Source organism: Bombyx mandarina, chromosome 28 (genome assembly GCF_030267445.1).
Source record: "Bombyx mandarina strain Sakado chromosome 28, ASM3026744v2".
Lineage (NCBI taxonomy): Eukaryota > Metazoa > Arthropoda > Insecta > Lepidoptera > Bombycidae > Bombyx > Bombyx mandarina.
This window is the reverse complement of record NC_143233.1, coordinates 10,119,997-10,264,175: the sequence shown is the minus strand read 5'-3', so window position 1 is coordinate 10,264,175 and position 144,179 is coordinate 10,119,997. Positions and strand designations below refer to the sequence as shown.

At 41.0% G+C, this 144,179-nt stretch overlaps 3 protein-coding genes and 1 pseudogene across 7 annotated transcripts in view; all 4 read left to right on the top strand.

The window, feature by feature from the left end:
- The window catches only part of dmrt99B (doublesex-Mab related 99B), a 48,985-nt gene extending 41,761 nt beyond the window's left edge, over positions 1–7,224 (top strand). For both annotated transcript variants that reach the window (XM_028179601.2, XM_089739131.1), the window contains exon 4: positions 3,274–7,224. In XM_028179601.2, coding sequence (XP_028035402.2) covers positions 3,274–4,019 — 746 coding nt within the window. In that variant the 3' untranslated portion in view covers positions 4,020–7,224. The remainder of the gene's footprint in view (positions 1–3,273) is intronic.
- Positions 7,225–52,695: 45,471 nt separating this feature from the next.
- LOC114246868 (hydroxylysine kinase) lies at positions 52,696–62,511 on the top strand. Of its 2 annotated transcripts, none has more exons than XM_028179589.2 (7): positions 52,696–52,800; positions 54,006–54,299; positions 55,314–55,513; positions 56,874–56,993; positions 58,697–58,809; positions 60,345–60,534; positions 61,141–62,511. In XM_028179589.2, exons 2-7 carry the CDS (start codon positions 54,011–54,013, stop codon positions 61,342–61,344), a joined length of 1,116 nt encoding a protein of 371 aa, XP_028035390.2. In that variant the 5' UTR covers positions 52,696–52,800; positions 54,006–54,010; the 3' UTR covers positions 61,345–62,511. The 2 variants fall into 2 exon arrangements, with proteins under 2 accessions (XP_028035390.2, XP_089595202.1); XM_089739076.1 differs by having other exon boundaries at positions 52,713–52,756.
- A 10,425-nt stretch (positions 62,512–72,936) lies between these two features.
- Positions 72,937–141,468, top strand: Nox (NADPH oxidase). Of its 3 annotated transcripts, none has more exons than XM_089739075.1 (21): positions 72,937–73,089; positions 75,490–75,865; positions 120,533–120,627; positions 121,424–121,535; positions 122,828–122,925; positions 124,042–124,162; positions 125,429–125,579; positions 126,184–126,394; positions 127,628–127,854; positions 129,298–129,486; positions 130,120–130,313; positions 131,248–131,384; positions 132,100–132,284; positions 133,533–133,650; positions 134,695–134,852; positions 135,893–136,007; positions 137,598–137,815; positions 138,352–138,494; positions 139,049–139,252; positions 139,428–139,631; positions 140,289–141,468. In XM_089739075.1, the coding sequence occupies exons 2-21, from the start codon at positions 75,551–75,553 to the stop codon at positions 140,484–140,486; spliced, it is 3,393 nt and encodes a 1,130-aa protein (XP_089595201.1). In that variant the 5' UTR covers positions 72,937–73,089; positions 75,490–75,550; the 3' UTR covers positions 140,487–141,468. The 3 variants fall into 3 exon arrangements, with proteins under 3 accessions (XP_089595201.1, XP_089595200.1, XP_028035380.2); XM_089739074.1 differs by having other exon boundaries at positions 75,469–75,865; XM_028179579.2 differs by lacking the exon at positions 72,937–73,089 and having other exon boundaries at positions 75,230–75,865.
- Positions 78,630–81,139, top strand: LOC149499739 (uncharacterized; annotated as a pseudogene).
- Positions 141,469–144,179: the final 2,711 nt, after the last annotated feature.

Here is a 144,179-nt window from a genome sequence, read left to right as displayed (position 1 = left end):
TCCTGGTGAAGCTGGAAAGGCCTCCGGGCCACCAGTAATCTTTCAATCATAAAAAAAAAAAAAAACTTGTGCCAATGTTTTGATACCTTTTTCACAAAAGTATGGCTCAGTCACTCCTTCATAGCTAATACCCCACCAAACCATCACTGAAGTCGGATAGTGCCTACGTTGCACTCTGTCGACTAATTGGGAAGCTTCCTTAGAGCTTTGAGCATAAATACGGTCATTTTGTTTGTTAAAATGTTGCTCAATTGTAAAAAGTTTTCTCATCCGTAAACAAAATTTTTCTATGACCTCCCTTTGCGTACCGCTTCAGTAGTTGTTTCGATTTTACTACCCTATTCTCTTTTAAATTATCAGTTAAGAAATGACTAGTACGTCTCTTATAGGCTGCAAGTCCTAAGTCATCTTTTAAAATACGCGACATGGTTCTAGGTGCTGTCTTCATCTCCCGAGATAAAATATTTTGTTTTCGGACAGGATTTTTTCGAATTCTTTCCCTTACTGCTTTGACCACCTTTTTCGTACGAACACTACGTGGACGGTCAAATTTTTTTCTGTCACAAGCAGAGGAGGTCTCATTGCATCTATTAATAGCCCGGTACACAAACATTTTACTAATACCAAGCCTATGGAGAGTTTTAAAAATTGCATTTGGCTCCATACCTACTTTGTGTAATGCAATCACAGCGATTCGGTTCTCTTTATCACCCCACTCCATTTTAATATCGCAAAATATTGTACAATGTATTGGCGCCAAAATGAGAAAACTCAATGAGCAATCATATAAAAATGACAGATTCCAAATTCAAATGTAATATTTTTGTTATTTTTAATTGTAACAGTATTTACGGCCAGACTAAGTATATACGGACGCCTAATAGCTATATACGGACGCCTAATAGCTATATACGGACGCCTAATAGCTTTATACGGACGCCTAATAGCTTTATACGGACGCCTAATAGCTATATACGGACGCCTAATAGCTATATACGGACGCCTAATAGCTTTATATGGACGCCTAATAGCTATATACGGACGCCTAATAGCTATATACGGACGCCCAATAACATGGCTACTTTAATTATAAAAATACGGCAGTATGTGAGGCAGTGCTGTTTGGCTACAAGCTACTGTATGGTGGAAATACTTTTGCCAATCGTGTTGCACCATATTGGATTATTCCCATTTGTCATTTGTGTTATTCACAGATTTCCCCGGGACAAATGGGAATTATTGGCAGTTGGAAGAAATATTTTTAATCGACTTCTCTTGACTATCCCACTAGATTTGAATTGGACATCCGTATATATCAATTGAGCGTCCGTATATAGCTATTGGTCGTCCGTATAAAGCTATTGGGTATCCGTTTTCTCATTTATTTATTTATTTACTGAACATATTTAGCGGCAAAATCGGCTCCTTTGAGTGTTTTTCGTTGTTCTGACTTTTTAAAAGTTTAAATAAACTCGGGCTCCTAATGATACGCAACGCGTACACCACCTACGGCGAATATATTGATTTGATTAAATATCGTGTGATAATTGTGATCCAATGTTGCAAACGAGCTGGCAACGTCGCAGTTGTGGACGCCAAATACGCGGATCCATAGTCAGGAACTCCCCGAGATATGCGGCTGTCAATATATGCGCGACAGCACTGCCACACCTGCGTTACGATTTCGTCGCGAACTGCTTAATATATTATTGCAGCCAATTAAGAGATAATTTGGCTTCTATCGATATTTGTCCTACGGGCAGCCAGGACCAATGGGACGTAAACCCCACTGGCTATCAAAGTGGCGTCCAGTATGCGGACGCCAAAAGCAGGTGGACGCCAGTTTAAATGCATTTTTTTCTTCAGAGGACGTCTAATTGTTTGGGGGATAAATATATATATATATATAAGATATAACTTTGTCGGTTTATTACGTTATCAAGCCCGTACTACTGAACCGAATGAGGAAATACGATAGGGATAAGCCAGTCACCGTGGACGCCCAAGACACGTCGACAGATCCATCAGATCCAATAACCTTTGCATTAGACGCCTTCAGCTCTAACACTAGGAGCAGGCTTAGGGACCTCGGTAGCCGTACTCGTCAAACTCGACAAAGAGGTCGACGTGCAATCTAATCCATGCATTAGCCCGCTGAGTTTCTCGCCGGATCTTCTCAGCGGGCCGCGATTCCGATCCGGTAGTAGATTCGTTCGCGAAGCAATTGCTCTTGAGTTGTTAGCTCTCCTTCGGAGGCGCTCGGGCAGTTGTTAGCAAATCCCACCCCTCCTGGCTGAGCCTATGCTCGCCCACCTGTCTTGGTGAAACTGGAAGGGCCTTCGGGCCACCAGTAATGTTTCAATCATAAAAAAAAAACGATATGGAAATATGTTAGTACTCAGTGCACAGATTCCCGCCCACACGAACGATGCTGCGGGCGGAAAGCTACTTAACAATTATAGTTGAACCAGATGTCCATTAAAATGTTTAATAAAACATGCATCCCTTTCATACGCATACACAAAAAATGTATATCTCCATCTCATTCCCTCCGGCCAAATTAAAAATAGCCAGTATTTCCTTTCTTGTTAGTTTTAAAAATACAGAAAAAAAAAATGGTTTTATTTGATTCGGGTTCAAAGCGAGGGCGTCTTTGTTCCCCTTATTCAAAAGAACCACAACATTTTTTAATTCTTCTTTTTGCGTGCGTTTTTTTATTAAAACGATTTACATTGAGCATTGTGTTAGCAAAAACTGTTTGATTCATCCCACTGAGCCGTCAATGTAAAGGTCTCAATTACATTTTAATGTAAAATAATCGGTGCCTTGGTGTGCATTTAATGGAAATTTGAGCACAATAGTTCTGTATTGATAAATTTATTTTACAATAGTGTAATTGTTTGTTTAGTTATTCTCTGAATCGGTTGTTGATTTAGTTCAATATTTCAAATGATATTGGCTAAAAATATATCCCTTTGATTGCCGATCCCTTATTGATATAGAGAACATTATTTATGTTCACCGACAGGCTGGCATTACTCTTGAATGTACGGTCATTTACGGTAGGCAGCGGCTTGGCTCTGCCCCTGGCATTGCTGAAGTCCATGGGCGACGGTAACCACTCATCATCAGGTGGGCCGTATGCTCGTCTGTCTACAGGGGCAATAAAAAAAAACCTAGATGGCATTTATATGTGTTTGTATTTATGTAACATACAATAATATTTATTTCGAGCAAATTTATCACTAACAATTTTCTGTTTCTTGTTAACAGTTCAGAAGCGCGCTCGCATCACCGAGGTTTGTTCCACCAGTCCATCTCCTATCAACGAACAACCCAGGGATCCGAAGACTCCAGCCCCGACGCCGCCGCTAGCCACACCCCCGCCCCGCTCTCCTTCAGACCACGAACTAAACGTGGAGGAGGAGTTAGAAGAATCAGAACCATCTCTTACTCCCGAAAACCTGTCCATGAAGGAGTCTCGCGAAGAGATGCCAGTCAAAAAAGAAGAAGAAAAATGGGAGAGTAACGAGTTTAAATACAAAATGTTTAGACGTAAGGATCTTCCCGAGCCCGCCCACGAGGAGAGTCAGTATCAGAAATCTCCAGTGGACGTGCTATTGAAAGTGTTCCCGCGACGCAGCCGGCAAGAGATCGAGGCTATCTTGGCGCGGTGCAAGGGAGACGTCGTAGCGGCCATGGACTCCATGGTGAACGGGCCGGAACCTAATCCTTACCACGTGACGCAGGAATCTCCACCTTACCTCCAAAATTACCAGTCAAAATCAGCGTTTTCTCCTCTAACGAACCAGAGTTTTAAGTTCTCCCCGTCACGGCGGTTTCTGACTCCACCTTACAGCGGGACGGGGTATTTGCCCACTGTAATCCGGCCGCCACCGGAGTACCTTTCATCATTTATGCCACCTTCAGAGCTGATGTACGGGAGACAGCTTCAGGTGCCATCACCGGGAACCTCTCCCACTTCTGATAACACGAACAACGATGGCTTTTCTGATTAAAGTCCACATTTCAAGATTAGACGAAGCTTTTGAATACTAAGGTATGATGTTCTGGTTGAAGCATCAGAAATTGAAGAAATAAAAAAAAATCGGTTGTCTGTGTAAAGTCGGTTTACTGACGATAGTTGAACGTGACAACGTCATAAGAAAATACTGATGGAATGGTTGCATTTTTCAATTATCGCAATTATCGTTGCTATAAACAATTGACACCACATTCACTTTTCACTGAACTTCATACTTTACGAAAGCATGTAAATGTATTATTGTATAGCAGCTGTCCACGCGGATGCATCGCTCGCTCAAGTAGGAGAGAGACAGATGTCGAACGCTGCCGAACGCGGAGGTCGATCGTGCCTCTTTGTCGTCCGTTGCGCGCTCTCGCTTGCACTTCAAACCTTAAATGGAACGCCTCAGAGCGAGGTAACGCCGCATGAGGCATGTTTTTTCGTGCGTGCAGCCGGCTCCACCGAATTATAAGACGTTGTCACGTCAATATGGCTTCGAAACTAAAATGGATGCATTTAGTGTCACCGTAACTGACTACAATTGTTCTCCTAACGTCTAAGTGTCTTAATTAAGATTTTAAAGTGGCTCGGCGATGTTAAGCGTGGTTAATCAGAAGTTAGTAACTGGATTCTGGGGGAAACTCCTCTGCGAAATGTAGAATTAATGCTCTGCGGTGGAGTGATACAAGAAGTAAGGACAGTCATGTTGCATTGTATAGTTGTAGTAAGGTAGAAAGGCAGCTCTCTGGGATCAGCGCAGGATCGGCGGACCCAGAAGTGCTGGACACCTTCATGGTGGTGGCTTCAAGATACCTCAAGGGGGCTGCTAACACTGACACTTACGTTACGATCAATCTTAGGCCACTCAATACATTCGGTACTGTATCACCAACGGCGGATTCAGGGGGGTCATGGGGGTCATGACCCCCTGAGCTGGTTCCAGGACTTAGGTGGACCACTAATTGAACATAATGATTTTATTTATACATTTTGGCACCATACAGATTTTATATAACTACATACCTATTATATTTAATTAAGTAGTTACGTACATGAATAAAATACCTACTTTTTACTTGTGTCTATTGTTATCAAAATTAAATTATAAGTTTTTGACTTGACCACGACTATGTGACCCCCTTCTGGCGCCAAAGCTGGATCCGCCCTTGTGTATCACTAACGTTCATTCAAAAGTATATGAGGACGTGTCGCGTGATTTGACCAAACTAGACCCAATTTAGGGGAGGGGATAGATTCATGTTTCACCATCAGGCCATACTCGACCGGAACCCGTAGTTGTGTAAGTAAATGTGTTCATGAGTCATAAAAAATTTGCTAGAAATTCAGATTACGTCACCGTTGTCAATGACATTGACTTGGTTATTGCCGGTGTGAGTTTTTAAAACAAACCTTTCGCTGCTTGATCTCGCGTTGCACTGTTTGTAACTAGCATTCATTGAGAGCTCGGATTGCGACCAGAGCCATTGACGCCTCAAGATATCGATTCATTCTATGTGCTCTTGTAAAGATGGATCTTCTTATTTATTTATACCATAATACTCAAGCTTGTCGTTAATGGCCAATAAACAACGAAAATCTTTTTACGAACAGAAGAGACAACTACTGTTTTCTTCTTTATATATATATCGTCTTCTCGCATTAAAACTGTATAATCTCAAAACTTACTAATTTTACAGGAGAGTTTTTTTAAAGTGAGTGCGTTTTTTAAAGTTAGCTTGTGATATTTTTAATATTAATCATCTTTGCAACATTTATTTTTTTATTTTTTTACCGGTTACATTATCCGTCTTTTAAAGTAAGACAAAATTATGTATTAATTTTGTTAATAGAAGTGAAAACATAGGTAAACTAAAAAAAATAATTAAAACTAAACTACGCTCTTTTGACAGTATTTATGAGAAAAATAATTGTGATACCAAATGGTTCCGCATATTAATTCAATTTCGAATATTTTTGGAACTTGTACACTATTAATGCGAAAAGACATGTCGGAGAAGCTACAATTATTAACAACATCATCAGACATCGTAGAGGCGAATAGGGTGACGAGCTAAGAGAAATATTGAGTACACCAATCTAGTTTGTTGTCTTAGAACAATTTAGAAATCTTCTCTTGACGTTAGCAAATGAAAATGAATGACAGTTCTTAGGACGGAGACACCGCTCTTCAAGAAGACTGGTTGGTAAGTGTGATGGCGTCTACGCGCCTCCATCGGCTAGGCTCTGTCGCAGCACGAAGTTTTTTTGTTTTTTTTTTGTTGCTTAGATGGGTGGACGAGATCACAACTCACCTGGTGTTAAGTGGTTACTGCAGCCCATGGACATATACAAGGTAAATGCGCCACCCACCTTGAGATATAAGTTCTAAGATCTCAGTATAGTTACAACGCCTGCCCCGTCCTTAAAACCGAAACGCATTACTGCTTCACGAGGCGGGGCGGTGGTACCTACCCGCGCGGACTCACAAGAGGTCTTACCACCAGTTTACCACAAGTTAGCCGAGTTCCGACGACACGCGATCGTGCTGCCATCTCTCGGGAGTCGTGCTGCGTTTCGTTTAACTACCAAACTAATGACCGTCTCAGACTTATCTATATTATAAATTACAATGTTTCAAAAACTTAATGTTGTAATAGAAGACTGGTCCGATCTTTGTAATCAAAATGGCCGTTAACTTCCAAAAGCGCGGCAAAACGCTTTTCCTTTACGTATGACGTCATTTGAGGCTAATCAACGAGTTATCTATAAATTAGTGACGAACTCAATGTCGACATTTAACTTGCGGCCCTTTAGCATGGAAAGTTTATATCATTTTAATTTTGTATACAATTCGCGATTATTGAAGAACATAGTATGATAGGTACACTTATAGTGTTGTTAGTGAAATCCATAAAAGCATATAAGATTTAAGTACATTTTGTCAAAATAAGTCGAACCTGACTAATGTAAATACTATTTGAAATGTGAAATTAGCATTGTTAATGACATAGTTTAGTAAAGAATCATAAATATAAGCCATTATATTGAATGTAGGCTAGTTAGTGGCTCTATCTTCACTCGTTTAGGGTTTTTTTTGTAAATAACTTTTAATTCTAATAGATATTTATATTTGACTTATTAGATGTTTAAAAATTAATGTAAATTGTAATAATTATATCATGAAATATAATTGATATGAACGATTAAGAGTTTTACTTACCTTTCGTGGAGATATCCTCAACCTCAATATTGAGGTCGGTGCTTCAGAACATGGACAAGCCTACTGTGGACGCTGTCTCTCCTACTCAGGATCAGTCCGGGGCGGGGCGCTCTTCCGCATAGAATCCAACATGGCGTGTAAGAAGCATTAAATATTTACATAACATAAACTATTAACAAAAAAGCGTATACCGGCTTCAACAAAATATAACGAGAATTTCATGAATGTAGTTGAAGTTAATTGCAAATGCATTATTGTATATAGCTCGAATGCTACTACTGATAACAAAAAGCACCCGCTTTCAATTTATAAAGAATTACAAAATTCAACTAGGTACAAAAAAAAAATATTGCTTAGATGGGTGGACGAGCTCACAGCCCATCTGGTGTTAAGCGGTTACTGGGGCCCATAGACATCTACAATGTAAATGCGCCACCCACTTTGAGATAACTTATATCTCTAAGGTCTCAGTATAGCTACAACGGTTGCCCCACACTTCAAAACGAAACGCATTACTACTTCACGGCAGAAATAGGCGGGGCGGTGGTACCTACCCGCGCGGACTCAAGACAAGAGGTCCTACCCCCACTAATTACGCAAATTATAATTTGGCGGGTTTGATTTTTATTACACGATGTTATTCCTTCACTGTCAACTGTGAACATTTGTTAAGTACCTACGTATTTCATTAAAAAAATTGGTACCGGCCTGCGGGATTCGAATACCGGTGCATCGCTCAACACGAATGCACCGGACGTCTTATCCTTTAGACCACGACAACTTCATGTTTTGAGCTAATACACATTAAAAACCTTGAGATTCCCTTGTAGGTCTCTTCAAATGCACCCAATTCTGTTCCAACTTTAGCAAAACCTTAAAAACCTTGACATTAGGTCGTGCTTTGACTGCGTATTGTATTGGTTCTTAGACCTTTTAAGCCCGAATGACTAACTGCTTCGCGACGGAAAAAAGCGCGATAGTTGCACTCCCACCAGTAAATGTCGTTTGCCGATATATTTCTAAGAGAGCGCTGCGGTCCATTCACCAGTAAGTCCCTTCGTCGCCTGTACAACAACCACCGCAAGAGATGGGGTGGTGTCATTCTACACACGACACCACACAGCCTATTGGCTCTTAATATATCTTACTTTGTTTCACATCTTTGAACGTGACGAAAAAATTGGTATTTTGAAGGTTTCATTAATTTACTAGATGATGATTTTTTTTTGATAACGCCATCTTGTTGTGTCTTTAAAGCGGTTAGTTGCCCTCAATTAAGAAAAATAGTATTATTATTCGCCAATAGATGTCGGGAAGAGTTGATTATTGAAAACACGAATAAAACAACATTTTCTGAAAATAAATCGTGGCTAGATCGATTTATCGCCCCCGAAATCCCCTGTATACTAAATTTTATGAAAATCGTAGGAGCCTTTTCCGAGATTCAGATTATATTTCTATTTCTGCCGTAAAGCAGTAATGCGTTTCGGTTTGAAGGGTGAGGCAGCCGTTGTAACTATACTTGAGACCTTAGAACTTATATCTCAAGGTGGGTGGCGCATTTACGTTGTAGATGTCTATGGGCTCCAGTAACCACTTAACACCAGGTGGGCTGTGAGCTCGTCCACCCATCTAAGCAATAAAAAATAAATAAAAAAATATAAATATAAACAAGAATTGTTCGTTTAAAGGTATAAGGATAAAAGAACACAAAACTTAGTCTACAACAGACTACACTTACTAGACTTACTAACAGAGTCTACATTACTGCTGTATTTTCTTACGAATTACAAAGAAGTCACATCAAAATCACCGTAAATAGTTTTGGTTACATAAAATCTGGTTAAAATATTTCTTAGTATTTATTAATTTAGAAAGCCTTAATGCTTTGATAGGCTGTTGGGTTTTAATGGATAAATAGCAGAAAGAAAATCGTCTCTACGAATAACCTCATTATTGAAAGCCAGATTGACAGTAATATTGACTCCGGCCGAGCGTCGGGACAGGTGTCGATACTACAGTAAACATTTAACACTAGTTCCCAAAAGTCTATCGTCCATTTGGCTCGAAGGATTCCTATTATTCCACACACATTTTTGATTAAAATTAGCACGACTATCAACCTACAAGCAATCGGACAAAATATTAAGGTTTTTTTTGAATTTGGAAATCACTCTGAAGGCCCAAAACCCTGAATATACCTCGTCCTGCAGTGCCGTCATAGAATGATTATTCTGGAACGCTCGAGTCGCTAATGGAAGCCATCAAGCCCTCAAGTGGAAGACAGGAGCCGGCGCTTATCTGTTGATTTGACCGACGCGTCCTCGACACGAGTGAGCTTGCCTATCGCGGTGCACTCGACCAGACGGGGGCCTCTAGTGCTGTCTCCATGTCACCGAGAGAATTGACGTCTCTAAAGGCGTCCTCGTCGGCAGCCGGCGCTGTGTGACCGCACTGCGGCTGTACGGTTACTGATGCAAGTGTAAAGGGTGTAAATCTTCCCTTTATCTATATATTAATACGTGAAGCAAAAACTTTGTATCCCTTTTTACGAAAATTGCGCGGACGGAGGAGTACGAAATTTTCCACACTTATAGAGAATATAGAGAAGAAGTGCACAATGCTATTTTTTTTTAAAATAATGCATAAAAGATACATTGAATCAATAAAGAACACATTACACACACTACATACCATGTATTTGACGCACACACGCATGCATACTATTTATTGTCAAAATTTTGTTCTTGACGTCTGTGGTCAAATTGAGAATAGATTAAATATTTTTTGTCTTTATTAATATTTGTCTAAAGTGTAGTGTTGGTGAAATCTCGAAGTATAATAATCTTTGACAATAGAATCATAATAATGTACAAACTTATAATTTCAGTAGTCGAATTTCGACTACCAAGGGGCCACTAGTTAATAAAACAAGTTAGTTCAAATTTTACTCCGTATATTGTCACAAGTGTTTGACGTGTCGGGTGGGCTATGTACGACTGGCTAATTAATGCAACGATGTTTTTTTTTTTTTCCTACCTAAGCTGATAGCCTTAGAGGCTATTTCAGCGTAACCGTGGCTAGTAGGTGAGCTCACGGGGCTCAAAACCCTAGCAAGAGCCGTGCTTCGCAGAATCTACCACCGGATCGGAAACGCGACCCACTGAGAAGATCCAGCGAGAAACTCAGTGGGCTGTGTCTGAGTACAAAACCGCATACACTACTAAACTGTGTCCCTACAGTGGCCATCGTTACAGATGACCCGGCTTCATTTGTTTATTAACGTTGCACCAACAATGAACTTATCCAACACTATTGCACCAATCAATTCTGATATAATTTCAAATTGAAGGCACACACAATTTTCCGTCTGAATATCTTAAAATTACATTTATATTAACAAATAATAATGATGTATTACAAATAAATAATGGTCAGATTTATGCCTGGGTACGTACAGTCCTTGTAATATCTTATTATTTACGACATTCCCACGCGTTACTATCAGTAACTAAGCAATAAGTATATATTTTTTGGAAGTTTCGTTTTTATTAAACCTCGATCGTGGAAGTCATTCGCGAATGCGTGTTATGTACCGACGTCGCCCTAAGCACGTCATTTCGAATCCTCCCGATCCATTAACGGTGCTTTTAGGTACCTCAAGCACCGATCACCGTCCTCGTCGAACCCGTCGCTTGCAACGAAGGGCTCGACAAGTAAATTAACCCACAGACACAGCCCACTGAGTTTCTCGCCGGATCTTCTCAGTGGATCGCGTTTCCGATCCGGTGGTAGATTCTGCGAAGCACTGCTCTTGCTAAGGTTAGTGTTAGCAACGTCGTCAGGTTTGAGCCCCGTGAGTTCACTTACTAGCGCATCCTTGGTACGCAGAGTGCAGGCCAGCTCCAACACGGTCCTGGCCATGATTGCAAACAGACTGGACTGCCCCTATATAAGACACTGTTGTAATAAGCATCTGTCTCTCATTAATCTAACTCAGTGACCGGTATGGTGGCGGTTACTCAGTTAACATTATTTCATTATTTATTGTATTAATTCTTTTATTAATTTTAATTTTATATTAGTAGTTGACAATTATAATTTTAATAGTTTTGATTCGGTTTCATTTGATTTGGTTTAATTTTTGTTTGTTTTTGTTTTTAGTCATTCTGATAAATTGTAATTTTAATTTTATTGTATTTTGATTTAGATGTTATGTAATTGTATGTGACATTTTATGAGCTTAAGTTGCCTGAAATAAACGCATTTCATTTTATTTCATTTCATAACCCCTCAAGGTTACTAGAAAAGGTAGGAAAATAATTATATAAATTGGTACCTGTCGCGTGGAACCTGAACATTGGGACAGTCTCATCGCTCGCCCCAAGGACGTCTGGTTCTTAAGGCTCTAACGATTTTAACACGACCGAAACCACTGGTGAAATAACTAGCAGTGATTTTAATCCATATGTGAGATTGTGTGAATGTTAGACGCGGGCTAGCTATGAGCAAGCCCGCATTTTGCCGGTCCGGCAAGGCACGCCCGGACCCATTAGACTGTCACCAGATAGTGTCAATGCCGCTTTGTTTGTTAATGGGGGCCAAGTCTAGATATCGCCTAAGAGCTTCCAATCGCCTATCATTGCAATTGAATTGTTTGTTACCTACAAGCAGAATGTAATATTAATTTGCTAACATACATGACTTTCTAAATACAGATCACTAATAAGAATTAATCTCGCCGGATCTTCTCAGTGGGTCGCGTATCCGATCCGGTGGTAGATTCTGCGAAGCGCCACTCTTGCTAGGGTTAGTGTTAGCATCACTCCGGTTTAAACCCCGTGAGCTCACCTACTAGTTAAGGTTACGCTGAAATAGCCTCTCAAGGCTATCAGCTTACGTAGGAAAAAAAAAGTATTAAAATAATATTGACGGTCTTTCGATCACATAATAGAAGATACGCCAAACCAGCTTAAGAGCCTGACTTACAAAGCGATTTATGAGTTAAAAGCGGTCATCATGTCGTTCTTAAATCACTAGTCAGTTGTGGCCGCTCCAAGAGTCACGAGAAACGGATGAAGGTTTGTATTAACAGACAAAACTGATGTATTTATTGACTTATTGTAGTTCATTTGGGCATAGGGATTTAAAGGTTCCCGCTGAACTGTGCTGATTCTGTTATTACGGCTTGCTTGGGGCGTGTGATACGGAAGTAAAGACTTCAGACTTTGAAGTCGTCGTGGCCTAACGGATTAGACGTCCGGTGCGTTCGTGTTGAGCGATGCACCGGTGTTCGAAAATCAGGCGGGTACCAATTTTTTTAATAGAATACGTACTCAACATATTTTCACGATTGACTTCCACGGCGAAGGCATAACATCGTGTAATAAAAATGAAACCCGCAAAATGTTAATTTGTGTAATTACTAGTGGTAGGACCTCTTGTGAGTCCACGCGGGTGGGTACCACCACCTTGCCTATTTCTGCCGTGAAGCAGAAATGCGTTTCGGTTTGAAGGGTGAGGCAGCCGTTGTAACTATACTGGGACCTTAGAACTTATATCTCAAGGAGGGTGGCGCATTTACGTTGTAGATGTCTACGTGCTCCAGTAACCACTTAACACCAGGTGGACCGTAAGCTCGTCCACCCATCTAAGCAATAAATAAAAAACTGACTTATTGTAGTTCATTTGGGCATAGGGATTTAAAGGTTCCCGCTAACTTGTGCTGATTCTATTATTACGGCTTGCTTCAGGCCTGTGATACGAAAGTTGGATTCAGTGGCTACGCGTGTCTTCTGAGTAAAGCTCAAACCAGTTACTCTTTCTTGTCTTATTTACGTACGATCAAATCATAAAAACTGTAGAAAATTTACTATAAACAAAGTGTATTACGTTATTCAATCATCATTGAATGATCACAGATTCTTCCCTTCAACGTTTCCCATAACCCATTCGAACACAATACGATTAATTAAAACCATCGGTTAGTTAACAACAAATGAATTAATCTAAACTGCAGTGCGGAGTGCGGAGTGGGACGTTGCATTTGACATTTTTGATCGTAATCCGCCCGTCGCGATGAATAACATCAAACATTGTTAGCGACAGGACGTATTAGTTAAGCGGCAGCGTGTCTGCTGTCGTCGGTGGCGAGGCGTGACGCGTGAGGCTTGCTGAGCATTAAAATCTCTATATATAAAAATGAATTGCTGTTCGTTAGTCTCGCTAAAATTCGAGAACGGCTGAACCGATTTGGCTAATTTTGGTCTTGAATTATTTGTGGAAGTCCAGAGAAGGTTTAATATGTAGATAAATATGAAAATGCTTGGAATTAAATAAAAATAACAATTTTCTTTTTCCTTTGATGTGTCCACCGTCGGACCGATTCCTTTTGTTTGTTTTAAGTTTATTTTATACAAAAGTTTAGGTATTTTACTTATCGATTGAGGCACTACGAAGTCTGCCGGGTCAGCTAGTACATTATAATATATTAGCCGAAACCATGATTATCATAGTCATGCCTAAAAACGACAACAGTGTCTTAGAAAACTCCCTTCAAACTGTTTTCAAATCATTCGGCTCTGTGTTATAGGCTACGTAACGGCTCGGAGGTATTTTCCGCTCCTGCTAATATTAGATTTTTTTTATATGTTAGATGAGTGGACGAGCTCACGGTCCACCTGGTGCTAAGTGGTTACCGGAGCCCTATGGAGATCTACAACGTAAATGCCGCCACACATCTTGAGACATGAGTTGTAAGGTCTCAGTTTTAACAATACAACGGCTTCAAACAGAAACGCATTACTGCTTCAAAGCAGAATGATATTGGTTTTGCTAACAGCTGCTCCTCCGATAAAGGCTAACAGCTCAAGAGAATTTGCTTCGCTTGTGTAGCTATCACTCGATCAGAACCGCGTACCTTGTCGGGCCGATCTTCTGGCCAAGTGTCATTAGCAATCAGTCGATTTCCATAGACCACATGAGAGATTGTAAGCCCAGTATCTGTATCAATACTCTAGCGGTAGCGGTCTATGAACAAAAGTATTATTAGACCATCGATTGCACTTCATTGTGGCTAAATTGTCATCCCAAGCTTTTTTTTATTGCCCTTGTAGGATGACTTGTAGGAAGACCCATGGACTTCAGCAATGCCAGGGGCAGAGCCAAGCCGCTGCCTACCGCTAAGCGGGTCGCTCCCGCCCATCACTGCACGCCGACGCTAAGATTATCCCCGACACGCGTTGGCCACACGGCGACAACATTGTTCGCGTGTGGTCAAACGATTGTTTAGAGGTTTTTAAATATTTTACAATTGTAGGGGACTTGATTTTTTTCTCAAATTTAATACGTGGGATAATTTTTAACAAATTTACTTAATTTTTAAACGGATAGATTGAGTACAAGTATTTTCTACTCACTCCCTTTCCCGTTCTTCTTACTTATAGGTCATTGGACGCACTACAGGCTGACTGGTGGTAGGATCTCTTGTGAGTCCACACGGGTAGGTACCACCACCCTGTTTATTTCTGCCGTGAAGCAGTAATGCGTTTCGGTTTGAAGGGTGGGGCAGCCGTTGTAACTATACTGAGACCTTAGAACTTATATCTCAAGGTGGGTGGCGTATTTACGCTGTAGATGTCTATGGGCTCCAGTAACCACTTAACACCAGGTGGGCTGTGAGCTAATCCACCCATCTAACCTATAAAAAAAACAAAGTTCTGGCCTATTTCTAAAGCTAAGCAATGTTTCGTGTTTGCTTGAGGGGTGGTGTAACAGTTATTCATTATAATTTACTTTGTCGTGGACTCGTCTGTCTAACTAGAGCAAATAATCAATGGAAATAAACAGTTCAAGGTAGCTATAACACACTACTCTTTGACTATCCAAATGACTTTAAAAGAAAGAGATGCAGGTACGTTCACAAGTTGAACGGAAGAAGACAGCGCTACCTTTTGTGTGTGAAATCGACGAAGAACTTTGCAATTTCATTACAATGCACAGTTTCAAGTTAACGCGGGAAATGAACCGGTTCATATTTATTGCTGTTCTTGAATACTGACGTTACATGTCATTTTCATTTTTTGGTTTTCTTTACAAACGAAGGAAAGGAAGAAGTAATACATGGAACAACTTTCATAATGATGGAATAGCATCTATACTTTTCTATACTAATATTATAAAGCTGAAGAGTTTGTTTGTTTGAATGCGCTAATCTCAGGAACTTCTGGTCCGATTTGAAAAATTATTTCAGTGTTAGATAGCCCATTTATCGAGGAAGGCTATAGGCTATATAACATCACGTTAAGACTAATACAAGCGGAGCACCAATAAAGAATGTTTCAAAATCGGGGTTATTTTTTCCTTTTGAGAGCTTCCGCTGCGTGCGCTGCAGAAACGGTTAAAGTTTCGCTAAAATAATGTATGACAAAATTGTTCCCATTTAAAAGATCTAAAAAAAAAAGTCCGCGAAAGCATATATCTGTATGTTAAGGTTGGCTCACTATAATGTTTTTTATGCTAATCAAATTTGTTCTAAAATAAAGCATTATTTGTGAACTATTCCACGCGGACGAAGTCGCGGGCAAAAGCTAGTCGTGTGATAAAAACGAAACCCACATAATTATGTAGATGGACTTAGTAAGGCACACAGTAGGTCCGCATGACTTGGTTTGGAACCAATATCTGGTACCTTGCCTAGTTCTGCCGTTAAGTAGGCACACGCTCCAGCTGGAAGGGTGGTAATATTTTTTTCCTTATCTATGTTGATAGCGTTGAGTGGCTATTTCAGCGTTGCCCTATCGTGTAGGTGAGCTCTCTGGGCTCAAATCGGAGGTGTTGCTAACAATGGCCCTAGTAAGGGCGGTGCTTTGTAGAATTTACCACCGGATCGGAAAGGTGACCCACTGAGAATATCCAGCGAGAAACTCGGTAGGCTGTGTCTACGGATTAATTTACTCGCCGAGCCCTTCGTCGCAAGTGCTTCGGCTCGGCGAGGACGGTGAACGATGCTTGAAGTACCTAAAAGCAACGTTAATGGATCGTGTGGTACAGCCTTTATGCAATCGTTCGAACTAAGTGCAGTGGGTGACGGCATTTCGGTGTGTTCAGCTTAGTAACCATTCCCGTCATCAGGGAATCCACCATCAGGGGTAAGAGTGATATTTGGAGTCGATATAAACCCTAAAGCGAACGCCACAAGCCAAATTATCCAATTCCTTTTTTTTGCCCACCTAAATACCAATAGATTTTAGGGGCTATTCTGGCTTCAGAAGGTGTGTGGCAAGTAGGCGAGCTTAGTCTTAGAGAATTTGTTAACACTAGCCCTAGCAAGAGCAGCGCTTCGCTGAATTTACTACCGGTTGGGAATAGCGGCCCACTGAGAAGATCCGACGAGTGTGTTTTTTTTCCATACCTATACGCTGGTAGTCTAAGAGGTTATTCCAGCTACGCCTGGAAGGGTAGGTGAGCTCACTGGTTCAACATCAGAGAACTGCTGACAGCTAATACTGACCCTAGCAAGAGCAGTGTTTCGTAGAATCTACAACCGAATCGGAATCGCGACTGAGAACCAATACCAATAGTTATTCCACCAATTGGTATTTCCCGGTCACCGTCCTCGCCGAACCCGACATTTGCGACGAAGGGCTCGGCCAGTAAATTTACACATAGACACAGCCCATTGAGTTTCTCGCCGAATCTTCTTAGTGGGTCGCGATTCAGTAGTAGATTCTGCAAAGCACTGCTCTTGCTAGGGTCAGTATTAGCAACACTTTCGGTTTGAGCCCTGAGAGCACACCTACGCGCTAGGGCAACACTGAAATAGCCTCAAAGGCTATTAGCATAGTTAGAAAAAAAAAGTTGTATTTCTTAAGATACCCGCGCTGTACAATGCTAAACTAAAGCAGAAAGTGATTGCAGCCGCGGGTCAGGGGGAGGGGGTGGACACACCGCGAGGGGGTCGCGGGGAGGGGAGTCGTGTTTCGATTAATTCGCAATACTTGTGACGCTCTCACCGTTTTACAATTTTATATTTACGAGTTCACAGCCAGTCGGGTTGTTGTGGAGACGACTTTTATTGTGGTAATAATCATTATCTACCTAATCATTATCGCTAGTTTAAAAAATAACTCCATCTTTTTGTTAGACTCACTCTCCATCTATACGAATATTATAAAGCTGAAGAGTTTGTTTGTTTGAACGCACTAATCTCAGGAACTACGGGTCCGATTTGAAAAATTCTTTCAGTGTTAGATAGCCCATTTATTGAGGAGGGCTATAGGCTATATAACATCACGCTAAGACTAATACAAACGGAGCACCAATAAAGAATAATCGGGTTTTTTTTCTTTCTAAGTAAATGAGGGCGCAGGTAAAATTTAGCGTTATGCCAAAGTAACTATTCCACGCGGACGAAGTCGCGGGCAAAAGCTGGTCTGTCATATGTTGATTGCACTCGAAATAATCCCTAAAATGGCAAACAACAACTGTACTAAGATGTCATACAAAAGAAACATTATTTGTTTATGTACAGTTATACATTTGGAAACAACTAAAACACTTTAATACTTAAAGTAATCAACGAAGATGGTTCATTTAAAATCAAAGATTTAGCACAAATCCCTAAAACTAATGGTTGATGAGGCATGAAGACGGAACACAAGTACAATGTAGCCTTACATGATCATACCAGCAAAATACGTAAAGTCATAAAGCAAGCTTAAAACTCAACCGTAATTACTTGAGTTATAGAGAGAATAAATAAAAGCCGCATCCATGCTTGCTGCGCCGGGAGATCTGTCACTGACACTCAGGGTAATTATTTTTATTATTGAGTCCCCCCTCCTGCCCCTCCGTGTACCCGCCCCTCCGCTCAGAGGCCACAGTTTGCGTTTTCATTTGTTTTATTTATATTTTAACGTGTTGGAATCCGACAAGGGTTAATTAATCTGTTAATATTCTTAACCTTTTTCTGGCTTATCGATAGGCGCGCCTTGTACGTGGAGGCCAGCTCATTTTAATGAAGTATGGGTTCGCCTGGAGCTAAATGATTATCAGAGCCTAAATATATTACGGCAGCAAACCACCTTGAGATGTGAGGTTGAACGATTGTATTGTGTGACGGCTGTTCCGCCTTTTCATTGGAGCGCGTGTCTGCTCGCAGCAGATACAGGCAAGATGACGGTATCAATCCGCGCAGACAAAAAAAAACACTGCACTAAAAGACCTGAATAGAAAATGTACATATTTTGCGGCTCTCACTGCAATAAGTTCCTTCACTGTAAAATCTATCGTGAACATAATATGTTTATTTATCTTAAGATATAATGGTACCTGCCTGCGGGACTTAGACGCTGGCGCTATGATATCACTTGAAACGACAATTTATTTTATTTTTTATTGCTTAGATGGGTGCACGAGCTCACCGCCCACCTGGTGTCAAGTGGTTACTGGAGCCCAGAGACATCTGCAACGTAAATGCGACACCCATCTGGAGATATAAGTTCTAAGATCTCAAGTATAGTTACAACGGCTGCCCCACCCTTCAAACCGAAACGCATTACTGCTTCACGGCAGAAATAGGCAGGGTGGTGGTACTTACCCGTGCGGACTCACAAGAGGTCCTACCACGAGTAATTACGTAAATTATAATTTTGCGGGTTTGATTTTTACTACGCGATGTTATTCCTTCACCGTGGAAGTCAATCGTGAACATTTGTTGAGTACGTATTCTGAGATTCGAACACCGGTGCATCGCTACATACGAATGTACCGGACGTCTTATCCTTTAGGCCACGACGACGACGACATCGGACGTCTATCATTTAGTCATTGATTATGTTTCAACTCTCTGCATTTAGTACACGACTAGGTACTTTGAAACATACTTACAAAGGGCTTACAAGGCTTAATACTAAAATGCAATTTCGAAAAAATGCTCTAAGAGAACCTAAGTCGGCGCCAGAACCAGGAGGGGGGTTGGGGGGGTGGGAGTATTACTTGCACTTGTTCTAAGTTTTTTTAGCCACGATGACGATTTCTTTACGGCTATGGTTCTTAGTTCCTCCCTCTGCGATGCGGAGTGCCTCAATCGCGTTTGATACTCCCAACGCACGAACATCCCAAGATCTCCTTTCATTCCATTTTAAAGCAGTGGTATCAGTAAGTAAATGTACACATATGTAAGTAATTACTTCTTTGTATATAGCAGTAGGTGGAAAATCTAGATTGTTATATAAAGATAGCAGTTGCCAATAGTATTAGATAGGCATGAGAAAAATCCTGTTTTGTCGTGGTCAGGAAAAAACCCGACTGCAACTACTAGCAACTATAAACACAGGTCTCGTACCCGCCGTATTAGATTCGATCCCTTTTATTCCTATTGTTAAACTGTAAAAATAACATCGGGGTATCTGTTACAGATCGTCGGCACCTGCTCTCGATTCCCAATCCTTTGGCGTGGGAGACGAAGCATTGGCCATTATAATATAATCGATTGCGCTGAAGGTTCTGTCGTTACCTCCTAGTATAAAATCTGCCTTTACAAATCTACAGACACCATAACCTAAATGCCAGGCCTCAACTTGATACGTGAGGTGGGCCCACACACCAGAGAAGCAAAACACAATTCAAATTCTCCGGGATGTACTGCCCACGCTCCACTCGTCCCGGGAATAAACTGGTCTCCTCAATTACTTGTTATCTCATTAAACTTTAAATCTTTTCTATTTTCTATGTTTATTAATGTTAATGTTAATGTTTGTAGATATCAGCAATGCTTTTTTCTGGTAATGCTTTTCGAGTAGACGTCTACTTGGTATGCTGTATCGACACACCCAGTTGAGAGTCGTTATAATATTATTAATAGTATTTTAGTGTTTTGAATGCAGTCGGGTTTTGTGTTTCATTTGTTAGCTGTTGGCCCCTGACCCGCTTTACTGGCCGACTTTGATCCAATCGAACTTTCCAGAACCAGCCACTAGGCTACGCCAATCTTAGCCCACTCAGTTTCTTGAAGGATTTTCTCATCGGATCGCTATCAGTAGACTCTGCCGCTGCTGTTAGCAAATTCTCTCAGGTTGAGCCCGTGAGCTCACCTAGCCGCCCGCGCCTAGTTGGAATAGCCCCTTAGGCTACAAGTGGTAGGGAAAAAAGGCTCATCCGAAAATTCCTGAGAAATTCATCGCAATCGGTCCAGTCGTTTCGAGTCTACAGGGAACGTATATACACATGTCTAAATCTATATATATATTTATTTTCTACATAGATTTATTTATTTCAACGAATAAAACTGCGTGGATCTCCAAAAGTACAATGGTTACAATAGTTCCCAAAACAAGTGGTTTTTGTTCAGATAAAGAGTGTTCACACAATGTTATCGCGGATCTCGCCCGGGGACATGTTCACATGTCTGCGGTTTGTTTCCATCAATATATCTGTAATCGATCTTGCGTGATAGAAACTTAATGCTTCGTTTGTTTTTTTGAAGCGTAATTCAGTAGATATATTCAGTAGACGGCGACTATGGCATTCACTGGAGAAAGGACAACAGTCTTCTCGGAGTATTCAGAGTGCGTTTTGATTTGAAGGCTGGGTGCGCTGGTGTATCACGGTAATTAAGACCTCCCCGGTCATCGTTCTCGTCGAACCCGTCGCTTGCGACGAAGGGCTCGACGAGTAAATTAACCCACAGACACAGCCCACTGAGTTTCTCGCCGGATCTTCTCAGTGGGTTGCGTTTCCGATCCGGTGGTGACTGCGAAGCACGGCTCTTGCTAGGGTTCGTGTTAGCAATGTCGTCAGGTTTGAGCACCGTGAGCTCACCTACTAATTAAGGTTACGCTGAAATAGCCTCTCAAGGCTATCAACATAGGTAGAAGAAAAAAAAAGAGACCTCCATCACAGGTCTGGCCGTATCTCCAAATGAGGTAAAATACAACCCATTAAAGATGCACATACGGGGGTATTCAACTCTAAGGCTCTATCCCAAGTTCCCAAGTACAGGTTACTTCCACTGGACTTCACATAGAGCGCACTCTGAGACTCACTTGTGCCTTTATGTTAAACTAGCTTTTGGCCACGACTCCGTCGCGTGGAATAGTTCACAAATATTGTTTTATATTAGAACAAATTTGGTTAGCATAAAAAACGTTATAGTGAGCTAACCTTAACATACAGACATATGCTGTCACGGACTTTTTTTAGATCTTTTAAAGGGGAATAATTTTGTCATACATTATTTTAGCGGCAGCACACGCAGCGGAAGCTCTCAAAAGGTAAAAATAACCCTGATTTTCAAACATTCTTTATTGGTGCTTCGCTTGTATTAGTCTTAGCACGATTTTATATAGCCTATAGCCCTCCTGGATAAATGGGCTATCTAACACTGAAAGAACTTTTCAAATCGGACGAGTAGCTCCTGAGATTAGCGCGTTCAAATAAACTCTTCAGCTTTATAATATTATATTAGTATAGATAACAAGTCTGTTTAAACCAAAATACGTGTTACTTCTGTTCTCAGAATTACAAAAAAATCCATTCAGTATATTCTCCATCTTTTTTTTAATTGTACGAAAAAAGCAGCTTTCTATAAATTCATTTTCGCGTAAAGATTTCGACACCTGATACTGTAAATATAAAATGAAATTAAGGCTTAGGCTGTACGCGCAATTTACGATTACGCAAATCACACGGGCCGTTGGTAGCTTCTAGAAAAAGCGAACAATCGTTCAACTAACTTAAGCTATTTTGACATTTAAATTTATACGCAATAAAGACGAATATAGTTGCACTTATTCCGTGAAATCTTTCCGTGCAAATCCCGTGGTTATTTTACTTAAAATAGAGTACAATTTCTCGTTTATGTGTAGTTGAGGAAGATTGTAACCAAATATTTTGCACAAGGAATTTCATAGATATCAAAATATACTAGGAAATCTTTTTTACTTAGTTAATTGTATGGAAATAAAGCCGTAGAGATAGATATATTTCTGTTGATAGTTAGACAGTAGGACACTGAAAATATACAAAAATTCTAAGTAAAATATTAATCTTTGGGTGGGGAGGGAGTCACCTTCTGGTGATGGTCACGGGGCGACCTAAGAAGGTCGAGGCTGCCGTCACTCTGGCGCGCTGGCACCGGGAGGATGGAACGACATGTCGATGGCTGCAGTCCGTTACCGTAGTCACAGAACGTACTGCGGAAGATTTAACTGGTCAAATCGGTGTATCGAGCTCTGACCTAGCTTGCTGGTTCTGATACAGCGGAGTATATCGGGACTCTAGCAGCACCGCCTCGATAACCTAAAGAGCCGCCGTATCGCGAAGACCCGCATCGATGCTCATCGACGATCGCCTCGTCGGTCTGGTTGTAGTGCTGACCGCGGGAACTCACATGCTCTAACCGGCTTCTGACTCCAGGTGGAGATCGGATGTCGTGTGAGAGATTGCAACGGAATTTTTTGGTGGGTAGTGCCTTAAAAACATTTTTGGGTCCGCAATTAGATACCGACATCTACAATCCAGCATAGGCTACATATCCCGCGGTTCCTAGGCGCAGAAACTTCATGCATAAGGTTCGACCCTACGGCGAAGGGTTCGATGACCGAACTAGCACACAGACACAACCCAGTTTCTCGACGGATCTTCTCAGTGGGTCGCGTTTCCGATCCGGTGGTAGATTCTGCTAAGCACTGCTCTTGCTAGGGCCAGTGTTGGCAAATTCTCTCAGGCTGAGCCCCTAAGCTCACCTACCCGTTCTTGCTAATTAGGAATAGCCCCATAAGTTACCAGCGAATATATAGAAAAAGAAACTAATTACTTTACTGGTGGCAGGACTTCTTGTGAGTCCGCGCGGGTAGGTACCACCACCTCGCCTATTTCTGCCGTGAAGCAGTAATGCGTTTCGGTTTGAAGGGTGGGGCAGCCGTTGTAACTGTACTGAGATCTTAGAACTTATATCTCAAGGTGGGTGGCGCATTTACGCTGTACATGTCTATGGGCTCCAGTAACCACTTAGCACCAGGTAGGCTGTGAGCTCGTCCACCCATCTGAGCAATAAAAAAAAATACCATTCGTAGTTATTATTAATTTTTTTTATTGCCTTTGTAGGCAGACGAGCATACGGCCCACCTGATGGTGAGTGGTTACCGTCGCCCATGGACTTCAGCAATGCCAGGGGCAGAGCCAAGCCGCTGCCTACCGCTTGCCTGTTAGTAGGTCTTCGGAGATCAAAAACTTCATAATCATCTACGGATTATAACCGAACAAACAAAAACTACAGTCGTAGAATTGTACACCAATACCAAATAATTCATACAGATTTACAGATTCAACTAGGGCCCTCATTTCAAACTTAAAACATCCACTGATGTTTTCATCAAAGATTACACTTCAAAAATAAGTTGACACATAGATACGAGCAGGCACAACAACAACAGAGCTCATCGTAAGTTGGACCAAAATAATACTTTGACAAACCTTGTTTTACGCAAGAACTGCCTTCACAGTCTCCTTAACCTTGTCCAACGTAATTTAGTCTCTTTGATGTGCGCTGCTAAACGATTTACAGCCTTATTCGTATGAGATACGAGTGGTATAGTATTTTCGTATGTGCATGTCAAAGTTTGCTTTTAAGTCCTCGAGGCAAAACACTCTGAGATAGAAATCTTGTTAAAGAGAATGTCTTTTTCAGTCGCCATTGTCTACACTAACTTGCTTTGTGGTCTGTTGTGTATTTGCATCTCTTTCTAACTCGCATAAATTCGTATGCTAGTCTCATTTGATGTTCAAGATTTCCTTTGGGTTAGCGTTCTTTCAATTCCTTTTTTTTTCAAAGTTGGTTTACGATTAATAAAGAGTTGTCGTAGCACAGAGCGGAGAGGCATGACGCCTCGGAATGATGCCATATGAATGTACTTTATACATTGCTCGCTATCAGCTGACGTACGGGGTCAGCGCCCTCGTGTGTCAAACGAAAATACCCACCAATTAAAACAATTGAATCCGTTGTATCGTGGCGGTATTGCGGCAGAGCCTTGTCAATATGCAATATGCAAGGGCAATGAATTTTTTGTTTAATGGTTGAAGTATTACTGTTGGCCCGGAGGCCTTTCCAGTTTCACGAGGACAGGTGGGCGAGCAAAGGCTCAGCCAGAAAAAGGAAGGCATTGATTATTGACAAACTAAAATAATTTGTTTAACATGATTATTACATGCGACGGTAAAGTAGTTAGTATTTAACTGATGATAAAGCATATTGTAAACTGATACAGATTCGCACCACCAACCTGACTATTGCTGCCACGAAGCAATCATCCGGTCCGGCTTAAACGGTGGGGCAGATGTTGCCCAATGGAATGGGACCAAACCTCAAACCACACGACGGCTGGTGGCATTCTACGTTGTGATATATATGAAGCTGTTTCTGAGGAATTGTTTGAGATAATACCATCATTTTGTTTTTACCATCGCACCGCCCGCCACCGGAGTAGAGTTCATCCATACTACCTGGAGCCACTGCGTTCATCCACAGTGCGTTTCCAGCGATCTTCTTTGCCACGCCCCATGCGGCTTTGGAATGAGCTCCCCTCCACGGTGTTTCCCGAGCGCTATGACATGACCTTCCTTAAACAAGGCTTGTAGAGAGTACTGATCGGTAGGCAGCGGCTTGATACTGCCCCTGGCATTGCTGACGTCCATGGGCGACGGAAACCACTCACTATCAGGTAGGCCGTATGTTCTTCTGCCTACAAGGGCAGTAAAAAGCAAACCACTTAGCATGAGCGTTTTCCGTGAATAATGCCTTAGTCATCCGTGACCACGGATTTAGTATGTACTCGCAATGACGAAAATTGTAAAATAATAAGTATAAATCTGTGACTTATTCACCATAAAAGCTATTTTGATGGTGACAATAAAACTGTAATTGTCAATTTTGGTCCTATCCTTATAAATCTCAAACATAATTATTATACAAACTGGTGATCCCACAGTAGTCGAAATTCGACTATAATTAATTAAAATTATAAGTTTGACCGGTATTATGGTTCTATTGTCAAAGGCTATTTATTATATTTCTATAATCCCAGATTTCGCCAAGACTCCACTATAGACAAATAATATTAAAGATAAACAATATTAACCTATTCTCAATTTGACTACGGACTTGAAGGCATAACAAAAATTTGACAATAAATAAAGAGTATTTAAATGTGTGTGTGTGTGTCAAATACATGGTAGTGTGTGTAACGTTTTTATTTATTGATTTAATGTATTTTTATGCATAATTAAAAAAATAAATTAGCATTCTGCACTTCTTCTCTATATTCTCTATAAGTGTGGGAAATTTTATACTCCTCCGTCCGAGCAATTTTCGTAAAAAGGGATACAAAGTTTTTGCTTCATGTAGTAGTATATAGATTTTGGTCGGTACCATGTATTGTTATTAAGTTAACTCGAAAATGAACCAAAGATTCTTATTCCGAATAAAAATGTCTCTTTTCTTCGGATACTGTCACCCCATTAACATAACGACGGGGTGAAGACGCGTTAAATCTAAATATTTTGGATAATATTGCAAATATCTTTCCAGCAAGGGATTGTGAGTGCCGAGTGACCCCTTGCGCTTTTGGTGTAGTAGGGTTGAACTCTTCCGGTTTTGGCAGACCTATATATGCAGACGATGTCACAACATCAATCCCCATTTTGCCTGAAGTCAAAGCTCAACAGTAGGCTAGCTATGCAGATTTATGCTTTATTATCCAGGATTAAGAATTGTTTCTAAACGACGTTTGAAGAAGGACATACACATTAAAAAAATCCAGAGGAGGGAAATTCAAGCCAGATCCGAGTAGAAGGCAGCTTAAACATAGGTAGGTACTCTAAAAACGGATCGTGAATAAATGTTCATGGGCAGCGAGGATCGCGAATCGTGCATGGTTGAAATGAGATCACGGACTAATTCCAACAACTCCTCAGACCACTTCCCATGGAATATAGAAAAATAAACCTAACTAGCTGACCCGGCAGACTTCTTAGTGCTTCAATCGATAAATAAAAGGCCTAAACTTTTGTATAAAATAAACTTAAAACAAACAAACAAAAGGAATCCGCCCGACGGGGGGGACATCAAACGAAAAACAAAATTGTTATTTTTATTTAATTCCAAGCATTTTCATATTTATCTAAACCTTTTAAACCTTCTCTGGACTTCCACAAGTAATTCAAGACCAAAATTAGCCAAATCCGTCCAGCCGGTCTCGAGTTTTAGCGAGACTAACGAACAGCTATTCATTTTTATATATATAGATTAGGAAAAAAATATATGCGTACTGAATTAGAACAGAAGGTTTCGCTACTAAAAACCAGTTATGCATTCCTACTTAAAGAACTAGTAAAATCGCTGGTAGCCTATGGGACTATTCCAGTTACGTTAGACGGGTAGGTGAGCTCACGGGCTCAACTTGAGAGAATTGCTAACACTAGCCCTAGCAAGAGCGGTGCTTCGCTGAGTCTACTACCGGATCTGAATCGCGACAGACTGAGTTAATCCGGCGAGAAACTCAGTGCGTAATAACCAAAGAAGAGAACGTAATGCCCCGGTCACCGTCCTCGTCGAACCCGTCGCTTGCGACGAAGGGCTCGACAAGCGAATTAGCACATAGACACAGCCCACTGAGTTTCTCGCCGGATCTTCTCAGTGGGTCGCGTTTCCGATCCGGTGGTAGATTCTGCGAAGCACTGCTTTTGCTATGGGCAGTGTTAGCAACACTCCGGTTTGAGCCCCGTGAGCTTACGAAACACGTTAAGGCGAAGCTGAAATAACCTCTCAAGGCTATCAGCATAGTTAGGAAAAAAAGAACGTAAATACGAGATTGTACAATTTGATTTCGCCAACCCTACGAGTATCGGTTGACCCTTATAGCTGTTAAAAAGAAATAAAAAAGCTATAAAACGCAAACCGCGATATAAACCAGACGGGCAAGGGTTCCGGGCCCCTAATTTTTAAGGAAACACTTCACGTCCCGTTAAGGAGACAGAATAATTTGATAATTTCAGTTCCGGGTTGTCGGTTTTTTTACTGTCGTGGTTCGAACGATCGATGCTGTCCCCAAGGTGTTTAACGTGGACACCGCGCACCTCGAGACACAGGTCAGTCTCAGCTACTGAGTGTGTGTAGCAAGGACCTTTAGATTCAAAAGGAAATAATCCTTCCGGGAGTGGAGTCTATCCGTGCTGCCTCATAGTATAAGCCCATAGACATCTAAAACGTAAATGCACCACCCACCTTGAAATATAAGTTCTAGGATCCCAGTATAGTTACAACGGCTGCCCCACCCTTCAAACCGAAACGCATTACTGCTTCGCATTACGACAGAATCAGGCAGGGCGGTGGTACCTATCCGCGCGGACTCACAAGAGGTCCTACCATCAGTAATAACACAAATTATAATTTTGCGGGTTTGATTTTTATTACACGATGTTATTCCTTCACCGTGGAAGTCAATCGTGAACATTTGTCGAGTACGTAATTCATTAGAAAAATTGGTACCCGCCTGCGAGATTCGAACACCGTAGCATCACTCAACACGAATACACCGGACGTCTTATCCCTTAGGCCACGACGACTTAAATTAATTAGCTATGTATACTGTTTATCTATTAGAGGCTAATAGGTTACTAGAGCCCATGGACCTAATGAGTAAATTCTAGCTGCCCGCTTTGAGACATGAAGTCCAAGCACTAGTGGTATTGGGATGAGGGTATTACACAACAAACAGAATATAATTCGTTCTGGTTTAAAGCCAGGATAGTGTAATTCAACGGCCCACTGAGTTTCTCGCCGGATCTTCTCAGTGGGTCGTGTTTCCGATCCCTTGGTAGATTCTGCGAAGTACTGCTCTTGCTAGGGTCAGTGTTAGCATCACTCCGGCTTGAGCCCCGTGAGCTCACCTACTAGTTAAGGTTACGCTGAAATAGCCTCTCAAGGCTATCAGCTTAGTTAGAACAAAAAAAAAGTAATTCAAATGCAGGGTTTTCACCTGACGCATTGCTATTGATGGCGCCATGCAATCGTGTTCACATTGCTTCCATGTAGATGTTAGGTTGAACTATAACAGTTGTTGTCCAATGCAATTGGGACTTAGACCTCATGTTTCATAGTGGATCGTGTGAGTGCTTTCCATCTTAACAAAAGACGAGGAGTTATCCTTCTTTTGCTTCTAGAAGGTCTCAGAATTGCTTCTCACAAAGCCACAAGCATTATAAAGTCGTTGGTATTTCCTATTATTATTAATGAACTAGCTGACCCGGCAGACTTCGTAGTGACAATCGATAAATAAAAGACCTAAACTTTTGTATAAAATAAACTTCAAAAAAAAACAAAAGGAATCCGTCCGACGGAGGACACGTCAAAGGAAAAACAAAATTGTTATTTTTATTTAATTCCGAGAATTTTCATATTAATTAGCCAAATCGGTCCACTCGTTCTCGAGTTTTAGCGAGATTAACGAACAGCAATTCATTTTTATATATATCGATTGAATTCCATTAAAAAAACTGTCGCGAGCTGAAAAGCATCTTCAGATGTAGAAAAAAAATATCTTAGAGTTATAGGCGTCCGTATAGTTTAAATATTGTGATAGCGAGGCTGGAGTGCTGTCGGCGACTCGACACAAGCCAGAGCCAATCATAAGGCGACCCGACGACAGGGCCGCACTTGGTTCCAGATCATTAGGACTCATTATTGCTCAGAGAAAAATCCTGGTCCGTTAGCCAGGGTATCAAGGTCTAAGCAAGGCTAAGCAAGAAAAATAAAGATATAAGATCTAAGGTCTCAAGTATAGTTACAACAGCTGCCCCGCTCTTCAAACCGAAACGCGTTGCTGCTTCACGGTAGAAATAGGAAAGGTGGTGGTACCTACCCGCACGGACTCACAAGTGGTCCTACCACCAGTAAAAATAAATACGTCGACCACCAGTAAATTAAAATCCCCAAAACTATTTTCGATTTAAAATTAAAATCAAAGTATTTTAATAGGAAATACTTATTTTGGAGTCAGCGATTATCTGGTAGTTGTAGGGCGACTGGTGAGTTTGCACAAGTAGGTACAACCACCTTGAATATTTCGGCTGAGAAGCAGTAATGCGTTACGGTTTGAAAGGTGGGGTTAGGGGAAAGGGGAAGGGTATTTTAATGGTGATTAAAAAGCGCTTTTGAAGAAGGCCCAGTGCTGATTTATCTTAAAACATTCCAATGTCAATTGCATTATATAGTTGTATAGCTGCCGTCCCACTTTTCAAATCAAATCAAACTTTATTAGCTAAAACACGGCTTACAAAGTTGTTGATAGTTATTTTATAGAACAGCGTGTTTATACCAGGTCGGCGTGCAAATATTATTCAAATTTATTTACATAAAATCAAATAAAATTTTTTTTATTCAAAATAAAGGAAAGTACATACTTGTAGAACGTCTTTTGTAGTTCTTTTGAACTACCGCCAATTCACAAGAACTAGCCTCCGTCCTGAGAAGAATTGGTAAGAAACTCAGCGGGCATGTTTTTTTTTTTTTTAAATATTAGATTAATTTTTTAATATTAAATGCTTTTCGAGCTCGAACTCGAACGTTGACTGTTTCGCAGCAGAAATCGATGGCTGTGACAACTCACGAGGGCTCACGCCCAGGGCGTGTGAGATTGCTCGATGGATGTAGCCGCCGTGATAGTAGTAAGCGTGGGATCGGCTTTGGAGAGGATAGCCGTTGTAAAAATATATATTTTAGGTTGGACTTCGTCTTCCAGAGTGAATAGCGGTAATTGTGGAATCTACTTTAATCACTTAGCACCGGATGGTCCATGATTAACAAAAAATTACAAACTTGAAGTTATAAACCTCTTGCAAGGTGCCAGTACACGGTTAATCACTAAATACGTCCCTGCGTTACCACCGTGTCAGTATTTTGTCAGCGGTCGCTTTGTAACTTGCATATATTTCAAGATCTGCCGTCCTTGTCGTCCGCAACGTGCCCGAACGTGACAGAGGACCGTCACGGGACACTGGGAATAGTCCCCGAGTGACAATATTTGGACACTCACTGGCTACAACGGGCACGGGTGGACAGCTCGAGTGTTTGTCACCGTTTTAAACTCGACCCACGGTTTTTAAACTAAAAAGTGATTTTTTGAAATGTATTTCGTATTTGTTTAGTTTCATAGTTGAAGGACAACCCTGCTCGTCGAACTCGGCGAAGAGTTCGACGAGCAACCTAACCTATACATCAGCCCGCTGAGTTTCTAGTAGTTTCTAGTAGGCAGCGGCTTGGCTCTGCCCCTGGCATTGCTGAAGTCCATGGGCGACGGTAACCACTCACCATCAGGTGGGCCGTGTGCTCGTCTGACTACAAGAGCAATAAAAAAAAATATCTCGACGGATCTTCTCAGCGGGTCGCGATTCTGATCCGGTAGTAGATTCATTCGCGAAGCAGTTGCTCTTGAGTTACTAGGTTTGGAGGCGCTCGGTTAGCTATTAGCAAATCCCACCCCTCCTGAGCCTTTGTTTTCTCACCTGTCCTAGTTGAACTGAAAAGGCCTCTGGGCTATCAGTAATCCCTCGTTCATAAAAAAAGTTAAAGGATTTTATAGCGGACCTCGTCTCTGAGGTAGGCGGCGAGGAACGGTCTGAACCTGTGAGGAGTACCACGGATTCTGCTCTAAAGAACGAGCTGGCGAGACTGTGGTTTATCTCGCGTGGGCGGCCTTAGACAAGAGTCGCGCGGCCTATGACCTAGACTGGTACGAGACAATATTGACCCTCTAAACATCTAATCAGTAAGTATTAACTGAATGTGCGGCTCGATCGATCGTAATCACGTTTACTCAGCCGATCCTTCATTAACATTAAATTAATTTCCTTGATTTTAATTGATAATAAACAATGAGATTACAATTTAGCACAATAAATTTAGATTTTTTTAATACATACATAATTTTTACTGCGGTTTCGTTTTTATTTTTTTTATTGTGTTGATGGTTGGACGAGCTCATAACCTAGCTGGTGTTAAGTGGTTACTGGAGCCCATAGACATCTACAACGTAAATGCGCCACGCACCTTGAGATATAAGTTCTAAGGTCTCAGTATAGCTACAACGGCTGCCCCACCCTTCAAACCTGAATGCATTACTGCTTCACGGCAGAAAAAGGCGAGGTGGTGGTACCTGCCCTTGCGGACTCACAAGAGGTCCTACCATCAGTAATTACGCAAATTATAATTTTGCGGGTTTGATTTTTATTACACGATGTTATTCCTTCACTGTGGAAGTCAATCGTGAACATTTGTTAAGTACGTATTTCATTAGAAAAATTGGTACCCGCCTGCGGGATTCGAACACCGTTGCATCGCTAGATACGAATGCACTGGACGTCTTATCCTTTAAGTCACGACGCCTTCGTTCGTGGCGTCAACGGATTGTCCTGTCTCGACCTGCAATAGCGCCCCCCATCTCTTCCCTTGGAAGTCGTAAGGGCGACCAAGAGATTCACCGGAGAATGCTCATTTAATAGTATTAACACGTATAGCCACGTGAGGTTTGTCTGTCCGTGCCAGTCAACAAAAAGTCACGGAATGCAACGGAAGTATTCGTCCCCAGTGATGGAGTATCAAGACGTCTAAGCGGAGACGGCCTCCTCATTCTGACCGCGGTGACGCAACACAGTCTGATGTTTACTTTATTTTAATATTTGAATGCAATTAACCTGATTCATACACTAATTCTGGAATGTCGCGGAGAAAAGTGTTCGCTTTAATTTATTTATTAGGAAAAAAAAAAATTGATTTTCTATCCACTTCGATAAAACGGCACGACACGAGAACCCTCTCATCGTGGCCGCCGGTAACTACATTCCCGATCCTGCGGACAGAATGGAAAGCAGTCGACGTTGCCCCAAACGCGTCATATCGGATCCTCTCGATCCACTAACGGTGCTTTTAGGTACCTCAAGCACCGGTCACCGTTCTTGTCGAACCCGTCGTTTGTGACGTAGGGCTCGACGAGTAAATTAACACCAGACACAGCTCACTGAGTTTCTCGTCGGATCTTCTCAGTTGGTCGCGTTTCCGATCCAGTGGTAGATTCTGCGGCTCACGGATCTTACTAGGGTTCGTTTTAGCAACGTCGTCAGGTTTGAGCCCCGTGAGCTCAAACCTGATACCAAGATTTACTAGTATCGCCTGTACGGACCGGACCATAAATGTCCCCATAGCAACTATTAATATGTATGTGTTAGCGGTAATTATATTGCAGTGATGCAACGTCAGTCTTGGGATTGTGGGGCTGTCGATAGCACGTTACGTTTTAATCCCAATATATACTTTACTCACTTAGCCTGAACACGTGTCTTATTAATCCTTGCCCGATATAGAGACTCGACACGCCAACGTAAGCAACGGATATCAACAATCTTGATTATGAAATTTAAATGACTAGCCTTTCGCTCGCGACCTCACCTGCATTTTCTTTATACCGCGTGGGCGGAGACCCGTGCTAATCCGTGAGATAAAAGCTAGCATGTATCCTTCCTCGGCTTTCAAAATAATTTCATGGTGAATTTCGTCAAAATCAGTTGTTGTTTGGGCGTGATAACGAACAGACGGAAAAGGCTACTTTGGTATTTTATACAACTTGCATATACTAGGCTGCACTTAAAGTATCGGGAATGGAATATTTCCACTGTTCCTGTCATATTAAAATCTTTTTAATTGAAAACTCCTTGGTTTTAAAAATCGAATACCATTTATTTATTTAAAAAAAGATTCTCGGTCTTGTCACGAGGTTTTGTCAAACTTGTTTAGTCGTTGAGAAAATGGACTGGACTCGAGAAAATTCAAGAGTGATGATTTATTATGACTTTCGAAGTGGTTTAACACAAAAACAGTGTATTGGCCGGATGATTTCTGCATTTGGTGATGAAGCCCCATCCAAAACCACAATTTATCGCTGGTTTGCTGAGTTTCAACGTGGACGTGTCAAGCTCAGTGATGATCCCCGTCAAAGTCGTCCAAAAACTGCAGTCACCCAAGAAAACGTTGATGCTGTGCGTAAGCTGATTGAGGAAGATCGACATGTGACATATGGCGAAATTCAGGCAACTTTAGACATTGGCATGAGTCAAATACAAATAATCTTGCATGAACAATTAGGTGTAAAAAAGTTGTTTTCCCGATGGATACCGCATTCGCTCTGCGAAGAGCAAAAAGCGGCTCGCGTTACTTGGTGCGTCAGAACTCTCGAAAGATTCCATTCCGCAGGATCCTCAAATGCTGTATACAACATTGTATCAGGTGACGAATCCGGGATATACGCGTACGAACCCGAAACAAAAAACCAGTCACGAGTTTGGGTGTTCGAAAATGAGTTAAAGCCAACAAAAATTGTTCGTTCACGGAGTGTTGCAAAAAAAATGGTGGCCACGTTTGTCTGCAAAACCGGCCATGTTACGACTATTCCTCTTGAGGGACAAAGAACGGTTAATGCAGAATGGTATGCTAGCATTTGTTTGCCACAGGTCGTTTCTGAACTCCGTAAAGAGAACTGCAACCGCCGCATCATCCTCCATCACGACAATGCGAGTTCTCACACCGCGCACAGAACAAAAGAGTTTTTAGAGCAAGAAAACATAGAATTATTAGACCATCCACCGTACAGCCCCGACCTAAGCCCCAATGATTTCTATACTTTCCCTAAAATAAAGAATAAATTGCGTGGACAGAGATTTTCATCACCTGAAGAAGCTGTGGACGCCTACAAAACGGCCATTTTGGAGACCCCAACTTCCGAATGGAATGGTTGCTTCAATGATTGGTTCCATCGTATGGGAAAATTCAAATTCAAAAGTCAAATTTCGCGGAGAATACTTCGAAAAGCAATAAATACATTTTTAAATAGTAATGTTGTGTCACTTCGTTAATTCCCGAAATTTTTAGTGCCGCCCTCGTAACGATTGTAGACTGTGCTTAATCTAAGCTTGTTAACAAGTTGACTCATAGACATCATTACAATGTCATATCTTAAAACATGAGGTCGAAGTGTCATTTATATTGTAAAATGGCTGCCCCACCCTTGAAACTAGAACGCCCGGACGTATCGCATGCAGCTTCGTGGCAGAAATGGGCATGATGATTCTACTTACCCGTGCAGGCATACAATACACTCTACAATAAATTTAATAATGAAGCTCTTTAGAAGAAATGAGAGTCTCTGTGACGCCACGATGAATCTTACGATTGAGCTTTAGCCTTACTTAGAAAAATAATTAAAAATATTAATTCTTTTGTTGTCGCGTGTACTTAGTAACCCGACGCGGTCAATCGGGTGAACACCCATAGTACGTGTCCGTTCGTCACCAGGGCCTTACTCGGGTATCTATTCAAAATCAACATATTTATATAAAACAAGAGGTGACCTCGTACTGGACGTAGAGCCAACGAGGTGGACCGATGACCTGGTCAAAGTGGTTGGTAGGGACTGGATGAAAAAGGCAAGAGACCGAAGAGAATGGGGCGCATTCGAAGAGATCTACACTCAGCATTGGATGGAAACGGGTTGCAGAAGAGATATAAAACTAAATATATAGCTTTTTGTTTATTTTTTATTACCCGTGTAAGCAGACGAGCATATGGCCCTGATGATGAGCGGTAACCATCACCCATGGACGTTAGCAATGCCAGGGGCAGAGCCAAGCCGCTGCCTACTATTAGGTACTCTTGGTCTGGCCACCGCGTCGTGCAGACGCAGTACATTTCTAGGCATTAATTTTGTCATTTATCATCCGGGTTTATAATGATATCTCTTGTGTTTCCGTGTGTCTTCCTTCAGACAAAATTGGTAAAGTGTTGTCAGTACGATAGAACGGATCGGCTGTGCTTTTAATTCTGCTGATGGGCCGTAAGCTTTTGATACACAAAAAACTTACCAGATGAGTCGGCTCGATTGCTGACGTATTCTTCGGAATGTGTTCTTTTGTGATGACATTTTAAGACATACAACAAGCATGTTTTAGTGACATTTCCCACAGACACAGTGGGTCGCGTTTCCGATCCGGTGGTAGATTCTGCGAAGCACTGCTCTTGCTAGGACCAGTGTTAGCAACACTCCGGTTTGAGCCCCGGGAGCTCACCTATAAGCTAGGGCGAAGCTGAAACAGCCTCTCAAAGCTATCAGCATCGGTAGGAAAAAAAAGTGACATTTAAGTTGAAAGAATTAATTCGATTTTTGAGTTAACTAATGAAGTTTTATAGTACGTCCCACGGCACAGAGACACAATATGTGGACATTTTAGAAACTTGAATTTCCATTTATTTTACACGCACACGCACACGCACGCATCCCAATACAAACACGACACACGTCGCCCGCGCGCGCCGCCATCCACCGCTTCCAGTAACGCATTAGGTACCAAACATCTCATAAGAAAAACAAGTAGAATACTGTCGTATTAATGGATGAATAAACAGAATCGGTTATTTTGTTAGGAAATAAAACGTACTGTCAACATTACATTTATTTAAGTTTTTATTTATTTAAAAAATGCCGGTTACAAAAGTGGTTTAGAGATTTCGGCACTCGACGCGCTCTGTGGTTTTAGTTTGGCGGCCGCGGCTCATTTGTGGCTTCGTTTGACTGACGCAGCAGATAAGCAGGGGAGTACATAGCCTGATGCCACCGCAGGACATAAGCACCGCCTTTTGAACGAAAGAGCCTTCGAACTGCTCTGAAAGGAAAGGGAGATGACCTCATGTGATTATTTGATGTTTGATCATTTGCTAGGGACCAATGCCGCGCTAGCGTTGTTAATTATTAGTGACACGAATGGAAAATAATAAAGTTTCGATTGGCCTCATAATGTATCGTTTTGGTCATAGTTGTTTTCTCGGATTGGTTGGTCTTCCGGGCTAGCTTGATCGATCGAAGATCAGCGCTTAGCGATCAGGTAGCACGTTATACTAATGGTAGGACCTCTTGTGAATCCGCGCGGGTAGGTACCACCACGCCGCCTATTTGTGCCGTGAAGCAATAATGCGTTTCGGTTTGAAGGGCGGGGCAGCCGTTGTAACTATAGGTACTGAGACCTTAGAACTTATATCTCAAGATGGGTGGCGCATTTACGTCGTAGATGTCTATGGGCTCCAGTAACCACTTAACACCAGGTGGGCTGTGAGCTCGACTACCCATCTAAGCAATAAAAAAAGGCAAAGTACATATTATATGAACTACATTTCCATCAGTTGAAACTAAACGCATTGTTACAACAACTGTCAAATTAGGACCGCAATTGAATAGTTAAATAGGACTCACAAAAAACACTTTTAATACAATTACCCACTTGTAACTTAATACTTTTATTAAAGAGGGTAGATGCACATTGTTAGCTTCGGGGCCGTTTTAATTCGATACGCGTTATTTTGTAAACAACAGCCGATGTACCGTGAATAGCTTTCTTGGGCTTACGGTATTATAACACTCGAGAACGATATTCAGAATTGTTTGAGACGAAATGAATGAGGTCCGCCGGCCGTTTCTGCAGAATCCGTGCAAACGCGACTCGTGATACGTACATTCAAACATTTTTGTTGTGTCATAAAAAAGTTAACAAATAACGCATTTTTTTTATCATACCTATGCTGAGAGCCTTGATAGGCTATATCAGCTTCGCCCTAACGTGTAGGTGAGCTCACGGGGCTCAAACCGGAGTGTTGCTAACACTGGCCCTAGCAAGAGCAGCGCTTCGCAGAATCTACGGCCGGATCGGAAACGCGACCCACTGAGAAGATCCGGCGAGAAACTCAGTGGGCTGTGTTCGCTCGTCGAACTCTTCGCAATCGACGACTTCCATAGTGGACCGCAGAGAGACAAACCTCATCGTTCTTGCCGAACTTCTTACTTGCGACGAAGGTCTCGGCGAGTAAATTAACCCACAGACACAGCCCACTGAGTTTCTCGCCGAATCTTCTCAGTGGGTCGGGTTTCCGATCCGGTGGTAGATTCTGCGAAGCACGGCTCTTGCTAGGACTCGTGTTAGCAACGTCGTCAAGTTTGAGCCCCGCGAGCTCATCTACTTGTTTTACGCTGATATGATCTCTCTTGACCATCAGCTTAGGTAGAAAAAATAACCTCAAAAGTGACCGCTATCAGCACCACGGCTTACACACCTCAGTAGAGCTTCTTAACTTATTAATCAAAACTTTGACTGTCAGCTAGTGCAGTGTACCTTAAGCTCACGGGCTGCTGAAGACGACCGGAGTGCTTTAGCGTGTATCAAGCACAAGTAACCCTGCAGAGCTAAACATTAAGGAAGCCCTTGAAATTTCAATTTAGCTTTATAATTGCAAACCGAAGTATTATTAACGTGAAGTGACTTTACAACGTACAGACGGTCGTTGTGTTCGACAATGAAATAAAACAATCGGGTTGTGAACAGTCACAGCGCCACACGACATCAATCGACTTGCCTCTTGTGTCGAATCTATAGTGCATATAATCTATATGTCGTGGTTAACGACTTTTAGTAATATTAAGACGTTATTTTGACTATTATTTTAAATGATGAAATGTTGTTTTGATATGATGAAATGTTGTTTTGATAAATATCACAAAATGTAGGGTAGACTCCGTAACGCCACAGTATAAAATGGCGGTACTTGGACAGAGTCGTGGCATTCCGTGTCAGACAGTCATTCAGTCCGTATCGGACGGTCCGTCCGTCTCAGTCAGTGAGTCTCTGGCAGTCAGTCAGTCAATCAGTCTGTCGGTATGTGGAACGAAACTGTCGGTTTACCCTGTCATTGTGAAAGTTGTGTGTGTTGAGTTTCAATAATTATTATTCGGAAAGTTTTATTGACTAAACTGAGTTCAATCGAATACGAGTGATGACGGAAACTATCGCTTAGCCATCCCTGGCGCGTGCTGACATACTCTTTTGTTTATTGTTTTTGAGGTCAAATTGAGAATAAGTTAATATAGTTTATCTTTAATATTATTAGTTTACAGTGCAGTCTTGGCGAAATTTGTGATTATAGAAGTATAAAATAGAATCATAATAGTGTACAAACTTACAATTTCAATTAATTATAGTTGAATTTGACTACTGCGGGACCACTAATAATATAATCTATAGTTTTGTATCGTGCATTATTCTATATTTATGTCTCATTATGTCTCATTAAACCTTACGACATGTCGCCGATAGATATTAGTCATATATTCACATTGTTAAGGTCACTAGTAATGTTTGGCTTTATTTAATTCGCTTGTCTTTAATAAATCAATATTTGTGTATCTAAATGACATTATTTAATCAAAAACAGCCAGTCGCGTCTCTGACAATAAATATTAAAATATTCACATAATTACGGGAAGTCCCACTGAATGTATAAATGTATGAGGCTTAAATAATATTTGCATTACAAAATTAATTCTTGATCTAGCGAATAGTATTGCAAAATAAATAGGTAGATTTTTAGTAATATTTTTCCTTCTCCTTCTCTCTTAGGCCCAGAAATTTCTGAGCAACATTATTTATACCATATTCCTACATAATGATGCATCTTACTATGAATATTCATTAAAACAAAGCTTATTTTATTTTGACTATATTATGAAAAGGTATGAGCCATGTTTGCTATAGGACCAACAGCCGATGAAGCTGATATACTCTTAAACGAAGACTACGCAGCGCTAATCGCATTGGGCCCTTCTGTATTTCTTTGTATGCATAAGCAAAGGACCAACCGTAACTATACAAAGACCTTAGAACTTATATATCAAGGTGGGTGGCGCATTTACGTCGTAGATGTCTATGGGCTCCGATAACCACTTAACACCAGGTGGGCTGTGAGCTCCTCCACCCATCTAAGCAATAAAAAAAACACTCATTGCCTACCCAGAAATATATATAAATGAGCTTGAAAATAACAATCATTTTTCATGTCTATTGCCTGCCCTAAAAATGATGAGTTCTAACTGTGGCATAAACTTCAAATAATCAGATGCAATCGACCTGAATATTATAGCTCAAGTTCTATGACAGAATAGCGCTTAGTGTGGTTCACGTCAAAACAATTTAAGTTTAAATACTAGGTTCAAGTGTGAAAGTAGCCCCGGTTATTAACAAATGAAAGAGCGGACGGTTAGCGTGGTATGGACTTGTGATGCGTGTGAGAGAAGATGCATGTGACTAGGATATGTATGGAAATGGTAGTGCAAGGTAGAGGGGGAAGAAGTCGACCGAAGAAGACATGGATGGAATGTGTGAATGACGATATGAGAGAGAGAGAGAGAGAGAGAGAGAGGAGTGAGTGTTGAGATAACGGCTGATAGAAGAGAACGGAATAGAAAAATTAGCGGTGCCGACCCCGCCTAGTGGAATAAGGTGAAGATAAAGAAGAAGAAGTTGATACTCTCTGGTCTAGTCACCAAACCACGAGAGTTTCAAATATATTAAGTGTATATAATCTATGCACGAGAGCTTGGACTACACATACGGCACAACTGTGCTTCGAACTGAGTTCACTTCGTGTATTGTTTTCATTATGGCTTTTATTTTACGAAAAAGCACCCTCGAATCATTGTAATTGAATTGTTCAATTATAATACTTATTTATTGTATATTAAAAAGTTTTAAATGCACCGGAAAATAAATCTTAAAGCGCAAGTCATAAGGTGCATGCGACATGTCGTGCTACAACCGATTTTTAAGTAAGTAATGTTTAACTAATGGTTCTATTGTCGTGCATTGTTTGTAGGCGTGGTCACTTAACGTTTTGTAATCAAACTATTGGTTTTTGTGGGTTCGTGAATGAGGTTTTGTAATGTATATTATGATTATTATTAAAAGAAAATTTGTCTGTAATGCATTGACGGTTAAAAACCGTTGGAATCAAAATGTTTTAAAACAAATTCTTACATACTGTTGTAATCTATATATTAATACGTGAAGCAAAAACTTTGTATCCCTTTGTACGAAAATTGCGCGGACGGAAGAGTATGAAATTTTCCACACTTATAAAGAATATATAGAAGAAGTGCACAATGCTAATATTTTTTTTTAAATAATGCATAAAAGATACATTACATCTATAAAAAAAACATTGCACACACTACCATTTATTTGACACACAAACATATCGACGCTTGAAAGGCAAACGTGACTAAGCGACAATAACTGCTTTGTACATAAATGATAGGCAATAACCATATTCGATGCGCAAAAAAATTTTATTTCTAGGTCTATTAAAATCATTTAAATCCTACAGCTACTAGCTAGATTCTACTACAGCTAGATTCGTTAAAATAAATTTTGTTTTCAGGTATATCAACTTTAAATTAGTCTACTGTAAATTTCACGCATTGTCGCTTAGTCACGTTTGCCTTTCAAGCGTCGATATACTCTTTGTTTATTGTCAAAATTTTGTTATTGCTTAAAGTCTGTAGTCAAATTGAGAATAGGTTATAATTTTTTTATTTTATTTTATTTATTTTATTAGGCTCACAATACACATCACAAGCTAAAGATATATAAAAAACGCAATTAAAAAGAAACAAAATCTGGCTTGCAACATAGGTTATGTGCGCACGACAAAACAATACACCTACATAGTGCTGAATTTGTACAACAACGTTCCTTACAATTACGATAAAACAACACAATAACAAAAACTAATCTAACGAATAATGTAAGGGAAAAAAAATATTCACAATATAATACATTAAACAATTACATTAACCTACCTATTAATAAGGTGGAGGATGCCCTTGAACATTTTTCTAAACGTAACTAACCTACAAGTAAAAATATCTAACTCAGGTGACGACCTTGCCAGTTCGTTATAGGTACGACACATTCGGGTAATGGGATTATAGTAAGATATATTGTTTTTATAAATTAGCAATGCAAACAAATTGTTTTGGTTGACCCTACGAGCACTAAATTTAATGTTTAGTGAAATCTGAGATAACAGTTCAGGCGAATCCAACAGAGAATGAATTATTTTATATTGTTTATCTTTAATATTACGAGTATTTGTCTATAGTGTAGTCTTGGCGAAATCTGTAACAATAGGACCATAATAATGTTAAAACTTATAATTTCAATTAATTATAGTTCACTTTCGACTACTGCGGGACCTCTAGTTGTTATTGACATGTCTAGCTGAATCTAATAGCGGGTGAAAGCTGTGACTATTAAATTTGTTCATTGTTTGACATGTGCCCAGCTTCGAACCTTCGCCAGTCGATCGAGATCCACTGCGGATACCACTTAACTAGCCCACCGATCGAAACAAAGAGAACCGGAAAAAAATGCTTTTCGTAACTTTCTAAAAGCTCACAAAAAAGCTGAACCCTTTTATTAGTTTTTTGTAACACAAAACCGAGTCACATAATACTCACAGTGGCTCAATTGAGCACAATCGTATTGGACATTGAGTGCTCTACAATAGCAGGTAAAGTTTAATGTAATTTAAGATCGGCTTTGAGCGCGGACTCACTCGGGATTTTTTAATTATCTCGGCTCAGTGGTATCACCTGTGTTACCTGTGTCTCAGTGGTCAGAGATTCGAGGCTAGTTACGAACGTTGAAATACGAATACAAAGGTTTTGCAGAGCAGGTTTTTTTTATTGCTTAAATGGGTGGACGAGCTCACAGCCCACCTGGTGTTAAGTGGTTAACGGAGCCCATAGACATTTATAACGTAAATGCGCCACCCACCGTGTTCTAAGGTCTCAGTATAGTTACAACGGCTGCCCCACCCTTCAAGCCGAAACGTATTACTGCTTTACGGGAGAAACAGGCGAGGTAGTGGTACCTACCCGCGCGGACTCACAATAAGTCCTACCACCAATAATAGATCATTAAAAAAACAACATACTTATCTATATATATATAAAAATGAATTGCTGTTCGTTAGTCTCGCTAAAAATCGAGAACGGCTGGACCGATTTGGCTAATATTGGTCTTGAATTGTTTGCGGAAGTCCAGAGAAGGTTTAAAAGGTAGATTAGATAAATACCAAAATGCTCGGAATTAAATAAAAATAGCAATTTTGATTTCCTTTGATGTTTATTTTGTACAAAAGTTTAGGTCTTTTATTTATCGATTGAGGCACTACGAAGTCTGCCGGGTCAGCTAGTATGTAGGTATATATAAATCAGTAGTGATGACAATCGCACGTACAGACAACACAGCGAGCTTGCTCACTCACGTGAATATAGATAGTTTAGTCTGCTTATTCGTGCGTCGAGCGAATATAAAGAAACTGAGTTTTTTTGCTTAAAATCGTTCAAGGAATATCAATTACGTATTGTTAGAGTCCGATTCTATACGAAGGGAGGCTGTCGAGATCCCTGAACTAATCACTAAAGAAATGAGGCCTGAGAGTTTGTTTAATGCAACTGTGTAGCTTTTTTTATTTATTTACATATGCTGATAGCCTTGAGAGGCTATTTCAGCTTCACCCTAACGTGTGTAGGTGAGCTCGCGGGGCTCTAACCGGAGTGTTGCTAACACTGATCCAAGCAAAGCAGTGCTTCGCAGAATCTACCACCGGATCGGAAACGCGACCCACTGAGAAGATCCGGCGAGAAACTCAGTGGGCTGTGTCTATGGGTTAATTTACTCGTCAAGCCCTTCGTCGCCAGCGACGGGTTCGACGACAACGATGACCGGGACGCTTGCATTGAGGACATTCTAAATGAGTTTCAAACTTACAAAATGCATGTTAATGTGCGAACTAATACATACTGCAGCATACACAAATTACCTACATATCAAATGGCCGGTCTTGTACAACAACAACTTCATAGGCAAGACCTTACTATTACGTTATTTATTTATTATGTACTAGCGACCCGCCTTCGCTTCGCTTCGGAAACATTAAAACACACATGAAACCAAAAAAAAAAAAAAAAAATAAATAAAAAAAGTAGCCTATGTTCGTCAGGGACAATGTCGGCTTCTAATGGAAAAATAATTTTTCAAATCGGTCCAGTAGTTTCGGAGCCTATTCGAAACAAACAAACAAACAAATCTTTCCTCTTTATAATATTAGTATAGATATAGACTAGTTGACCCGGCAGACTTCGTAGTCCCTCAATCGACGAATAAAAGACCTAAACTTTTGTATAAAATAAATTAGTATTTTTATTTAATTCCAAGCATTTACATATTTATCTACCTTTTAAACCTTCTCTGGACTTCCACAAAATAAATCAAGACCAAAATTAGTCAAATCGGTCTAGCCGTACTTGAGTTTTAGCGAGACTAACGAACAGCAATTCATATATATAGTTATAGATTCATTTACATATATAGATTTATTCCTTTATTTTTATCTGTATCTACGTCTATTGTAAATTAGATAACACGAACCAAGAAATCGAGTGAAATATTAATTGGTATTAATTGAACATAGCACACAATTAATAAGGCAAGTTTGAGAGCGGGGCGGGCAGCGGGCGCGCCCTGCGGTAAGTGTCCAAACCAAACCGTTTAACTGACGAACCCTACGTTCAAACACATTGACGATATATAGAAAGCGCACGTCCTCTGCGGTCTCCGCGAGTCATAGACATTTACTGTCTGACCTCGTGTTGATTCTGTTTATTTTAGTTAAAAATTGTTGATTACAAATGTTCTATGTGTCTAATAACACATATGAAAGTGAATAATAAATGCGAAATTAAGTCTGAGGGATGTATGGCGATGGGCAGAAGCTCAGCAGACTCTCTGACGTTCTTGGCGTCGTGAGCATTAGTTACCACTCTCCACTGAGTTGCAATAAAACCACTTTTAATATAAGGAAAAGGATTTTCTTCGTGTAACAAACATGTTAGCTATAAGTCTTATCTATATGATTGTATTACATAAATCATTGTATTATAAACTACTGGCCCCCCAAGTATCGCAGCCGTTATGAACTCTCTCTTAACACAATGCCGAATTTAAGAGTATATCCAAACCTGTTATCTAAGGCTTTGGTTAAGACTAAGACTAACTAAGCCTAATCACTAAGACATTGGCTCCACTGCGTTTCGTCATCTATATATATAAAAATGAATTGCTGTTCGTTAGTCTCGCTAAAACTCGAGAACGGCTGGACCGATTTGGCTAATTTTGGTCTTGAATTATTCGTGGAAGTCCAGGGAAGGTTTAAAAGGTGAATAAATATGAAAATGCTCGGAATTATATAAAAACAAACAATTTTGTTTTTCCTTTGATGTGTCCCCCGTCGGATGGATTCCTTTTGTTTATTTTATACAAAAGCTTAGGTCTTTTAGCTATCGATTGAGGCACTACGAAGTGTGCCGAGTCAGCTAGTACTTAATATTATTATTTTATGACTAAATAAAGCAATTGATTGTGAGATTCTTCATGATATATAATTATCCCTTCTTTCATGAAATAAACTTAAAATTTGGCAAACAAGGTCTTAGTCCAACGTTCTAAAATACAAGAATAGAAAAATTAAATTAAACTGTTTTCAGTGTTTTTAATCAGTCTGTTGTGTAGTAAAATATTATTTAAGGACCCTGTCTCATAAAATAAAATTATATTACGTCGATGGCAAAGAATTAGAATTGCCGTGGCGGAGTCACGTGTCAGGGATTAGCGCCATCTATCGGTGGGTAGTTCAATTAATATGATCTTCGGCTGAAAGCGAGGGTGACACCTAATTGGAATTTGTTCCGTCAAATTGTGTGTGGGACTTTAAATACAATTTGATTGTAACTTTAGTGGGGTCGGACGAGCGTTGTAATCAATTTCGGGATTTAAAAATGGGTTTCATTTATTATTTATATGTAAATGACGTAATCCGAAGTCGTTGGCTAATGATAAATGACAATTTATATAATTAGTGTATTCGCTCAGCGTAGAGCATTGCTGAAGTCTATCTTTGTCAACTGATGATTGAAGGCTGCGGCCTTGACAAGGTTGCAAGTCATAATCCTCAAAATGTCCTAACATTTTTATGTTTCGATTATCTCTACTTCTTTACAGATCTACGCAATCCATTAACGCAACTATTAGACGCCTCCATCTCTAGCACTAGGATCAGACACAGGGACCCTGATAGCCGTGCAAGCGAACCAATACATCAGCCCGCGGTTACTTCCCGGATATACTCAGTGGGTCGCAAGTCTGAGCCGGGAATAGATGCATTCGCAATGCTTGCAAAAGAATTGATTATAATTTTGTTAACACTGGTGTAATAACTTTGTTGGTAATAACTTTGTTACTGGTGGTAGGACCTCGTGTGAGTCCGCGCGGATAGGTACCATCACCCTGCCTATTTCTGCCGTGAAGCAGTAATGCGTTTCGGTTTGAAGGGTGGGGCAGCCGTTGTAACTATACTGAGATCTTAGAACTTATATCTCAAGGTGGGTGGCGCTTTTACGTTGTAGATGTCTATGGGCTCAAGTAACTACTTAACACCAGGTGGGCTGTGAGCTCGTTCACCCACCTAAGCAATAAAAAAATTAAAAATTGAAATGTAATTTCTATGATAAAACTGTGCTAAGACGTGCTATGCAACAATTGTAACGTCTCCTCATAAAGCTTCTAAGACAGAGCTTTACCGAAAAAGTTACAGTTTTTCATCGAGTCTCACTAATAAAGAGATAATATCCTCCTCCTCATGTTTGAAGATCGTGACCACCCCTCATCCATGACTTTCGCTCTTACGATGCTGTGCCATCTTGTCCTCCTGTCTTTGCCTTGTCTGAGAGCACCGGACACTGTGGAGGGTGGTGCGGGTCTGGTTAGATCCTGCGTTCTTTCCTTCCACTGTTACCAGTAACCACCAGTTTTTTTACCTCAGTACTCTAGGAGTCGTTAGAGGCCAAACCTAGAGAACCTTGTCATGTTACGATAAAACTGAAAAAAATTAAGAAAGGCATAAATGAGAGACGGTATTACGACAAGTTGTTCAGAGCCAGTGTCCCAACTGTATGAGTTTGACCCCGGAGCCGAGTTCACGTCGTGGACCCCGGTCAGGAATAGTGTTCGAATGTAGGTCAGACCTTGTCCACTATTGCTTACAACAATAAAATTCTATATACAAACTAAAATAGGTAACTTAGGTACATGTGAACAAATAAAATTCAGACATTACGAAACTTAAGGTATCAGTTTCAAATTACAGAACCTATCCTACCTATTAGCTGGCCTAAGGGTCTATTCCAACTACGCCCAGACAGATAGATGAGCTCACGGGCGCAATTTGAGAGAATTTGCTAACACTAGCCCTAGCAAGAGCAGTACTTTAGAAGTCGAAGAATCAACCACCGAATCGGAATCGCGACCCACTGAGAAGATCCAGCGGGAAGCTTAGTGGGCTATGTTTAGAGAAGAGAGGGAGAAGTGAGGGTTAGAGAATGATTGCTCCAGGCAGGCGGGTAGTACGACAAATAGATGTTTTTTTATTACTTATTTTTTTTTTACTTAAAATTAATTTTTACTTTTTAAGTGCGACAATAGAGAGTGCAAACTCTTCAGCTTTTTATGTGGCTCTCTACTATTATCTAAGTTATTTGGACACAGCACGCCCAGAATGTTCAATAGAGCAAGCATACTTTACACGCGAAACTAAAGTGAATGGTAGCTCTGTTTAAAAAAAAAAACAAATTATATTGAAAGATCAATTCCATATGACTCATAAGACAATATAATATTTAACACAAGGAAACAAAACGAAATAAACTAAGAGCATCATCAATGTTGTCGAAGTCAATTGAATTTGCATTACTGAGGATTACTCACCAGCTGCTACTGGTTAGATCTTGATGAAATTTAAATGGGACTACGTGAGCATCAATCAACCTTCAAAAAATAATCATTTAAATCGGTAAAGTATAACCATTTAAAAAAAATTACATTCTTATAGAGAACCTCCTTCTTTTATTTCTGTTTATTCATGCTTCCCCGTGATTTGGTCTCAGGAATTGTAACGAAACGTAATAATTTAATAAGCAACATAATTTCAAACAAAATAATTGTATATTTTTAATTTGACGAATTAAAATGTAAGCTCGCGATAAACTTTTAAAACAAAAAATTAGATCCCAATTTTAAATAAAAATACCAGATTTTTTTAAGAGTTGCCATCTGTTATTAAGTAGTTTAACTAATGCAATACAAGAAATAAGAACGGATAGAGGGCGCTTAATTAAATTTTATTACACTGCCATCTATCGTCAAATAGTAAAAATCTAAACTTTCGACGAAAAGGATTACATAATGAATTTCATAGATGGCGGTACTAGTTTTCCATTTCTAAGTTTTTTCCTGACATTTCACAAGATAGAACCACAATGTGTAACCCAAATTCATACAGGACTAAAGAGATAAAGTATAGCTATAAATCAATGTCAGCAATGTCTCTGACCCCCGGAGGTAATAGAGTCGCTTTATCTAAGCGCGATAGTGAGTTGCAAGCGAGCGCTGTCTCGGGTGACTGATGGAGAGAATATTCCGTCACCGCGTCTGTTTGTTTATTGTTTTTTGCAATGAATTCTAATGATAAAACTTGAATGACGAATATTTTTTGGGAAAATTGTTAATCACAAAGGATTCAAATTCAAATTCAACAAACAAAGGATACTTTTGATTTGTTTGATAATAATTGTTCACTGGAAAATTGTTTCATCGATTTACAGTCAATTGAAGAACGACACATCGCATAATGCCACACCCTGCGTTACCACATTATAGTCAATCATCAATACATACAATAAAACAAAACAATCCTGTGTTTTTGACAGGAAGAGAGATTCATTTGAAGAAGGCGCCGGACACCGACATAGCCCGGTCTGTTACCTCTCGACCGGCGTTAAGGTAGGTATCAGCTAAGATCCGGACTTGTCGCTTCCGACCGTCGTGGCTACGATGCTCGGCAGCGACGAGTCCTGGCAGGCGATGCTCGACTTCTGCGAGTCCATCATCTCGCAGAAGGAGGCGGCGGAACGGGAGAGGGAGAGCTCTTCTTCCCTCTCGGCGCCATGCCGCCGCCGCCGAGCCGGGGGTCGGAGGAGGGCGTTTGTGCAGCTCCGGCCCCTATGAGGAGGCAGTCTCCTCCCGGTGATGGTCACGGGGCGACCTAAGGGGGTTGAGGCTGCGCCGCACGCTACCGTCACTCTAGCGCGCTGGCACCAGGAGGACGGGACGGCGCGTCGGCGGCTGCGGACTGCGATGCGGTCCGCATTTTCGTCGTCGCTGTCGTCGCCGAACATACTGTTGAAGAGCAACCCGGTCGGCGGTGTATCGGTCCGGCAGGCTGGTTCTGGCCCAGCGGGGTATCCCGGAACACCAGCGGCACCGCCCGGGCGGCCTGGTAGGGCCGCCGTACTGCGGAGACTGACGTCGTTGGTCGTCGACTATCGCCTCGACGACCCGTCAGTCGGGCGTCCTCGGGGTGGGGCCGCGTGTCTAGTTGTAGTGTTGACCGCGGGAACCCCCCTACTCTGAACGGGTTGTGACCCCGGACGGAGATCGGACGTCGGGTGTAAGAGTGCAGGGGAGTCGTTTAGTGGGTGGGCCCTAAAATCCTTGGACCCGCGATCTGCTCTCAACACCTGCAGATCGTTGAGTCTCACATACCCCGCGCGCCCCCTAGGCGCGGGGACCTCGTAGGAGGTTCGGCCCCCGGCCCGAAAAAAAAAAAAGGTATCAGCTAAGATAGGAAAAAAAATACAACATCAAGTCTAATAATAAACATTGTTTATTCACACATAAAAATCAGAGATAAGCAAACACAGTATCTGTATCATTTTTCTAGATACGGCTGTCACATCTCGTTGCGAGGTCGGTGAACTCGCACGCGACGACTGGTTCATATGTACTAATGAACTACGCATTTACAAAAAAAAAAAAACTGAAGCATAATTCGCGGCTGTAGTGTCTGACTATAGCCAGGCTAGCTAATGTTTGAAGTACCCACTATAACCGGCGCCATCTAGGCGGGCTTCGGACAGTCTGCCGACCGAGAGGGCTGGTGGTCGTGGCGCCGACGACCGCCAGTCCGGCGTCCCGAGGGGGAGGGTGATGGGAGAGATGTGCTCCGCACTAAACGCTTCACTTTCCCCCCTTTGCCTTGTCATGAGTTCTGTCTCATGCGAGGTTTGGACGTTGGTTGTTGAGCGACAGGAGGTTTTAGTCAGTTCGACTCTGACATAAAAAAAAAAGCTAATGTTTGAAGTACTGCAGATACTTTCAATGAATTTTGAATCAATGAAAAATCTATCTCAGACACTGGAGATAAAATATATTAGTACTAGCTTTTGCCCGTGATTTCGTCCGCGTGAAATAATTACTTTGGCATAACACTGAATTTTACTCCCCACTTCATTTACGTAGAAGTGAAAATATTTTTAATTATAGAATGTTAAGGAGCTATTTAAATCCCTATTTTGAAACATTCTGTATTGCTGCTCCACTTGTATTGGTCTTACCGTGATGTTCTATAGCCTATAGCCTTCCTCAAAAAATGGGCTATTTAGTTCCTGAGATTAGCGCAATCAAACAAACAAACTCTTCAGCTTTATAATATTAGTATAGATAACTACTCTCCAATCGCTCTAAAAGCAGCTGGGTTTGCGGTAATGTGGACAGGATGGTATTCTGAACGATAACAGTTACAGCTCTCAACCTCGCAGACAAATGGGTCGAGGGACTTCGCTTATTTCAGTATTTTGTACCGCATGTTCCATGGGGAGTGCTCTGAGGAATTGCTTGAGATGATACCATCATCTCGTTTTTACCATCGCACCGCCCGCCACCGGAGTAGAGTTCATCCATACTACCTGGAGCCACTGCGGTCATCCACAGTGCGTTTCCAGAGGTCTTTTTTGCCACATACCATCCGGCTATGGAATGAGCTCCCCTCCACGGTGTTTCCCGAGCGCTATGACATGTCCTTCTTCAAACGAGGCTTGTGGAGAGTACTTAACGGTAGGCAGCGGCTTGGCTCTGCCCCTGGCATTGCTGAAGTCCATGGGCGACGGTAAGCACTCACCATCAGTGGGCCGTATACTCGTCCTCCTAAAAAGGCAAAAAAAAGATGTGTGGTGTCGTGGGACACCGGATAGGAACGAAGTTCCTTATTATAAAGATATTAATTTTAAGTTGTATTCGAGGTATAAAGAAAATAAAGCTGGAGATTTCGCAACAGCCCACGGACATTCGGTAACGTGCGAACTTATTGTGGTACACTTCATTCACGGTTGTTTGCATAAGAGTTAGTGTATTGCGCAAACGAACGCTCTGAGATCGTGGTCAATGAATGATAAAGAAATATGTTATTTTTTGTACGTTATTACAAAGTTAAGTCGTACACTGTGTGCATTACTAGTAAAAATCTTACGTTACGGACGTTTTCCCCGGTTAGGGTACCCCTCTGCATCGTCCCATAAGGAACTTCGTTCCAAAATTATGCAAATATAAGTCATACGAGTTCAAGAGAAATGGACCTACCGAGAAAATAAGTAGAAGTCGTCGTGGCCTAAAGGATAAGTCGTCCGGTACATTCGTATCGAGCGATACGACAGTGCCGGGGTTCGAATCACGCAGATAGGTATTTTTTTTTTCTAATGAATATGTAAGTACTTATTTAACACATGTTCACGAATGACGAATAAAGGAGTCAGAGCGTGTAATCAAAATTAAAGTACATAACAACAGATGGGCTGTGGACTCGTTTTTCTGTTTACGCAATAAAAATAACGTTTCTATGTACCGAGTTAAAAGATATAAGATAAAGAAAAACATGTTTACCGACACACACACCAGAACTTTCTCCTGTGTCATCATAGCCTTGTAGTTCTTTTTTTATTGCTTAGTTGGGTGAACGAGCTCACACAAACACCTATTGTTAAGTGGTTTTCGGAGAGCACGGGTAGGTACCACCACCCTGCCTATTTCTGCCGTGAAGCAGTAATGCGTTTCGGTTTGAAGAGTGGGGCAGCCGTTCTAACTATGCTGAGACCTTAGAATTTATATCTCAAGGTGGGTGGCGCACTCATATTGTAGATGTCTATGGGCTCCAGTAACCACTTAACACCAGGTGGGCTGTGAGCTCGTCCATCCATATAAGCAATAAATAAATAAAAGATATCGACTTTACCTTCGAATCAAACCTCAATCCATAGTACAGGACTTAGAACAATGAGGAGTATGAATAAAATAACTTAAGTATCTAACTGCCCAATTTCTGTAAAATTCTACACGAAATTTCCACGATATTTTTTCCATCTAACAGACATCGTTAGCGGGAGGACATTAATAGATGTCAACAAAGCAATCACGACGATCCAATTGTGAAGCGGACCCGGGGTCTTATTACGTGGCGCAATACAATTGTTACAATTGCAAATGACTCTACTCTGTCGTATTTTTGTTACGGTGGATTAATGCTCCTCAAATTATTAATTAATATTTCAAGAATAAACATAGTATTATCACTCTCCCGCCCTCAAACTACCTCGGCTAAAATCATGTCGATAAATCATTCGTTTCTTTACTGATTAACATCGTACAAACCAAATGTTTCGTACTCACAATATTGTCTTAATAGTTTAGCTATTACTTTAAAGTCGGTTTAGGACCCTTAAATAAAAGCGGCTCTAAATAAAATAATAAAATGTTTATTTTTTTATAGTAACTAGCTGTACCCGTCCGCTTCGCTGGGCATTTAAAATTAACATTATTATTTCTCACCCCCACAAAGATTCTCATCATTAACGTATATACATGTACTTAATTATATTCGCCTATCCATTAAGTACATGTATTTTCTACATGGATACCAAGTTTCAAGTCAATCGGATGCATGGTTCAGTAGTTTTAACGGAACATCCGTAAAAACCAATGTAGGTTTATATATTAGTATAGATGTCCAATCTGTTTTCTTATGATGGGGATCATGACCTCCTCGATTTTTTTGGCGCGCATGCGCGTGACGGAATCAAAGGTTAGGCCACAAAGACAAATGCTATTCTTCTAACACGTGTTAAGGGATTGAAAGGAGTCCTCAGAACTTGGCTTGGCTTCGCGACGGTGACACCGCGCTTCTACCTTTTGCTTAGATGGGTGGACCAGCTCACAGCCCACCTGGTCTTAAATGGTTACTGGAGCCCATAGACATCTACAACGTAAATGCGCCACCCATCTTGAGATATAAGTTCTAAGGTCTCAAGTATAGTTACAACGGCTGCCCCGCCCTTCAAACCGAAACGCGTTACTGCTTCACGGCAGAAACAGGCAGGGTGGTGGTACCTACCCGCGCGGGCTCACAAGAGGTCCTACATACGGAACTTATAAAATTGGAAGTCCAGCAATGGTAATCAATCGCTATCGCGGAACCTAATAAGGCGCTCTTCTCGTGTTTTATCTAGTCTTCTTGCGCAAACGATGATCCCGCACTTGTAGCCGTGTAGTTCAAACATCAGTTCACACCCAGGAGTTCAACGGTACGCTTGTATTGATCGAAAATTATTTGTTTATTAGTCTGAAGGTAAATTTTATTATATGTTTTGTTTGTTAGCCGCGGATTGAGAACAAGTCATAATTTCATCTTAAATTACCAAAGTGAATTGTTTTAATTACCTTCTCAATATTGAATGCTATACTTAATGAATTGTTAATAAAATGCTATAGTTAGAGAATAATAATATATTAGTGAGTTATCGCCATACTAAAGGCAAACAAATTTAAATTAACGCAAAATAATTTTAATTTTCTAATCAAAGCCTTAAGCCCAATCGACTAAAACTATTCATTATATTAAAAAAATCTTCGTTATTTATTTTCCCATTTCAACATGATCGTGAGTTTATTTCCATTGAGGACAATTTTCCTAAATCAATCACAATAATGCGGTTTGGTCATCATGTGATGTTCGTTACGCCCGGCCGCCGGTAGAGGGCGCTAGTTGTATAATCTTATTATTTTGAGAAAAATACCTTTGTAGTTCATTTTAAGATCATTCGAGATTATTTTTAGATGCATTTTTTACGAAATGTACCTACTACTACTGTGGGTATTATGTACTTAGATTTCTAAAAATAATACCTCATTTCTAATACTCTTTTGATATATTTAAAGTAAAGAGTGAAATGAACTTTTCTGTAACCGTGTCTTTATCTCAACCCTCCAGCGTACTGGAGTATCTTTGTTGTCCCAACTACTTTCCTGGCGTCAGAAAGTCAAGCAATCTGCATTCCAACTAAACGACAACGTGCTGGATCGGCATTTTCAAGAAGATTCTTCTAGATCTCTGGAAGAGATTCGATCAATTCAAAATTAATGGTGGTAGGACCTCTTGTGAGTCCGCGCGGATAGGTACCAACACCGTGCCTATATCTGCCGTGAAATAGTAATGCGTTTCGGTTTGAAGGGTGGGGCAGCCGTTGTAACTATGTTTGAGACCTTAGAACTTATATCTCAAGGTGGGTGGCGCATTTGCGTCGTAGATGTCTATGGACTCCTGTAACCACTTAACACCAGGTGGGCTGTGGGCTCGTCCAAAACTTGCTTCTTCAAATCATCATCATCATAGTCGGTTACTCTTGACAGAGCAGGTGTGGTCGTATCGAATCCTTGTTTATTACAGCCTTGACAGATGTTCTCCATAGCTCGCGAATTAAAGTTTGGCGCACGCATTCGTCAAGTGGGGTTTTGGTAAGTGGTACGGTCTTAATGCCTTTGGTTATTTGACAGGTAATATGACTGACGCGAAGTTACTTCTGGAGCCGGGGCAGGTTATCCGTCCGATAATCGACCACGAGCAGGTGAAGCTACTGGCCGAGCGTCTCTACGGGATATCCGTGCTGGACCTGACCGAGCTGAACGGCTACGACGACAAGAACTACAAGCTGACCGAGGACCCGAACATGAAGAACCCGCTCATCACGAACCACTCGCCCTACGGCTACGTCCTAAAGATCATGAATTCGATTGACTCGCAGAACGTCGGCGTTGTTGAGGCCCAAAATGAGATTATGAATTTTTTGGGTGAGTACCACTTAATTTTCGATCGATACTTACTTTCGTGCGATGTTCTTTCTGCTCTTTTTTCCTACCTAAGCTTGAGAGGCTATATCAGCGTAACCTTAACTAGTAGGTGAGCTCGCGGGGCTCAAACCTGACGACGTTGCTAACACGAACCCTAGCAAGAGTCGTGCTCCGCAGAATCTACCACCGGATCGGAAACGCGACCCACTGAGAAGATCCGGCGAGAAAGTCAGTGGGCTGTGTCTGTGGGTTAATTTACTTTGTCGAGCCCTTCGTCACAAGCGACGGGTTCGACGAAAACGATGACCGGTGCTTGAGGTACCTAAAAGCACCGTTAGTGGATCGAGAGAGTCCGAAATAACATGTTCTTTCTGCATTCTTCAAACCGTGTCCATCCAATGCTGAGTGTAGGTCTCTTGGAATGCATTCCATTCTCGTCGGTCTCTTGCCTTCCGCATCCAACCCCTACCAACCACTTTGACCATATCTTCGGTCCACCTAGTTGGCTGTCTACCCACGTTGCGACGTCCAGTACGAGGTCTCTATTTCAGTATGCTTGTACCCCACCGATTGTCAGATCGACGGCACATATGGCATATGTGTTCCGTGCGATGAGTCTGTTTTAATACTCGAGTGTAACAACTACACAATGTATTCTGTATGTGCCTCTGCCTCCTGCCTCCTGCCTCTGCATACGTATGCACAGTTCGTCACAGCTCCGGCTCTCTACGGCGGATATATCCGAGGTGTGGCAACGACGAACGTCAGATCCTACGGCCGAATGAACTGTCAATAATTATTCTTATATTACTACTTATCTTATTAACTGCTAATTGTTTATCTGTTGGTGTTTGGTAACTTTAGTTTAAAGCTACCTTTCTATCTCATGTATGGAAATTAACATTATTCGGATATACTTGATACATTAATTTACCTCAAATCTAATTATGGGCAAAAGACATCGTTAACCGTCTTCTAACAACAAAGATCCATAAATTATGTTTAATTCTATAGCCACTCGCTCCGTAACCTGTCCCAAGCCAGTACGGAATATATTCGGTCACCTACACTCCATCGAGGACCTGGGAGGCAAGAGACACGCCGTAAGACTGCTGGAGTACGTGCCGGGAGAGCTCTTGAAGAACTGTCCCCTGTCCGAAACTCTCCTGTATCAGCTCGGAGAATTTGTCGCTAATCTGGATAACAAATTGCAGGTAAACATTTATATTTGGGCCGGCGGAATGCTGTCGATAAATATCGATAAGAAAATTCACAAACAATAAATTTATTTCAAGTTAGATGTCACAAGAAATTGCTTTTCATTTTTGCAATGAATATTATGACACTAGAAAAAATACATCCCTAAAAACTATCTCACTCTGTAAAACAGTTTTTTTATTGCCCTTGTAGGCAGACGAGCATAAGGCCCACCTGATGGTGAGTGGTTACCGTCGCCCATGGACTTCAGCAACGCCAGGGGCAGAGCCAAGCTGCTGCCTACCAAAGATACAGAGAATATGATTCCGTCGTAGTGGAAATACACAGAACTGTGGTAGCTACCCTTCCGGGCTAGCAATTGGGGTAGATTGCAAGTGATTACAATAAATAAATTGTCTATATCTGCCGTGAAGCAGTAATGCGTTTCGGTTTGAAGGGTGGGGCAGCCGTTGTACTGTAAAAAAGTGAGACTAAGAACTCATGTCTCAAGTTATGTTGCATTCACGTTGTTCATGTCTATGGGCTCTGGCAACGACTTAACGTGAGGTCTCCAACTCGTTTGATTTAAGCAAAAAAAAAAAAAGAAATTTGATCTAAAATAAAATATTATTCTCAGAATTACTGGTCTTTGCTCCATACGTATAACCTTGTCTAACCTTGTTATGATACTAACATAGCATCGCGGTGCATTGTTACTGACAATGAACACTTTTAATAATATGCGTAATTCCAAGGTGATACGACATTGTAAGTTTTAGAATTACGTATGAATGAAGTTGAATTTTTTTTAAACTATATCTACATTGTCTAAATACGCCGCGCCGCTGTTAAAACTTCATTTCTTAATTTAGGCATTGACAATTAGCTGTCATCTAATAAATGATATCCGATGATGCCCACGATGTCAATTTTTTTATTGTATATATGTGTGGAAGACCTCATAGGTCACATGGTGTTAATTGGTTACCGGAGCCCATAGACATCTACAACGTAAGTGCCGGCACCTACCTCGAGATATGAGTTCTAAGGTCCCAGTATAGTTACATCGGCTTCCCCACCCTTCAAACCGAAACGCATCACGGCAAAAATAGGCAGGGCGGTGGTACTTTTTTTTTATTGCTTATATGGGTGGGCGAGCTCACAGCCCACCTGGTGTTATGTGGTTACTGGAGCCCATAGACATCTACAACGTAAATGCGCCACCCATCTTGAGATATAAGTTCTAAGACCTCAGTATAGTTACAACGTACTTACCCGTGGGGACTCACGAGAGGTCCTACCACCAGTAATATGGCAAATTGGCAAACCTCAAGTGTGAGTTAGATTTTTGTATCGACTACCCGCGTTTTCTTTCAGAACTTCAACCACTCCGGTCTGGTCAGCAGACAGCACATGTGGATGCTCTCTATGGTCCCAGAGCTGGAGAAATTCAAGTACGTGATCAAGGACTCGGAGAAGCTGGATTTGGCAGAAGAGGTAATAATGATTTAAGCTGTTTTTTTTTTTTTTTAAATATATTTGTACACACAGCTGTTAGAAGAAACACCTCAATAAGGATACAGAGTACAAAAGCACTGCTTATTTAATGTTGAAATCTCTTCCAGTAGGCCCGCAAAAGGAAAGAAGAATTAGGAGCATAACCCTAGTGCATACAGTAAACATTTAATTAATAACATTCCTATATGTTCAAAGTGGTTTTCTAAAAAAATGATTTACATAAACAATCCAAAATAATTATACCTTTACTAAAGTATATGTAAATACTTGTTCCCTTATTTGATTAATATTTAGTAGTACCGCTACCTAAAGGTTACCGGTAATAGATTGTAGCGTCACCCGCGACCGTGGGGTCGACGACCTCGCGCGGCACTTCGGTTTACATTTGCGTTCCATTGCGTGCAATTCAAAAGCTATGTAACATAAAGTTCTATCTCGATTTCATTCATGTCGGTTCCAAGGATGGTCTCTGCACACGCCGTATACCTATCAGCTCTCGGCAATGACCCCTTCAGGCCTGGGAGCCATGGCCAAAACGTTACATGAATTGAAACAAATAAAAGCGGAGTTCGCGTACCAAATTTCCGAAATGGTCGTGTAAAGAATAATTAAAAGGAAGTCAGTTTTATTGCCATCCTGCCTGGAATAAGAACAGGGATATACGAACAACTAATTATTTTTATTTGATTTGAGAGAGAGATTATTTTTACTCAAAATACTACATAAAAGATCAGGTTCTCTCAATTCGACTGTATTTTCATGTGTATTCTCATGTGTTTTTTTAAGCGATTTTATGACCTGGTAACTATCAAGTCTTATTTTAATTTCAAGTATCCTTATTTTTATGAAAAATGATAATATGGAGTGAAATGATATGAAGATGATTAATTTGAGACATTAATCAACTGAGATGAAATTAAATGAAATGAGATGAGATGATATGGGATGAAATATAATCTCAGAGAAATGGTGGTCATTCACGGAGATTTTTTTAGTGGACTTTTTGGAGGATCCCGAGAAGTTACGTCCAGCGGCTTTGTTTTATTTTCCCACATTAGTGCACTTTCACAGATATTAAACAGTTAATAAACCGCCGTTATTACACATTTAAACCTGAAGAAACACTAAATAGACAAAATAAAACAAATCGCACAATTTCACTCCACGCGTTCCCGCCATAAAGTCTCATATGTTTTAGACCTTTTTGTGTTACTGAACCGATTTGTTGACACTTTTTTTTATTTCACAATGTTAAATTCCATCAAGATCTGAGTCTGATCTGGTCTGGAGTTTTCCTTAAATGTGTATATGGGACTTCGACTGTATTGAGGATATTCATATCACTACATAGTTTAAAACAAAGTCGCTTTCTCTGTCCCTATATCTGTCTGTCCCTATGTATGTTTAAATCTGTAAAACTACGCAATGGATTTTGATGCGGTTTTTTTAATAGATAGAGTGATTGAAGAGGAAGGTTTATATGTATAATAGCATCCATTAAATAGTGGAGAAATCAATAATAAATTACAGTTTCCGAAGCGAAGCCAGGTCGGGTCGCTAGTGTATTATATATTTCTTAAGTCAGTTTCTTTTTTGTTAAAAAAATTGTTTTAAGTTCCATTTTAGCTTGTCTCATTCTTCTTTAAGTTCGAAGGTGTAACATTATTTGTTGGTTACTGTAGGTGATAGAAGAATTCAAGTATGCTGTGGTGCCACGCTTGGACGAGCTGGAGAAGGGAGTGATCCATGGTGATATCAATGAGATGAACGTGCTTGTTCTACCGAAGGATGCTGGGTATGTGGACATGTGTGTGTTTACTGGTGGTAGGATCTCTTGTGAGTCCGTAGGTACCACCGCCCCGCCTATTTCTGCCGTGAAGCAGTAATGTGTTTCGGTTTGATGGGCGGGGCAGCCGTTGTAACTATACTGAGACCTTAGAACTTATATCTCAAGGTGGGTGGCGCATTTACGTTGTAGATGCTTATGGGCTCCAGTAACCACTTAAAATCCGGTGGGCTGTGAGCTCGTCCACCCATCTAAGCAATAAAAAAATCTTTATTTTGGGGTGTGCTATTAGAATCTTTACATCACGCTCTCAAGTCAAACGCTAGTCTTCTTTTATTGCTGTGGCTGGACTGACATGTTCACAGCCCGCCGGGCGTTAAGTGGTTACCAAAGTTAGTAGCAGTGGCTTAATTGTATAACGGCTGAAACCGGTAGAGTGACTGTTTCGCGGCAGAAATAGGGGTTTGTAGTAATTTAAAAAAAAAAAAATTGCTTAGATGGGACATAGGCCTCCCCCAAGGTTCACCATGATAGAACTTTAGCATCTCTTCAGTCCACATCGATGTATTTTTTTTTATTGCTTGGATGGGTGGACGAGCTCACAGCCCACCTGGTGTTAAGTGGTTACTGGAGCCCATAGACATCTACACTGTAAATGCGCCACCCACCTTGAGATATAAGTGCTAAGGTCTCAGTATAGTTACAACGGCTGCCCCGCCCTTCAAACCGAAACGCATTACTGCTTCACGGCAGAAATAGGCAGGGTGGTGGTACCTACCCGTGCGGACTCACAAGAGGTCCTACTATCAGTAATTACGCTAACTATAATTTGTGGGTTTGATTTTTATTGCACGATGTTATTCCTTCACCGTGGAAGTCAATCGTGAACATTTGTTAAGTGCGTATTTCATTAGAAAAATAGTTACACCGGTGCATCGCTAGATACTAATATATTGGACGTTTTATCCTTTAGGCTAAAACGACTTCAATTTCATTGCTTATAATGTAGTTCACATCACCGGTGATTTTTTTCAAAACACTCCAAGCTTATCGTGTTTCATAACTTCAAAACAAACTGTTGTTTTATGATAAGATACGAGCCATCGAGCGACACGTCAAGCTTATTTTGTTGACTGTTAGCTGGAGATTAAAAGGGAGAAGGAGTCCGGTCTTTACCCTCGACATCTGTAGGGTGGGATATGTTATAGTGGACACGTTACCAATGGGACAAACATAATGTTACAAAGAGATAACTCACAAAAAATTATAAACATGAGTAACTCTAAAGCATAACTTGAGACGGAACTGGTGGTAGGACGTCTTGTGAGTTCGCGCGGGTAGGTACCACCACCCTGCCTGTTTCTGCCGTGAAGCAGTAATGCGTTTCGGTTTGAAGGGTGGAGCAGCCGTTGTATTGTTAAAACTGAGACCTTAAAACTCATGTCGCGAGGTGGCGACATTTACGTTGTGGATGTGTATGGGCTGGTCCAACCATCTGTAGAAGCTATAAATAAACCATAATAAATATTTCCCATGGGTTCTAGCGCATCGGATTATCGCATATCAGGAGTGATCGATTTTGGGGACATCCAATATTCGTACTACGTGTTTGAGCTGGCCATCACTATGACGTACATGATGCTCATGTCCGGGGACCCCAGGGTAGGGGGACTGGTGCTCGCCGGCTACACGGTCACCAGGAGGCTGCCTGATGAGGAGTACAGACTATTGAAGGTTCGTTTTGATAGATTACGAAGTATTCTAACTTTTTATGATCAAACAATGTACAAACTTATAATTAAAATTCGTGAATAATATACGACATTTCAAACCATCGATTTAATTAATAAAACTGATAAAATCCTGTAATATTGTTTATATGAGTGTGCTAAGGACACTATGGTACTCTTTGAGATCATCAACATCAATCCAAAGCTGCCCACTGCCGGACAGGCTTCATCCAAGTTGATCACCATGAGATATATAGTTAATTTCCTATTGATACAATCCACTGGGTTACAAAGAATGCGCCCGATCCATTAACGGTGCTTTTAGGCACCACACCCATAGACACAGCCCACTGAGTTTCTCGCCGGATCTTCTCAGTGGGTCGCGTTTCCGATCCGGTGGTAGATTCTGCGAAGCACGGCTCTTGCTAGGGTTCGTGTTAGCAATGTCATCAGGTTTGAGCCCCGTGAGCTCACTTACACACGTTAGGGTGAAGCTGAAATAGCCTCTCAAGGCTATCAGGATAGGTAGGAAAAAAAAAGAAGAATGCGGTACAAAAGAATTTGATTTCACTGTACATTGTTTCAATATACGAATCCGTTGTGATTTCAGACCCTGATCTCGGCTCGTCTGGTCCAGAGTTTGATCTTAGGCGCGTACACTCTGGAACAAGACCCGAAAAACACGTATGTCACGTCCACTGAGAAGGCGAATGGATGGGAACTGCTCCGAAAGATCAGGAAAACGAAACCCACAGAGAACGGAGACCCCACGGACTGGAAGGCCATTGCCAATGAGTTTTTGACTAGAAGCTAAATAAACGTAAAAATAATAATATTGGTAATAGGTGGAGCATTGTGAACGTCTAACATGAAGCCACCAATAGAAACTATTGTAACCAAAAATTTGTTTTTGAGTTAAAAAAGTAATGTCATTTATTTTTAGTATGTAATCGAAAAGTAATCAAGTTTTCACACAATGATATGTCACTGAAATTAATTACGAGCATATTGTTGTGTAGTGCCTAAATACGCGAGTCGAGACGTATATAATAACAATTTGATAGTAAAGTTGAGGATAGGTAATGTCTTCTTCACGTTTCTTATCTTCTTGATCTTTAAAACTATATTATATTTATTGGAGAAATAAAAAAATTCAGTTACATTTTTAGCATTCACATAAGAATTCACTTATAGTCACATTTGAATTGTCATATATTTATAACAACTATAAGCAAAAAGAAAATAATTGAAAACGAAATTCTTGCTTAGTATGATGTTGTAAATGAATAAAATCCATATTATTCCGTAGTGTTGTTACGTAGTAGTTTATTTGTATTCAGATAAGTATTATGTTTGTAAATCATTAGTATTAAATAGAGACTGTTAAGTGAAGGAATTTGTTTGTTTTCTACTAAAATCACAGTAAACTAATTTGACTTCAAATAAAACAAGATTGCCAAAATTAGATAAAACGATTTTCTTTGTGTTACACTATTTTTAGTATAGTGACATCTAGCGGTAGAATTGACCATTGCTTCAAGAATCATGAAGTGACTTTCAATGTAGTGTTTCTATTTAACAATAGAGGACACTATAACTTGATAATTGTATCACAGAACAAAAAAATGCAGTGCCGCTTCGACAATGTATTAATAGATGGCGCTGTAATTCTAACTACCAACCATTACGTACTTTTGAAACATTTAAATTGAAAAAAGGTCATCACTAGTAATCTAAGCCTAATTGATACCACATTTCTAGAATTTTCTTCGACTTTCGAGAGTCGTAGACATACATATTTAAAACTCTTTAACGTTCAATCTCGGACCATCATTCATTATTTCAGACGTTTCAAAAACTTTATTAAGCTAATATTATTTTGTTAAACAAGTCGTATTTAGTATACTATTTAATACTGTAGCATTCGAAATGTCGTAAACAATAAGATGATAATAAAAACGCGATTGATTATAGCGTAAAAGTATTTTATTTTTGCTGCGAAAGCCTCGTGTTCCGTGAGGGCGCTACGGGCGTGGTTTTATTAAAATCATTGATATTTCGACCAGACGTTTCTCTGTGGACGTTGACAAGAACAAAATTTGGCAATAATGAGCTCTATTATGCAAGTCTCGCCCCCATTTATCTCTGGAAAGCGTGTTAGAGGTTTTAACTAGTAAACAGTGAGCTTAGTGTGAGTTTTTAACGTTCTCGATAGCGTAAAAGTTAACTCAAATTTGTATGGAGTTGTATGGAGTTGGAGCTTGCCTACATTTGCCACTAGGGGCGCTGTTCTAACTGCCTAAGAACAGCCGAAATCTATGATGACTTTACGGTATATTTAATTTTACTCATTTGTCTATTGTACATAAAAGAATCAAGGCGATTTTAACTTGGAATTTTCTTTTGATAAACCGTACGCAGACATTCAAAAGAGGGATAGATAAAAATAAATCAATTCTACAAAAAAATCTTGTCATAACGAAGAGAGTTTTATATCTAGTAAAACAGCGCTTTTATACCAAATTGGATTGGAAAATACTGTCTTACTCGGCTTACTCGTCCTCAGCGACCAAAATATGGATTTGAAAAAATCGCCTTCACATAGAAGAGGTACAATTTATGTTCAGAGTCGTCAATTAACGCGTCAAATTTGATAGATCATTCTAGAAAGTGCAGGCTTAACGAAACTTAATTAACGGGTCAACGGTCACAAGGTCACAGATCGAATTAAGAGAATTAATCCATTAAAATGAAATACATCGTTGCTTTCATTTTATTATAGTATCATGACTGTGTATGTTATAGAGATTATTTTAATCGCGATTCCGATTCGGTGGTAGATTCAGTGAAGCATTGCTCTTGCTAGGGTTAGTGTTAGCAAATTCTCTCAGGCTGATCCCGTGAGCTCACCTCTCCGTCCGTGAGAAGCTGGGATAGCCCCTTAGGCTATCAGCGAATAGATAGGTATTAAAACACTTAATAAAAAAGTCTAGAGGTTCCACTATTTCATTCTTCCCACGCTCTGCTACAGCTTGAAGTCGTCGTGGCCTAAAGCATAAGAGGTCCGGTGCATTCGTATGTAGCGATGCACCGGTGTTCGAATCCCGCAGGCGGGTACCAATTTTTCTAATGAAATACGTACTTAGCAGATATTCATGATTGACTTCCACGGTGAAGAAAATATTTAATATTTTCTTATTAAAAAAAAGAAAATACTGAGAAAAAACAAAAAAAAAAAAGCCCGCTGAGTTTGTTTCGCCGGTTCTTCTCAGGACTGTGGCTTTTTTTGGAACCGGTGGTAGAGTTAACATTGTTATTTGTATTTTGACATTCAACAAGTGTGTCATACTGAAATCTAAGTTGAAATAAATGATTTTGAATTTGAATTTGAAGGAATAACATCGTGTAATAAAAATCAAAACCCGTAAAATTATAATTTGCGTAATTATGGTGGTAGGTCCTCTTGTGTGTCCGCACGGGTAGGTACCACCACCCTGCCTGTTTCTGCCGTGAAGCAGTAATGCGTTTCGGTTTGAAGGGTGAGGCAGCCGTTGTAACTATACTGAGACCTCAAAACTCATGTCTCAAGGTGGGTGACAGCATTTACGTTGTAGATGTCTATGGACTCCAGTAACCACTTAACACCAGGTGGGCCGTGAGCTCGTTCACCCATCTAAGTAATAAAACAAAAAAAAAGCTCCAACTAACTTCAGTAAAAATCAAAATCGACGTGTCGTAGAATAATATCTACAAAATTATATTATCATTACATTGCTACTTTTAATTTAAATTATTATATAAAATAATTAATTTAAAAAAATATTAAAGTAATTATCGCCTCTCCCCTCCACTTCCTTCCCTATCCCACTTTAACAAAACCCAACCCTGCCGTTGCTCACGGTACAGAAATCTTAAAATCTAATTCCCTGAATATCGAACAAACAGCACATAAATCCGACACTCGCATTTACAATACAGTAATTGCTTGTTAAGGACTTGTCTGAGCTTTAAGTTGCGTAATAGCCGAGAGCAGCCATTGTATGATAATAAGCTTCAATGAGAAACGATCTATTGCTTTAGAGTTGAGCTTAAAATGAGCAAGTACATGTCGCCAGTTAGAACTGAGCTAAGGCATCGAGAGATCGAACGAGATGTGTAGCGATAGCTGAGTAATGTTCTGAGTTACGCGACAGAAATGCGACCCACTGAGAAGATCCGGCGAGAAACTCAGTGGGCAAATTCTCCGCGCAGCCTATAGTATAGATATATTCGCGAAGCAGCCGCTCTCGAGCTGTTAGGTCTCCTTCGGAGGCGCTCGGGTAGCTGTTAGCAGATCCCACTCCTCCTGGCTGAGTCTTTCCTCGCCCATCTGTCCTGGTGAATCTGAAAGGGCTCCGGATCACCAGTAATCCCTCCTACCTAAAAAAGATAGCATTATAGAAAGTTTTTTTAAGTTATAACGAAAATTAAATTAACAACAAAAGCAGTTATGCAGAGGACTCGTATTTTTCTTGATATAACAAGATATTTTCATTTTGAACGCTTATTAAAAAATTTAACTAAAAAAAGCGAATATCAAAGCAATAATAAAATGTATCAGACTGGACCCACATCGGGGTGTGTGGCAACCAATCATTATACTAATGTGCTTTTATCTATAAACTTTCTTACATACTAATAATCTACACAAATATTGTACGGAAATATGTCTGGATTTTTGGGCTCAAACCGCAGAATCTATTCTAAGGATATTCGCAACAAAAATAGCTTAAAGCTTGGAATAGATTAGACTACCTTTCAGCTTTTGTTAGGCACATGTCTCCACATGCTTGCACATTGCAAACCTTACTTCGCGCCTGGAGAGTGGCGCAGAGAGAAAGCTAGTAGGTTAAACCTTTTGTGGAATCTTGTTGTAAGGAACAAACAATGACCCCTGACAGTGTTCCTTGTATTTTTGCATTTTATGTTGCTTAAAAAAAACTATTCGAGGCCTCGGGAGACCAGAAGGCCGGTACGTATTTTGCACAAAGAATTAGCATTGCTATCCAGCGTGGAAATGCTGCCAGCCTTCTGGGAACGCTGCCAACTGGCGGTGAGCTAACGCAGATTTTCTATTTATAAGTAGCTTTACCTAAATAATAATTAGCTTTATTCATTTATTAGATATAATTAGATTAGTCATTGTTGTTAGTTGTGTCTAGCTTACAGTTATATAGGGCACAAGCATACTGGAGTGGAGACCTCGTACTGGACGTCGTAAGGTGGGTAGACAGCCAACGAGGTGGACTGATGATCAGGTCAAAGTGGTTGGTAGGGGTTGGATGCGGAAGGCAAGAGACCGAAGAAAATAGGGTGCATTCGAAGAGCAATGGATGGATATGGGTTTGCGGTAGGCAGCGGCTTGGCTCTGCCCCTGGCATTGCTGAAGTCCATGGGCGACGGTAACCACTCACCATCAGGTGGGCCGTATGCCCGTCTGCCTACAAAGGCAATAAAAAAAAATAAAAAAAAAAAAGAAGGCAGTTTTTTTTTTATTGCTTATATGGATGTACGGGCTCACAGCTCACCTGGTATTAAGGGGTTACTGAAGCCCATAGTCACCCACAACGTAAATGCGCCACCCACCTTGAGATATAAGTTCTAACGTCTCAAGTAGGTATAGTTACAACAGCTGCCCCACCCTTCAAACCGAAACGCATTACTGCTTCACGGCAGAAATAGGCAGAGTGGTGGTACCCACTCGCGCGGACTCACAAGAGGTCCTACCACCAGTAATTACGCAAATTATAATTTTGCGGGTTTTTTTTTATTTTTATTACACGATGTTATTCCTTCACCGTGGAAGTCAATCGTGAACATTTGTCGAGTACGTATTTCATTAGAAAAATTGGTACCCGCCTGAGATTCGAACACCGGTGCATCGCTCAACACGAATTCGCCCGACGTCTCATCCGTTAGGCCACGACGACTTATTTTTGTTTATATCTATATTTAAATTGTCACTGGTGTTGAAGTCGTCGCCAAACCGAGCATGTGTTTGTGCTAATCAGACATATTGAGAAGCCCGGAGGAATCCACCGATATTTTTTCGCTCCAAGATTAAATTCTCAAATATAGTAATAAAATGTCATATACGTATGGAATCTACTTGAATATTTCAACTTTCCTTATAAAATATTTATTAATATGCTGTTTTAAGTGACTGACTCACTTCTGCAACATTTTTCTAGCCTAAGTTACATGAGTTTTAATTAAAATAATTAGTTGTTGAATACTTTGAGGTCCTTTGAGAAGTATGGATTTGGTAACGTCGCTGCGGGTGAGGAGTTTGTTCAATATTTATTTGTTTACATTTCGGATAACGTTAGGCTACAGACGATTGTAGATATTTTATCAGAAGTATCTCAACGAATCCTCTGTTTTTTTTTCTACCTAAGCTGATGGTCTTCAGAAACCATTTCAGCGTAGCCTTGATAAGTAGGTGAGTTCACGGGGCTCAAACCTGTCGACGTTACTAACACTGGCCCTAGCAAGAGCAGTGCTTCGCAGAATCTGCCACTGGATTGGAAACGCGACCCACTGAGAAGATCGGGCTAGAAACTCCGTGGACTTTGTCTGTGGGTTAATTTACTCGCCGAGCCCTTCGTCGCGAGCGATGGATTCGACGAGAACGCTGACTGGATCCTCTGTAATACTTATGTCCTTCTATAAGCCAGGACACGGGCATGTGTTTGTGAAAGGTGAGGATTTATCGGAAAATAAGCGTCTGCGCAGGTGAAGATGACGTCTGACTGCTTCATAGCCTGGCCTGTGTCTGTGTGTGTGCACTTGGCGTGAGCTACACAAGTGTGCAATGTACCTAATTACCCTAGTTTCGTGATAGGTCTGCGTTTAATGATGTCGTGATCAGTGTGATATTTAGCGAACGTTATGTGTATACGTATGTGCGTGGATAGGTGCGCGCAAAAGTGTTAATACAAATAAAATAATAGCAATTCCAAGTCTATAGCGACTTGTTTAAGCTCTCGCGTCCATCTAACATGGGTGCACGAAGTTTCGAAAACTTTTGTTCATCGTATCAAAATCATCGTGCCTTCATAGAAAATAAGCCTAGTGTGTTGTCGAATGAACTAAGAAATAAATTTGAATTAAAAATAGTGTAAGAAAAAATTATTTTATTGTAAAATTATTGTAAAATATTAATTATATATTATATTTATTGTTCAGCTTGTGATGTGTATTGTGAGCCTAATAAAATAAATAAATAAATAAAAAAAGCGTGGGGTGCATGGTATCGATCAGTAGTTAGAAATATTTTATTAGCACCCTACGATTTTTTTTACAATAGAATTATTTTTTCTTACACTATTTTTAATTCAAATTTATTAATACTTTTTTTCTATTTTTTAGTTGCATTTTCTATAAAAGCGTATTTTGTTAGTGTTTTTTAAACTATTATTTATTTTTAATTTTTTAGATGAATTTCAATTTTTTTTATTCTTCATTTATTTTTAAATATTGAATTGTCATCGGTCTTTAATAAGTATATCAAATTTCGAGTTAATCCGACGTTTTCAAGGGGGTCAAAATCATGTTCAAGAAAAAGCGTATTAAAAACGAAGTTAATTGAATTCCGCAATCGATAATAACATCGATAATATAATCTATAAGTTAAAGTTACAAACTAAGTAAAGTTAAATTAAGTAATAACAGGGTGGGCGGTTTTTTGAGCTCGCATTCCTATGTAACAAAATCCTACCGATGCCTGTCTTGCCAAAGAGACTTTGATTAGATTTTCGCGGATTTTACATTTAGCGGATTTGTAATTATAAAACCAACGCACCCTAATTTATTACTTAAGACACTAGTTACCTGCCAGTGAAATTTCCATCAAAATCAATCTAGCCGGAACAAGCAGAAACACAGTCAAGTATGTTTTTGTAAAGTACCGTAATTTTATGTGTAATTATTGTTAATGAAAATCTATTATTTTGATACTGCAAGTAGACACTTCAACTGCGTTTACTATGTATCAATATTTATTCTCTACGGATATGATAAATTAAAAGTTACAAGATTTTTCCACTTTCGTGCACGCATATACCTACACTCGTGACGGTATCTTCACGACTAGACACGCTTAGGGTAGACGCCGATCTAATTAATTCAACCATATTACACTTGTATCTACTTAATGCAGGCTGTTGAAAACCAATAAGACTGAAGGGTATAAAGTCGGAGGGAAAGATCTTTCAACGAGTGGGTGTGACTCCTCGGCAGAAGCTGGTGCCTTGATAGCCTATTTCAACATAACCCTACCAGTAGGTGAGCTCACGGGGCTCAAACCTGACGACGTTGCTAACACGAACCCAAGCAAGAGCCGTGCTTCGCAGAATCTATCACCGCATCGGTAAAGCGACCCTTCGTCGCAAGCGAAGGGTTTGACGAGAACGATGACCGGTGTTTGAGGTACCTAAAAGCACCGTTAGTGGATCGGGAGGATCCGAAATGACGTGTTTTGGGCGACGTCGACTGCTTTCCATTCTGTCACTACTGTACTTCTGACACTACGCTACACTTGCATAGGTCATGACGGGTCGTATGCAAGTTTTATAGAATGTCAACTTATTTCTAAGGGACAATTTACTTCGCTTGCAAATCATCGGATAGAGCTTGCAAATCATCGGATACAGACCGAATGTTGTTGTTGTTCGGAACTTGTATATAAGCAAGCTTATCTTAAATACATGTCGTAAGCGAGATTTAGGCGTCTGTCAAATATCTTGTGTTGTATGATGGCTACCCGCCACAAGACAAATGAATTTAAATAAGATTTAAAAAAAAAGTGAATACATGCTCTAAGTTCTGAATTGGAAAACTGACAGTCGCGTTATATAAAGGACTTCGATGCTGCATACACATAACCTCCGATAAACGCTAATCGTCATGTTTGAGGCCACGAGAAGTTTAGTAGTATGTGGTTCAAACCACGATCAATGCCTATTTTTCTTGAAGCGTTCCAATAAGTGCCCATGGGCCACACAACTTCTTTAAAAGCGTGGAAAATTAACAAGATATTTTTAAGCGCACGTCGATACGTAATTTACGTAACTAATGAACAAATTAACGAGTAGACCCGCAGGCTATGTCTAGTCAATGCTAAATAAACATTTTACTTATAAATACAAAGATATCTATTTACTGGATCAGATTGGGGCCACTAATAATATAGTAAGAATCGTGCGCCTCAATTTGAACTGGTATTAAATTTTGTATTATTGTCACTGTGATTGATACTGACCACGCTTATAGGTCTCGTATTAACCCATAGACACAGCCCACTGAGTTTCTCGCTGGATCTTCTCAGTGGTTCGCGTTTTCGATCCGCTGGTAGATTTTGCGGAGCACTACTCTTGCTAAGGCCAGTGTTAGCAATACATCCGGTTTGAGCCGGACTACTACACTGACTACACTCTAGAGTAAAGCTGTAAATAGCCTCTCAAGGCTTATTACTGGTGGTACGCCCACTCGTGAGTCCGCACGGGTAGGTACCACACCACCCTGCCTATTTCTGCCGTGAAGCAGTATTGCGTTTCGGTTTGAAGGGTGGGGCAGCCGTTGTAACTATATTGAGACCTTGCAACTTATATCTTAAAGGTGGTTGGCGCGTTTACGTTGTAGATGTCTATGGGCTCCAGTAACCACCAGGTGAGCTGTGAGCTCGTCTACCCATCTAAGCAATAAAACAAACGAAAAAAAAACAGCATAGGGAGGAGAAAAAAAGGTCTCAGAAATGCTCTAGTGTTAGGGGTCTGGTGGCATTAAGGCTCTGTCTACTCGCTCAGTGCATCGTCTGCCCTGAGCGTGACCCTGAAAAAACCAGTTTAACTAAGCTAACCCGTTTATAAAAGATACACAAAATCTCGCGCATTCGATTAAAAGCGCAGTTTTTGTGATCGCGATAGACACTATTCTCTTTTTCAAGGTTTTTAAGTGGATGAACAACTTTAGTCAGAGTTTATGGGTCCCATAAAATAGATGTAGCTGCTACAACCAGAAGTATTGGAGACATAAAATAACTGAATGAAACATGATATTTTCAATATCTTCGAAAACAAAACTAAAGATTAAAGTGGTTATGTTAAGTATGTATGTATGTTGTGACAGCTGTCAGTTGGTATTAACATAAAGATGCGTTTAGGAATTATACAATTCTAACAGTGTGAAGGCTGCAATTGTTCCATTGCAGGTCACCAGTTTGTAGGTATATACGACATAGGGAAGATCTTCCACCGAGCGGGTGATATTGCTCGGTAGACCGACGGTCCGAATGTTGTTGTTCGGAACTTGTATATATGCGCTTTATCTTGAAAATGTCGTAAGCGAGATTCATGCTTCTGTCAAATATTTATTTATTTATTTATTTATTTATTTATTTATTAAGTTGCACCAACAAAGTGATCATCAATACAAAACATTGACAAATTGACAAAAGTTCATGGCAGATGTCACCTCAATTATAGGTGCAACCGACCACTGTCGATTGCACCTATAATTTGCATGCACTGCATTAACATCAAAAATAAAAAAATATACAGCTAAGATTTGAATACATTTCATTTATTGCTTAAGATTAATTTAATTGGGAGATGATCAAGATAATATCTTGCGTTATATGATGGCTACCCGCCACAAAAAGAATGTTTTTCGATAACGTTTGGTCAATGGTTGGACCTTTTACTGTCATTCCGATATGCATGAGCGACATTCTTTTTGTCTTCAATTCCAAATGTTAATGACGCTGAAATCAATCAATTGTTAAATGTAAAGATTTTCCAATTAAAATAACGAACTATTTACAGTAGTACGTGGCTACTTACGGCCGGTCACATCTAGACATTGTATGTCCGTGGTCCGTTCGACACAAATTATTTCGAGGGCCGCTTCGGTTTTATGCAATTACTTTTGAATTACGACCATCCCGCGGCCATGTTGACTGATTACAAGAAATAGTGTTTAAGTAATTACATAAGTCGCGAAACTTTCAATTGTAAGCCGGCACGCTTCGTGTCTCGCACTAAGATTGTCTGTATTTGAGATGTTCCCATCATCTTGTATTTAACATCGCCCCGCCCATTGAGCAGATACTACCTACTTGATTGAGCAAAGTTCATCCACTTGAGCAAATACTTGAGCAAAGTTCATTCATACCATCTGGAACCCTGCGTTCATCCACTGATGAGTTTTTATTTTTTTATTGTCCTTGTAGGAAGAGAGCATACGGCCCACCTGATGGTGAGTGATTACCGTCGCCCATGGACTTCAGCAATGCCAGATGCAGAACCAAGCCGCTGCCTACCGCTAATACTCTCCACAAGCCTGGTTTGAAGAAGGACATGTCATAGCGCTCGGGAAACACCGTGGAGGGGAGCTCATTCCATAGCCGGATGGTGCGTGGCAAAAAAGACCTCTGGAAACGCACTGTGGATGAACGCAGTGGCTTTAGGTAGTATGGATGAACTCTGCTCCGGTGGCGGGCGGTGCGATGGTAAAAATGAGATGATGGTATCATATCAAACAATTCCTCAGAGCACTCTGAGTCTCTGATTCTGGCCATGTACCGTCTGGCTTTGGAATAAGCTTCCCTTTTTGGTGTTTCCTGAGCGCGATGACATATCTCTCTTCAAACTGTGCTTACTGTGCCTCTGGTATTGTTGTTGTATACACCAGGGGCAAACTCATTGTAGCGAAAGTAACCATTCACCGGGTAGGATATCTTTTTCTCGCTTCGGTTTCCTCAATAGGTACTGAGGGTCGTGACCACCTCCTCGCAACAAGAGTTTATTTCGGATCATTCCACGTCATTTGCTCCTATCTACCGCCGAGTGTAGAGCATCTTGAACTGCGGTTTCCAGGGTAGTGCGGATCAGGTTAGTCCAGGTCAGGGTAGGATATAGGCAATAAAAAAAACATGGTGTTACAACACTTCCTTTTAAACTACTCATTTTCTGCCATTCTACATCGCTTACTTTGCAACACGCTGGTTCATATGTACGTGATCTCACTACACTGGGTACTGAACCCACAGATACAGCCCACTGAGTTTCTCGCTGCATCTTCTCAGTGGGTCGCGTTTCCGATCCGGTGGTAGATTCTGCGAAGCACAGCTCTTGCTAGGGTTAGTGTTAGCAACATTCCGGTTTGAGCCCTGTGAGCTCACCTACTAGCCCGGTGATGTGGTCTCTTTAGACCATCAGCTTCGAAATGAAAAAAAGGGTTTACTTAGGTTGAATCCTCGTCTACCGATTGCTGGCCGTGACGATGGACCGCCTCCAGTGATAATCTTCATCTTGGAGCCGAGAGTGACCCCTCGCACACACAACTCGCTTCAGTAGAATATTATATACGGACACGAACGCCCGCGCGTGTGTATACATACCGCAAAACAATAATTGTTAACCCGAAATACACCGTTGCCTCATTATAATAAGAACTGAAGTTTAATATCAGTGAAGTGATGCTTTAAAAGTGACAGTGAATTTTTTTTTCATCGATTCACGTAATCTTTTCGATTTTACATTATAAAATAAAATCGTAATGTAGGTTAATAATTGTAAAATAATTTTCATTTCCATACAATTTCACTAAAGAAATAAATTTATTTAAATCTATATATTAATACGTGAAGCAAAAACTTTGTATCCCTTTTTACGAAAATTGCGCGGACGGAGGAGTACGAAATTTTCCACACTTATAGAGAATATAGAGAAGAAGTGCACACTGCTAATATTTTTTTTTGATAATGCATAATAGATACATTAAATCAATAAAGAAAACATTACACACACTACATACTATATATTTGACGCACACGCGCATGCATACTATTTATTGCCAAACTTTTGTTCTTGACGTCTGTTGTCAAATTGAGAATAGATTAAGTATTGTTTGTGTGTGTTAATATTTTTTATAGTGTAGTCTTGGTGAAATTTGTGATTATAGAAGTATAAAATACAATCATAATAGTGTACAAACTTACAATTCCAATCAATTATAGTCGAATTTCGACTACTGCGGGACCACTAGTTCGTTATATTTTGTCAAATGATGACGTTTCTACTAAAGGAAAAGACGAAATAAAATTTAAACGCATTCAAGTTAAACCAATGAGTAAAATTAAGCTTTCCGAATTTAAAAAGTTTCAATTTCAATTACGCTTTTTGTGACTTCCGTGACCACAAAAACTGTAACGTCCTTGGAAACTGTAAAATGATTAATGGAACAGTTAAAATTATTTTGAACAGCACTTTACTGGTGGTAGGATCTCTTGTGAGTCCGCACGGGTAGGTACCACCGCCCCTCCTGTTTCTGCCGTGAAGCAGTAATGCGTTTCGGTTTGAAGGGTGGGGCAGCCGTTGTAACTATACTGAGATCTTAGAACTTATATCTCAAGGTGTGTGGCGCATTTACGTTGTAGATGTCTATGGGCTCTAGTAACCACTTAACACCAGAACACCAGGTGGGCTGTGAGCTCGTCGACACATCTAAGCAATAAAAAAAAACACTTTCACATACTGCCGATGATCTTAAGAAACATTAAACATTCCGTTCACACACAGTAAGCCCGTACTATGTCTATGTCTATACAATGGAGACATCAGCTGTCTTAAAGAAATTAAGCCTGCATTTGTCATCTGATTGTGTTTCTTGCTTTGAATATCACCGTCCACTACTTTCGTGCAATTGAGAGCTTATTGCGCTCATTCACAAGGGACATTTTAAAATCGTGCTTTTTGGGTAGATAGCTTACATCTTCACATCGTTAGTGGTATCCTAGTGTGACGTTGATGCCAACAAAAATAGATTCTAAGTCGGTATTAGTCAATCGAGATGCCATTACTCATCAGTGGGATCCCTCCGAGCATCTCCTCAGAGAATCCCAGCGGAACATGAGGTATATAGCGCAGAGAAAACGAACCAGTCTCTGTAGACTCCAAAGATATTTTGCTTGTAGTTAAATAACTTACGGAAACTCATAATAACCGTGGCCATGGAATTTTAGGCTCGTATCGTATGGCGGTACCTATCATAGAGCATATATGAAAGATTCCTGAATCTCGCCAACGACATTTACACCCGCTTGGAGGATCTTCCCTTTTGTTTATTCTACCAAACTGGTGTTATTACTGGTACCAGAGGTCCCGCGGTAGTCGAAATTCGACTAATTAATTGCAATTATAAGTTTGTACACTATCATCATTCTATTGTCGAAGAAGTATAAACTTCTATAATCACAGATTTCGCCAAGACTACACTTTAGACAGATATAGAATAATAAAAAATATTTGATCTTAATTCTCAATTTGACCACAGTCTATAAGCAAAAAGAAAAGTTTGACAATAAACAAGTAGTATGCGTGTGTGTCAAATACATGGTAGTGTGTGTAATGCTTTTTTTCATTGATTTAATGTATTTTTTATGCATAATTTAAAAAAATTATTAGCATTCTGCACTCCTTCTCTATATTCTTTATAAGTGTGGGAAATTTCATACTCCTCCGTCTGCGCAATTTTCGTAAAAAGGGATACAAAGTTATAGCTTCACGTATTAATATATAGATAGACATACGAATCGAACCAACGACCTCTGAGTAGCGAATGTAGCCGATTAAAGTGAAAGTATGCGTTTTATGTCCGTAAATATTTTGACTCAAAACTGGTCACCAACTTACGAAAAGTGAAATTTTTATACCGAAATTTAAATACCGGTTTCCAGAGAAGAATCGATTGATTAAGATTTTGGGGTTTTTTTCTTCAATTTAACTGTTATTACGATAGCTTGCAACTTCGGGTCGGTCTACGTTACGGATTTTTATAATTTCAGTTCATATTAAATTATTGCATAAATTACGTAATATGTTCACTGATACTCACGTAGATACGTGCTTATACATTATAGATGAAATAATGTTATAGAATCATCTTTAAAAAAAATGTAAATAAGTTCCGAACATAACAAAATGACATCCTTAAACGGAGAGATACAAGTGAATAATAGTGAAAACGAGAAACCCTCAGAGAACATAGTGATTACAGTTGACAGCTGTCAAACTGACACAGACAGCTGTCACCGGAATGCAAATGGCGGGTGCGTTCAAAATGGCGCACGGGATTCGCTCGGGATTCCGAGAAACGGACATCGGATGTCGTTTATGGAAGAGGAGAGCGCAAGAGAAAGATCAAGATTGACTCTACTGAAGCAGTGCTCTGCTATCTTGAAGCAGAGCGAGCAGAGGTACACGAAAGAGAGCTTGCACAGGACTTTTCAAGATGAGGTATGTTTTTGTATATCTTTATGGCTTTTTTACTTTTTTGTTATGAGGTCAAATTCTTTCTAGTATTAAAACATCGGCTAATTACAAACAAGAGTATACATTTACTTTAAAAACTGAAAATTACAACAAATCGTCATGGGTATTCACAACCTCCAATTCCGATAAATAAAGACCTCTTATGCGGTAGACCGATGATCTGCTAAGGGTCGCATTGTGGCGAACCTTGTAGGAGACATGAATCCAACATTAAACGGATGTGGACTGATGATAATAAGGTCCTATACTACATAGTATAAAACAAAGTCGCTCTCTCTGTCCCTATATCTGTCTGTCCCTATGTGTGCTTAAATCTTTAAAACTACGCAACGGATTTTGATGCGGTTTTTTTTAATAGATAGAGTGATTAAAGAGGAAGGTTTATATGTATAATAACATCCATTAAATAGTGGAGAAATTAATAATAAATTACAGTTTCCGAAGCGAAGCGAGGGCGGGTCGCTAGTCCTACTATATTTGCGGGATGGACCGGTAGCTTGCCAATTTCAACCACGAAGTTGTTATGTGCTGTGGTTTGAAGGGCAGGATGCTAGCTTTATGAATTTTTTTAATTAGTACTGGAAGTGCGGAGTCATTCACACTATAGAACATACGCGACCAAAATTAGGGGGCCATGAACTTGTTCAATTTGTCTACATAACTGAAAATAGCATAAAAATAATAAGCAGCAATTTTTTTTTTTTTTTTTTATTGCTAGTTGAGTGGACGAGCTCACAGCCCACCTGGTGTTAAGTGGTTACTGAGCCCATAGACATCTACAACGTAAATGCGCCACCCACCTTGAGATATAATGTCTAAGGTCTCAAGTATAGTTACAACGGCTGCCCCACCCTTCAAACCGAAACGCATTACTGCTTCACGGCAGAAATAGGCAGGGTGATGGTACCCACCCGCGCGGACTCACAAGAGATCCTACCACCAGTACAATTAAATGAAAATTAAAAATAAAACTATATTAACTGTTGTTTGTACATATCTACAGAGAACAAATAATCTAGGTCACTGACATAGTTGATGGTCATTGGTGGCCACGACAGACCAATCGTGGTAGAGCAAACGGTAACCGTCAATAACATGTCAATGCAATCATTACGTGATATTTGCTTTGACATTTTTAATGTGTGATGTCTGTAGGTGTGCTTTGAATTAATTATCTTCGTCCGCGTGAGTAAGACGTGGAATATAATAGATTATATGTACTAGATGAGCATATTTTAGCTGGGCAGACAAATGATCACCACGGTGCAAAATATGTCCTATTTTATGATGTAGTTGAAGACATTACAGCTTAGAATCGGAGCTAGTATTTTTTTTTATATTGCTTTGATAGGAGAACGAGCTCACAACCCACCTGGTGTTAACTGGAGCCCATAGACATCTACGACGTAAATGCGCCACCCAGAAATAGGCAGGGTGGTGGTACCTACCCGCGCGGACTCACAAGAGGTCCTACCACCAGTGTATACAATCTACATATCTATATAAATAAATTGAACTACAGAGTTTTATTTGTCTGGTATTTCGAATTTTTAACCTAATGTGGTGGTGTCCCAGAAGTCGCCGAAGAAGACATGGATGCAATGTGTGAATGACGATATGAGAGCGAGAGGTGTGAGTGTTGAGATGACGGCTGATAGAAAAGAATCGAAGAGAAAAATTAGCTGTTCCGACCTCACCTAGTGGGATAAGGTGGAGACAAAGAAGAAGATGTTACTATTTGCGATCGATTTCTGCCGTGAAGCAGTAATGCCTTTCGGTTTGAAGGGTAAGGCAGCCGTTGTAACTATACTGAGACCTTAAAACTTATATCTCAAGCTGGGTGGCGCATTTACGTTGTAGATGTCTATGGGCTCCAGTAACCACTTAACACCAGGTGAGCTGTGAGCCCGTCCACCCATCTAAGCAATAAAAAAAACACACACACACACAATGCGATGGATTTGTAGTTGGGGATATTAGAAGTTTGAGTTAATAGGCGATAAGATTTTATGTTTCAATTTCTCACGGCGGAAAGTACCTAGTGGGTCGTAGCTGCTTGCACGTGTCGGTATCCTCCTAATGATCTATCATCGCTTAATGACTGGTCTGTGGAATCTGGAAGCCAGAGGCGCTCGGCTCGCGTTACACGTATAAGGCAGAGTTTCGAATTCTGATATTGCGACTTTGTATGTGCCACGAAAACTTTAAGGGTTCAGAAAATAATTTGTAGAATTTAAGCTAGGACCAAACAGCCTAAAGTATCTAATGTAAGATAGGAGGTTTAGATGTACGCTCAAGGATAGATCAACTAGATTACTGGTGGTAGGACCTCTTCTGAGTCCGCACGGGTAGGTACCACCGCTCTGCCTATTTCTGCCGTAATGCGCTTCGGTGTGAAGGTTAGGGCTGCCGTCGTAACTACACTGAGATCTTATAACTTATATCTCAAGATGGGTGGAGCATTTTAAGTTGTAAATGTCTATGGGCTCCGGTTACCGGACCAGGTGGGCTGTGAGCTCGTCCACCCATCTAAGCAATAAAAAAAATAATAAGATGAACTGATTAAATGGAGAAGTACTCAGGAAAACTTAGGTAATACTTTGGTTCTAACTAAATGGTATCTTGGACATGTTATAAAGGAAGAGAAGAGTATTGTAAAAGCTTGGTAGAGGAATTTAACACTAGGTCTTAAAAAGGGGAAGGGAACGAAAGCCGTGAAAGAAGAAACATGGGTCTGGTATAGGTCAGTAGGCACCCTACACTCAGAGGAATTCTTAAAGCTATGAACAATAGCAACAAGAGCGCAAAATAAATTAATTGAAGGACAGATTGTAGAACACTAGGTATACAATACGTTGTGTTTTATTTTTTTCGAGGCCTTTTAGGTAAATCCATACCTGCCGTGCGATTCTGTAAGCGTTGTTTAACAAACTCGCACGTGAATTTGGTGTGAGTTTTCAAATTGGCATTCTGTAAATTTCATTGTAGTGCCGAATCTACACTAGCGCCCCTCGCGGGTGAATTGAACTAGCAAGCGTGAGTTTTTTTACTAAAATGTATGAGTTGACGTTTGAAACGGCATTCTGTAGTGTAAATCACGTCGAATTTCGGCAAGAACTTCGCATCGCAAAATCATTTTATTTGTCAAATCAAAAGTTAGTGTTTTATGTGTTTGTTGTGAGTGAGAATATACGAAAACGTTATAAACCGCTGTTAATTATTAAAAAAATACTATTAATTAACAAAATTGCACTTTAAAATAACTTTATTCTTCATCGATATTTTGTGGAGCGTATGTTTTTATTGAAAACATTGTTGAAAGAGGCTGACGCTACGGATCAGCGTGAAATGCGTCGACAAGCCTACGAAATTCACAATTTATCACTTTTAACTTGAGATGACGACCATGTAAAAGTATAAAGAAAGTGTATAGATTGTCGAAGGATCATATGAACCAGTTAGGGTGTGAATTACACCCTTTGATGAAGACCACTAAAAGCCATTGAAAAGGACTTTCAACTCTTCTAAAGGTAGGTATTCCACGTGGTAAGATTGTGTCTTTATGTACAAAATAGGTACTTTATAACATATTATTAAAGTTTGCCCATTTGTTTATATCCAACTCTCCCATTATTGTAAAACAATACCACTAAACTAATCTACCAAAAATATCTTGAAAGAATACAAATTAGATTCTCTAATAACTATGTGTATTGTTTAATGATTATTTCTTAGTTTCAGTTATTGTGCACCTTGTTATTTTTGGCCAATTGAAGTTACCAAAAAAATCATAAAAGAAAATATAAGAACACATTTGTCCCAGACATCCCAGTGTATATCTGAGGTTGTGGAGGCTCTGAACAACCCAGCAACTATATATAAATATTTAAGATTCCCACAGAATGCTCAAGAATGGCAAAAGTTGAAGGAAAAGCAAAGAAAAAAGAAGAAGGTGGTTTAAGCTAAATAGGAACAGATGGCGGTGCACTATAAAAAACAAACTGTTTCAAGGCCATGACCACGACCCTCAGTAATAAGGAAACCGATGCAAGGAGGAGGAGGAGAGGTTTAAGCTAAATAAAAAAATGTTTTCTTCATAAAAAATTACCAATATTAATGTAATGCTAAATATTGCAGTTTTTATGAAAAATTTAGAATCCTTTGGGTTATTGGGTGTATTGATGGGAAGTTGGTGGCCTTAAAAAGATCTGCTACCAATAAAAATGGATTTACTGTCGCAAAGAATATCATGCAAGAAATGTACAATTTGTAAAGCTATTAATATTTTTCGAAATTCTGATATGTAATCCATAAACGAAATGTGTATTAAGAACCTATGTATTCAGATTGTATTCATTTCAGTTAAATTGTAATTGTGTATATTGCTATAAGTTATTGTGAAATATAGTATTTATCTTAAATAAACTTTATTCAGTTATAATCAAAACAAAATAAAATCTACTAGATTAGTCAATGACAGCAAGTAATGACCATTATAATTATTTAACATCTTTTCGGGCTTTCTGTATATTGTCAACGTTCCAACCTTATGACACCTTTTGCTAATTTTTTTTTCATTGCTTAGATCGGTGGACGAGCTCCCAGCCCACCTGGTGTTAAATGGTTACTGGAGCCCATAGACATCTACAACGTAAATGCGCCACCCACCTTGAGATATAAATTCTAAGGTCTCAGTATAGTTACAACAGCTGCCCCACCCTTCAAACCGAAACGCATTACTGCTTCACGGCAGAAATAGGCGATAACGCTATGCTATGCTAGCTAATACCTGCTAATAATAGCTAGCTATTGCTAATATGGAGGAAGATACTCCTGAAGCTTTGTAGCACCGCCTTCATTCCACTGCCCGTAACTCAGTGTAAAGAACAATAGGTATGTTAAAGAGTAGATTCAGGTGTTTGCTGATCTATAGGGTGCCAATTTACCACCCTGATAAGATAGCAAAAATAGTTGTTGCGTGTTGTGTTTTGCACAACATTTGCAATTGTGCAGAGCTGCCAGTTCCCATGATTTCAGATGATGAGATTACATGTACATTATGGTGGTCATGTTGAATTACTTTGTTAAATTTTACTAATTAGCTAACTTATAGTGTGAAGTAATTTCAAATATAAATTAATGATTTATAAAAATAGTTTTATTCAATAGTTATATACAATAATTTTGAAATTTGTTTGCATCAGTAACTTAAGTGGAAATACAGGTTTAAAATTGCTAGCTGCATGTGCTAATTCCACCAACAGTTCATCCTTCTTGCAGATTGTCGACTATTCATTCCCCCATGGTTGTAAGTTTCATTAAGTTATATGTGGTACTGTGTTCAAAAATGCTTTGGACGACACACATATGAACACCCTGAATCTTCACTTGCAGTTCCTCTATCCACAAAATTCTCTCAGTAATTTGAGTACACTCTGCTTTTCATTGTAAAAGTGGTGAAATAGCAGGTCAGGTGTTGAGGTGCTGAAAAAAATAATAAATTTATTTAAAAACAAGGTTAGGTAAAATACAATGTTTACAATACATGCAACAAAATGTTTTTATTTACAAGTAACAGCATTATAAACAAATCAATGTCCCTAATATGGTGGTTCAATGAATAGGTACTTTGACCTGAATAAACACATATCAACCCAATCTCTTGACTAACATGCGAGACCTACTGTGGCTGGAGCTACTAGTAGTAGCATCACAATAAGTAGAAGTCACTTGCATTTAGTTAGAGGATGATGACTGCAAAATAGGTGATTCTTGATGCAATGCTAAAAAGGCAATAAATATTAATTTTTAAAATGCAAGTTTTGTTTAGGTATTTATTTCAGATAATTAGGCATAACATACATACCTGTATGTTTGCGATTGTTCCAATACTGATACATTTTCCGAGTGGGCTATAAATTCTCCTTACAATATTCTGATGATGTGGATTAGTATTTTCAATCTGTTGTAGTTCCTTAAATATAATAAAATAGGTTATGCCTAAATTTTGTTCATTTATTTTAAACTGAGTATGCAGCCTTTAGCCAACATAATGTCAGTTTAGTCAATACTCTGGCACTGCCTGCCACCCCTGTACCAGTATGCACACCCTTTACCATAGATACAGTCACCTCTGCATCAATAAATACATTCCAACAACATCAATCTAACTTGCAATACCTAAATTGTTAATGATTTGATTTATTTAATTCAAAATAATTTTTTTGTTGGTGAATTTGAGATACAAATAAATTACCTTCATGCCCTGTTAAAATAGAACATCAATAAAAACGTTGTAGATAGATATATCATACATAAATATATGTTAACATGTCCTAAATATCTCACCGGGAATGGATCTTAACTGACAAGAGAATTTAGTTCCTATATTTTTTTAATATCCTTGTTCTCTTATTGAACATGTTGAGATTCGATTAATCCTTTTGTTTCGCTAGCTTTTAACCCAAAAAGTTTATCAATGCCTCTATTTGCGCCAATGTCGGATGAGAAGAACGCTCTTTAAATCTGTTGGTAATATATTTAAATTTTACATTAAAAACGAATGGATGAAACATTGATAGCCTCAAATTAACTTTTACTTACCTCATAATTTTTATTTAACGTTAAATTCACTCACAAAGTAACAACAAATCTAGAAAAAGCAAAATAAAAACTTCCGACCGCTCGAAATTGTTTTGAAAACAATTAAAATTTTGATTTTTAATTCTGGTATTCGCCAGTGCACGCAAAGGAACTTAGCGTACAGCCAGAAATTACAATTAATTTCATAAATATATGACTTTTAATTTTCTTGTTAGATATATTAGATGTGGTTTAGACACCAAAGCTTAAATTCATAGTATTTTCTTACAGAATGCTTCTAAACACAAAGAAAAACTGAAACCGGTAAGCTTCGATTTACATTTGCGTGTATACGGCTATCCCTAGTAGTATTGTAAACAAACTTCGTTGTCACTTCACTTCGCTCGAGGCAGGGTAATTATGATTAGTGTTTACAGAATGCCAAATCAAGGTCATTCCATTGCGAATGCGAAGTGATGGAGAATTTCGTAGTGAGATGCGAGTTCTTGTTTGAATTTTAGAGAATCGCACGGCTGATATTATATATATCATTGATATTCATTCATAATATGACATTTAAAAGATTATCCAATGGATATAATAAACATTTACTTATGCTTAAATAACTTATTATTCAGCTCTTTTATAGAGATTGTAACATAACCTATCTTTTATTAAATCTCTATTAACTCTGTTCTCAGATTGAGAAAACTTTTAGAATTTTCAGCAAGTTACTGATAAATCTGAATCTATTAATTCATTAATCTATACATTAATACGTGAAACAAAAAGTTTGTATCCCTTTTTACGAAAATTGCGCGGACGGAGGAGTACGAAATTTTCCACACTTATAGAGAATATAGAGAAGAAGTGCACAATGCTAATATTTTTTTTAAATAATGCATAAAGGATACATTAAATCAATAAAGAAAACATTACACATACTACATACTATGTATTTGACGCACACACGCATGCATACTAGGTATTTATTGTCAAACTTTTGTTCTTGACGTCTGTTGTCAAATTGAGATTAAATATTGTTTGTCTTAGTTAATATTTTTTATAGTGTAGTCTTGGTGAAATTTGTGATTATAGATGTATAAAATACAATCATAATAGTGTACTAACTTACAATTACAATTAATTATAGTCGAATTTCGACTACTGTGGGACCTCTAGTTCATATTAGTTTCTTCACGTTACATGCGGGCCCAAATGTATGTAATCGTTTCAGTCTCCTTTTGATTATTTTCAACCGTATTAAGGTTGAGATTGTCTTTAATTTAAAACAAGGTAACTTCGAAAATTATTAATCTCAAGGTTAAGTCGTTTAAATGGTTATGATATGATAATATTGGAATTTTAGTTTATCATTCACGTTTTCCTCCGCAAAAAACAATCCGATACCTAATTTTAAACAATGACATAATCACCCTCACACGAGAAATATGCTTGCGACTCTGGGTACATGAACTTGTGAACTTTGAAATCGCATACGGAATATTTCAGAGCAAAATTTAAGTCAATATTAGGATCTTTCCTAAAACTATTAATGTATTCCAAATAAATCTCGGCTTATATTTTATTAATATATATTTTGATATAAAACAACATGAAATCTAATTGAATTGAATGTTTATTTGAAGTATACCATATTAATCGATCATTACAATAAATTTAAAAACAATATACATCATAAACCTACAATTTTTTTTCTTACTTATTCGTTGGTATTATTGGATGCGGAAGGCGGAGGATCGTTCATCGTGGCGGACTATGGGAGAGGCCTACGTCCAGCAGTTGAGAGATACAGGCTGATAATGATGATACGCTGGTAGCTTCAAGGTCTATTACAGAAAAGCGCGGACGGGTATTTGAGAGAATTAGCTAATACTGGCCCTAGCAAGAGCAGTGCTTCACAGAATCTATCACCGGATCGAAATGGCGACTCACTGACAAGATCCGACGAGAAACTCAATGGGCTGATTTTTTGTAGAAAAACAGACGGTAGTAAGCACTTTGGTCTTCCATGACCACGAAAACACGTCATTACGGATCCTCCAGATCCATTAACGGTGCTTTTATGTACCACAAGCGCCGGTCGTCGTCCTCGTCGAACCCGTCGCTTGCGAAGAAGGGCTCGACGAGCGAATTAACCCACAGATACAGTCCACTGAGTTTCTCGCCGGATCTTCTTAGTAGGTCGCGTGTCCGATCCGGTGGTAGATTCTGCGAAGCACTGCTCTTGTTAGGACTAGTGTTAGCAACACTTCAGGTTAGAGCCCTACACGTCAAGGCGAAGCTGAAATAGGCTCTCAAGGCTATCATCATCAGTATAGGTAGGGAAAAAAAGTACGTGATTTGATCCCAATCATTATTAGTTATTGTTGAGAAACACAGAAGTTGACGCAGTCGCGAGAGCAGGACTGATGTTTTAAAATGTTTGTGGTTTTTAAAGCGACTTGACGGCTGGTTCTCGTTGCCACTAGTAGTCGACTCCCGTCCGAGCGTGGAATAACAGGCGTCTAATCAACCTTAAAGTGAATCAATAATGAAAAATCTATATCTATACTTCTATACTAATACTAATACTAAAATATTATAAAGAGGAAAGATTTGTTTGTTTGTTTGTATTGAATAGGCTCCGAAACTACTGAACCGATTTGAAAATTTCTTTCACTGTTTGGAAGCTACATTATTCCCGAGTGACATAGGCTCTAATTTAAAAAAAAAATTAGTGATCCTTTCTAAAACTCCAATAATGTAACCCAAGGTGTAAAAAATTAACTAAAATATCCTTTACATAGCGTGCCCTGCGAAAACTATTGATGATAGAATAAAATGATGTACTACGATTTTGTAGAACAACTATTATTATTTACAAAAAGTGTCGCGACAGCATCTGTTTAACTATTACAGTTATGCCGCAATAAGTGTTCTTTTATTTAAAAAAATAAAACAACGTCAAATATCGTTGACATTTTTGTTAAAGGCCCGAGCGAAGCCGGAGCGGGCCGCTAGTGTTTAATAAAAAAGCCGACTATTTTGTACAGACGATCAGTTTGTTGAAATTCCGCCCGTGTAATCTCTCGTTGGATCTTCTCAGTTGGTCGCGATTCCGATCCGGTGGTAGATCCTGCGAAGCACGGCTCTTGCTAGGGTTTGTGTTAGCAGTTCTCTCAGGTTGAGCCCGTGAGCTCACCTACCCGTCCACGCATAGTTGGAATAGCCTCTTAGGCTACCGGTGGGGTAGCCGTACTTGAGACCTTAGAACTGATATCTCAAGGTGGGTGGCGCATTTACGTCTTAGATGTCTATGGGCTCCAGTAACCACTTAACACTAGGTGGGCTGTGAGCTCGTCTACCCATCTAAGCAATAAAAAATACAAAAAAAAGTACAATTGGCGGTTTTATCGCTAAGAGCGATTTCTTTCAGACAACTATCAGGTAGACAAGAATCATTTGGAAACGAACTACACACATTTAAGTTTGTTTTGAAACTGATAGTTAGTATTTGTATGTTGGAAGTGTGCTCTCTAGCGACGATCAAGATCTTTGTGTTCGCATCTCCTCTTTATTTTAACAACTAGCTTTTTAACTAGCAACTAGATTAGCATAAAAAAAGGTTATAGTGAGTCAACCTTAATATATAGACATGCTATCGCGGACTTAGGTTTTAGATTTTTTAAAGGGTAACAATTCTGTAATACATTATTTTAGCGAAACTTTAACCGTTTCTGCAGCGCACGCAGCGGAAGCTCTCAAAAGTGAAAAAAAAAACGATTTTGAAACATTCCTTATTGGTGCTCCGCTTGTATTGGTCTTAGCGTAATGTTGTAGAAGTTTTCAAATCGGACCAGTTGCTCCTGAGATTAGCGCGTTCAAACAAACAAACTCTTCAGCTTTATAATATTAGTATAGATAATATATTGCACGCAGAGTTTTACAGATCCAACGAATCAAGTGGGTACTCATTGTCTTCGTAAGCGTCCACGCCCAATACATAAAAATGTGTTAGAAAGAGATTTCTACAAGATATCATCAATCACAAAGTCGTGACCGATGGTGGACAGTAATATCAATTTATTATTGGTCCGTGATAGATTGTGACTGATCGAGTCATGAAGGAATTCTAATTGTTTTTTAATTGTTGCCTTCTATTCTACGTTGGTGATTACATTAAAATTTAGCAGTCGGGTCTGGTATTCTGGTCTGTGTTTTAAGCGCGATAAAGTCCCGTTTTGATTATAGACACAAAATGACAATACTCTTTATTCTTCAATTTTTTTACTAATGGTAGGACCTCTTGTGAGTCCGCACGGATAGATACTACCACCCTGCCGTGAAGCAGTAATGCGTTTCGGTTTGAAGGGTGGAGCAGCCGTTGTAACTATACTGAGACCTTAGAACTTATATCTCAAGGTGGATGGCGCATTTACGTCGTAGATGTCTATGGGCTATTAACACCAGGTGGGCTGTGAGCTCGTCCACCCATCTAAGCAATAAAAAAAATCATGATGGGTTTCTTTTGGATAAGCCTTTGAGCAGTGTGGGTTCATTTCTTCTTTCTCAACTATAACTGTCCAGACAGAGTTGAATACAGGTTCTTGGAGATGTGTTACCCTCACAGAAACTTACAAGATATGAAGGCCGTGGAATTTTTTATTTTTTATCGCTTAGATGGGTGGACGAGCTCACAGCCCACCTGGTGTTAAGTGATTACTGGAGCCCATAGACATCTACAACGTAAATGCGCCACCCACCATGAGATATAAGTTCTAAGGTCTCAGTATAGTTACAACGGCTGCCCCGCCCTTCAAACCGAAACGGATTACTGCTTCACGTCAGAAATAGGCAGGGTGGTGGTACCTACCCGCGTGGACTCACAAGAGGTCCTACCACCAGTAATGATGGTTCCAGTAGAACTATGTCTGCCCCACAACACCGAGGGCGCGAAGATATGTCCAAACAAATAATTCGGGTCTCGTTTCTTCCAATGCCAGTAATCATTTAATGCGATCGAAAGTAGTTCGATAAAATCGCGACCGGTGTCTTTACATTCAAATGTAATCGAGTCGAGGGCACACCGAGTCCTTTAATTAATTAATTATTTATTATTGTAATAAGTACGAAATTGAAATTTGAATAAATAGAATTATTCAATTATAGACGAATACTGATGTGTTCGCATTTAAATGCAACATTTATAATCTACATATTACGTTGTTTATCTTATACCTTTAAACGAGCAATTCTTGTATATTGATATACACCTATATAATCTGAATCTCGGAAACGGCTCCAACGATTTTCATAAAATTTAGTATACAGGGGATTTCGGGGGCGATAAATCGATCTAGCTACGATTTATTTTCAGAAAATGTTGTTTTATTCGTGTTTTCAATAATCAACTCTTCCCGACATCTATTGGCGATTAATAATACTATTTTTCCTAATTGAGGGCAACTAACCGCTTTAAAGACACCAAGATGGCGTTATCAAAAAAAAAAAACGGTCATCATCTAGTAATAGTAAAAGCTTAAAGCTTCTGATATGATTTTTTAGGCATCAATTTTGATTATCTTTATTGCTATATTGTAACTATTATCTGAAATTGGGAAACTACACCTACCTAGGTGTTTTTCATTTTGATAGAGCTAAATGTGTATGGAGTTAAAACGGCGTTTTCGAACTCCATACAAATTTGAGTTAACTTTTACGCTATCGAGAACGTTAAAAAACTCGCACTAAGCACACAGAAAAACATTCCACTTCGATTATTCCTCCGCCGTTATGCCCCCAACCTAATCGCGGTTAGGTAAATGTAACACCAGCTTTTAGCGGCCCGTCCATGTGTAATCCATATGTCATTAATATTCGAGTATGTATAGTGAATTAATTATAAGAACCGAACGCTCGTTATGTTCCGACAGTCTAATCTAATGTCAACGTGATCTTAAAATATAATCTGGGCTTAATCGGTCGAGGTGATTGCTACGGACCGATACAGCTGGTCAGCGCACTTGATTGCTGACTCTAGGGGGATATTTTTTTATTGCCCTTGTAGGCAGACGCCCCAGAACAACTTGGCGTCGCTCGGTGGTACAGGAGTTAGGTGTCTTGGGCATGACGTGGGAGTGCGGGAGGAGATAGAACAGACTGCCCAAAACTGAACTGCCCAACTGTACTGAGTCCAATTCACCCCACTTGGAGACCCACTCCAGACAGTTCTCCACTTCAGAAACAAGTTTTAATCGCCTCTCGTGTACAACGCTCCGAGAGAGACTCTGATGACCGATATATCGCGCATCCCCCGTGCTATCATCCGCATAGCAATGCATGTAATCAATAGACAGCATGTCATTTATATACAGGATGAAAAGCATGGGGGAGAGCACCGAACCTTGTGGAACACCAGCGTTGATGGTCACGGTATCGGAGCAGCAGCCGTCGACGACAACTGTTGCTCCGTCCATCCAAAAAGCTAGCGATCCACTTGTAGAGTCCCTCACGGATCCCGTAAGCTGGAAGCTTCGATAGAAGTGCCCTGTGCCAAACCCTGTCAAAGGCCTTCGCGATGTCAAGGCTCACAGCGAGAGCCTCGCCCTTGCTTTCCAAAGCTTGAGCCCATTTATGTGTGAGGTATACAAGAAGATCGCCAGCTGAGCGACCATGACGGAAACCGTACTGCCGGTCACTGATCAGCTGGCGATCCTCAAGATACTTAAGAAGTTGGATGCTTATGATTCGCTCCATCATCTTGGAACGCAAGGCAGCTATCGCGATAGGTCTGCAATTCGAGGGGTCCAACCGGTCACACTTTTTGGGGATAGGGTGGACATGAGCAGTCTTCCATGAAGACGGGACCCTGTTGGTATTATACGAGACAGGCCAATCTGACGTTAAGTGGTCACTGTAGACATCACTACGCGAATGCGAGAAGCTTAGTGGTTAATAGACAAACAATGTAAACATGTATTCGGCTAATGTATCATCAAACCCACCACGACTGCTTCGCAGCAGAAATAGATATCTATCCTGGCGGGTTCAAGACACACCTACCGTCACTAATTACACAACATAGCAATGCATATTTACTTTTATTCGACGGTTTTATTTTTTTAATAAACTACACAAGCTTTGGTAAGTGTATTTTTTATTTTTATTTCATATATTGGTGGACGAGCTCACAGCCCACCTAGTGTTAAGTGGTTACTAGAGCCCATAGACATCTACAACGCAAATGCGCCACCCACCTTGAGATATAAGTTCTAAGGTCTCAAGTATAGGTACAACGGTTGCCCCACCCTTCAAGCCGAAACGCATTACTGCTTCACGGCAGAAATAGGCAGGGTGGTGGTACCTACCCGCGCCTACCACCAATAATTACGCAAATTATAATTTTTCAGGTTGGATATCTGGTTTGAATCTTATGTTTACGTATCATAGACTCGCTAATAATTGAGAGGCCCTGCTACCGGTCAGCGCGTCGGATCATTACGGACCGTGGCTTCGGATCGTTCGATTGTAGATCGTGATCCAGTTTCCTTAAAAAGTATAATAATTAGAAACATCAATCAATCTTGTACAGCGAGTGACTTGACGTTAATTAAAAACTTTATCAGGGGTTTGAAACAATTTGTCTTAAATCGTTTTTAAGCTATTGCATAGATTTTATCGCGAGCCTTGAGCGCGGCGACCGAATCATGAAATTCCGTAACGAAAAAAACCTTACACCCCCCACTCCGCCTACCATGTAGCTCGCGTTCAACACATTCACACGTTGCGCTTGTGTAATGTTTGTGAATAAGCGCGTGGCGTGACGTCACACTGCATGCGCATCATGAAAAGTCTGCCCATCTCTCTCTCGCGCGCGCTTATGAGTGTGAAGGGGACAGTTAAGGTTTTACTTTTATTAATGTTTAATACAGCGTGGTCTTGTTTTATTATTGCTTTAATATTAAATTATCATTGTCTAATTATAATTGCATAAGTTGATAAAAAATGCTATGCAATAGCTTTACCGTGGCAGTTCCCGAGTGCCAGACGTTTTTTTTATAGTTTTGTTGTGCGCATTCTGCATGCATATGACTAGGAGATGTATGGAAAGGGTAGTGTAAGGTAGAGGGGGAAGAGGTCGACCGAAGAAGACATGGATGGAGTGTGTGAATGACGATACGAGAGAGAGAGGAGTGGGTGTTGAGATGTCGGATATAAGAGAATGGAAGAGAAAAATTAGCTGTGCCGACCCCGCGTAGTGGGATGAGGTGCAGAAAAAGAAGAGAATTTGCCCACGCCCTACCCTGAAGCCGGATTTGTGATACTTTAGCTGATGCCGGGAGTGGTTTGAATTGAAAGGACCTTTTACGCGGTGATGTGACGGGAGCCATTACAGGACACAAGATATTTGAGTTTCACTTATGACATTTTCGAGATAGGCTTGCATATGTACAAGCTTACTATTTCCCACAGCTTACTGGTGGTAGGACCTCTTGTGAGTCCGCAGGGGCAGGTACCACCACCCTGCCTATTTCTGCCGTGAAGCAGTAATGCGTTTCGGTTTGAAGGGTGAGGCAGCCGTTGTAACTATACTGAGACCTTTGAACTCATATCTCAAGGTGGGTGGCGGCGTTTGCGTTGTAGATGTCTATGGGCTCCGGTAACCACTTAATACCAGCTGGGCTGTGAGCTCGTCGACCAATCTATGGAATAAAAAATAAAATAAAAGAGTTCCGAACAACAACATTCGGTCCGTTGGTCTACCAAGCAATATCACCCGCTCAGTCGAGATGTTCTCTTTGTAGTTAACCATTACGTTGCTTTTAAGTTAAATCTAATTTCAAATTTTCATTCATTGCATTATATTTTTTTTCTACCCTCAAATAATAATAGATTTAGTTAGTTCTATAAACTTAGTAACACACGTAGTGTTTCGGCGTATATTTAATTTTATTAGATCTTTGATGTGGGAGTTCAAAATGAAACGGCTGCGTGGTAATGAACAGTGTTGTAATGTATAATAAAAAAATATACTAATATAATAAAACAAAATGTTGCCACTTTATAAACAATGATTGTAAAATAAGGCCGGTGCCAGACACGACACGTAGCAATACGACTTAACGCCAGTACTGTAAACTATTTTTATTTATTTCATATTAAAAATAGTTGAGGACCCCTGACATAAAAATCAAAGAAAAATACAGGTAAGAATTCACTGCTCCGACGTTTAGTTAAAATTCCAGATTTTGCTTCATGAAACAAAATGAATGATAACTTAATTGGATAATAAGACACGATGTCAAACAAGGTATTTTTCTTCTAGTGCCGTTGTTAGCCGGGTCTGGCGAGACGGAGACAACAGCAAAACTACTTCTCGCGTTTTATTGTAGTCAATAGATTATTATTTACAATTTTCGTGAGTGACTACAAGTAGTTTTAAGTATATGTTATTATTCTTTTCAATTAAAATTAATTGAGAAAAAAAACAAGTCTTTGCCTCAAGGTTTTTTTTAATTTTTGGAACGATGTTCTTTATAAGACAATGCGGAGGGGTACCCTAACCGGGAAAAAACGTCCGTAACGTAAGATTTTTATTAGTAATGCGCACAGTGTACGACTTAACTTTGTAATAACTTACAAAAAATAACATTTTTTTATCATTAATTGACCACGATCTCAGAACGTTCGCTTGCGCAATACACTAACTCTTATGCAAACAACCGTGAATGAAGTGTACCACAATAAGTTCGCACGTTACCGAATGACCGTGGGTTGCTGCGAAACCTCCAGTTTTATTTTCTTTATACCTCGAATAGAACTTAAAATTAATATTTTTATAATAAGGAACTTCGTTCCTATCCGGTGTCCCACAACACCACACATCTTTTTATTCTTGAATGGGTGGGCGAGCTTACGGCCCACTTGATCTTAAGTGGTTACCGGAGCCCATAGAGATCGACATGGAAATGCCGCCACCCACCTTGAGACATGAGTCGTAAGGTCTCTTACTTTTAACAATACAATTAATTTTACTTTAGGTACTGTTGTCTGGTGACTTGGAGTTTCTTGCAGTGAGTGTTGTAAAAGGCGACTAAAGGATGCACCGGAGAATAGGCAAAAAGGATTTCTGAGTACCAGCTAAATAATATTCTATTTTTCATTTTATTTTATTGCTTAGATGGGTGGACGAGCTCACAGCCCACCTATTGTTAAGTGGTTACTGGAGCCCATAGACATCTACAACGTAAATGCGCCACTCACCTAAAGATATGAGTTCTAAGTTCTCAGTATAGTTACAACGGCTGCCCCGCCTTTCAAACCGAAACGCATTACTGCTTCACGACAGAAACAGGCGGGGTGGTACCTACCCGCGCGGACTCACAAGAGGTTCTACCATCAGTAAAGTATAGTGCATATTATAAGCCCATACGGGTACATATTGTAATCTTGCCTATCTCTGCCGCGGAGCAGTCACGTTGTTTCGGACCCACTGCATTTCATCATTCTCCCGCCCTTCTCCCAGTCACGGCAGTCACCTGGGGTCGGCGCAACATGTTTGCTCCTTCCATACTCTTCTATCATATACCATTTCTTCGCTCACTCCCCTCTTACCCATATCGTCTATCACGCAATCCATCCATTTCATCTTATGTATTATTTCTACCTCTTCCTCTATATCCTTCCACAATCATAGTTAACATTCTCTTACCAACCTCATTTTCATTTCGTCTCATCACATGTCCATACCATCCCAAACGCACTCCTCAGCTTCTCTGTCACAGGTGCCACTTTCAGACTTCCTCTAACATGTTCATTCCATATTCTATCCATTCTCGTCCACTCCACATATCCATCGCAACATTCGCATCTCTGCTGCATGCCCCCACTGCATTTAAATGCATTAAATATGTTTTACTATTAGAATTAATTGAACAAAGCACATAATATATCACAACATAGATATCTACGGGTCTATTTCATTCGACCTAGTTGCTCTAACAAGCGGGGCTCTGACACTTCGTTAAATAAATCATATGTTCAACAATTATTATTTACGGGCGCGCTAAATACGTATCTCTGATTTTAGTTTAATATTTTAAATAGGTGGAACGGTGGTGCTATTATCCATCTATATTTATATAAAAATGAATTGCTGTTCGTTAGTCTCGCTAAAACTCGAGAACGGCTTTTTTTTGTTTATTTTTTTTTTTTCCACAGGAGAAAATCGCCGGATCCCCACCCGCACGGCAGGTGGGGTATGTGGGAGTCGAACCTCACTAAAAACTCCTGCCGCTCACAGCCGGCGCCCTACCCCGGACCGGGTGGGAACCCAGTCGGAGTTATTGAGACGGCGGGACAGGGTTTACGCAGAGCACATTACATCCATCTCGCCGTCCCCCAGACGCCGGACCGGCGGCCGCCAGCAACATGACCGCCGGTTCCCTCGGTCGACGGGCCAAGAGCCCGATTGATAGCGCCGCGCTACACCTTCCCCCGGAGCGGTCGGGGGAACGCGACCTACCACGCCGCCCCACGCCTAAGCTCCTCCCCGCACAAAACGGGTGGAGCCCGAAGCTCTTAGGGGGCCGGGTTACGGACGAGACCCCGGTCCCGACCCCCTGCTCGGCGGCGGCGGGTTTCTGCGTAGTGAGGAGAGCTTTGCCTCACTCGCCCCGCCGCCTCCTTCTGCGAGATGGTGCACTCGCAGAAGTCGAGCATAGCCTTCCAGGACTCGTCACCGCCAAGCATCGACGCCACGACGCCAGGCAGCGACAAGTCCGGTCCTATCTTTGCGACCAGGACACGGCGCTGCACCTCCCAAGCGGGGCAGACAGCGAGCGTATGCTCCGCCGTGTCCAGGTCGTGTCCACAATGGTGGCACCTCGTCGTCGGCTCAGCTCCTATCCGGTGCAGATACTTTCCGAAGCATCCGTGCCCAGTCAGCACCTGCACCAGACGGAAGGTGAGGCGTCCTCGGCCACGATTCACCCAGTCATTAAAGACTGGGTAAACCGCCTCAACGGTCCGTAGACCCCACGTGGGGTTGGCCAACCGCCTCGACCACGATTCGAGCACGGACCGCCGAGAATGGGCCTTCCGCGCCCGCAGCTCACTTTTGGAGGGACGCACCACGCCCAGAGCACGAAGCTCGCTGCGCCACCGATAGTCGGCAGCGAGCGACTCCGCCTCCAGCTCCCATGGCGGCGTCCCCGCCAACACACACGCCGCCTCGAAGGAGACGGTGCGATATCCACGGATGACCCTGATAGCAACGGTGCGCTGCGGCCGGCGCAGGAACCGAGCCATAGCGGCCCGGTTGCGTGGCTCAGCCCATACAGGCGCACCGTACAGGGCCATCGATCGCACCACCCCTGCGTAGAGGCGGCGCACAGCCTGATCCGGCCCCCCGATATTCGGGAGCAGTCGGCTCAAAGAACCGGCTGTCCTCATCAATCGGGGGACCAGCTCCGCAAAGTGAGCACGAAAAGCCCACCGGCTGTCCAACACGAGGCCGAGGTACCTCAACTGCACCCCGACCCCTATTCGGACGCCTCCAACCACGATGTGGGCGTCGACAGGTGGCGCTCTCCGTGGCCCGTGAAACCACAAGGCCTCGGATTTACTGAGCGCCACGTCGAGGCCCAGTCTCCTTATCCTCCCGACAACGAGGGCCACCCCCGCTGTGGCGAGACGGGCAGACTCTCTATAATCATCCCCCGGGCCACGACCAACGTGTCGTCCGCGTAACAAATAACGCGGAGGCCCGGGAGGAGGGCACCCCTCAGCACCCAGTCGTACCCGATGTTCCACAAGAGGGGTCCGAGAACCGACCCCTGCGGAACACCCCGCACGACCGGAAAACGGTGAAGGGTCCCACCGTACCCGGTACATTCGACCGACCTGGCCTCCAAATAGGAGCCAACCAGCCGGCGGAGGTAGAGGGGCACTCCATGCCTCTCCAGTGCCCCCCCTATCACGGACCAGGGCAGGGTGTTAAATGCGTTGGCGATGTCAAGAGACACCGCCAGCGCCACCCCACCCCGTGAGACAGCCTCGTCCGAGAGGGCCCGCACCCGAAGTATTGCATCCACGGTCGAACGGCCCTCCCGGAAGCCGAACTGCTCCGCCGACAGGTCAGGTCCAACCCCGACCAGGTGCTGAACGATGCGGGCAGCCAGAATACGCTCCAGCAATTTTCCCGCCTCGTCCAGCAGTACGATAGGACGATACCCGGCGGCTGTATCCACCGGGCGCCCCTCCTTCCGTAACAACACAAGTCTGCCCGTCCGCCAGAGCAACGGGAACCGTCCCGACTCCAGGCAACTATTAAATAGCTCCAGGAGCCGGTCCCCTAGGGCATCGAGGGCCAAGGCCAGCACCCGGCCATGGACTCCGTCCGGGCCGGGGGCCGTGTCCTTTGCAGTCATCCTTACAACCGCCACACGGAGCTCTGCCCCAGTAATACGGGGCACCTCAGCAGGGGCTTCACCGTCGATGGCGTCCGACGGCTCACCCATAGCGGGGGTAACAAAACCCTCCCGCTCCTGCGGGAACAACGCCGAAACGATGTCCCGCAGCTGTTGAGGCTGGAGTCGCTCAGTCATAGGGGGGGCCCACGGGCGCAGCTTGCCGCGCACCAACCTGTACGGGCTCCCCCATGGATCCGCTTCGAGCGCCTCCAAGAGTCTCTCCATGTTCTGCTCCTTGGCCCACCTGATGGCCAGCCGCAGGGCGTCCTTCGCAGCGCGATATTCGCCGTGCAGCCGGGTTTCCTCCTCCGCAAACGCGACGGGGTCGTCGCGCCGCAGGTGGCGGCGACGGCGGTGTCTAGCGCATTGGCGGCTCGCCCGAATGGAGACCGCGCGCAGTCTCGCAATTTCAGGCGACCACCAGGGAGACTGCCGCCGTCCGCAATGCCGAGAGCCGACCCGGGGCATTGAGGCATCGCATATGCGGTGCATCGCGCCGCGGAACCATTCGGCCTCGGCCTCCACGTCGAAAGGGTGTGGGCGCGTGGGCGTCCACGCCGCCACCATAGAGGCCTCCACCAGGAGCTCCTTCTTCAGGAGCTTCAATGCCCACCTAGGGAATGACCGGGATGCACTCCGCGGGGGGTTAACCCCGCGAGCGCCTGCGGCCGGTGTTGGCGTGGGAGCGGAAAGATCGAACCGGATATACCGGTGATCTGACAACGATTCCGCCCCCACCACCACGCCCCAGCCGAGGATGCGCTGTGCGACGGACGAGCTCGCGAACGTCAAGTCCACAATAGACTCTCCTGTCCACCGCACGCATGTCGCGACTGAGCCCCTGTTAACGATACAGAGATCGGCCGCGACCGCCCACTCCTCCAACAGCCTACCACGAGCGTCCGTAGATGGGGAACCCCAAGCGACAGACTTCGCATTGAAGTCCCCCGCCAGTATCACGGAACGGGGAGAGAGGTGACGAGCGATCACCTCTAGCCCGTCCAGGAACCGCTCGAACTCGACGGTAGGCCGATTCGGAGAGAAGTACACCCCGATCACGACGGTATTTTCTAATTGTACCGCGACGATCCCGGGACCCCTGGTCACCATCGCCAGGGGGGAATCATCGCGGATCTTCTTATATGTATGGCCGCCAAGCCATCAACGTCCCCAAACCAGCAGTCGTCTGCTAGGGGAACGAAGTACGGCTCGGCGACCACAGCCACGTCAATTGACCACTCCGCCATAGTCTGGAGCAGCATGTCCTGAGCCCCGGCGGAGTGGTTCAAGTTTCCTTGGAGGAAGCGATAGGTGTGATCCATTAAGACTGGACCACATCCATCGCCCCCTCCCTTACTCCATTGTCCCCGCTATCGGGCGCGAACGCCTCAGCGTGGGCCAAAGTGCCGGCCGGTGCTCCCCCGGCCGACAGCTTCTTTTGGCGCCGCTTAGCTTGGCGGCGCCAATTTCTGTTTGCGTTTTTGCCGGCTGGGGGGCATGCCTTGCCCCCGGTCCGGTGGTCAGCCCTGCGTCCGGCCGCCGCACACAATAAGCAATGCGGCGCAGCCGAGCACACGGCCGCCTTGTGTCCAGGCTGACCACAGCGGAAACACAGTCCGCTGCGGTCAACCGCACTTACGCACCTGGCGAGGCAGTGCCCAGTGCTGAAGCACTTTAGGCACCGCCAGGCGCGTGGTTCTAGCAGGCGCACGTGGGCTGCTATCCAGCCCACGCGCAACCTACCCGGATCCCCCAAAGGTCTCCCGGGCGGAGGAGCAGCCAGGGCGAAGGCCGCCTCCACCGGGCAACGTACCCACACGGAGCTGGCCCCGCTATAACCGGGACGCAGCTCGCCTACGGTTATATTCTGCAGGGCACAGTTGCCCTGGGAAGCGACGGCCGCCGCCACCTAATCCCTGGTGGTGCATTCGTCCAGGCCGGTCACTTTCAATTCGGCCATCTTGACCGGCCTATGCACCCGCACCTCCTCTTCAGGCAGGACCGCGCGGAGCCTTACGGCCAGACGCTCTGCGATGCCGGGACTATCGGCACCGGAACACTCTAGCAGTTTGGCCCCATTGGCTGTCTGCCTAGAGCGGAGACCCTCCCCCGCCCCGATCTCATTCAGATCGACTGCCGCGCGCGCCCGAGCAATGACATCTCCGTATGTCATGCCCTTGGCTTTGGCAGCCGGCAGCAGCGTTAGGACCACTGCCGCAGACCGCGGCGCGCGCGGTGGCTTCTTTGTTTTCTTGTTTTTCTTTTTGGCGGCTACAGGCGCTCGACCCTGTTGGGGAGGAGCCTGAGCCGCCGTGGCCGCCGGCGCTTCACCCACTTGTGGAGATGCCAGTGGGACCTTCTTGGCACCCCGCCGGGCCACCACGTTCCACCCCTCGTCCATGTTGGATGGGGGCGGAGGCAGCGGACGGGGCTGGGGTGCTTGCGATGGGCGTTTCGCGTTGGCGCCGCCCCCCCGCTTTGTTCTATCCCGTCCCGGGCCCAACCTAGTGGCTGGAGTCCGTACGGGGGCGGGGTGGGCGGCTGGAGCACCCAACACTGCTGCATGTGCCGGTCGCCGTGCGTCAGCCGGGGCAATGAGTTGCGCCTCGAGGGCCGCCAGCCTGCCGTCCAGCCTTTCCAATACAACCTGGACGGTGCGAGTGATGACCTCGTCCAGGCTGAAGTTTCCAGCCAGCTCCCGTGGCCCCACGAGTGCCTGCTGCCTCTTGGTAGCGGTCATCTCCCTAGTGCGCGGCGATGGAAGACGTGGACGCTGCTCTGCCACGCGCGGTGGTGGCAGCACAGGCCAACTGTCGCCAGTCAGCGCTGGGGAACGGCGGCTCCGAGGGGCCCCAGTGATACACGACGTTGCCATCGGTACAGGAGCCGGAGGAGTCCGCAACCCAGTGGCCCGGGGTACCGCAGGTGACGCCGTCGCTGTCGCTGTCCTCTTCGAAGCAGCAGCCTCATCATCAGGCTGCTGTTGGGCTTGAAGTAGTGCTCGAAGCCTCGAATTTTCCGCCATCAGCTGTACCACCTGGTCATTGGCGGAAGCAACCGAAGGCAGAACCTTCGAGACCTGCGAGACCACCTCTCGCAGTTTACGGCCAGCGGCTTTGGTCTTAGTGCCGTTGGCCGCATATGATTTGACGGTCCTCATGGCCCTGTCTATGACCAAGGCAGGGTCCTGAAGGCCGCCTTCTTCCTCCTCTGTCGTTCGCCCGTCCAGTGAGGCGACAGACATCGACGCCGATGACTGCGCCGGTGACGGAGGAAGGCCTCCGGGCGGGTCTTCCTTTCGGGGGCGGCATCTCCTCCGCAGCAGAGGCCGCATCGGAGACTACCAGTACCTTCTCCGGCGGGGCATCTGCGCCAGAGGATGACGTTGGCTCCCCTCCCCCCTCGCGTGAGGAAACTCGCTGGGTCTTCCTTTTCCGCCTTATCTTTTTGGCGGTTGTCTCTTTCGAGCCAGCCGCCTCGCTGTCACTGACGAGCCCAGAGTGCGTCAAGTCAGCGCTGGCGTGTCTCTGTTCGACGGGTTTTCCGCTGCCCGTCATACAGCCCCCTTCGTCATGGCAAGCTTTGCCCCCCCCAGAATACGCGGGGCTGCATGCTTCCACCAAGGTGGAAGCACGGAGGGATTCTCCACCTAAGGTGGTACCCTCCTGGGGTAAATTTTTTACAAACTTTGCCATCATTAATTTTTTCCTTTGATATTTAACCAGGGGTCGGTCCCCTGGGACGGCCCTCACGACTGGACTCCCTCCAGCCACTCATCCCATCACCGGGCACGTCACAGGCTTAGGATTAGGGCATTTTTTATAGAGGTTCGCATCCTCGCGGCCCCTGCTAGGCAGCGGCCCCCGTCCCCTACTCGGTAGGGATTACGGTATGCTTCTTCGAAGCCACGCCGGTAAACCGGTACCCCCCTCTGGAGGGCCTTCCCCTTTAGCTGCCAAGAGGCAGCCGGGGACATGGCAACCAGCGACCGGAAGGGAGTGCCCTCCGGTTCACTTCTCATCCACGTGGGGTCTACCATTACTGACAGACCCACACGTCTGACCACGGCGTGACCACGCCGGCGTGCCGGTACCCTCCTCTGGAGGGCCTTCCCCTTTAACAGCCAAAGGGCTGCCGGGGACATGGCCTAGCATCCAAGAGGTCTCCAGAAGGGAGCCCTCTCCCGCTTCACGCACCCTTTGTCCAGCAAAGGTGGGAAAAAGGAACACTGTGTGCAGTCTTCTTAGTTCGCGGCACCCCTGTGCAGACAACGCTGCTCCACGATATCGGGGTGCACGCTTAAGCCCCACCGCCGCGACAAGGCGAGACCACGTTGTGTGGGGCGAGAACGGCTGGATCGATTTGGCTTATTTTGATCTTTAATTGTTTGTGGAAGTCCAGAAAAGGTTTAAAAGGTAGAAAAATATGAAAATGCTCTGAAAGAAATAAAAATAACAATTTTGTTTTTCCTTTGATGTATACCCCGTTGGGCGGGTTCCTTTTGTTTGTTTTAAGTTTATTTTATACAAAAGTTTAGGTCTTTTATTTATCGATTGAGGCACTACGAAGTCTGCCGGGTCAGCTGGTTCTATATAATTATGCTCTGCTTCCCAGGGAGAATTTGATTGCGAATTCCATTCCATAAGTGCAACCAAGTGAAATTCATACAAAACAAATGAACCGATCTGTTGACTGTCAGTGTACATACAATAAAAGCGCATTAGTTAGATCCACCGTGTACAGAGCACACGTGTAGCATACGACATGTTCTCGCCCACGTTCCGCTGTCTATTGTGTTCGACAGCTTGTTCAGAGCCTGTTGTTGACTGAATCTCATTACTGACCAAAATAGCTACTACTGGAGATAAATGATGCGGTCTTGCATATTATTACGCGCTGGGACTCTGGATGAATAAAACTTTCACCGAAGTACAAATTAAAACTCTATGCTTCCACTGATGTATCCGGTTCGATTGGACCAACTTCTTTCTACAGATTCCTGGTGACACTACTTGTTCTCAAGCTTGGTCGTTGGTTAAATAAAACACTGCACTGTTGATGATACTTAATTTATTCAAAATTGCCTTGGACCTCTTATGTAACGTTACCGCGATGTAATTTTGGAAGCCAGCGTCATCTATTGACGACATTTGTAAACTGTTGGATTTATAACCTAACACTCTATTAAAATTTAGAACACTTATGGAACACTTTACAATTCGCAATTAACTTCTTCCGCTTTCATTCAGGTAATCCTGTTTCAATTCGATTACTAACTGTTGTCATGTCATCTCTGCAACGATTTTATAGCCGACATTAAGAGTCTACAATTATCGAGAACATTCCCAATCAGACCCGTCGTTTCAATGTGTTTCCGCTATTTGATAATAGATGGCGTTGTAGTTTTGGGGAGGCTTAAACGACAAAGGGAAGATCTTCCACCGACCGGTGACATTGCTCGGTAGACCGACGGTCCGAATGTTGTTGTTCGGAACTTGTATATATGCGCTTTATCTTGAAAATGTCGTAAGCGAGATTCATCTGTCAAATATCTTGCGTTGTATGATGGCTACCCGCCACAGTATCATATCAAACAATTCCTCAGAGCATTCCCCATCGAACATACGGTACAAAATACAGAGGGAACCGAAGTCCCTCCGCAGACGCAGAGGTTCCAAACGATCCGTGAGAATGAAATTAAATATTGTTTGTCTTTATTAATATTTGCCTAAAGCGCAGTCTTGGCGAAATCTGCACTGAAATATGAAACCTAGGTCTATGGAAATCTGTGATTATAGAATTTGACAATAGAATCATAATAAAGTACAAACTTATAATTTCAATTACATAAAGTCGAATTTCGACTACTGCGGGACTCTCGAGCGTTCTCGATGTTACTAATTCTTTTGATATTCATTTCTGCTATTTGATGACAGATGGCGTTACTTGTGTCGGCGTAACAATATTAACTATCTGTCTTGTTTGTTCGAGATCTTCTGTTACAAGTTTAGATCCTATCACATGAATCACATTTCGAGGACTCCTCACACTCTAAGAGGTACCACGAAGCTTAATCTATCGCATCATCAGCCATGATATCATCTGTATTGATGAATAGCAAGGGGGAATGTACTATAGACGGGTCGCGTTATCGGAGAAGTTGCTAGCAACAATAACTTCGAAGTTTCGTCCATCCCATTACACTTGCAGAGTCCCCAGGGTGCTCCGTAAGATGGTAACTTGGTCAGAATCTAACTTGGTATTCGAATCTATTTGGATAACAATTCTATCTTCTATCTATAAATCTTAGACCAATTTAGACTTAGCGAGCGCGACGCCTTCAGCTTTAACACTAGGAGCAGGCTTAGGGACCCCTGTAACCGTACTCGTCGAACTCGACAAAGAGTTCGCCGTGCAACCTAACCCATGCATCAGCTCGCTGAGTTTCCCGCCGGATTTTCTCAGCGAGTCGCGATTCCGATCCGGTAGTAGATTCATTCGCGAAGCAGTTGCTCTTGAGTTGTTAGGTCTTTTTCGGAGGCGCTCGGGTAGCTGTTAGCAAATCCCACCCCTCCTGGCTGAGCCTTTGCTCGCCCACCTGTCCTGGTGAAACTGGAAAGGCCTCCGGGCCACCAGTAATCCTTCAATCATAAAAAAAAACTTAGCGAGCGCAGTCCGACAAGGTGGTTCGACCAAATCCGCACCACACTAGAGATCCCATTCCGCGAAGCCCTAAATGGGCTCAATGATCAGAGGCGCTGGAGGGACATTACAAAGAGTAAAATCCTCTTGCAACACGATGGTCACGACCCTCAGCAGTGAGGAAACAATGCGAGGATAACAATTTGTTGAATACCATAGACAAAACTCTTGTTTTCGTCTTAATATCTTACATTCGTAATAAATACCCACAAATTCAATTACCTTTTTTTTTTTTTTTTTTTTTTTTGTTGCTTAGATGGGTGAACGAGCTCACAGCCCACCTGATGTTAAGTGGTTACTGGAGCCCATAGACATCCACAACGTAAATGCGCCACCCACCTTGAGATACAAGTTCTAAGGTCTCAAGTATAGTAACGACGGCTGCCCCACCCTTCAAACCGAAACGCATTACTGCTTCACGGCAGAAATAGGCAGGGTGGTGGTACCCACCCGCGCGGACTCACAAGAGGTCCTACCACCAGTAAACAAGAGGTCCTACCACCAGTAAACAAGAGGTCCTACCACCAGTAAAAAGAGGTCCTACCACCAGTAAACAAGAGGTCCTACCACCAGTAAGTACCTACGGTATAAATGCCTATAAATTATAATTATTTGTATCCGACACTGATTATGTGAGGGCGTGCCTCGTTATTGGAACTCTCAGAAGGTATTTAATTTCAATCTAGATATAAATAATGATTTAAAATCTAGTTCTAATGGTAAGTTGTCGACCTAGATTGTTATATCTCTGTCGATGTTAATCAGATATGACATTCAAAACTAGGAGGCGTTCGTAGCGTTTCGAGATTGTGTAACTTTGATATTTCTGATTCTAAAATATAATTCTAAAATATAATATCTTATGTTTATGGTTATGGAGGACATTTAATTGGATATAGGAACCTATAGACAACATGAAGTTATCAAAAGTAAAGACAGGCGATTTTTTTTATTGCCCGCGTAGGCAGATTTACTGGTGGTAGGACCTCATGTGAGTCCGCACGGGTAGGTACCACCACCCCGCCTATTTCTGTCGTGAAGCAGTAATGCGTTTCAGTTTGAAAGGTGGGGCAGCCGTTGTAACTATACTGAGACCTTAGAACTTATATCTCAAGGTGGGTAGCGCATTTACGTTGTAGATGTCTATGGGCTCCAGTAACCACTTAACATCAGGTGGTTTGTGAGCTCGTCCAACCATCTAAGCAAAAAAAAAACGAAAATTTCAGTAACAATATAACTGAGGCAAACCAATGGTCCGAACATTGATAAGGAACGTAGACAGAAATATGAATGTATATTTTGTAGACAAAAATATGGATGTATATATGTTACACATATAACGTATTTTGTGTGTTAGCTCACTGAGTTTCTCGCCGGATCTTCTCAGTGGGTCGCGTTTCCGATCCGCTGGTAGATTCTGTGAAGCACTGCTAGGGCCAGTGTTAGCAAAGTCTCCAGGTTGAGCCCCGTGAAGCTAGCATAACCCCTCAAGGCTATTAGCAATAGGAAAAATATGGTGCGCGTGAAAGAAGTGAAACTTCTTTTGCTTTGTGTAGTATTTTGGTTTTCTCCATTTTTCATTGTTAAATCACATTTATCTTGTAACAGGGAATGCTGTGTATATGAGAAACCTAGACCTAGGTCGCTTTGTCCTTTCCCTCTCTCCACGGTCGAGTGGCTGACGAGACGCTGTCAATTTTTTTACTTTCAACTCGCTCAAAGAAGCTTCACTTCAAAAATCGTTTAAGAAATAATTGACCTACAGAACCACACGAGCGCTACCTGATGTATATTAACGACATTATGCAAGAAATGTTTATTTTATAGAGACACACGAACAAACCTGCCACATTAATGTAAATTGATTAGATTGTATTCCTCTACCCACTCATTTAAAGCTTTCCTTCGTTAAGAACGGTTAGCTGGTAGAAAACTCAAATGTTGAGTTAAGCTCGCCATTTTTTATATCTTACGCAATTACTGTAATATTAACTGTGTGTACAATAAAGAATAAAGAAATTAATTTTTCAAGCACGACTTCGTTAGGTATCAATATACTTGTATATTACAGATACTGCCTTGACCATATAAACAATTACATAAATAGGATTAGATCGACAAACCTTCATAAGCTGCATTCACAATTTTTGCTGTCACTTGATTGGTTGGTTAACTGAAGTTGGACAGTTGAGGTCAATACCAGCCAATCAGGGCAATGCGTTCGATTTTATGTAATGGCTGATTGTAATTAGATTATTTTTTTGTTATTCGTACTGTTTATAAGTCTGCCAAAACAAATATTTTTTCTAGCATGTCCTGACTGCCTGGTGTAAGATGATCACCGGAATCCGTGATCATCACACCACAAGCTTCTACCCTGAGATGATGAAGTCACAGCAGTCACAAATTGTATCTTACAAGACGTGTGTGCTGTTACATGCCTTTATTCTTGTAGTTCTTACTGGTGGTAGGACCTCATGTGAGTCCGCACGGGTAGGTATCACCACCTAGGGTGGACGAGCTCACAGCCCACCTGATGTTAAGTGGTTACTGGAGCCCATAGGCATCTACAACGTAGATGCGGCACCTACCTTGTGATATAAGTTCTAATGTCTCAGTATAGTTACAACATTACCCCATCCTTAAAACACATTACTGCTTCACGGCATAAATAGGCAGAGTGGTGGTTCCTAAACGTGCGGACTCACAAGATGTCCTACCACCAGTAAATACGCAAATTATAATTTTGCGGGATTGATTTTTATTACACGACGTTGTTCCTTCACTGTGGAAGTCAATTGTGAACATTTTTTAAGTACCTATTTCATTAGAAAAATTGTTTCTTCTTAGATCTCTGCTCTACGCGTTGTTAGGCCATTCGTATTCGTATTGTCGCGAAATTTGATACAGTTGTTGAGAGCGAGAAGCATCAGGAATTGTTCGAGCTGACCCCTTAACTTCTTTTTTACCATCCCATTACATCACCGGAACTGAGTTCATTCACAATGCATTTCCAAATATCTCTTAGCCATGAACCATCCGACTCTGCCATGAGCTCCTCTCCAGGGTGTTTCCCGAGCGCTATGATGTTATTCAAATGAGGTTTCGACTTGGCTGTGCCTCTGTCTTTGCTGCTGTCCATGAGCGACGATATCAACTTACCATCAGATGGGCCGCAAGTTCATCCGCCTCCAAAGGCCTCACAAAGAAGCGCAGTTCCAAAGAAAGTGTGTAGTTATTTCCACTTAGTTAGAGAGAGTTGCAGCCTGAGTGATTTTAAAGTAACTAGTGGTCCCGCAGTAGTCGAAATTCGACTATAATTAATTGAAATTATAACTTTGAACATTATTATGGTTCTATTGTTAAAGACTTTACTGCTATAATCCCAGATTTCATTAAGACTACACTATAGACAGATAATATTAAAGACTAGCGATCCGCCCTCGTTTCGCTTCGGAAACATTAAATTTTATTATTTATAGTTGAGTCCCGCGATGTTACCCGCGGTTATAGTCGTACCGTGGGTGAAGCCGCGGGGCGAAGCTAGTCTAAAAAAAGTAGCCAAAGTTACTCCATATATCATCAGCTACCTATCAGTGAAAGTCCCGTCAAAATTGGTCCAGCCGTTCCATAGATTAGCCGGAACAAACAGACAGACAGACAGACAAAAATTGTAAAAAATGTTATTTTGGTATATGTACCGTATATATATTCATATGCATGTAAAAAAAGGCTATTTCAATATTACAAACAGACACTCCAATTTTATTTATATGTATAGATAAACTATATTAATCTATTCTCAATTTGACCACAGACTATGCGTTAACAAAATTTTCACAGTAAAATAGTATACCTATATGTGTGTGTGTGTCAAATACATAGTAGAGTAGATATTTTATAATGTATTATTAAAGCATAATTAAAAAAAAACAACTAACATTCTGCACTCCTTCTCTATACCTAAGTGTGTTGAAATTTCATACTCCTCCGTCAGCGCAATTTTCGTAAAAAGGGGTACAAAGTTTTTGCTTCACGTATTAATATATAGATAATTCCACCCTTGCTGACGTCATTACGGTACTCTGAGGTGAATATCAGAAAATGTCTTAATCAGAATCCCTGTGGGCGCTACACTGTAAGCCGACTAACGATGTCTTTACTCGACACGTGTAATTAACTAGGCACTTTATTTATTACACAATTATTTTGTAAGCCGAGCCCTGGAGTCCGTGGTACACGATAAATTGTAAAGCGCTCGAAGTGTCGGTTGTATGTGTGTTAATAGATTCAGAAACTTATTTTATTTGTTTATAAAGTCTAAATTGATACAGTGACTCGTACGGACACTGTAAAAGAGTTATATTTTATAATCGACTTCCAAAAAGGATAAGATTTTAAGCTTAACTGATTTTTTTTATTAGTGGTTAGTTGTTCTTGCGTTATATAAGTTTGATAGAGCATATTTAATTAATTAACTTCGACTACCTACCTATTGTAGATGATGTCCTCATTTTATCTTGTGGCAATCGATTTTCTTTCTTGTTAAAGTTTTATGTCATTTGCAAAACAAAAATGATGGGATTTTTATTTTTATTTATTGCTTTTTTACAATAACATCATTTTTTCTTACACTATTTTTAATTCAAATTTATTTTCAATTTTTTAGTTGGATTTTCTATAAAAGCGTATTTTGTTAGTTTTTTTTAAACTATTATTTCTTTTTTATATTTTAGTTGAATTTCAATTTTTTCAATATTTTTTTTTATTTTTTTTTAAATATTGAATTGCCATCAGCCCTTAATAAGTATGCCAAATTTCGAGTTAATCCGACGTTTTGAAGGGGGTCAAAATCATGTCCAAAGATTCCGTTACATACTAACATACATACGTATGAGCTAATAAAAGTGAAGCTAATAAAAGCGTATTAATAAACCTTGTTAATATTTATTTGTAAAATCCAGGTCTTAAATATCTATTTACAACTAGCTGACCGGGAAAACTTCGTAGCGCCTCGAATCGATAAATAAAAGACCTAAGCTTTTGTATAAAATAAACTTAAAACAAACAAAAGGAATCCGTCGGACGGGGGACACATCAAAGGAAAAACAAAATTGTTATTTCTATTTAATTCCAAGCATTTTCATATTTATTTACCTTTTAAACCTTCTCTGGACTTCCGCAATTCATTCAAGATCAAAATTAGCCAAATCGGTCGAGCCATTCTCGAGTTTTAGCGAGACTAACGAATTCATTTTTATATATACTTATATAGAAGACAGAAGATTCTGATCACTTCACCAGCAAAAGTTTTGCGGTCGACTACCAAAATATACTTTTACAAATTGTTATAAAAAGCAATTTCCTATGTTAAGGTCGAGCCACACGCATGAAGTAACGGAACCCGTTCGTCAATCCATCATTCGTTCAGTCGTTCATTTACATTTGAATGGGTACTTTGACAAATGCCGTCTGATATCTTCTCGCACCTACGTGGGGGAACGCATACCTTGATGGTGCAGTATAAAAATATGACAGTAAGTTTAAATCACGAATCTTACACAAATATAAAACAAAATCCACTATAGTTTTTAGATACATTGTTACTTACTGGTTGTAGGACCTCTTGTAAGTCCGCACGGGTAGGTACCACCACCCTGCCTATTTCCGCGTGAAGCAGTAATGTTTTTCGGTTTAAAGGGTGGGACAGCCGTTGTAACTATACTTGAGATCTTAGAGCTTATATCTCAAGGTGTGTGGCGCATTTACGTTGTAGATGTCTATGGGCTCCAGTAACCACTTAACACCAAGTGGGCTGTGGGCTCGCCCATCCATATAAGCAATAAAAAAAAATTACATACTAAATAACCATCGGACGGATCTACATATGTAGACCAATAAAAGTTACCTAGGCGAGTCTTTGCACGACTGACTGCTAATGGGAACTTTTTGTTGATATGAAGTTTCTTAGAAGAAGAATTAAGCTTTCGTCAGATTTCTCGTAAATGGAGGAAAAGAGTCTTCAGCAGTAGGCAGCGCTTCGCCATAATCCATGAATTGAAATCCATAATATTCCATGAATTTTACTGATTGTATGACGTCTTATGAGTCCGCACGTCTTATGAGTCTTATGAGTCAGCACGGGTAGGTACCACCGCTCTGCCTATTTCTGCCGTGAAGCAGTAATGCATTTCGGTTTCAAGGGTGGGATTTGCGTTGTAGATGTCTATGGGCTCCGGTAACCACTTAATACCAGGTGGGTTGTGAGCTCGTCCATCCATTTAAGCAATAAAAATAAAGAATTACATCAATTATCCATCAGTAAGAGGCGATGTGCTTTTCAACCATCAATGCCACTGAAAGTGAACTCGCTAAAACGTTTTTAAGCTGCCCAACATTGATCTAAATCCAGGATAATTTATTTCGGCTGTCGATACTCTAATGACGTGTGTGCGCTCGTATGATCGCAGGTTGCCATTGATAAATATATAATAATGTGTGTTTGATAAATCGACGGTTTGTTTGTCAATCGTCAACGTGTTGTAAGCGCGCTGAACGTTTTTCAATTATAATAAATATATATTAGTTACGTAATGTACTACTGGAGATTTGTAAGCTCGATAAATAATTATTACTAGTGGTCCCGCAGTAGTCGAAATCGGAGTTGTAAGTTTGTACACTATTATGATTTTATTTTATACTTTTATAATCACAAAATTCGCCAAGGCTACACTATAAAAAAATATTAATAAAGACAAACAATATTTAAACTATTCTCAATTTGACAACAGACGTCAAGAACAAAAGTTTGACAATAAATAGTATGCATGCGTGTGTGCGTCAAATACATGGTAGTGTGTGTAATGTTTTCTTTATTGATTTAATGTATCTATTATGCATTATTTAAAAAAATATTAGCATTGTGCACTTCTTCTCTATATTCTGTATAAGTGTGGGAAATTTCATACTCCTCCGTCCGCGCAATTTTTGTAAAAAGGGATACAAAGTTTTTGCTTCACGTATTAATATATTATTATAAGTTTTCATATAAATCGATCTGTGTACATATTTTGGGGACTATTGGCTTTCGGTATCCGTCACACGAATTAAAACCTTAGCATAGTATTACCGTATGCTCTACTACTGCATACATTACCATTTACCAAAACATAGAATTCATTTTTGGAGATCTTTCCTCCCCCGCACTGTCAGACTTTGAACTTTTAGCCGCGGTGTTTTCTCAGCATGTGACACGTCCTCTTTAAGCCTGGTTCAAGCAGTGTATTGTATTTTTGTTGAGCAAGTAGCGGCCCAGTTATGCTTTTGTTATCTTTATCTATTTATATCTATCTTCTATATATATAAAAATGAATTGCTGTTCGTTAGTCTCGCTAAAACTCGAGATCGGCTGGACCGATTTGGCTAATTTTGGTCTTGAATTATTTGTGGAAGTCCAGAGTAGATTTAAAAGGTAGATAAATATGAAAATGCTCGGAATCAAATAAAAATAACAATTTTGTTTTCCCTTTGATGTGTCCCCCATCGGACGGATTCCTTTTGTTTGTTTTAAGTTTATTTTATACAAAAGTTTAGGTCTTTTATTTATCGATTGAGGCACTACGAAGTCGGCCGGGTCAGCTAGTAGTGGATATATGTATGGGTGAACACTCCTAAGCATCAGATTTCGTGCTATCCGCGTGGTCTCACCTCAATAACAATAAAACGATAAATCCAAGTAAGCCGTGGGCGTGACTAAAAACACATTCACGGTTTAATTTCGAATTTATTTATAGCCTTTATAAGTTTCAACACTGTAAACTTATCAGAGGTATAATATTGAACAAACCCATTTAAATGACAAAGTTTCTATGATTTACAATATTTATTCAAATACCAGTTACCTGCTGTGAGGCCGTGATCTTAAATGTGTGAGATATTCAAATTAATATCGCAAGGTGTTGCGCGAATAATCAAATAATCTTTAAAGTTTGTTGTGCGAACAAGATGATCCGAATCTAATCTTCACGATGGATAACCAAGCATCTGTCTGATTGATTGTGTGTGTACAAATATCAATATGTGCATACCCAACACATGGATAAAAACTTTTTTTTTTGCCTACCTCTGGCTAGTAATCTCGAGGGGTTATGCTAGATTCACCGAATATGCAGACGAGCTCAAGGGGCTTGGTCTGAAGATTTTGCTAACATCTGCCCTAGCAAGTTTTTACGGATGTTCCGTTATAACTACTCAACCGTGCATCGGATTGACTTGAAACTTGGTATCCATGTAAAAAATATATGCACTTAATGGCTAGGCTAACATATTTATATGAGTGTTAGACTCTCTAGACCAGTTGCGGGGGCGTTAGTGATGAGAATATTTGTGGGGTGAGAAATAATAATGTTAATTTTAAATGCCCAGCGAAGCGGATGGTTACAGCTAGTATCTAATATATTGAAAGTACAATATATTGTAAAATTTTAATATTTAAATATTGACCATTTAAATCTTAGACGTCAACTTAAAAAGCGATCATTATTAATCATTCATATAATTTCTACAAGAAAACTGGACACCCAAACATCAATATAAGACACTGCGTACCTATTATTGTAGCACACACTACATATAACTCATCACAATAGACAAGAGCTAAATAAGGCTAACAAGAAAAGACATCTCATTCATTAGTCTTTAATTAACATTTGAACGTAATGAATGCCTCCAACTAGTATTTAATTGCATCAAACCTAAGACTCAGACCGGATAAAAACTCAATCCGAACCGTCAGCTCGACGCTTTAATAAATCGTAAACAACATTGTGTAGAAAAAGTTATTTCCCGAAATGGCGCCTCAGAGGTGACGCGATCATTCAATCATTCGTTCTGACCGTATGCAGCTAGCGTGCGACGGAACCCTTATACAGACACGGCTAGTGCAGGGATGGCGAACCAACAATATTGTCTACATTAGAAATGCAACAGCGATAAATTTCATCCATTTTTTTTTATTCTATATACCGACCGGACGACCCTAATTTAATTTCTTCTTAAATCGTATTTAGATTATTTTATTCAAAGCTTTAATTAACTCGACTAACGACTTTTGCCGGATTTATTGTATGCAGCTATAAAAACCTTTGTGGGTTGATGAAGTTAACATTCAAATGTTTAATTTGGCTATAGTAGCAGTGTAACTCTACACGGATGCTTACCGCCAGCCTGTCAGTACGACTGATAATTCCACCTTAGGTCTTAAGGCAACGTCTACTTAACACTAAGTGATCTTTGACCTCCTCTGCTCCTCGATTATTGTAATAATTTAAAAGTTTCGTGGCAGCCCTGTGCGTAATGATCTCAGTTTAACTTTACTATAATATACTGCTTTGAATTACTATAAATTTTAATGTACTTTAAAATGTTTTTGTTTATTAATATCGAAGATAAAATCTAATTGCATAAAATTTCGTCTTCTTGAATAGCAGGCGTTATTGTGGACTATTCCACTATTTGTAATATTAATCGGTTTGAAGGTTTTTTTTATTGCCCTTGTAGGCAGACGAGCATACGGCCCACCTGATGGTGAGTGGTTACCGTCGCCCATGGACTTCAGCAATGCCAGGGGCAGAGCCAATCTGCGGCCTACCGCTTAATACTCTCCACAAGCCTCGTACATTTCATACAGTACATACATAATACAGTTCTTAGCCCACTGAGTTTCTCGCCGGATCTTCTCAGTGGGTCGCGTTTCCGATCCGGTGGTAGATTCTGCGAAGCAATGTTCTTGCTAGGGCCAGTGTTAGCAACACTCCAGTTTGAGCCCCGTGAGCTCACCTACACGTTAGGGCGAAGCTGAAATAGCCTATCAAGGCTATCAGCATAGGTAAGAAAAAAAATACAGTTATTGCATCAATTTTGAGACCTCGGTCTTATATATGGTAGCAGTATTCTCCTTCAGGGTTTCTGGTACCGCTTAACATGAGATGGGCATTGAGCTCGTCTTAAAAACAAAAATACGTTCTCCTTCGAATATCCCACGATTGTTTGACAGAAAGAATACGTGCTACGATGAAGCCCGTAGATTTTTTTAGGCAGCTTTTAAATTGTATTATCCTAGCCTTATACAATGTCTATAGCGACTGTCAATAATTCTATAAGTTATACAATACAGAAACAACACAAAGATGTTTAATGTTTTAAATGGCAATTATACTATGCTTTAGTTCCAAAGCTCTTTAAAGCCCAGGGTTGCAAGCGCTACAACCTTGCCTCGGTGGTAACAAATGATAGCCGAGAGATCGTGTCACACAAACGCTTTTGATAAAACTTATTTATGGTTCCGTTTACACTTGCGACTAATCGCATTTAGGAAAGTCGGATAAAACTTCATCCAACTGTTTTAATTAGTGATCGCTCAGTTATCAAAATTTAACCTTAGTGACATTTATAGATTAAGATGAATTTCTTTGTTTTAATCTATATAGTTTAATTGTTGTTGTAACTATACTGAGACCTTAGAATTTATATCTCAAGGTGGGTGGCGCTGGCGCATTTACATTGTAGAGGGCTCCGGTAACCACATAACACCAGGTGGGCTATGAGCTCGTCCACGCATCTAAGCAATAAAAAAAATATGGAAATTTTGCAAACATATGTATGTGTATTATGTATATACCACATCACCGCATATGCATTGCGACTGCGGTAAAGACTGATGACTAATTATTGCTATTAAAGACGAGGGAACTCCTTCTTCAGAGATAGACAGAGAGAGAGAGATTGAGAATTAAAATAAATATATATATATTTTTATTGCTCTTGTAGACAGACGAACATACGGCCCACCTGTTGGTGAGTGGTTACCGTCGCCCATGGACTTCAGCAATGCCAGGGGCAGAGCCAAGCCGCTGCCTACCGCAAAATAATATAATCGCCAGGTGTATTGAGGACATTAGCGGCCGGAGACAGTAATCTGTGCGTCACGATCGTCGCATTAGACGACAGGTCGGGCGACGTGTGGCGCAACCCTGCTCGTGTCAAACTGACGACTATCTGTCCCGGAGGTCACGACTCTAATACCGACCGGGACTGCTTTATCTTTGGCATTGTTCAACGATTTGGGCATTAAGTTCATTTCATAATTCAAGGGTATCAAGTAATACGTAACTCATAGAGACAATGGTTGGTAGGCAGCGGCTTGGCTCTGCCCCTGACATTGCTGACGTCTATGAGCGACGGAACCACTCATCATTAGGTGTGCTGTAAGCTCATCTGCCTTTTTTTAATTGCTTAGATGGGTAGACCAGCTCACAGCCCACCTGCTGTTAAGTGGTTACTGGAGCCCATAGACATCTACAACGTAAATGCCGCCACCCACCTTGAGATATGAGTTCTAAGGGCTCAGTATAGCTACAACGGCTGCCCCACCCTTCAAACCGAAACGCATTAGTGCTTCACGGCAGAAATAGGCAGGGTGGTGGTACCTACCCGTGTGGACTCTCAAGAGGTCCTACCACCAGGTCAAGAGGTCCTACCAGATCTTAAGCGACTATCAAAATTCCAAGTCGTGATCGTGCTAATCTTTCTGCCAGCCATCGGATCTAAGTTCCAATTCCAATAAGCACTAAGGAAACAGTCTTCTCTTGAGCCTGCTCCTCACTCTAGCGTCACTCTAGCGCGCCTGCATCAGGAGAATGAGGCTTATGTACTCTGGAAGACCATCTTGGGCAGTAGTGCTTTGAGTCCCGACCCGGCAGGCTGGATCTGACGCAGCGGAATATCTTAGAGTACACACAATGGCCCAAAAACATTCTTCAGCTTGCAATCTACTCCCAATATCTGTAGACACTCAAATTCCACCTACCCCGAGTACCCCTAGACGCGGACACCAGGTATGAGGTTCGGTCGCCCGTCTGAAAAAGAAACGTAAGTTTTAAATGGATAGTAAACCATTATACCCTAGAACTAGGACGATTTGTCTTGGAAATTGGATGAAGACAATCCCCACAAAGCCTTCTCCGATTTCAATATAATGAGAAAGTCGCTCAACACCAACCAGAATAATCATAAATTGAGTCCCAGTTCACAAAAATAATCCTTGAAGCTTTGAAATTGTTGTAAATGTAGTTATGAGTTCTCAGCCCGGCTGGGTTTGGTACTGGTAAGTAGCCCACTGAGTTTCTCGCCGGATCTTCTCAGTGGGTCGCGTTTCCGATCCGGTGGTAGATTCTGCGAAGCACTGCTCTTGCTAAGGTCAGTGTTAGCAACTCTCCGGTTGAGCCCCGCGAGCTCACCTACAAACGTTAGGGCGAAGCTGAAATAGCCTCTCAAGGCTATCAGCACAGGTAGGAAAAAAAAAAAAAAAAACTGGTAAGTGGTTAAATTTCACTTGTATAGTTAATTTATCTCGAATAATAGGGAAATAATTGTAACAAAAATTTCTTTGGCAGATTGATATTTTTCTGAAGAAAATAATACATCTTTTATCATGCGATATTTAGTTTTTGTACGTAAAAACAAATTTTATTGAAAAGAGTAAAAATTGGAAGGGGGTTTATAGTTACAGATAATTTCTCAATCAGTATTATGTATCACAAAGTTTACATAAACGGATGTGAGTGACGAATACAAGACCCGAACCTACATCCGGTTATGTCAACAACTCAATACGTTACACTGTTTCACACGCCCTTACAAGTGACACACGGGCAGGACGAATGAACAATAAGTTCGGAATTTCTTTGAGCTTTTGCCGGGTAGCCATAATACAACACAAGATATTAGACAGATGCCTGAATCTCGCTTACGACATTTTCAAGATAAGCTTGCATTTATATACAAGTTCCGAACAACAATATTCGGACCGTCGGTCTACCGAGCAATATCATCCGCTCGGTGGAAGATCTTCCATTATTATTTCTCCACACTGGTTTCCCTCCGTCGTTATACTTAAAAGCTTTTGCGGCTACTACTGTCTATCGTACACCGGGTCTTACAACTCATAGCATTTATTTAGTGGTCCAGTATAGTGACTGTAAGACGTCCATTAATCGAAATTCATGACTGTTTTGCGGCAGTTAGGCAGGGCGGTGGTACATACCCGTGCGGACTCACAAGGCATCTGACCGCCAGTAATTACGCAAATTATAATTTTGCGGGTTTTTTTTTTTCACCATGGAAGTCAATCGTGAACATTTGTTAAGTACGTATTTTATTAGAAAAATTGGTAGTAGCCAGCGGGATTCAAACACCGGTGCATCGCTAGATAGGTACGAAAGCATCGGATATCTTATCCTTAAGGCCACGACGAATTCGTTATCATAAAATCGAAGTGCTATTTTTAAAACGCGAGCTGTTTTTATCCTCCTTTCTAAAGTAAACGTCCTTACAACAATCTCGAAGGCGGATCTGTTCGTGAAACGTCCGAGTCGTGTGTAGTTCTGTATAGGTATCGGTCGTACAGGCCGCGGGTTACATTTCGTAAGCTTGTGTCTCAACTAAACAGCTATTATGGTAATTACCAGCATTATTTCTTTAAGGTCTGCCCCACCTGTAATTGGATCGGGTGATCACTTTAAAATTAATTGATTTGAATATTCACGTTAACACAATTACGCGAGATATGATCTCATATACATGGCCATGTAGCAAGATTTATCACGTATACAAAGAACGGTGGAAAAGCGTCGATGGGGGTGTACAGTAGGTAAACATATGTTTTTTTTTATTGCTTATATGTGTGGACGAGCCCACAGCCCACCTGGTGTTAATTAGTTACTGGAGCCCATAGACATCTACAACGTAAATGCGCCACCCACCTTGAGATATAGAAGAATATATATAGAAGTCGTCGTGGCCTAACGGATAAGACGTCCGGTGCATTCGTGTTGAAGCGATGCACCGGTGTTCGAATCCCGCGGGCGGGGGTACCAATTTTTCTAATGAAATACGTACTCAACGAATGTTCACGATTGACTTCCACGGTGAAGGAACAACATCGTGTAATAAAAATGAAACCCGCAAAATTATAATTTGCGTAATTACTGGTGGTAGGACCTCTTGTGAGTCCGCACGGGTAGGTACCACCGCCCCGCCTATTTTCTGCCGTGAAGCAGTAATGCGTTTCGGTTTGAAGGGTGGGGCAGCCGTTGTGACTATACTGAGACCTTAGAACTATATCTCAAGGTGTGTGGCGCATTTACGTTGTAGATGTCTATGGGCTCCAGTAACCACTTAACACCAGGTGGGCTGTGAGCTCGTCCACACACCTAGGCAAAAAAAAAAAAAAATATATATATAAGTTGTAAGGTCTCGGTATAGTTACAACGGCTGCCCCACCCTTCAAACCGAAACGCATTACTGCTTCACGGCAGAAATAGGCGGGACGGTGGTACCTACCCGCGCGGACTCACAACAGGTCCTACCACCAGTAATATATGTAGGGTCACACACACATGCTTAATAAGGTAACAACCTGGCTACGTCATCTTCACCATTCCACGCTTGTGGGAAAAGGATATTGGGACGACAGTCCAGTTGTAACGGTCACACAGCGAACACAGTTCCACTTAGATAGCTATAATAAAACTGTATGTACCTATTGTATTTTCGGTAAATATAAAAGTGTGTGAGTTAATAACGACTTTCATTTACAACAACTGGGCTCATCCTAAACCATACACGTACAAAACGGCCGTTTGGCGTAAGTGACATGGTCACTACACAAGGGTGTTGCGGGTTCGAATCCCGCCAAGGGAAGATATTTGTATGATAAATATAAATGTCTTTTCCAGGGTTATGGACGTATATTAAATATATGTATGTGTATAATAAAAATCTTACATTTATTTTCGTTATCTGGTACCTGTAACACAAGTTATTTACGAACTTATCACGGGACCAGTTAAGCGTGGCGTGATTGTTAGTAAATATAAAAAAAAAAAGTTCGGTCTGATTACCCAGCCTCTGGTTAAAGCCTTATGACCCACTGTGCAGGTCTCCAAGCTGATATTGAGGGTCATAAGATATCGTACAGCGCAAAGTCTCAGCACAGATAATTAATCAAGGTGTCACGTCACATTTCTTACCCTTGAATAGTGCTGAGAACGTCCCACAATCGTGGGCCACGCCTCGACCTGACCCGCGTGATTTAACACCTGCACTCGGTCGTGCGATAAAGGACTATGTGTCGGTTTAATTACAACAACTGTGCTATGTTAAATTAGTTATGGTTAAGCAACTAAAACGTTCAACAAAAATGTTTACGGACGTCGGTCACTAGATGACTTCCTTTCGATTAGTTTCTCATTGCTCCTGTAGATGGCAGTAACAAATTACCTATCTTAAAATTCTATTATCAATGAAAAATTTTGTAAATTTTCAAAAACCACAAATTGATAAAATTTAATCAATTTGTTTATAACAAATAAATACTTGTATAATTTATTTTCTGTATTTAGTTATACAATAATTAAATGCCTTAACTTCAACAGCATGTAAGCTTAGGGGCATCCGTCACAAGATGTCGCTAGTTTCCACACAGAAAAAGATTTGTCGTAACCATCGCAGTTTCAGGACCCTATTGTTATGTGTCACAGAGTGGTGAGCACTAATGGCTATCGAAAAAGTATTCGTATCGCTATCGAGAAAACATGTATAGGATCTAAACAGCGCCCCCTACCGTCCGTAAAAAGGATAAATTTCAGCAGCACGGATGAGCTTACTTACTTTCGTTTCGCTTTTTTTTCCTATCTAAGCTGAGAGCCTTGAGAGGCTATTTCAGCGTAACCTTAATTAGTAGGTGAGCTCACGGGGCTCAAACCGGAGTGATGCTAATAACACTAACACTAGCAAGAGCCGTGCTTCGCAGAATCTACCACCGGATCGGAAACGCGACCCACTGAGAAGCGTTTCTTTTTTTATATTTTTTATTGCATAGATGGTTGGACGAGCTCACGGCCCACCTGGTGTTAAGTGGTTACTGGGGCCCATAGACATTTACAACGTAAATGCGCCACCCACCTTGAGATATAAGTTCTAAGGTCTCAGTATAGTTACAACTGCTGCCCCACCCTTCAAACCGAAACTCATTACTGCTTCACGGCAGAAATAGGCAGGGTGGTGGTACCTACCCGTGCGGAGTAGGGTAGCCGTTGTAATCACGCACGTCGATGTAAGACATAATTAATTGAAAGGCAAATACTGTTTATCAAGACTTGAGGCTATACCTCCCATTTACAAGTAATCTATCAATAAATACTCCATACTGTGTAGGTGGACTTGGTAACTAATTCAATTACGCCAACTATAACTTCTTACGTGGGTATATAAGTAAATACATTGTTTTTTTTTTGATTAGGCGATTTGTCCGCTTTTATTCAAATAGGTTTGAAGCCTCATTTGCATGGGTTATGATGACGTTATCTTCTGCAAATGTTCCAATTCAAGATTGAAGTTGTTATCTCAAGTTGGGTTGAAAACATTCGCAATGTGATGTGATGGGTTTCACAGCCCGCCTGGTGTTAAGTGGTTACTGGAGCCCATAGACATCTACAACGTAAATGCGCCACCCACCTTGAGATATAAGTTCTAAGGTCTCAGTATAGTTACGACGGCTGCCCCGCCCTTCAAACCGAAACGCATTACTACTTCACGGCAGAAATAGGCAGGGGGGCGATGGTACCTACCCATGCGGTCTTACAAGAGGTCCTACCACCAGTAATATATGGGCTTGTAGGCCGTGCGCTTGTTTTTTTACTATTTCAAGAAGAGACCAATAACGTATAATCGATTGAATTATGCACATATCAATCTTCAACTACGCGTCGAAGATTTTCTCGTCCTATCTGTTAACAATCAGGCCAAATGATATCTAATCTTTCAGCTTCACCGCACAGCTGTCACTTTTGACAGCTGTCACCTGTCATCGTGACATCCCGTACAGGTTCACGTCCAATTAGCGTTCGAGTTCGTGTGTGGGATGATCTTAATTGAAACGTTCTAGAGAATTTTAATTAAGATAAAACTACACGTACACTTCAGTGGAAATACGAATGGTATTAAAATACAATTTTATGGTCATGTCCATATGAGGTGTCAATGGTGTCAAGCGCGTATGTTCTATGGCTGTTTGAGATTGTTTCAAAATAAACGTGGGATCTTGTTGAAGTTTTATTTATTTGTTTATTAGGTAAACTAAGATAATTTAATTTGCTTGCGAAGAAAAACTATAAGCGTAAATTATATGATAATTTGCGTAGTAACTGGTGGTAGGGTGTCTTGAGGGCCCGCAAGATTAAGACATTCCGGTTCGAAACCTGGGTTAGCCGTTATACCACATGTTGAATCCTAGACCTCATGTCTCAAGGGCGGTATCGATTATCCTGGTGGGCTGTTAGTCTCAGGTCTATTCAATAAAAGTAATAAGAATAAATTATTTTGAGTTTATTTGTTGCTCAGACGACGGACAAGCCTCGACCATCCTGGTCTTAAGCGGTTACCGGAATCCATAGACATTTACAATGTAAATCACTCACCTTGAGATATGAATTCTGAATCTCAGTTTTTACTGCTTCACGGCAGAAATAGGCGGGGTGATGGTACTTACCCGCGCGGACTCACAACAGGTCCTACCACCAGTAATTACGCAAATTATAATTTTGCGGTTTTGGTTTTTATTACACGATGTTATTCCTTCACCGTGGAAGTCAATCGTGAACATTTGTTAAGTGCGTATTTCATTAGAAAAATTTGTACCCGCCTGCGGGATTCGAACACCGGCACAGATGGAAACGAATGTCGGGGCCTTACCTTTTAGTCCACGAAAACTTCTATGGGCTAATTAAATAAATTTTACATTTTGTTGTTTCAGGATTTGCTCGAGAGGATATTCCGTTTATTTGACGTCAAGAAATTAGACCATTTAGTCCAAGATGACTGGATCGAGTACCTCAAAGAACGGCTACCGTGAGTAGAACCTTATGTATGAAGGATACCACTGTGTGCTTAGTGAGAGCTTTTTAACGTTCTCGATAGCGTAAAAGTTAACTCGTATGGAGTTGGAACGCTTGCCTACGTTTGCCGCTAGGGGCGCTGTTCCAACTGCATACAAATTTGAGTTAACTTTTACGCTATCGAGAACGTTAAAAAGCTCGCACTAAGCACACTCTTCTACTCATCTTTACGACAAACTTAAGGCTTGATTGAATAAAAATGTTCGTATCGATTGATTTTTCTTACGGTAGGTATATGGTTCGCAGATGGGTCCGCCTGGACTGAAATAGATAGATATTGGAGTCCATAATCATCCCAACCCGAGTGTCACCACCTAATGCAAGTCGGATGTCTGGCACATACCTAAATAATACAGAATACTTGTGTTAAAAATGAACAAAAACAAAGTTTTAATACTTATTTTCAAAGTCGGCTAATTCAAATCAATGATTCACGATATCACCTTATTATGATTTTTTTCTAAGCGTAATACTACGTAACACAAAATTTATAGAACATAATAATATTTAACTATTAGATAATCCAGCGATTCTCAAACTTTTCTTGTCGCGGTACATATATAACGATTTAAAAAATTTTCACCACAAAATCTTAAGATTAAAATTCAGTTAATAGTAACATGTAATATGATGTGTGTTGGATATAAAATTTTGCGGCACACTTGAAAATTTTGCCTAGTGCCGCAGCGCAGTGGTTGAGGATCAGTGACATAATTAAATATACTTGTAAGACAGGGTGTGTTTCACAGGGAAGAGAGGCAGCTGGACCTGGTGGAACAAATCGAGAGTGTCGCGTACGTGTTGTGCGGCGATGGTGTTATCAGCCTCGACACATTTCAACACATCATGCAGAATAAAGTTGTAAGTCGATACCCATGTCGTTTCGGATCCTATAGGTGCTTTTATGTACCTCAAGAACCGGTCACCGTCGAGTAAATTAACCCACAGGCACAGCCCACTGAGTTTCTCGCCGGATCTTCTCAGTGGGTCGCGTTTCCGATCCGGTGGTAGATTCTGCGAAGCACGGCTCTTGCTAGGGCCAGTGTTAGTAACGTTCACAAGTTAGAGCCCCGTGAGCTGACCTACTAATTAGTCAACTTAAACTGGCATAGCCCTGTAAGGTTATCAGATTAGTTAGAAATAAGTCAATACTTTTAATGTAAAGAATGAGAAAGACATAATATGTAGTATGCTTGAATATAAGAAATATTAAATTGAAGACAATTACATACACCACAAGTTGCGACATCTAGCGAAAATTTATGGAATTAGTTTCAAAGCAATCAATATTCCAACTTGATGTAAACAAGCTTTTCTTTTTCTATTTATTATTAAATTAAAATAAAGTTTGTTTTTCAAACTTACATTTAGTATTTGGCAACTACTTTCCTAATACCGAATACGGAAAGTTGTTACATTTGTACGATAGATGGCACTAACATATATTTTTCGGTATTTCATTTTACGGTTCCACAACCAACTCCATGAAACTAATATTAATTGTATTATATTGAAATTTAATTGTTTTTTAAACTATTTTTAATATAACACAGAAATATATTTGTGCGCCAAAGCGCCACAATATTATTTACAAAGGAGACAAGTACCTTGACTTCGCCTTAATAAAACTATAAAATTGTCCCAGTGAACTCGTTCAGTATTAAAATAAAAGTTAAATTTGATTAAGCTATCACTTCAAGTACAGCTCATTTGTAGCAATAATAGCAGACGTATTAATTAAATTGTTTTTGGAAGAAAAAAAATCAGGGATTTATCCATGAGGTTTTTCTTGATCTTATCCCACCTACGAATAAATAATTTGGAATCGGTGTAGTTTGTCCTATTTTTTCAATTTGCCCTATCACAAGTAATTTCTGCACTCACTCCTTTTTCTAGGATGTCTTCTTTCACACAGTCTATCCACGTATTCTTAGGATTCCCCTCCTCACACTACCGTTTACTTGCAGACCCATGTTTATCCATGAACTAAGAAACCCTTAATTCAATGTTCCCGACACGGCTCTGGTGTTTTAAAAAGATTTACCCGATATGTGGGTAGTTGAAAATATTTTAAAAAACTTAATCCAATAAATAGAATACAATGATGAGAGTTGTTTTAGATCGTTTGACAAGATGGTCTGGGATTTTGACAGGTGACGAAGAAACTCTTTAGGGTATTGGACGTTGACGGTGACGGTTATGTTACAGCTGATAAAGTTATGGAATTCCTCTCAACGGTCAGCAGTAGCAGGTGAGTGGTTGATAATGACATTATATACCACCAGGACTATAACCTGGTCAATTATGAAAAAGCCCCACATAATGATGCCGTGTAATGCCATCTATACTAATATATGAGCGTTGGACTCCCTACACCAGTTGCGGGGGCGTTAATGATGAGAATCTTTGTGGGGGTGAGAAATAATAATGTTAATTTTAAATGCCCAGCGAAGCGGACGGGCACAGCTATATAGTACCGTATAATATGAAAACGGTAATGTTTTTTACACTTTAGATATAAATTCAATATTTTAACTTATTTTACTAATTTCATTTCACTTAGCTGTAATAGGTATTGTATAAAAAAAAAGTTAATAGCATTTTCTTGGCTAGTCGCGAGTTTTAAAAATACCTGGATATTAAAAGTATTTTTAAAATTTAATCTCACGTTTATTAATTTCGTTTTACCATTTCCAACATTTCGAATTCTTTACGAAAATTACGTAAAATTAGTTTTAAAAATAATTTTAATTACCTACAGAATAACCTATAATTGAATTTTACTGGATCTGGAATGTGTATGTGTGTGTATGTGTATATTTAAATCGATTGATTGGTACGCCGCATGTAATTCGTTTCCAAATGATTCTTTTCCACCTGATGGTTCTCTGGAAGAGATCGCTCTTAGCGATAAGACCGCTAATTGTACTTTTTTGTATTTATTGTTTCGCATTTTCTTTGGTGTACAATAAAGAATACTTTCTCTCTCTGTCTCTGTCTTTCTCTCTTTTTTTATTATAAAACTAGCGACCCGCCCTCGGCTCGCTTCGGAAACTGTAATTTATTATTGATTTCTCCACTATTTATTTAGTTATTATACAATATAAACCTTCCTCCTCAATCACTTTATCTATTAAAAAACCGTTGCGTAGTTTTAAAGATTTAATCATACATAGGGATATAGGGACAAAAAAGCGACTTTGTTTTATACTGTGTAGTGAAGAGGTTATATAAAATTGGTTTGATTAGGTCCAGAGTCGCTAATTGTATGGGGCTTCTGGATACTGAAGGAGGTCTAAGAACGTACTGTAGCGGAAATGCTTCCGACAATAATTTCTACTAAAACATATTTTCTTTGTCGACACAGACCACGCGTGGGCTTTGATAAGCACAGCGTTGACCGACTGGAGCAACTCTTCAAGGAGACGGTGGGAGATCAGAAGGAGATAACAAGAGAGCAATTTCAGAAGATTGTCGTCTCCAAAAATGTATGTAGTGAATGCATACATGTAAAGTTTCGTTGGTGGAAATAGTTGGGTGTGGTGATGAGGAATGGGAACGTGCCATTGCAGTTTCTTGACACTATTTCACATATTTCATTTTTGGTGGTGGTAGGAACTCTTGTTAGTCCGCGCGGGTAGGTACCACCGCCCTGACTATTTCTGCCGTGAAGCAGTAATGCGTTTCGGTTTGAAGGGTGGGGCAGCCGTTGTAACTATACTGAGATCTTAGAACTTATATCTCAAGGTGGGTGGCGCATTTACGTTGTAAATGTCTAAGGGCTCCAGTAACCACTAAACACCAGGTGGGCTGTGAGCTCGTCCATCCATCTAAGCAATAAATTAATAAATAAAAAACGGTCTCTTAACGTGTTGTGTGACGCTGCTTATACCTTTTGCCTTCCCGCTGACCTGATGAGATGTGATAAAAAGACAATATCACCTTTTCAAGTTAGAAGTGTACAAGTTCCAAAAATATTCGAAATTGGCTTAATATGCGGAATCACCAGTATTTTTATAATAAATACTGTCAAAAGAGCGTACTTTAGTTTTAGTTCACCTATGTTTTTACTACTATTAACAAAATTAATACATAATTTTATCTTACTTTAAAAGACCGATAATGTAACTGGTAAAAAATAATAAATAAATGTTCCAAAGATGATTAATATTAAAAAGATCACATGTTAAGCCTTTAAAACACTCTCCTGTAAAATTAGTAAGTTTTGAGATTATACAGTTTTAATGCGAGAAGACGACATGTTATCACGGTTGCAATTGACTATGAAAATTTGAATATATCGGTAAACAAAGACGTGGTCAGAACTTAGCACCGTTGTCGACCATTCTCTGTTAGAATTAAAATACATTGAAAGGCTTTATACAATTTCGGTCAAAGACTGTGGTGCGGTCAAGTGACCAGATAGCACAGAAAAATTAGGACACTGTAGAATTTTTTTTTTCTTCGTTTTCTTAGATGGGTGGACGAGCTCACAGGCCAGCTGGTGGTTACTGGAGCCCATAGACATCTATAACGTAAATGCGCCACCCATCCTGAGATATAAGTTCTAAGGTCTATGGTTACAACGGCTGCTCCGCCCTTCAAACCGAAACGCATTACTGCTTCACGGCAGAAATAGGCGGGTTGGTGGTACCGTGCGGACTCACAGGAGGTCCTACCACCAGTGGTAATACCAGAGTAGTTCTCTTTAACCCTGACCTGTAGATATTACTCAATTACTTATCTTTTTTCAGCCATTCTTCACAGAGCGGGTTTTCCAGATATTCGATGAAGACGATTCCGGGTCCATCTCTCTCCAGGAGTTCATCGCTGCCGTGCACAGGTTCGCGGGCCAGAGTCCTGACGACAAGATCCGGTTCTTGTTTAAGGTTTATGACTTGGATGGTAAATTTTACTACTTTCATATTTCTATTTCTTGCTTATAACAATGCAAATTAACTACCATGCGAAGTCCATCGTCAAAGATCTGCTGCGGGGTAAACTAACCCTTTGGCTTAGTGGTTATTTAAGAACTGTACCGCGGGATCTGGATACGATTCCGATCAGATCAGTGCAGCCTTTGATATATTTATTAATAAGTGATGTTCGTCAAATTATCGATATTCTATTATAATCACTGACGCCACAGGATTCATTTTCATTCTATTCACAATCATCACAATCACTTCTCTTTTGTTTCGTTGTGTCGTACATGTCCATGGGCTCCAGTAACCACTTATAACCAGGTATGCTGTGAGCTCGTCCACCCAGCTAAGCCAAAAATAAAAATAAAATAAAAATATTGGTATATTGACAAACACTATTTCCTTAAGATTTCTAAGCCTCCAAAAGTCTATTTAATCTTTTTTTTTTACGGCCTTGTAGGCAGACGAGTTTACCGCCCACCTGATGGTGAGTGGTTACTGTCGCCTATGGACTTCAGCAATGCCAGGGGCAGAGCCAAGCTGATGCCTACCTAATCTAAAACCTTGACTTAATTTTCGACCAGGCGACGGCCTAATCCAACACAGGGAGCTGCAGCATGTGATGAGGGCGTGCATGGAGGAAAACGGCATGCAGTTTAGTGATGAGCAACTCTTAGACCTGACCACTGCGATGTTCGAGGACGCTGACGTGGAAGAACGCGGGGCCATCACGTATGAAGCCTTGAAGAACCAGTTGAACAACCACGGGGGGCTGCTGGAGAATCTGTCGATTAGGTATGGAACCAGAATATTGATGGGTCAACTTTTTTTTTATTGCCCTTGTAGGCAGACGAGCACACGACCCACCTGATGGTGAGTGGTTACCGTCGTCCATGGACTTCAGCAATGCCAGGGGCAGAACCAAGCCGCTACAAAGGACATATTTTAGCGCTCGGAAAACACCGTGGAGGGGAGCTCATTCCATAGCCGGATGGTACGTGGCAAAAAAGATCTCTGGAAGCGCACTGTGGATGACCGCAGTGGCTCCAGGTAGTATGGATGAACTCTACTCCGGTGACGGGCGGTGCGATGGTAAAAACGAAATGACATGATCAGATAACTGCGCTCACTGGACTCTGTTGCGAACGCCCTGAGAGAAGCCGAAAACCGAAGCAAATGGAAGCTGGTGGCACAAAGAGCCACGAAGGGCTTTCAGGGACATGACCTTCAGCAATGAAGTATTCGACTAAGAAGAAGAACGTGCATACATAATTAGACTACTAACTCCCACCACTGTAACTCATGTATGGCCAGAGTCTGTAGCCTCACCTCCGCGAAAAGACTGAGCAGTGATATTTAAGCAATAAAATAATCCGAAGGAAAGTTAATTTCGTCTTTGATCCCACAATGAACTCAGTCAGAAGATTATAGTATTTAAATGTTCACTACTCTCCCCGTAAAGGTTTTCGCCGAGTCAATAGGTTTTGCAATAGCGCTTTACTAGGAACTCAGAAAAATGTAAAAGTTTGCGTAAATACCCCGTTTACAATAAACCATTTTCTATCATGCTCCTCATTTTCAAAAAGGGAACACTATTGAATGCTGGTTCCAATTTTTCTAATGAAATACGTACTTAAGAAATGTTCACGATTGACTTCCACGGTGAAGGAATAACATCGTGTAATAAAAATCAAACCCGCAAAAATTATTATTTGTGTAATTACTGGTGGTAGGACCTCTTGCGAGTCTGCGCGGGTAGGTACCACCACCCACCTATTTCTGCCGTGAAGCAGTAATGCGTTTCGGTTTGAAGGGTGGGGCAGCCGTTGTAACTATATTTGAGACCTTAAAACTTATATATCAAGGTGGGTGGCGCACGTTGTAGATGTCTATGGGCTCCAGTAACCACTTAACATCAGATGGGCTGTGAGCTCGTTCACCCACCTAACCAATAAAAAAAAATGCATGTGTACTTCGTTTTCATATAACACAACTTGTCCCATTATAATGAACCATTTTCCCTTACAGCATAGACCGCTGGCTGGTCCCCCCCAAACCAGACCCCAAGCCGAAGAACCTGCGCCATAATCTAGCCAAATTAAAACCTTACCAGTTCTCTTTACCTTACTTCAAAAACAACTATGTTTATGTGATATACCTGGTTCTCTTCTACTTGGTGAATTTTGGGTTGTTCGTGGCGAGATGCATTGAGTACAGACAGTCTAACGGCTTCGTCATCGTGGCCAGAGCTTGTGGTGAGTCCGTTTATCTTATCTTATCTCATACCTTTAAACGAGCAATTCTTGTATATATATAATCTGAATCTCGGAAACGGTTCCAACGATTTTTATAAAATTTAGTATACAGGGGATTTCGGGGGCGATAAATCGATCTAGCTACGATTTATTTTCAGAAAATGTTGTTTTATTCGTGTTTTCAATCAACTTTATCGATAATCAACTTTATGACGCTTCCCGACATCTATTGGCGAATAAGAATACTATTTTACATAATTGAGAACAACTAACTGCTTTAAAGACACAATAATACTATTAAGCTATTTCAGCAGATGGCGTTGTTAAGCCACCCGAAGTCAATGAGTGTTTGGTTTAAGGTTAGACCAAGAAAATGAATTGTTTATTTATATTATTTGTGTCTTTTTAAGTCACGTGTTCACTTAAAAATGCCTAAACTAAAAAAACCGAACAAAGCTCGGTTATCGTCTAGTGCAGTAAATAGGCGAATTTTATATTGTCTTCTTTTGAACCGGTGGTCGTGTTGCCGGGGCTGCCAGTCTTGCGTCTGGGCACAGCGGGATGGATGTGATATGCTCTGCGTCAACCCTGTCCCGCCGTCTCAATAGCCCTAATTGGGCTCCGGCCCGGTCCAAGGTAGGGCGCCGGTTGTGAGCGGCAGGAGTTTTTAGTGAGGTTCAACTCCCACGTACTCCACTTGCCACGCGGGTGGGGATCCGGCTATTTTACCTATGGAAAAAAAAGGGTAGCAGTTTTTTCAATACAGTTCACATTTTTTAATGCTGTGTCTTAAATTGCGACATACACATAACATATCGAGGTGGACTGAAGAGATCCTAAAGGTCGCAGGAATCCGCTAGATGCAGACTGTGGAGCAGAAGCGGTCATCATGGCGAACCTTGGGAGGTCTATGTCCAGCAGTGGACGCTATGGGCTGATGATGATGATGATACACATAATGGTGCTTAAAGGCGCCAGTAGCCACTTTATATATATTATTACGAAGAACAAATGTAATATAAATTTCCATTATTATTTTTCTTAAACAAAAGAAATCGTAGACAAAAACAATAGTTGTTGAAATTTAAGTTAAAAATTCAAAACATATGATATATTTACATAAACGAAAGCTGCTAGTAGATTTTGTAAAATCTTAATAATAACGAATTCAAAAGAGACAAAGTGAGACCTAGCAACGGATTTAGATTTAAGTACTTTAAAAACATATATACCAGTTTTTACGAGGTACGAGACCCTTCAAATATTAAAAACTGTGTATTATGTTCTGCACTGTACAGTACAGTGGCCTGACTTTGGTAAAATTTGATTCGAACCTATTAATTGACTATATTAACCAGGTCCAATATATCAATGATCGTAATACGAATTGAGAAAATTGTGCTAATTCCACTTAGCCTGTTTATATATAGCTTCTCATTCCAGGTCAATGCTTAAATTTCAACTGCGCCTGGGTTCTTGTCCTCATGCTGAGGCACAGTATCACAGCGCTGCGAGTCCGGGGCTTCGGTTCAGTCCTGCCTTTGGATCACCACATATATCTGCACAAGCTGACGGGGACACTCATATTTGGATACAGTCTTCTCCATACGCTGATGCATCTTTGTAATTTTAGTATGTTCAATTATTCATATTATTTTCTCCAAGGGAAACCTTTGAAAATGAAGTCTTGACCAGTTTTGTCTTAGATAGTCGGTCAAGAATATGAGTACTTAATGTAGGCATATATTGTCCTTAACTAGCCTTCGCACTAGGGACTGAAAAGCTTTTCAATTCTTTTTTTTTATTGCTTAGATGGGTGGACGAGCTCACAGTCCACCTGGTGTTAAGTGGTTGGTGGAGCCCATAGACATCTACAACGTAAATGCGCCATCCACCTTGAGATATAAGTTCTAAGGTCTCAGTATAGTTACAACGGCTGCCCCACCCTTCAAACCGAAACGCATTACTGCTTCACGGCAGAAATAGGCAGGGTGGTGGTACCTACCCGCGCGGACCCTCAAGAGGTCCTACCACCCGTAAAAAATTCAACCCCAATTCAGGAAAATTAACCATAAGAAACCTAACCTAAACCCCCATTCATGGACGAGTGCACAGGGCTAAAATTGAGAATGACCTCAAGTTTTGAGGAGCCAATAATTTTTTTAACTCTGGTAACTTAACACCAGATAGAACGTGATTTCGTCACAAGTTTAATGCAAAAAAGATGAATAAACTAGAAGTACATACATTTTCATCTCTGTCCAGGTCTCGTTGTAGTCAACGATCCAGTGATAAACAAGTCAAATTACACTCTGACTGAATGGCTACTGACGGAGCGCCCAGGGTTATTCGGACTGGTGGGAGGCTGTGCTAACGCTACAGGAATAGCTTTAGTCGTAATTCTTGCTGTGATGTTCGTCTGTAGCCAGCCCTTCATACGGAGGGGAGGAAGTTTTGAGGTATACCATCATCATCATCATTATCTTGCCCTTCTCCCAGTCGCCTGGGGTCGGCGCAACATGTTTTCTCCTTCCATACTCCTCTATCATATACCATTTCTTCGCTCACTCCCCTCTTACCCATATCGTCTTTCACGCAATCCATCTATTTCTTCTTAGGTCTACCTCTTCCTCTATATCCTTCCACATTCATAGTTAACATTTTATTACCAACCTAATTTACATCTCGTCTCATCACATGTCCATACCATCCCAAACACGCACATCTCAGCTTCTCTGTCACAGGTGCCACTTTCAGACTTCCTCTAACATATTCTATCCATTCTCGTTACTCCACACATCCATCGCAACATTCGCATCTCTGCTGCATGCAATCGCCTCTCATCTGCCACTGTAGTGGTCCAACAAGCTGATCCATACAAGTGATGAGGTATATCATCAATTAGGGTATAATCCGTTATTATACTGGCTGTAATAGTAGAGATGTGGTTTGAAAGTCTATTAGCTTCAATATGACATCCTAACACCGGATGACCCGTGAGGTCTTCCACCCATCTTCTCTTCTTCTTTTTCTCCACCTTATCCCACTAGCGGTAGGAAGTGGCTTGGCTCTGCCCCTGGCATTGCTGAAGTCCATGGGCGACGGTAACCACTCACCATCAGGTGTGCCGTATGCTCGTCTGCCTACAAGGGTAATAAAAAAAAAGGTGGGGTCGGCATAGCTAATTTTTCTCTTCAATTTTCTTCTATCAGCCGTCATCTTAACATCCACTCCTCTCTCTCTCATATCGTCAATCACACACTCCATCCATGTCTTCTTCGGTCGACCTCTTTCCCCTCTACCTTGCACTACCATTTCCATGCATCTTCTAATCACATGCACCCACCCATCTAGTGCCATAAATAATAAAAAAATACTCAATAAATATTTCAGGTATTTTACTGGACTCATCTGCTGTATGTGCCTTTCTGGTTACTACTGATCTTCCACGGACCCAACTTCTGGAAGTGGTTCATAGTACCGGGAACTATTTATCTCACCGAGAGGATCTTGAGATTGGCTTGGATGAGGTATCGTAAGCAGCGATAAGGAATCCTTTTTTTTATTGCTTAGATGTGTGGACGAGCTCACATCCCACCTCGTGTGAAGTGGTTACTGGAGCCCATAGACATCTACAACGTAAATGCCGCCACGCACCCTTGAGATATAAGTTCTAAGGTCTATAGTTACAACGGCTGCCCCGCCCTTCAAACCAAAACGCATTACTGCTTCACGGCAGAAATAGGCAGGACCTACCCGCCTGCCTACCTGTACCTACCCGCGCGGACTCACAAGAGGTCCTACCACCAGTAAATTGGCTATTTTAGATTAGCTTTGATAATTTGATCAAAAGACTCGCTTCCCACTGATAGACGGAGTGATGCCAATTAAAATACAAGGTCAAACAGTTCTATCTCTCATCAACCGAATGATCATTGTTTTATACTTTTCGTATATACTGTGTTACTTATAATATTTTGTATTCAAATTTAACAATATTTGCTATGTGTGTGCATTTCTATAATTCTCATGTTGTATTTGTTATTGTAGCTGCTCTACACACACTCATCACTTTTAATTATTATTCTCATAATCCTCTCGCAGGTCTGCTGGAAGAGATTTTTTAAAGAAATAAGCAGTGCCTTTGTACATAATTTTCCTATTACTCTGTACTATGTCTTTTACATAAATATATAAATAAATAAAATGCTATCTGAATTGTTGTACCAAAATTGCCTTCTCCAGGTCAGAGCGCGGCAAAACGTACATCTCCTCGGGGATACTCCTGCCATCCCGGGTGACGCATCTCGTCATCAAGAGACCGCCGGCCTTCGACTATCACGCCGGCGACTACGTCTTCGTCAACATTCCAGCCATCGCCAGCTACGAGTGGCATCCTTTCACGATCAGCAGCGCGCCTTCTCAACATGGTAGGTCTGGTCGACGTTGGTAAACGCCACTTCGATAAAACGGCACGACACGAGAACCCTCTCATCGTGGCTGCCGGTAACTACATTCCCGATCTTGCGGACAGAATGGAAAGCAGTCGACGTCGCCCCAAACACGTCATCTCGGATCCTCCCGATCCACTAACGGTGCTTTTAGATACCTCAAGCACCGGTCATTGTTCTCGTCGAACCCGTCGCTTGTGACGAAGGGCTCGACGAGTAAATTAACCCTCAGACACATCTCACTGAGTTACTCGCCGGATCTTCTCAGTGCGTCGCGTTTCCGATCCGGTGGTAGATTCTGCGAAGCACGGCTCTTGCTAGGGTTCGTGTTAGCAACGTCGTCAGGTTTGAGCCCCGTGAGCTCACCTGCTGGTTAAGGCAACGCTGATATAGTTTTGAGAGGTTCTCAGCTTAGGTAAGAAAAAAAAAGTTGGTGAACGATTTGAACAAACAAATTAATTGTCCATTGGTGACGCTGTAAAGGTTTTGTGCTTTACCGACCAGACGTTTGTAGGTTCACGTTACGAACTTATTAAGTTATTTGTATTACATAGTTACATTTTACATTATACACGCAAAAATTATAAATTGCGTAATTACTGGTGGTAGGACTTCTTGTGAGTCCGCACGGGTAGGTACCACCGCCCTGCCTATTTATGCCGTGAGGCAATAATGCTTTTCGGTTTGAAGGGTGGGGCAGGCGTTGTAACTATTTTGAGACCCTAGAACTTATATCTTATAGTGAGTGGCGTATTTACGTTCTAGATGTCTATGGGCTCCAGTAACCACTTAACATCAGGTGGGCTGTGAGTTCGTCCACCCATCTAAGCAATAAAAAAAAACATTAATTTCAAAAATGTACACTCCACTAGACTCAGCTAAGTTAGAAAGAACAATAGTGGAAGATACATTTTCACTGTTAAGGTCCGCTGACATATTTAAAAGCTATAACGTAGAACCTATTTAACTAATAATTAAAAAAGTAATAAAGTCATTAATGAACAAATTTCTTTGATCGTAGCCTTAGTTTTTTTGTTTATTGCCCTTGTAGGTAGATAAGCATACGGCCCACCTGATGGTGAGTGGTTACCGTTGCCCATGGACTTCAGCAATGCCAGGGGCAGAGCCAAGCCGCTGCCTACCGAAAGTTTGTAGTTAAAGAAGTTTGCATACCAAGCGTACATAGACCTGCCACGCCTTGTCTTTGACCAACCTAATGCCTTTTAGATTACATCTGGCTCCACGTACGAGGAGTAGGGGAGTGGACGAACAGATTGTACTCGTATTTTGAGGAGCAGGCCAGGATACATGCTGCTGATGCGAGCTCCAGGCTCGGGGAACACCAGTGAGTAAGAATCAAGGTCCACTATTACACGCTATACTTAGTCTGGCCATAAATACTGTTACAATTAAAAATAAACAAAATATTACATTTGAATTTGGAATCTGTCATTTTTATATGATTGCTCATTGAGTTTTCTCATTTTGGCGCCAATACATTGTACAATATTTTGCGATATTAAAATGGAGTGAGGTGATAAAGAGAACCGAATCGCTGTGATTGCATTACACAAAGTAGGTATGGAGCCAAATGCAATTTTTAAAACTCTCCATACGCTTGGTATTAGTAAAATGTTTGTGTACCGGGCTATTAATATGAGCAATGAGACCTCCTTAGCTTCACTAATATGTATGTTTGTAAGTTTCAAATTCAAATTCAAATTCAAAATCATTTATTTCAACTTGGATGTCATCAAAAACACACTTGTTGAATGTCAAAATGTAAAAGAAAATGTTAACTCTACCACCGGTTCCAAAAAAAAAGCCACAGTCCTGAGAAGAACCGGCGAAACAAACTCAGCGGGTTTGTAACTGACTCCTTTAGACGTGATTTTGACCCACTTTAAACGGCCAGATTTCATTCAAACTTTGTAGATTTATCGAGGAACGATGACAATACACTAATTTAATAAGATCGTTCCATTATTCAATTTGCAAAATAAGATTTTTGCCAATTTATATAATTTTTATCTATAGTCGATAAGGCAGGAATTGATGTTAAAGTACTTAATAGTTTAAAAAATACGCTTTTATAGAAAATTCAACTAAAAAATAGAAAATAAATTTTAATAAATTTAAATTGAAAATATTGTAAAATATATTTTATTTAAAAAAAAGCGTGGGTTGCTTTTTAAGATATTATTGAAATAATAATTCTTCTACTCGTATCTGTCAGAAAAATTATTTATAACTAATAGCACCGTGCACCATGCACGCTTTTTTGTACAATAAATATATTTTACACTATTTTCAATTTAAATTTATTACAATTTATTTTTACCTCCGTTTGGAGACGTGTCTCACAATCTGAATCTAATGTTTCTGGCAGACAAGTAACCCGCACCACATCGATCCTGAGCAAACGGAAGAGTTCCGGCGGGAGTGCCAAGAAGAGATCGGTGGACTTCTCTCGTTCCTGTTACACCAGCGAAGCTTTCACTCTTGACGAGGAGGAGAACAATGCGGAATATAAGAAGGAATTCGAAGGTTTCCATACCCGTGACTTTTTTTTATGATTGAAGATTTACTGGTGGCCCGGAGGCCTTTCCAGTTTCACCAGGAAAGGTGGGCGAGCAAAGACTCAGCCAGGAGGGGTGGGATTTGCTAACAGCTGCCCGAGCGCCTCCGAAGGAGACCTAACAACTCAAGAGCAATTGTTTCGCGAATGAATCTACTACCGGATCGGAATCGCGACCCGCTGAGAAGATCCGGCGAGAAACTCAGCGAGCTGATGCATGGGTTAGGTTGCACGGCGACCTCTTTGTCAAATTCGACGAGTACGGTTACCGGGATTCCTCAGTCTGCTCCTAATGTTAGAGCTGAAGGTATCTAGTGCAAGAGTTATTGGATCTGATGGATCCGTAAGGACGTGGCCCATGACGTATACTGTCTTGATTGGGATATCTTTATCTTTAAAAACATGAACATGACTGTCACTATTCAATCGAAAATTTACAAGAATACGACCCCCGGTTCATTCGTGTGTAGCGATGCACCGGTGTTCGAATCCCGCAGACAAGTAACAAACAATCTTTCTAATGAAATACGTACTTAACAAATGTTCACGATTGACTTCCATGGTGAAGGAATAACATCGTGTAATAAAAATCAAACCCGCAAAATTATAATTTGCGTAATTACTGGTGGTAAGGCGCCTTGTGAGTCCGCACGGGTAGGTACCACTACCGTGCCTATTTCTGCCGTGAAGCAGTAATGCAGCTCTGTATAAATGCTGAGGCAGCGTTGCACTGCAGAAGTGAAACTTAGAATTCATATCTCAATGTTAGGACTAATTAAAATTAATAATTATTAAATGCCACCAGCCTCTTGGGCACTCTGCCCTGACTTGGGGTCAATTTTTTACATTATCTAGTTTTATTTTTAGTTTGGTATATGTATATAGTTTATTTAGTAGTTTTCTGTCAGTATATAATAAAAAAATTTAGGAAATTCGTTAATTTTAATTAGTAATTTGAAGTCTGATATTTCGAAATAAAATTTGGTTCATATAATTATTTGCTCAACAGCATTTTCGCCTACTTCGATAACGCACAGCACATTGTTGGCGCCAAAGCACTTAGAGAAGTCTGCTTCCATGCCTGATGTGCAGAAGAACATCAAAAAGCGACAGAGAATATTGGCGTAAGTTTCAAACGCTCCAGAAGTATGGATTTTAGCGATCCAATTACCGAATGATACCTTCTTTGGGCCGGTGATTTAACCACAGGATTATTAATCGCAGTGTTGGAGGCGTTAGATATAGTGCCCCAGTAAACTTGCCCATTGTTTTTCCACTAAAGCGTCTAATCCCGCCTAGACATGATTCTAAAAGAAGGGGAGCTTGGCTTAACACAGATCCGTCACCTCCACCCATAGGACTCCGGATATACTCGTAACATATCCATCCAGGAAGCCTTATTATGTTACCTGGTAGCAAACGGTTACCGTAATTCAAAGACGTCGTTAATGGCAAGGTCACAATCAAGCGGCTGCTTACTGCAAATAAGAAGAAATAAGTCAGGAGAAATGGTTTTTTTTTTGCCCTTGTAGGCAGACGAGCATACGGCCCACCTGATGGTGAGTGGTTACCGTCACCCATGGACTTCAGCAATGCCAGGGGCAGAGCCAAGCCGCTGCCTACCGCTTAATACTCTCCACAAGCCTCGTTTGAAGAAGGACATGTCATAGCGCTCGAGAAACACTGTGTAGGGGAGCTCATTCCATAGCCGGATGGTACGCGGCAAAAATGACCCCTGGAAACGCAAATCGTGTAAAACTCATTCCAGAACCGAATAGTATATAGTAAAACGTAATGTCTTGAGATTCCATACCTATGGATATGCGTATGATATAGGAATGGAGTCTGCCATAGTTGCGGATGTTGCAATGAGAGAACGGAGAGGAAAAACATTTCAAACGATTCCTCAGAGTACATTTCGAAGGACATACGGTACAGACCCATCGAACCAATCCTCCCGTCGATATAGAGGCTCTAAAAGACCTGCACGATTAAGATAAAACACGATTATAGATTGAGCATGATTACGTATGAACCTTGACAAGACGAAAGTCATGTTCAATGATAAAATCGTCCCGCGCCAAGTTACCATCTCGAATGCAGTAATCGAAAGAAGTAAAAGACTTTGTCTACCTCGATCAGGCTATCCAGCTTGGCCGGGGTAACTTCAATACAGAGATTGAGAGACGCATACGACTGGGTTGCAAATTCCTCAATGCCTGAAGACAAAAGTCTTTAACCAATGCGTTCTCCCCGCGATGACCTACGGCGCGGAAACCTGGACACTGACGGCAGGGCTGACCCATAAGTTAAGAGTCGCACAGCGGGCGATGGAGAGAGCTATGCTCGGTATTTCTCTAAGGGACAAAATCCGGAACGAAGAAATTCGACGGAGAACAAAAGTCGAAGACATATCTCTCAAAGTTAGCAGACTGAAGTGGCAATGGGCCGGTCACATCTGTCGAGCCAGCGACGCCAGGTGGGTGAGGAAAGTCCTCGAACGGAGGCCACGGATGGGTACCAGGAGCGTGGGGCGTCCTCCAACCAGGTGGACTGACGACTTAGTGCGCACGGCGGGAAGTCGTTGGATGCGGAAGGCGGAGGATCGCATTATGTGGAAGACATTGGGGAAGGCCTATGTCCAGCAGTGGGCAGATAAAGGCTGATGATGATGATTACGATTTAAATATACATTTAAACTTGAAACGTTTTAGGATGCGAGAATTCATGCGCTCAGAATCCGAGAGAAGCTTCGATTTGGTCAGTGTGAAGGCACAAAAAAAGACAACGAGCGCTTATAAAAGCCCCCAACACAGAGTGCTGGCTCAAAGCTTTCGGTATATGAGAAATAAGCCCGTTATTATAGCTTTTAAGACTCCAAGCCTTGAGAGCTGTGAGAGAAGGCAGTCTAATGATAGCATTTTGACTATTGGTGAGTTGAATTTAAGCAATATTTATGTAAATTAAGATACTAATAGCTCCTTTTTATTAGCTTTCTGATCTTCCTCTAAATTTGCGGTGTACTCTTCTTATTATTGGAACGAAAGGAAATAGCATTAGAAAGAAATAGAACTGATTGTGCCTAAAAAGTCTGCAACTGTACCTATGTCGAAAATTTTAAATAAAACCACACTTCCGCCGGAGGCGAGCTCACAATCCAATATGAATTTACCACGGCCGCAGATTAGACAGTCGATCAAATAGATTAATTAGGTTCACTTAGTCTTTTCTATCCAAGGTGGCTATGCCGAGTTATGCACAAACTCAGCTACCCAAAAACCGTGCAAAGTACCACTTTCCTTCAGGTAGATAAAGTAGAAGTCTGAATTTTGTTAAGAGCAGCTATATCTTTAAATAGCATCACGTTAAGTAAATGGTTCACGGCAGAAACAGTCAAGATGTGGGTCACGACCAGGACAGGTCTACCACACGTCTCACCACAGTGCCTACAGACTTTTAATTTCGCAGCAAGACGCAGATTGTCGAAGAGTCTATCACCAGATCGAGATCCGGAGAGTTTCGACAAGCCTGACATCAACATCATTAGTCCTTCGGAGTCCACGGCTGATGACCACTCCTTCTCCAGCTATGCATTTGGAAAACCACTCGAAGTGAGTCAATAGCAATATCTTTATGCGTACGATTATTTGGTGCTGATATTTTCCCGTATTTTCTTCTTTTAAGTCTCACATTAGGCGGGGTCAAAATGCATCAGTAGCGTCGGGTAATCAGGCGGGTACCAATTTTTCTAATGAAATACGTACTCAACAAATGTTCACGATTGACTTCCACGGAAGGAATGGCCTCGTGTAATAAAAATCAAACCCGTACAATAATAATTATAATTTGCGTTATTACTGGTCCGCACGGGTAGGTACCACCACCCCGCCTACTTCTGGAAAATATAGGCCTTAGCGATACAGACCAATGCCTTATCCTTAAACCACGCTCTGTAAATAGTCCAGTTACCGCAGCAGCAACCTGTTTGAGGTTAGGTACCCCGTCGGATGTTTTTTTTATTGCCCTTGTAGGCAGACGAGCATACGGTCTACCTGATGGTGAGTGGATACCGTCACCCTTTGACTTCAGCAATGCCAGGGGCAGAGCCAAGCCGTTGCCTACTTTACTGCCTACTGCTTTATTGGAATATCGCGTGTTCCACCAGATCTACCTGGACGGGCCGTACGGAGCGGCGTCGTCCCACATCCTGCGCGTGGAGCACGCCGTGCTGGTGGCGGCCGGCATCGGCGTCACGCCCTTCGCGGCGCTGCTGCAGGAGCTGGCCCACAGACACCAGGCCGCGAGGAACACCTGCCCACGCTGCTCCCACACTTGGGCCGTTCAACCAGTCGGGACAACGCTTAAAAAGGTATATTCGAAAAACGTTAGTATGAATTTAGAAAGTACCGGTATAGACATGGAGCATATCAACTTGTGTTTTTTCCAACGCTTTTTTCTTCATACCTGATCTGGTAACCTTAGAGGACTATTTTTTATATTTTTTGATTGCTTAAAAAATATCAGTATCTCTCTGTCTGACTAAGGTGGATTTCTTCTGGATAAACCGTGAGCAGCGCTCGTTCGAGTGGTTCGTCTCCCTGCTCTCCCAGCTGGAGATGTCGCAGGCTGAGCTCTGCGGAGACGAGGGCAGGTTCCTCGACATGCACATGTACATCACCAGCGCCCTACAGAGACACGACATGAAGGCGGTCGGACTGCAGCTGGCTTTGGATTTGTTGCACGAAAAGGTATGTAGGAACCGACCTTTTTTGATAGGTTAGAAAATTATTGATAATAATTAATAATTGATAATATTTATTTATATATATTTTTATATGTATATATTTATGTATGTGTATTTATTTAAGTACGAGTATTTGTATCTATAAATATTATGTATGTTAGATATACACATATGCTTAAGTAATAATAATATACTATCACACTACACCTACCAAGCTTCATCTCTGCACTCCCTAAGGTAGACTGTTAGAGAATACCTATGGCATTAAGTCCACCTTTATACTTTCTAGTATAAGAAGTTATAAATAAATAAATTAATAAATAAAAATAATGTACCTTATGACCGGCTCAGTGAGCTCTAAATGCTATGATGTATCCTTATCGTGACCCGCTTTGTGCGGGATTGTCCCGCTTACAGGCTATCCGTCCCGCTGTCCCCAACGAGAACAAAAATGTCCCGCTTTCGTTTATCTGTTGTGCATGTTTTTATTAGAAACTTGCCAAATACTTAAATATTCCAAATCCTTATTCTATTACAAAATACATACTAAAGCAACGCTAATTTTGCTATAATAAAGTAGTTTTTTGTAGCGAAATTATTTTTAAAAATTCCAGCAGGATAAAAGCTGTCAGACAATAAATATACATTCTATTATTGAAAGGGAAAACGCGACCTCATAACGGGCTTGAAGACCCGCACGAACGCCGGAAGACCGAACTGGGATAAGGTATTCCAACAGCTGCAGCAGCAGAATAAAGGAAAGGTCACGTTGTTCTACTGCGGACCTCCACAGCTGGCCAGGATACTCAGAGTCAAATGTGACCAATTCGGCTTTGATTTCAGGAAGGAAGTCTTCTAATCTTCTTGCAACTAGCTGTCCTGAGTCCTTTTAGATATCCTTTGCTATCTTTATTATGGTATCATAACATGACCCACTTTATTTATAGATTATTGATGTCCATGGACATTGGAGGTACTGTAACAAGTGCTCTCTTATTTTCCGTAATACCATACTCTGTTCTTAAATCTGACTATCATAAATGTAAATATTGCTCAGGAATAACTAAATAAATTGAACTCCAAACTATTTATAAGCCCGATTTTTTTTTAAATAACACGTGGATACTTCTTCTAACTAATTCCTTGTTGACATGTTCTATCTGTAAATACTATATAATTCATTGTTTCAACATTATTTTGTTGTCTTATTATTATTATATCTGCGCTTTTCAATTTTAAATGTTTCAAATCAATTTGATAATTGTTAATTCTCACTTTTATTTTTACTATAGACGCCTTGCCCTTGTGACAATAATGAATATTAAAAAAATTACGTGCTGTGTGTTTGCGTGTGTGTGTGAATAAGTTTTTTCTCTCAGTTATCGAAAACGCTGTGTCAATAATTCAAAAGATTTACCATTTTTATTTTAATTCCAGCTTTTCGTAATAATAAATAAAAATAATATACCTACGACACTCGAGAAGAGAACAGTGCAATAGATAAAACATGTATCTGTTAGAATAAAACTGACATAAGCATTAAATTAAATTTATTGAGACAATATTCGTCTTTACATTCCTGTTGTCCACTCTGTGTTGCCAGATAAAAAAATGGCACGATTAATAGATTTAAAAAAATGCCTAATATTATTCGAAAATTGCACAGTCCGTGAAAAATAATTTTTAAGTTAAATCGGAACAAATAAGTTTTTCCTTTGGACATCTCCATATTCGGGAGAGCTTTACTTCTATAAAGTCACTGTTATATGGTAAATGTAAAAAGATGTTTTTCTGTGTTCATTTCTGTTGTTATAATTAATTTATTAATAAAATTTTATTCATAGAACGTGTTTTAATAGACCTTGCATTCTCATGATCCACGTGTAGTCGTCGTGGCCTAACGGATAAGACGTCCGGTGCCTTCATGTTGAGCGATGCACCGGTGTTCGAATCTCAGGCGGGTACCAATTTTTCTAATGAAATACGTACTCAACAAATGTTCACGGTTGACTTCCGCGGTGAAGAAATAACATCGTGTAATAAAAATGAAACTCCGTAAAATTATAATTTGTGTAATTACTGGTGGTAGGACCTCTTGTGAGTCCGCGCGGGGTAGGTACCACCATGCCTATTTCTGCTGTGAAGCAGTAATGCGTTTCGGTTTGAAGGGTGGGGCAGCCGTTGTAACTATACTTGAGAACTTAGAACTTGTATCTCAAGGTGGGTGGCGCATTTACGTTGTGGATGTGGGCTCCAGTCCAGTTACCACTTAACACCAGGTGGGCTGTGAGCTCGTCCACCCATCTAAGCAATAAAAAAAAAATTGTCAAAGGTCCGAAGCTCCAGGCGAAGCTTGTACAACGCTTTCAGTTTTTCTTAAAATTAAGTTTTGACCAGTACTAACGGTCTCCGGTTCGAGATTCATTCACTATACAAATATTATCTTTGTCATAGGTGGCGCCATGGCGGTCCGACTCAAACATCGGCTCTGGGTGCTTAGTGAGAGTTTTTAACGTTCTCGATAGCGTAAAAGTTAACTCTAGAACAGCGCCCCTAGCGGCAAACGTTGGTAAACGTTCCAACTCCATACAAATTTGAGTTAACTTTTACGCTATCGAGAAAGTTAAAAAAATCGTACTAAGCACACTCACTGGTCGGAATTTGGGAAATAAAACAACAGGCCTCAATCCAAATTTACGTTACTAATATATTTTTAATTTCAGCGAAGCTACTATAGCCTCTCGAAGTTACTAGGAGTAGATATGTAAAGAAATTAAGAAAAATAGATTACTCCTAAATAGCTTTAGGTAGATAATATCTAATATTAGATATCGTGAGCATTCGCGTACACATTGTGTTACCTGCGATCTGATTAGCAATTTATAACTAACGTAGTCATTCATCGGAAAACAAAAATCTTCTTAGTCTCCACCTTATCCCATTAGGTGGGGTCGGCACAGCAATTTTTTTTCTCCCATTCTCTTCTATCAAGCGTTATCTCAACACTCACTCCTCTCTCTCTCATATCGTCATTCACACACTCCATCCATGTCTTCTTCGGTCGATCTCTTCTCTGTCTACCTTGCACTACCATTTCCATACATCTCCTAGTCACATGCTCATCTCCTCTCTACGCATCACATGTCCATACCACGCTAACCGGAATCGTCTATCCGGTTATCGGAACCAGTTATGGGAAGGCAAAAATATAAAACTTAAAGCCAGAAATAAATAAATCAATTATTGTCTTTAATATTATTCAACAGATTAACTCGAAATTCACCTAAAATTATTCAACCCTATGAAAATACAATGATAAAAGAATTTAATTATATGACTTCACAAAACGTAATAAAGTTTCAACGGGACTATTTACAAATACGTAGCAAATTTTGACGTTTGTCGTACGTCACTTCGAGAAACGCGTCACTCGACTCGACGCTCATTCAAGGTAAAGGTCGCGTTTAGAGGTCGCCCTTGCTTGCAAGGTCGGGCGGCCTTGCCACTTTGCAAAAACCTTGCAAAACGTAATATATCAATGCCTTGTATATTTGGGAATGTTACATACTCTTTTGGTGTAATATTAACGGCTTAAATGTAGTCTTAATATCGAGACCTTGGTTGAAGGTCGTTAAACAAGGTTAAATATTCGCTAATTTTTTTGTAGGTATTTTAAGTGTGCAAAATGAAATTGAAAACAGCGCCATCTATTAAAATATATAGGTACTGTTACGGCTTTGGAATTTTTCTAGTCTATCGAAAAAATTGAAATATGGCAGTAATGTACAAATAAATTTTTCTTCACTGAATTCTAAAATGTATCACAACCTTTAATATTTTGGAGTCACCATCCTGCTGCTTTTTGACGTTTGACTATTGAACAAATTTTGATAAAACCTTCCAATGTATTAGCAAATCAACAGACTAGCACGCTTAATGAAATAAGACAGTAAAAGTGCAATCCATGGCGCTGGATGATAGTGGTTTGAAGAATTTGATGTCCATACAACATGCCATTGTCACAACAGACTCAACGGAGAGTGATTTTTCACTAGTATACCATGTTTCTTAGTATAAAACTTTTTAATTAGGTAATTCACTGGTAAATCTATTTAATTAGATAATATAAAAAATATTACTGACAGCTCATTTTAAACATTCACTGGCAGAATTTGTCTTCAACTTCCTTAAACATTTTAAAAGAGTTGAAATCTAATTAAAATTTTGTCATTGGCATTTAAAAAAGATTTCTGAGTATCATTAAAGTAAGATAGATGGCGTTGAATTCATTTCCATTAATGAGTGTAGGCAGCTTTATTCCTACAGTGGCAGGGTAGGCGAACGAGCTCACGGCCCTTCTGGTTTTAAGCGATAACCGTAGCGCAGAGACCTCAAGCTGTGACTCAACCAGAGCAATGTTGAAGATATTTGTTGTCAACCAAATGGGAAAATGTTGTTGCCTTTGTCTGTGATATACAGACGGGTGAATCATGTTGTCACAACGCTGCCGTACGGGTAGATGACCTCACGGGCTCAACCTGAGAGAATTTGC

Excerpts from the sequence above, each read along its gene's own strand:
- LOC114246868 (XM_028179589.2), top strand. The coding sequence starts at position 54,011 with ATGACTGACGCGAAGTTACTTCTGGAGCCGGGGCAGGTTATCCGTCCG. Across the intron at positions 56,994-58,696 it reads AGCTGGATTTGGCAGAAGAG|GTGATAGAAGAATTCAAGTA; the intron begins GTAATAATGATT and ends TGGTTACTGTAG. Across the intron at positions 60,535-61,140 it reads AGGAGTACAGACTATTGAAG|ACCCTGATCTCGGCTCGTCT; the intron begins GTTCGTTTTGAT and ends TTGTGATTTCAG.
- Nox (XM_089739075.1), top strand. The coding sequence starts at position 75,551 with ATGACATCCTTAAACGGAGAGATACAAGTGAATAATAGTGAAAACGAG. Across the intron at positions 139,253-139,427 it reads TCGGGACAACGCTTAAAAAG|GTGGATTTCTTCTGGATAAA; the intron begins GTATATTCGAAA and ends TGTCTGACTAAG. Across the intron at positions 139,632-140,288 it reads TGGATTTGTTGCACGAAAAG|GGAAAACGCGACCTCATAAC; the intron begins GTATGTAGGAAC and ends TATTATTGAAAG.